The sequence below is a fragment of the Anguilla rostrata genome, chromosome 4 (genome assembly GCF_018555375.3).
Source record: "Anguilla rostrata isolate EN2019 chromosome 4, ASM1855537v3, whole genome shotgun sequence".
Taxonomy (NCBI): Eukaryota; Metazoa; Chordata; class Actinopteri; order Anguilliformes; family Anguillidae; genus Anguilla; species Anguilla rostrata.
In genome coordinates this window covers 22,315,224-22,431,309 of record NC_057936.1, presented here as the reverse complement: position 1 = coordinate 22,431,309, position 116,086 = coordinate 22,315,224, and the positions used below count along the sequence as shown (strand labels likewise).

The following is a 116,086-nucleotide window of genomic DNA, read 5'->3' as shown; positions in this document are numbered from 1 at the left end:
AAAGGAATTCCTATTTGGACTGGATTCCTTTCAGCTGGACTTACTGGTCTCACAATGCAGACAATTCTCAAAAAAGTTCTGATATTGAACTATAAAACAAAGAATGCAAGACCTTTTTTCTTGTTTTTCCAATAGTTTTCTTCTTGGCTAAATCATACTGACTGAACTACTGATGTACACACTGGCTTCAAGTCACATCATGGAATGTTTATTTTCTGAGTAATGCATTGATATATGGATTGTGATTCAACAACTGAAACACTAATGATTGTATATATTAAAGTGAAAAACAAAAGTATAACAGGAAATGCAACTTTACAAATATAATTTACACCAGGAAATCAAGTGCAGGATTTTAAACCTCAGTTACTTTGTCAAAGCAATAGCTGCTGTAAATGCATATGATCGGGTTATTTATTGGTATTTTATTTTATCTTATGGGTTTTACTAATGTTTGAAAGCCTGTGTTTGATGTATATAGAAATCAGAGCACTCCGGAACCTGGAGTCCTGCATGTTATGTAAGTGGTTGTCAAGTTGGAAGTTTTGTTTTGTCAGAAAAAAACTGTGAATGGTAACAAAAAAAGTGTAAATGACAAAAGCTGTGTGTCTATAATTAACTGGATGTGCCATTTTGATGCTCAACATAATGCAAGTTAAGGGAAGTTTACCAATTTCAGGGATTTATCCATTATGACTTTACGATGACAATATTGTATTTCCACACACTACTTACTGTAATAGCTTTATAATACCTGGGAAAAATACACTTCATGGCCAAAAGTATGTGGACACTTGGCATTCAACATTTCATCCAAAACTATGGCCATTAATGTGGAGTTGGTCCACCCTTTGCAGGTATATCTACCTCCACTCTTCTGGGAAAGCTTTATACTAGGTGTTGGAGCATCGCTGCAGGGATTTGCTTCCATTCAGCCAGAAGAGCATTAGCGAGGTCGGGCATGCAGTTGGGCGATAAGGCCGGGCTCATAGTTGGCTTTCCAGTTGATCCCATAGGTGTCGGATGGGGTTGAAGTCAATGCTGTGTGCAGGTCAGTCAAGTTCTTCCACACCGTTCTCAACAAAACCATTTCTATATGGACTTTGCTGCATGCCAAGGGCATTGCTTTGCTGAAACAGGAAAGGACCTTCCCCAAACTGTTGGGCAAGCACAGAATCGTCTAGAATGTGATTGTATGCTGTAGCATTAAGATTAACCTTCACTGGAACTAATGGGCCTAGCCCAAACAATGAAAAACAGCCCCAGACCAACGGTCCAGATACTTTTGGTCGTATAGTGTAGATACTTTAATTCATGCCACTCAATTGTAAAACATCCCTGAAGACCAGCAAATTTTTAACAAAACACAATTAACCAAAACGTGCAATCATATGTAAGAGCAATTTTGTTCGGAATGGTAATAATGTTTTTTCTGAAATCATTACCGATGTCAATTGGGATGTAGTGTTTCACATAATATATAATTATCTCACAGCGGGAGGAAAAATTTAAGTGTTCATTATAAATCTATAAAGGTGAAATTGCCATGCTAAGTATGAGAGATAGCACCAGCTTTTTGGAAGGTGTAAAAAGGTAAGGAAAGGGGTAAAAAGAGAGATTCTGCAGTTAAAATATTGATGAATGATTCACTGCACCACTGTGGAGCCTGAGAGCTGACAGATTTAGAAGCAGCAGATAATAGCAATCCTGAAAAATACCGTAGGAGGAAATTAAATTAAAGACAAAGAGTCGTTAACACAAGAATAATCAGGAGTAGGGTTTTGGGATCAACTCGACAAAGGGTCCCTGAAAGAACTGAGCACTACAATATGCAGAGAGAACTGAGAGAAGAAGCTGAAGAGATGAGTAATATTTTTTCAAAATGTTGGAGGACCATAAAACAGAAAATTACTGCAATCAAGATGAAATGTAACCTGTAGAATGTACCTCAAAATTGTATACCAAATTTGAGTTTAATGATTAAAAGAATGGATATTTTGAGTGTGAGGGGCAGTCATCTAGAGTGGCTTTTAAGGTCTTTAAAGGTCTTTAGCGGGAGAAAAAAAGGGAGAATCATTTGACAGATTTGAGTTTGAGTTTGATGGTGGGAATTTAAAATATCCTGTGATCACACTGAAATATAAGAATCGGAATCAGTAAAAGAATTGGCACGAGCCAATAAGTGACATAAGTGGCTGCTTAGAGCACTGTGATTGCCAGGGCCCCCCTAATAATTACAAATATTATTTAGGGGGTGGGTGGGTTGTTGGGGCCCCATATCAAATCCTGCTTTGGACCCCTCACAGGCTATGGCCGGCAGGGGAGAGATACCTGTGCGTTGTATAAACATTACATTTTATAGAACATACAATGAATATAAAATAAACACTGAATTTGCTATTTGGTGTGTGTAGGCAGTGTAGAGAAATAAAAGATAATCAGTGAGCAGGAGGCATCCCCGTATAGCTCCTCTTGGGCATATTGAAGTTATTAAACCCAATAAAGTGAACACATTGGAGACGACATGGCTATGCCACCGGCTGATCTGAGTGAGACTCGATATTGCAGGCTTCCATAAGCATTCCATCCCTCTTCTGCCTGCCACAAAATAAACAGAGGTCACCGCAGGTCAACAACAATTCCCTCTCGTCCCAGGAGTTGGACAGGTGGCCAATGTTACTGTGTGTTTTACCTGTCTGCCTGATTTATGTTACTTCCTCAACCTGCTTATGAACCTCTGGGACAGCAGCTAGTCAGAGAAAGGTTGGTTTCCTCTTTTGCCTGCCCTCCATTCAGCTACCTCCGGAGAAGTGCAGACTCCACTGGGGCTGCGTTTGTTAATTAATTATGCATTTTCACTGCAGAATATACATGGCATTTATATTTTTAGATTGACTCATCTCAGGTTATGACTCATTGCACATCTTTCTGCATGTTTTCTGGGGTTAATTTTCTATATTGACACAAGATCAGTCTCACTAGATTTCTTAGCACAAATCATGAACTAGCTTTGTGACCAATTGTCCCTTATATTCACAAGATAGCAAAAATGTTGCACACTGTCGGGCAGGTGCCTATGAAAATGAGAGCCAAACCTATGGTTAAACCCCATTATAATCCATAATTTTCAATCAGACCATTGCTGATTATACAGGGCAATTCCGTGATTTTCTCCTGAGCAACCCTGTCTTAATTAAAAAGCCACAGTTCCTTTTATAACATGAAAACACCACCATGATAGCACCTTTTGAACTCTGACTGTGAACTGTCTCATTAAAATACACCTACATACACTCTAATATTTACTCTATGAACGTGTACATATTACTATTACCACAACCTGTACGTAGCCTGCTGTTAAACGTGTTGCATCCAAGAGGGAAGTGATGGCACAGAGCATGTTCCTGAGGTCATGTGATTCATTGAATAAGATATTGCTCAGGATATCCCCATGCTTGTTATAAATTCTCACAGTTAAAAGCACCGAGTTAAAAATCGGTTGCGCTACATTGATTTACAGAGCCCGATAGTTCAAGTGTCTTTGCTTTAGGGAGCTCAAATTATCTCTGAATTGAAATAGTTTTGAATTTGTTGCCAGTTGTTTTGTTTTTTTTAATTGGAATGCACAGCCGAGAAGACACATTTAATTTAACACAGACAAGAAAACGTGTTCTTCATGTGAAGAGTGTTTGATTTATCCAATTAGGATACGTGAGATCTGTTTAGCAATGAAAAGGCCTGGCCCAAACCAAAGCTTGAAGTACCCTTGAACACTCCAGTTGCTGCTCAGTTGTGCTCCTCAATCTGCAGACTATACAGAGTGTAAATGTAAATGTATTCATTGGACCAAATCCACTCGGGAGAATTTGAAGATGACTGGGCAGACGCTCAAACCTCCAAGCTGCTGAAGGTTATCCACTTGGAAATGACAATATTTGCAGAGCCACGCAAAGTTCAGAGTTTACAGGGCCTGTGCAGAGCATTACTTGTCTATGCCAGAATCACATGAGGCCCTTGAGACATAACGTAAAAGCAAGGATATCTACTCCATTAAGATTCATTTAAAACAACATCAAAGTGGATATTATAATATATGTCTTTTTCATGCAATATTCAGATTGGGATCTGGTCAAGTTCTCTCTCAAAGGCTTTAGAAAACGTCTTTGTCGATTCAGAATTTTAGTCCTGATTCGTAGTTTTGCTCAGGACCTGCAATTGAGAGAATCTCCTCCTGGAATGTTTTAATGAACGAAGCATGGACAGAATTACAAATGGGAAAACCTTTCAAGCAACAAGGCACAAAGAATCATTCAGTATCAAAATGTCATTATGAATGAGAGTGTTATTTCCAGGTGCAGAAAATGAGGCTAAATATCTCTCCTGAACAATACCTTGCTCATTTTAATTTCAAAGGTGCAAGCCCACATGCACAGAACCTGTAAACAGGAGACAGAATTCCTTTTTCCCACGGTTTTTTTTTTTTTTTTTTGCCTGGTTCTTGATTTCACATGTAACTGAATTGTGCTTTGTTTAGACAGCTTGCTGTTTGTGCTTCGCCCCTCATTTGAATACTGGAAATTGTCCAGGCAGGTTCATTCACTTCTATACTATTTACAATCCGCAGTCAATCTCAGGCTTGTCCACTGGCATTTATTATAACCATCATATTAATATAGTATAATCAGAGTCCTATACCCGAATTTGAAGACAGGCCTCAATCAGTGAAACTGATTAGCAAACATGCTTATTGAACACACCATTTCAGCTTTTTTTTTTCTTTTCTGGAACGGGCTAAAAGCAGGGAATTTTACTCTTGTGTGTCTGTTGAAATACATAATAATGTCACTGAAAATACAGATGGAAGGTCCCTGGAGATGGATAAGTGAAACTGATCTCCATGTTTGTCGCGATGGCATCTGCTGATATATCTGTAGCTGGAAACAGAACCTTGGTGTCTCACACCTGGGGCCTCAGCACACCGTTTCCAAGGGGATGGCGTTTGTGCTGGTGCTAGGTGCAATGAGCCTTGGGGATGTGAACCAAGAACAGCGTTAACATGCTCTCTCTCTCTCTCTCTCTCTCTCTCTCTCTCTCTCTCTCTCTCTCTCTCTCTCTCTCTCTCTCTCTTTCTCTTTCACTTTCTCTCTATGTATCTATTCCTACTCACCAAGTACTCACCATTTACATAGTATGTACCTGATAAATAAAAACATTTTAAAAGAACTTGAAATATTTTGGTCCCAAGACAGGCATACACAGGTAAGCTATATATCCAGATACTCCATGGCAAAAATAATTTTCTTTACTTCTGTTGAATTATCAATATTTGAAAGCACTTTAGGCTTTATACAGTCGTTTGATTTTCTTTTTGTGTGAATACAGATATTATCATAAGTCCCAGTTGATTGGCTACTCAACATTGAAACCACATCTCTTAGAACTTTAAGTAGGACAAGGTATTTATGAAGAGGTATAATTTATCCTCTTCATAAATACAATGGCAAACACAGGTGCCGGGTGGGATGTAGATCTGGTATAATATAAGAATGAATCCTCTCTAGACTGAAGACTAAAGCATTCTCAGGGAAAAACATCAAACTTCACATCATCATCTACGCTCAACATTGAAGGTGGACATGGTACGCATAATAAGAACACACACGATGAAGGAAATGGCATATGCGTTTGATCAAAGTACTGAGGATGTCTACAAAGGAATTTAATCAATTTCCCAAATAAATAAAGCCTCATAAAGATGCTGGGGCTGCATGGATTGTTAATCTCAGCAGGCCATTTTATGGACTAGTTTTATTTGTGCCCCCATGGAGTAATGTGAATAAATTTCAGATTATTAAAAATATTAGTTCCCAAACATGTCAATGCTGAGCACAAACAGACGTCTGAAATCGTCAATGGCACTACTATAGCTCTGACAAAGCAGACAATCAATAACTAAATTTAGGCCGTCTTGGGCTCTCACAAAGTCTGAGAATGCATCTAAGACAACGAAGAAGTCATAAATTATTCAGACCCTGGTCACAGCCGGCAGCAAAAGCCTGTGGATGATGAAAACCTGGAGCAACTCACACTGCTGAGCGGTGGGAGCCTCGGGGCCTTAATCTGTCTCCAAAGAGCTGGGCCGGGCATGCGATTCTCACAGCGCGTACACTAAGACCAGACCCCCCACTCCACCGGTCTTTTCATCATTTCTACCTTTTCTGGTTTCCTTCATCGGGTAATGGAACTCAGCTCTCTTACCCTACAGGATGGAGACCGGCCAAATCTGATGAAACGGAGGCAAAGTTGACAGTCTTATTTGTAATATATTTGTATTTATTTATTTATTTTCTCCCCAAGGCGAGCACGGTCCTGGCTGTTGCCATGGCGACTGTGGCTGAGCAATGTGTGCCTGGAGTGTGAAGCAATTTATCATTTTAATGAGGAGAGAGAGAGAGAGAGAGAGAGAGAAAGAAAGAGCGACACAGAGAGAATGCAAGAAAGAGACACAGAGAGAGAGCGAGAGAGATAGAGAGAGAGAGATCGGGTGTGGGAGTGGTAATAGAGAGGGTATAGGTCATGCAATGAGGCAAACCTTCCATCTACACAGCAGTAAACAGGTACCACTTTACAAAATATCCAAAAACATCTAAATAACCCTGGGAGATCAAATTTTCATGCTTAAATCAGCAGCTCTAATTTGCATAAGTACTGCATGATCTGTGTAAGGTATTAAGGAGCTGCCATGGACAGAAATGTAGATAAACATAATTACAAAGACAACTATCAATATGAATTGATTGCAGATATCAGTCCAATAGCCTTGGTGTTCGATTGGTTTGATCTGCTTATTTAGGTTGGTTTGTTCTCCACAATACAATAGCAAAATTTGAATGTTCCAGGTGAGAATATATTCTGCTCAGGGTTCTAAACATTTTTGTCTTTGTTGTATGTAACACTTCTATTTCTTGTGAACTGTGCTTTATTTAGAAGTCATTTTTTCTTACATCCTTTTTTTTTAAAGAACACACCGCACAAGTCATTTTTGTTTTGATGTAAATAGTTTTATTAGGATGTGGAATGGAATTCTGAATGACTGTGAAGGAAACAAGAATGCCTACCTATAAGGCATTTTAACTCATTGAATGGCATTATGAATTCATTTGTACATCACTCATACACAGGTTACCTTATCACAATTCTTGTCACAGTATGCTGGATTGACAGCGTCTGCAATTATAGCTTTAAACAGATACTTCACTTTTTGATTTAAAAAAAATATTATTTCAGCTTTTGTGTATGCTTTCAATTGACCCAGTCACTTTTTATATGCAATGAAAGAATATTTCAGATACTTCCATAGGTTTGCATATAATTGTGAATAAACTCAATTTGTTCACATGTACAGCCTTTGGAAACATAACATCACTATATAAGTTGTTTTATAGTCTTTTGCTTTTTAACCCAGAATAAAGCTAGCAGGTCATCACTGTAACTGCAACTGTAAATATCCTAAATTCTCACTGCACACAAAAACTCTCTGGACCAATTAAAAATGAGAAATATAAAGAAATTATGTTATCCTTTATTCTTTTAATTCGAGAAGTTCTCTATATCTACCACATTCCTCAAAATAGAGAAAAATGAGAAAAAAATAATGAGAACTTTATATTCTATATTAGGAAGCAGAAGAGTTTTCGGTACCATGGGAACTCATTCTGAGTCCCATTATGATGCAGACATTTTCACCTCCCACTCAGATATCTGCATCCTCACAGCTCTGGGCAGCTCATCTCTTCTGCCCGCTGGCAAGACTGAAGCTCGCAACCTCCTCGCTGGCTGCAGCCCCGGATGAGACAGGATCAACAGATGCTGCTGTAGTGGATGTTGGCTTTAATTTAATATAAGCAGCAGCTGGGACAAACAAACCCCAGTGGAGAGGCGACACAGACACTGCACTCATTCAGAAGTAACAAGATTTTTTTTCTCCCCCCCAAACTAAATAAATAATTAAACCAAATCAATGTGAAGTGTATTCTTTCTCACCCTGTCCCCAGCAGCACAGTTCTTTACCTAGATGCTAGTAGGTTTTAGCTAAGACCTGACATAACCAACAGTGAACCCTGCTAACAACCGTCCCACAAGTTTCTATTACACTGAGCCATGTTTATTTTGGAGGGCTAAGACCGTATGTATTTTTATACACACAAGTGGCACTTGTGGGAAAGTGGGACTGTATATTTTTGAGGTACTGATTTTTTTGTCTGTGCCTTGGATTAAAAATTATATGATGATCAAATAATGATGATTAGAAAAATGAATTGCTTTTGATGACAGCTTTTTAAGATTAGAAAATGGAGACCTCGTGATGTATTTGTCTGATGAGAACTGAAGTCCTGCCAGTTGACGTTTACACTGTTGCTTTGAGCAGTGTGTTTAAACTAATTAATTTTTAAAAAGCTTTAATTAGTGTTCTGTACTTTTTGATCATGAGGTGTGATAGCTTCTGACAGTTTTCAAAGCAGTTCTCATGCTGGGAATTTTTTATTTATTTATTTTTTTGATAGAGATCAATGTATCTCAAATGGCAAGTTACTCACAAACAAGGCCCACACTCTGTACCTGTATATACAGGTAAATACAAAAGTATTGGGACAGTGAAGCAATTTTTGTAGGTTTTGGCTCTGTACTCCAGCACATTGGATTTGAAATAAAACAAGGTTACTGAGTGGATTGACAGCTTTCATTTTAGGGAGGCAACTTTTTTTTATTTTAAAGTGAATGGAATTTTTTGGAACTGAAAGAAAATTAAATTCTATATCTTCATTAGAATTCAAATTCCAGATCTGTCCCCTTTAGATTATTTCAAATAAAATTCCAGTTCAGTTCTGATTAACTACAGACATCCAATATCTCTGTATGAGACACAATCTCTGTATGTGACATGGTTTGCTCAAGCTAAATAGTAAAATACATAGGTAATGGGTTTATAAGCTTTTATGGTCAAACGCATATAAAGGCAATGCTGAAGCTTTCCAAACACTTAAGCTAAAAGGCTGTGAACGCAGTGCTGTGATAACGTAACTTTGATGTAGGGGAGGAGCAATAGACGCTCACTGGTGTGACCCTACGGACATCCTGAAGGAGAATTCATCTACGGCTGCAAATGCGTGATAAATATTAATCATTAGGTGACTGTGTCTCACCATGGATAATTGATGTGAGTTGTCTTGCCCTGCTGACAAAAATGCTTCATCATGGAAATAGCCCTGGATATTTCATTCACATCTGCGATAATTAGTCGCTTCCCCCCTTATTTATTCTGATTGGGGTATCTTGATATTACTAGCAATAAAGTGTCAGCCATTTCTTAGCATCCCTTTAAAAACACTAAACACCTTTTTAAAAATGTTTAATTTAGTTGCCCAGTCCTATCTGTCCTATTGACTCTTGCCATTTTGCACTCACAGTGAGTGGGAATCTTCATCAACACACAAGCTCACATATTCACTTCAGCTGAGAGTTCCTCTGCGAAAATAGACCCGTTTGGCTTTGTTCGCAGTCAGGCTTTCTTCCTACATTCCAGTTTGTGATTTCCTATTTTCAGCTCACTGGCGGCTGTAGATCAAGTACTCATATCGCATAATCTACCTGGGGTTTTCATCAGCTGGTCATTAAACAGCGGTCACGCAGATTAAAGGCAGCAGCTTTCAATTTCAGAGTCAGGACTGACACACAACACAGAGACAAATCATTCTGAAATCATTCATGCTAACGAGTGTCTTTTAAAATTGTGTTTAAATTCTCCATAAACACTGAATTAATTGGATCAAACAACCGGCCTGGGTAATTTAGACAATCGAACAGTGCTTTATTGTAAAGCACTTTGAGCCGCATTTCTTGTATGAAAGGTGCTATAAAAATAAAGTTTATATCATTATTATTATGATGATGATTATTATTATTATTATTATTATTATTAATAATTATAAAATAATAATAATAATAATAATAATAATAATAATAATAATAATAAACAATGGTGTGAAATGAACATGCAATCATAGGACCTGTAAGGACCTCTAAATATGCATGAGAGCTCTTGAAACAATGCTACTAGGATTATCTCAACCTGGAGGGTTCAGTAGTGCTCTACTAAAAATATAAAATAAGATGGTACTGCGGAATGAAACTACATCATCCACCTTGCCTCTCCTCCCAGCTGAGACCCTCAGTCTTTCCTTTGTGTCTGGAAGAGGAAGCCCCCATTGGATCTATGGAGCTCTGGCTGCATTCCAGAGACCGACGTTAACATTCCTATTGATCAGAGCAAATGGAGACGTGTCAAGTTACCACGGCAACTGCCATACCGACTTGGGAGCTGTGTGCAAGCTGCTGGAGGATCTGCAGTAGGGGTGGGCTGGGGGTGGGACGGTGGTGGTGGGCGTGGAGGATGGAGGGAATGCTGAGTGGCTAGAATATGACCTTTGTCTCGAGGAGACTATGCTCATGTGCAGTCCTTTAATGTGCTATGTAGAACGCATTAAAATTTCATCCCCTTCGGCAGGGGGTTTCGGATTAAATATTCAAATGTAAATTTTATTAAATGAAAATGATTAGCTCTCCTTTAACAGCTACTTTCTGCTTCGTGACAGCCTCCCTTAGCTGAACTGATGTAATGAAGTTCACAATTCAGATGGAGAGGGCCTCTGTACCTCTGTCACACACTGGCTACCAGACAAACAAAGGCAAATTCCCATTGTCAGGTCTGCTGACCATTCCAGTGCTGCGGCCAGTCCAGGGATTTGTCTCTGATCCTTTTAACTGCCCAGCCACAGGGTGTCTCCTCAGCACATCCTCAATAGCCGCTTTCCATTCTGCCCCATGATGAGCAATAGCTTCGACAAGATCGTTAATGTGACTAAGCAGGTGATGCATGGGGTCGTTGCTGAGCACCGCAGCCGTTGTTATTATCGTAGTAGTGAACTGCACCAGACCAGCCATGGATCTAAGAGGTGGAGATTCTCAGCACCGCCACAGCAATGCGCACAAACAGAATGACACAATTTAGAATGGTGCACTCAATGGAAAAAACAATGTTAGCTATCCAGAGTGCATTGTACTTAGCAGTGTACATGGCAAATTCTGAAGAAATGTTTCTGGGTTATTCAAGCACTGTTAGTCATTGGCCTGCTTATGAACAAACAGAGACAATCAAAGCAACTGCTTCGTTTTGTTCACAAGCTACTGCTGCAAGTGCCGCCTGGGGAATCATTTTGTGTTTTCTCTTTCTGTTTTTTTGAATTTGAAATGAATACCTCGCTATTTTTAATCTAGCAGGATAGAGTGTAGGTCTGCATTGTTCTGCCTTCTTGACAGTGATATTTCCTACCTTGCAGAATCAATTCATGGCAGTGGCCATGCCATTATCCCCTACGGACTTGGAGATATCAGACATGGGACAAATACCCCACCTAGAGGTAAATTTAGGTATTTAATGTGAGAGTTGTCCTGTTCTACAGACATTATTATAATCAGACACATATCTTAATGTATACACTCCGCAAATATTTATTTTATGTGATAACATATAAAAGTGGAAGTACAAATATAAGGAAACTAAAATGAGCGCAAACAAACTAGTTTTCCTGAATCAAAATATATGTGGTTTTTTTCTTTGGGCACTTTGGGGAAAAAAAGCTTTCACGTTTTCATTAATGTTACAAAATAATACATTGCTTGATATAACACATGACTGGCCATTTAAGATTTATGTAAGTATCTTGGAGGAAGTGAACACATTCAATTCATTTAAAGTGAAAATGTTAAATTAATCCACACAAAATTGATACTATTATTGAGTCAAATGAGATGAAGCTGATAATATAAATAATATCTTTAACATACAAGTGAGAAGCACTTTGTAGTTATTCCTTTGCCTGCTTTTGGATCAAAAAGATCCACAAAAAGATACTATACATCTGCACCTGACGTCTTCTCCACTGGTGCACTGACAGTTTTGCCATCAGTTAAAAATGACTCAGATGACCACAACACACAAGGCTGCATTTGATTGGTTCACGGCAGAATTTTATTTATTTTTTCTTGATTAACTTGAATGCAATATCCCTCACTGAGAAAAAATTCAATCTTGCATCTTTTTGCTTACAGCTCAAGTAGATTGCTCATTAATGTATCATTATCTACATCAATTTCCACATATACAATGCAGGTGAATGGTGAGAGATATGGCATTTAAATTATTATCACCAAATCATTTTTTACATCTAGCCATGATTGAACTAACAGCTTCTGACTCATGAATGGACCTGATGAATAAAAGGAGACAATAATGGAGCTTGCCAGAGGTATTCACACATAAACAATACAACAAGTACAATTAATGTAAGGGTGAAATATTTTTTCCAATATATTTACTTTTATCATATGCTAATCCCACCTATTTACAAATAAATGTGCTTATGATATTCCTTTAAAAAAATGTAAATACTTTTAAGTAAATAGAGAGAGAGAGAGAGAGAGGAGAATCACAGTGCAGGCATTCCACCTTATCTGCCATATTCACAGTCTATAAATAAAACACACAACTGGACACATCTCTGTATGGTTAACATATTATCCAGCATTCAAGAATATATTCTATTGGCCAGTACAATCATTCTCAAAACTTTCAAGATAAAATATGCAGATATGTCACAATAAGTTTATATTATGTTAATAAAGAACACATTCTACACTGTGGCATATATTCACAAACTACACTGACTACTGTTACATCAAAAGAGTGGAATCTACAGTAGTTATATCTAAACAGGAAAACAAACCATAGATTGTCGAAGCAACCATCATGTGTGTAGCACTGCAACAAGTGAAGCTTCTTAATTACAAAATGAAACTGACAGGATCCAAAATAATCTGTTTACATAATAATCTAATAATCAGTAATTTAGCAACAGTGTTCCATAAAAGGAATTTTTTGAAAGCGCAAAAATAATCGTGGAACAAGCAAACCGAATGACAAAAAATGAAACGATACAAATGAAACGAAGCGAAGTGTAGCAATGATGAAAAAATGAGTTATAAATGTACATGTGACTACAACACAGATGTTAAAAATTCTGCTGCAGAGGATTAATGCAATGGGCAACTGTACAGATCAGTGTAGCACACCAATGGGAAATAAACAGGTTCCTTCTGCTACACAGGAAGAGTTGCAGGAGGGCCCTCTCTCAAATATAGCCTCTATCTGAACCAGGTATAATTATTGTGGAAATTAGGCCTACGTGTCTTTTACCTGCCGTGAGGATGTTCAATCTTTCTATAGCATACATTTACAGAAGCTGACAGTTTTCTGATATAGATTTATTTTCACCACCAAACATGGCTAACTTTACTCCTCGAGTAGAATCGATGTTTCTGATGCATATTCGTCCAACGTTTCTTCAGTACATCTAAATTAAAGATAGCCTATTAAGCTCACATCTGATGGCACATATTGCCAGGTTTATATTTGACTATGTTAAACAACAAAAACAAAAAACAAAATGTCAACGAAACTGTCAGTGTAACTTGGCCACCAGTGAGCATTGCGAGGGAAACAGCTGCGAATACGCCGTGTCACCTTGTTAACGCAAAAAAAAAAAAAAAAAAAAAATATATATATATATATATAGAAACGGACATGTCAATTTTGAACTATTGTGGGAGGGGGACCCACGGTAATCGACGATCTGTCCAGAATTCGGTCGTGATGTCGGTAGCTGTAGCTAGCGCTAGGCAGCCTATGCTGCTATATTAGACCAGTTCGTCATGTTTACGTTCACTCACCTTTCGATGCCTCCCACGCCACTGCCTTCGTTTCTCCAGGAGGGGGCGTATCTGTCTTTTCCACTTTACATAGCGCTGGGGAGCCAAAAGCATTGTATTGTAGAACTCAAAATCTCGGGCGAGTAGCAAACAAAAGACATTTTTTTTAAAAGGAGGGGGGATAGACGAGGGTTGGGATGCGGAAAGCGAGAGCCTAGGAGCTGTCTACCACATACATACGCACCAACCTCTCTTTCGTTCGCTGAACAAGGGTTGCAGCCTGTCAAATCAGTTGGGGCGAGTGGCGCTCCCCACGAATAATAAGAGACAGGGGAGGAACACCACCGATTTCTCGATTTTACCGCTAAGAGAGAAGGGGAGGGGATCGGGGAGAGAAATTGCTGGTAGTGGGTCACGGTTTTAACACTGAATAATAATAAAAAGAAACGTATCAATTCCCAACAATTACGCAATCTCAAGAAAACAGACGCAGTCAAATTATAAAGACCAGAGAGGTGAAAAGCATGGAGTAAGTAGCTGTTGATTATTTTTCTTCTGATTTATCATTTTCAGAATGCTCTTTTCAGACAATGTTGTATGATTTAAATGTAATATTTTAATGGTTATGTTATCTTCGTGGACTCGCCTAGCATCGAATTTAATTTTTGCTAATTAGCTCAATAATTCATTTTCTTGCAATCCGTTACAGTTAGCGGATCGAATCCCTGAATGCAAAGGCTCAAACGCATTCTAACAGTGCGGGCGTTTTATGTGGTATACTGTCAGGCTATTTTTCCATGGTGGCTATTTTCAAAGTTGAAATTCCAGCTGTATTTGAGCGGGCGGCGTCCAGAAGATGAGGCTGCCATGTGCATGGAATTACCGCAAGGAGTCGAACAGTTAACGGGAGGTTGTCTAATATGAAGGGGACGTGTTTGGTGTGCGTATTAAGAAAGATATGGGGGATGTAGCAAGGAGGAAGGGGCATGGGCATGGTACATTGGAATATCAGCTGGAGATCGTGCAGTGCTCACTTAGTAAAAAACATATAGCGTTTTTATCAGCTATTGTGGGTTTTTTCCCCCTCCAATAAATATGTATGTCATTATACAGTAGGCACGTAGTCTATGACTAAGCGTTGATTATATGCGTAATCACGTATCGATCGATGGTTACCGCGATGCTGTTTATTTTTTATCTACAAATATACGGTGCCGGCTGCATGTTTTCTTCATTGTGCAAAAAATACCCTGTCTTAATAAGAGTCATGCGTCCAGATTTTGCAGCGGTAAGAATGTTGCGTACCGCGGAATTAGTGGGAAGATAACGGTATTAGTGGTGCTGGATGTCTGAGTCGTGGGTGTGCATGTGAGAAGATTCAGCGCTGGCTTTCATTTTCTGGTGTGTTGACAGAAATGGGCTGTTCCAACATGGCTGTTTGGGCCACTGACTGTGGGTAACTGGTGTCTTCAGAAACAAATATATTTTCATAGCATCATTTTGAATGAAGCTATAATATATTTTTCATAGCTTTACTGTAATGTCCTTCAGATTATGTATGCTGATTAAAACACTTAAATCTAAATTAAAAATGGAAAAATATATCATGCTGAATTTGCTAAAGCATTAACACCTAGGCTACTATAAAAATACACTGCATGATGCTTGTCTAATGTCTTTTGAATCATTCCTCATGGGTCTAACAACTGCTAGCTGGGTTTTGCTTAACATCAATATATGATATTATTCAAATTTATGAATTCGCCATAGGTGATATTGTCCTCATTATCTTCATAAAAATGCTCACGTTTCCCGTGTGTGCTCTGCTTTCTTTGGGTGCAAAAGAGTGGTGTGTAAATGAGTGTTCGGCCCTAGAGGTATCTGGATGAACAGGTGAGGGGCAGGTCAACGAGACGTCATTAGCATCTTCCTTTAGTAGTTTGACACAAACAACTGCAGGGCCTTTTGACCCTGTCACAGGGTGTGAAACCCTTATATTTACTGTTCCTGGCAAAAGAGAGATCAGAAAAATTAGGGCAAATTTGATTGTGGAATCAGTTTATTTCAACTTGTTGAATGGTATGTACACGCTACATGATGGTTTACACAGATTATGGTTTTTTTAAGTGTGATTTCTTACAGTTGCAAAACTAGAGGGAGTTCCAGTGACAAAATGTATCAAACAGCACTGTGGCTATTTTTATTACTAGCGGAAAAGCATCTGTTATTCAATATGGGCTGGACCTTTCATTGAGATTCCTGGAGTAACTGTTGGGAGAGCAGAGTATCTCTGATAGTACTCCAGTTACAGAACAGCTTGTCTTTGAACCTCTGTCTCAACACCCCTCGCACCTCTCTCTCTCTCTCTCTCTCTCTCTCTCTCTCTCTCTCCCTCACACACCACACACACACACATTCCTGTAATTAAGTCTGTTCACTGTAGTAGTCTCTCCTCTCATTCCCAAGACAGCTTTCTCTGTGCCTGCTCTCATTCTTCCCCAACGCCCCAAGTGGGCTCAGACAAGGAAGGGCTCCCTTCAGTCTTGACTATTCAGATTCTATCACTGAGGGTAAAAGTGTTATTGTATGAATATTGATCGTTGACACTCATAAAACTATTTTAAAGGGTGCTTGAAGTGGGCCAGTGCATACACGGGAAAATGTTGTTAATTCTGCTCCTACAGTGTACATATGAGTCCCTATTGGACTCAAACAGTATGTGTTCTGTAAGAGTTGACGTAGCACTGGCCATTTTATTGTGTAGTTTGGGTTGCTATGAAGTGTTGCTAAGTAGTTTCATCATAATTAACAGACTGGATTGTGCACACCTTTCTGTGAAGGCTAGTTCTTTGATTGGCTTCCAGGCCCCAGATTAGTCTACCCTTGCTGTCCCTTGTCGCCTGCTGTGTGCCATGTGGGTTCTGGATGGTGCCGTGCTGTCTCTGACACAGCCCTGTGCTGTATGCCCCTGAGATACTCCCACAGAAAGCCAAGACCTTCCTTGGCTTACCTCACTCCTCACAATAAAGACCCTGACCAGCATTAGTGCAGGTTATTCACAGTCAACTTTACAGTTCTGCCAAACGCATACTGTAAAAACACCAAAATTCCATTCCAATTCCAAAAATCAGTTAATGAGAAAAAAAAGAATCTACCGTGTTTAAGATAAGTGTTTAAGTGCTTCAGTCAGTTTTGGTCTTTTCTGTTCAAATGAAATGTTTTGACTACACAGTTCAATTCGAATGAAGCGTGCAACATTGCTGCAAATAGTTTTCAAGTGTCATTGTGTTGTTGTGTACAGCTAAAAAAATCTGGGCATTTTTTCACAGGGCTGGTATCCATAGAAACTAACAGCACTCTTTCAGTTGACCGAACTGTTTTGTTAAGGAGTCCTTTGAATACAAGCTTTATGGAAGAACAAGACAAAAAGATGTTGATCCCAGCATAGTCTGTGTACAGGCCCAGCCATCTCTGAACTGAGCCACCGCTCCAAGTGCAGAAATATAAAATTCCAGGCATTACCATAAAATTCAACTCATAAAGTAAAATAATAATTTGTGGGTGTGTATAAGACAGTCTTGCTTTAAGTTGAAATGAAAGCTGGGCATTTGTCTTTAAGAAATTTCATTTCAGGCATTTAGCAGATTCCCTTATTCAGAGCGACTTACACAACATTTTCAGAAAGCATTTACATAGCATCCATTAATACAGCTGGATATATACTGAAGCAGTGTAGGTTAAGTACCTTGCTCAAGGGTAAAGCAGCAGTGTCCTATCTGAGAATCGAACATGCAACCTTTAGGTCCTTACCCATTGTACTACACTGCCGCCCTTTGAACCTAAACATGTATTTTGAATGTTATGTCATTGATACATAGTTTGGTGTGGGCAACAGACATGTCCACTGTATTTCTGTTCACATCAGTATGACTGCCTCTGGTCTACAGGCGGGAATTATCTGGATAAGGCATGTAAAGGGATATGACAGTGGCTCTAAGCTCATGTCCTTTTACCAGAGAGTAGATCTATTGGCACTGTGCAGCAAAAGTGGATAAATATGAAATTCTCCATTGACATCCATGCTTAACACGCCCTTCTCCAGTTGTTTTTCTTTGTCTGACCCCAATGCCAATTGTTAACTAGGCTTCAGTGTCCAACAAAGTGGTCTTTGGCCGCTAGGATAGATCAAATGCTACATGGTTTTAGGAATGTTTTAATTGCCTAAGGTTATTTTAGCACACAAGATCTTGTTATTTCTGGCTTGTGATATTACACAAATACAAAGATAATCATGTCATAAAGATAATCTAGTTAAATTTAGTTGTTTTTTATTTTTTAAATAACCCCCTTATTATACTAAAACTTTTTACTGGTCACCTCCATATATCTTTTCTCTTTTAATTTGTTGTGTGGCAATAATGGTAGTGGCCTGGTTCCTGGTGTTCTTCTTTGTGTTTTGTTGTCATTATATTATATCCAGACACAACTTATCCTCTTAAACGTGTTCTGGTTTACTTGTCCCCCGGGCCTGATTGATTTTCACTTTTTCCGTTCTGCTTTATTGCCTCTATAGTGAAAATGGGGAGGTCATGAGACCCTTGTATTGGTTCCCATAGGCAAGGTCACTTTGCTGCCTAACAGGCTTGCACATCCCTGGATGGCCATATAAATCATGGCCAGGAAGATACCATCTCCCATTAAGATTCAGGGATGTGCAAGCAGGTCTTTCCACCTTAAAACTAAACTGCCACTCCCTGGGATTTTATCAAATATCAAAATTTCAGTCAGTCAGTTGATCGACAGTTACACGGTATTTAATTGCCAATCAGATGGTATTTTGTCTAATTGTCTAACAGTATCTTCATTAAAACAAATTTGTTACAGGGTAAAATATCAGGCTGAGTAGAGTTTTGCCACTAGCAATGACTTTTGACCTGGGCGGATCAATGTCAACTGTTTGTAGTTCTGCGGCTTTATTAAGCCATAAGCAATCACATGGAGACCTTGACTATGTGCTCTGATAGGCATGCAACACAAACAAGGTATGTCTGAGTGTGTATCCATGTAATATTCTTTAAAAAGAGTTGCCGCAAAGCTGCTAAAAGCAAATACAGTATGCCATTCCCCATTAGAAGCCTTGTGTAAATTAATTTTTACAGTTTATTCTTGACAACCTTTTACTATGTTTCTGTTGGGCATATCAAACAAAGACTGACCTCAATGTCGTTTCATTGGAAATTATACAGAGGTGAAAGGACTTTTTACAATGACACCAATTGTATGACAACTCAAGCCGGAAAAACAAGCTGTGACAACACAAGCGAGGACTGTGTGAGCGCTTATAGATTAGTGGCTGGCTGCCCCTTTCCTTTCTGTAGAATCACAGCCTATCGACAGCAAATGTCACAGCGGGCTTTTGCCTGTTAGATTCTGCTGGTGGCTATGATAGGAGTTTGGAATGCTGTTGAGGAGCTGTATATATACACATATTTATAGAAAGATATCTAACAGAATTCCAGAGCTGGGGGCTTGGTCCAACAGTAAGAGGTCTCTTGCTGTGTCCCCATGATGCACTTCCATAAGACTGTTAAAAGTAGTGTGTCTCACTATGTGTTTCAGTCTAAATGCTCTGTCTATTTGAACATGTATACTGCATGTGTGTGTCTGTAATGCAGTAGCTATATGTACTTGCACAGTCAGTTATATTTGGGATAGAAACGCTCAGACGGTCTCCACGGTCTTCTGAATTCCTGGCAGCTGCTTCCATGTTGTCGGCAGTGCTGAAACAACAGTGTAGTTGTATTTTGTACGTTGTGCGCTAATGCATGCGGCGGGATTTTATAGCAGGACGCTTTAATGGCTCGGCATGTCTCTCCCTATCCTGTTGCACAAACAGGATGAGACCAAGGAAAGACAAACGTCAGCACAGATTCATCGATTGCCAGAGTTTCAGATGATTAAACGTGAAACTAAAAGTGGCAAAACTCCAAAAAAAAAACCATATCCCATATCAGCAAACAATGCGCAGTTCACAAAGTGTTGCATGAATTTTTTTTTTGTTTTTTTTTGGGATAGGGGATAGGAATACATTGCATTCAGAGTTTTCGCTTGGAAAAAAAGTTGACGCTTGCCATAGATGACGATTGACTGCCCAAGCACGGAAATTATTCAAGCTGCCTCCGTCACTTCTTTCTGTGACCTCAGACCGCTGTCAGAAATCTGCCAGCCTGCACATTCAACCGTCAGGGATTCTTTTTTTCCCAGATTTTTTCTAGCCTGAAGCTAAAGGTTAAACTAATAATCCCCGGGCCTTGAACTTGTCGGTGGCAACATTTCCGCCGGTTTTATTAGCCTGTGATTATTTATGCCCGTGGTGGTTTTAGGGGCACGCCTCACTGGGTTGCTACTGCTGAGCCTCAGCATGGGGCATTGTTCTGCCTTGCCAGCCCAGGGGAGGAAGGGAGGCAGACACGGGGCACCGTGTGTTCAGTGATAGGAGCCGCCACAGCGATGGAGTGCGCCTCAACACTCCACAGCCCTAGCCTTTGAGGGGTCCTAAGCAGGATGTGATTTGGAGGCCCCCTCATCCCACCCACCCCCTAAATAATGTATGTATTTTAGATAATTTGCTCGGCCCCTGGCAGTTGTGGGGCCCTCAGCTGGGGACCCAATTATGTCACTTTGGGTTAGACTGGCTCTGCACACTGGAACCAGTATAGCTTGACATTATGGTACCTTTCATTTTGTCACTACTGTACACATTTCCTGGTCATTCTTATGCACTTGCTGTCTTATATGTGGTCATAATGGATAAATGTGCATTACCAGTAGAGAACTGGCCAGAGTAGCAATGAACAATAAATGTGATTCTGCTGCTATTCCAGTGTTCTCAATGTTTTGGATCTATAGTGCCCTTAGATATCAAAGCATGTCCAATTTTCAAAGCTCCGTTGTGAGCTTTACAGCCAGAAATAAAAACTAAATGGAGTTTGCAGTTCATAATAAAGTAATGTGAATTTAAAAAATAAGCTCCACGTAAACACATTTTCATGGTTTAGATTGCTTTTATGTGTATTTTTGCATCCATTTTTTCATTCTTTGATCTTAGTCTAGTCCTTTGGACCCAAATGAGATGTATCAAATATCAGATTGCCTCAGTCGTGGTTTCTAACACTTAACTCATTCCCTGCTCAGATTTAATTCATATTTGTGTAAGGTAATCCTAGATTAATCCTGATTAGTCCTGTGAATACCTTGGATTAAAGGCCAGTCCATCAGATATGATGCCTGCGAGTAATGTCACAAGCCCGCTACTTAAAATTCAGATTTTTTGTTTGTATTTGTGTGTATTCTGTGAGTTTTTTGTTATGTTTTTGGTACCAGCAAAAATAATTAAAACCAGCACCTATCAGTGGCATTTCAGCTATGTGGAAATGATAATCAGATCTGGTTTGGTGCCATTGTAATTGGAACAGCGTGCCATGTGTATTTGGTGGGCACGTGTGTGAAGAGAGGGAAAAAATTCACACCCCCTGCCATCACAGGAAATGCCTGCGGATGGGTGGCTGCATGTGCTTTGTATCCCCTCCTTGTTCCAGTACATTTGGGAGTTTGTGGAAATGCCACAATTTTAGTGTCGATGCTAAAATATTAAAAATGAGTCCTGTGGGTCAAATTTTCATCACCATCAAGTCACCCAGTGGCCAGTCATGTACTGTATGACTGTACTCTATTCAATGATCCTGTCCAGTATGGCCTGTGCCTCTGTATCCAGCACTCTGTTCCACAGATTTTGAGATAAAGAACAGCAGGACGAGTCTCATCTTAATATACTTTTACCATTATGTTCCTGAAGATTTAAACTCAGATGGGCTGACAGTAAGGGCACAGAGATTTGTTAGTCATTTGGGGAAATTGATGCACTAGATATGAATGAGCTCCTCATTGCTCTCCTAGACTCTCACATTCACCATCATCAAAAAGCCTTTCCACTCTGACCGAATGTCTGAGATTTTAAATGTAGAGTTCATGCCCAAAGTTGCAGAGCAAGAGATGGTTGAGTCTGAGCCAGTTCTTGTTTTATGAGCCTAAACGGAGGAAACACACCAAGTTTAATATGTTCGAAAAGTGCCTTTTTGCTTGTGTGGAGAAGAAAAAAACATCTCTTTCAGTTAAATGGTGTAGCTAATGTTGTTTTTAGATGCAAAATGGAAACCTCATATTCCTAATTTGGAAGGAGCTATTCACTTATAAAGCAATGGAGTATCATTTTGTGTGATGAACATTTCGGGCTTTAAAAAATGTGCATATGCACAGAGTTGTCAAAGGAAGTTAAATCAGGCTTCTTGATTCCTATTGTTGACTGGGGTAACTGAATTGAGTGAGATAATAATTAACAAGAAAATAATAAGTTTATGTATATTTTAATATTTCATGGATTCCAAAATTGAATTTTTATGTATTTGTTATCATAATCCTCAATACTATGGTAATTACCATATACTTAATGACACAATTGCTGGGAGACTTGTGGTCACTCTTTAGTGTATTACCTTGCTTGATTTTTTGGCTCTCCTTTATGAATATTGATTATAGTAATTCTTCAGTTTGGCTCATTAACAAATTAAATACTGGTCCAAGTAAATGATTGTTCTTGTAGTAGAATGACTAGAAGGCTCTCATCCCTACCACATTCTAAATGCAGCGCATGGATTGTAAAAGTGAACAGATGTCCATTCAGGGCCCTTATCGTTTTGTAGAAATTAATATGGAGCATAGGCTCAGTAATTATGGCCTCATTCTGAGGCCCTTCAGAGGCCGTTGGCCTTGATGAGACGGCTGAGTCAGTTTGCAGGTCTGCCCATGGCCTGTGTTGTACACTGTGTTCGGGAGGCCGTTATTTCCATAGTCTGCAGCCTTTCTGGAGAAGTAGCAGTACCGTTGGTGTGCACTGTAGCTCCTGGCTCTGTGGAGGCTGGCCTGTCCTACATGTGAAAGCACTTGTGGAGTGCGGCCACTTCTGTAGCACAGCCACTTAGCTGGCGAGCGTGCTCTCTTCACTGCATGCTTTCAAGTGGGACAGCACACACACATAGGCCTTTTCCTTCTACAAAACCAACCAGAAATTATGTAGTATGTGTAGTACGCACACACACACACACACATTCACACACACACACACATATATATATGACATATATACTGTATAACCTGGGACATACAAACCTCAGCATGATGAACTGGCCTGTCGGTTAACAGAATGGCGTATTAACCTGGAAGTAGCATAAGCAATTGTGCCTTTTCAAGCACCTTATTATACAAAACATAGATATCTTTGTTACATCACTGATACAAAAATGTGTTCATTTAAATGGAAGCGATTCTTCCATTTAAAGTAGCATTTTTTGCAATCAGATGTAACTATACACAACTTATTTGTGCGCTTCGTCTTATTATGCTGCATATTTTTGGAATTCCATGTTGGATTAAAAACTGAATGGCCTTGTGAGATCCAGCTTCATTATTGGTTAACTTATAACATGATTTTTAGCTACAAGGTGAGAGCCTATTAAAAATAAGGCTAGAGTAATGGCAAATAAAAATTTCTGTATTTCTGACTACTTTCAAACTAGACTCTATCCCTTTTCCCCAGTGATTTATATTTCATATACAGTATTCAAATCTTCCTTTGAACATTTGCCCTGTTGTACTGCTGGTAGTGGTCTATGTGATAAAGTCTATGTGATAATGGAATTATCACATAGACTTACAGGTCTAGCTGTGAAACCTTAACATAGACCAATAGTCCTGGGATAGGTCTGGCAGAAAATTCTGGGACACATTCCAGAATATCTGAATATGAAAAATAATTTATCTGAAATAGTTCTGAGATGCATTAGAATATGTGAGGACTTATAAGCTCTGTGAATAGTATATTATATGCCACTAAGGGGGCCATTAAGATTTTCATCTGTGGTTTAAAGATGCTGACAACACCATTTGGGAATCTTAGCGACGACTGGAATATGATCACATACTTGATCAGAACTCGAAACCCGTGGCCTCCGTCCCCGTGTGCACCCCTTTCATTTTTTTCGTTTTCATCATTTTAGTTCCGCTCCCTCTCCTCCTGTCAATAAGCTTCCTGTGTCCTGCCCATCCCCCACCCACGTTCGTCAGAGCGCCTGGTTGTCCAGTAATTAGGGAAGTGGTGAATGAGCGCTTCAGTTTTGACAGCCACACTTCCGGGACGCTCCCTGGGCGTTTGGACCTCCCCTGTGTCCTGCCCCCCAGGACGTACTTTAGCCACAGCCACCCCACAGGCCGCGGAATAGCGCGCATTTTGGGGCGATATGGAGCTGTCACCCCAAAGCTTCCTCTTAATGGCGTGAACACCAGCCTCAATCCATTGTTCCACAGTTTCGTTATCGCATGTTCCCTTGCGTTAACATCCCTGCATTTTATCGACTCTCATCCCACTGGGGTTCGGAGCATCTGAGCTGTGATTGGACTCATTTCTCCTTTTCATGCCTGTATGTTTGCAGGCCTTTTCCCATTTACCTGTAGCCCTTTGCGAGGGGAGCGTCTCCTCAAAGCATTCCACGTACGGTTATGTACGTTTGGAGCAAACTGTTAAAAACAGAGCAGTTAAAAAAAAATGAAACAAACTGCTCTTTGAGCCTTAAAAAGCCCTGAATCCCAGTTGTTGTTTGTGCCCTCTGAAATGCGCATGTGACCGTGAGGGAATTAGCCCGTGAATGTCCTGAGACATATGATCTTCATTTTTGAGGAAACAGAACCATAGAAACACGCGCTGGCTCGATACTTCAGGCCTCTACAGAAGGCCTCATTTAATATCAAGAGGACTGAACACTCACAGCTTTGTGAACAATTAATTATTATGTAATATTAACCATTGGAGAACCACCCACTAACCCTGCCATTGTTCCTGTTCAGCTCTCTCTGCGTTCAGTCTGTGTCCAATCTGGTTAGTCTGTCGCTCAGGTTACGTCCCTCTGTATGCACAACCACATGCAATCTTTGTCATGGATTATTTTGTTTCCGATTTCCTAGAATGCGCGGCATTGACGCATCCCAGGATCTCAAGCGTTGCCGTCTTTCCCTCATTGAAGCAGTGCCAGAACTCTCTGTCTTGCTGTCTTTAATTTCCATTCCTGTCATTGTACAGCCTGATGACACCACCCGCATAACACAGGCCATTCCTCTGGCTGCATGACACTGCAAACAAACTTGCAGTGAATTTAGCATGAATGGAAAACATTTATTGACAATAAACGTTTCCATTAAAACCTGAAGTTGGTTTCAGTGTGACTGGCACTTTAAAAAGTGTATTTTAAAAGTAAATTTTATCCCGGTTACCCCCCTCTCTCTCCCTGACTCCCCACGCCCTCTTTTTATAAGCGGCGGGTACTTCGCTTCCATCTCCAAAACGTGTTTTATATTTTTGCAGGTGGTGTGTGTTATAAAGGGGGTCCCCAGGCGAGGGGGAAACACATGTTGGATTTTTTGGGGTGTTGGGCGAGGGGGGTCGGGCCTGCCTGGAGTCCAGGCATTCCTGCATTCCCTCATGGCATGCTTGCTCTCCTTTCACATGGACAATCAGGGGAGCTGTTTTTCCAGCCCAGCCCCAGATACCAAACGTACTGGCTGTTTCCAGGAGGGCTATCTGATATCGAATAGCGGGCGCAAGCTGCCTGTCTTGTGACCTTTCTGGAAACGTGTGGCGGGACATTAATGAATTTCATCAGGGATAAGTGCTAGCTGGCTGCTGCTGCTGGTGCTCGGGATTTCTTGTGACCCTCTTGTGCTTCGTTCAGGCAGAGTACTCCTCTAGGATGCCCTCGGTAAATCCAGTTCAGCACTGTTATGTGTTGAGCTCTGTGCCTCTTGAGTAAACCATGGGCGTACAGTTCTGTGTGAGGAATGGTGACATTGTTGTGTGGGGATAAGCGGGGTACAGTACCAGGTGGTTCCCTCTATAACTACAATAAAATAATAAATCTGTGTCTTACTTCTGTGTACATCCTGTTAGGCGTGGGTAGCTTCATTTGAGAAGTTTCCTGATGCGAAAAGAGGATAAAAGGCAAAGAATGAAAGGAAAATGACCTATGAGTGTGTTTTTTAAGGGGATAAACTTGGTGAAAATGTGACCTACTCTTTGCTTGGGTGGGGCACGGAGTCCTCCGGTCGGCCATATGACTTCCCTGCAGCCTTTCCCAAGAATGAATCCCTCATTCTACCAGAGAGCAATGCAACTGTGCTGCAAAAGTGAATGACAAAAGACACCATTGTGTCATCCTCTGCTTGGCCTTATTCTGCACATCTCAACAGTTTATGCTCGCTCCTTTTTTATTTCTATTTATACATGCATTTGTTAAAGTTATTTGTACAAGTTATACATACAGTCCTTACTTTTAGCTGTGAATCTTGGCTTTGTGTATATGACCTCTTTTTCTTGGACAAGAGGCCATATACAGTGACTGGCAGGACAACTCCAAGGACATTTTTGTTTTCTTGGATTTTAACAAAGGTCATGCAGGAGCATTTTAGAGTCACTGTGCTATATGCACAAATGAGACAAACTAAACAAGGCCAACTGAAAAATGGTTCATAGAGCCATTTTCCAGAGTAAAATGGGCCAAATATTTGCCTTTTAGATCTTTTCACAGTCTCCTTATTTTGAAATTCTGGAATCTCTTGAGATTGGGAGTGAGGACTGCATTCAACAAAAATGCTGACAAAAGTTCAAGATTTGGTCTGCCATTCATAATATTTTGGTATTTTATCAACCTTTGTTCTAGTTTGTTTTCCTGTTTCCTAAAGGACAGGAGGGAGCAAACATTCCTGCTGAACTGAGGAATGAGACTGTGCTTGCCAAAAAAATAGGAATTCCGACCATTTTCCCCAAAGTTGCTCTTACCCGTCTATCTAGTGAGGAGTACAGATCAACCCAAGAAAGTGGCAAAATGAGGGGTCTTTCTGTGCTCAATATAGCTCCCTTCAACCAAACTAGCAGGCCCTTCAAAATTCATTTTAGATTTCATTTTTTGAAACAAAGTAAAAATTGGATTTGTTTTCTATTCTGTTTAATACATCAGGCAGTGGGTGTGCCTGAACATAATGCTGTCAGTATTGAGAGAATAAACAGCAGCATCTTGAGTTTGGTGGATTTAAGTGAATGCCAGAATATTGAATGTTACTGCCTGTCCTCCTGGTTGATGCCAAAATATTCCAACAATTGCATGTGCCATTTCAGTTCTTACTTTAAATTGTATTCATGTGCTGCAGCTTTGCATTGTACGTTTGGCAGGGACAACAATTTGGGAAAAGCCCACGGTATTTCAAAGCATAGGCTCAAAGACCCTGGTGCAGTTCTCTCGAATGTAAATCACACTTTGCTGTATGAAATGTCATGTCAATGCAGCAAATCATTTTAAGTGCTCGTGGCATGTCAGATTGAAACTGAGTCCTAGTGAAATGCGTCCAGGAAAACTGAGCAGTTGGGAGACTGCTATGCAAATATTCTAGATAGTTTTTCGATGAAGGCATTATGTGCATATGTTTCTGCTATAGTAACGTGCCCAACAGCCGAGAATGAGGCGTACAGTACAGTTCTGGAAGTACTGTCAGTGAAAAGGGGAGTGAGGTGTCTGCTGGAATGCAGGGAAATTTGAACTAGAACATATGTAGGAGTGGACCATTTTGGACAAGAGTGTGTGTGAGTGTGTGTGTGTGCATGTGTGTGCGTGCGTGTGTGTGTGTGCATGTGTGTGTGTGTGTGTGTCTGTGCATGTGTGTTTGTGTGTGTCTGTGTGTCTGCTGTCTGTGTGTGTGCATGTGTGTGTGTGTGTGTGTGTCTGTGTCTGTGCATGTGTGTGTGTGAGTGAGTGTCTGTGTGTGCCTGTGTGCATTTGTATGTGTGTGTGTGTGTGCATGTGTATGTGAGTGTCTGTGCATGCATATGTGTGTGTGTGTGTGTGTGCTTGCTTGCATGCATGTGAGTATGTGAGTGTGTATGTGTGCATGCATGTGAGTGTGACTGTGCATGCGTGTGTGTGTGCGTGCGTTTGCATTCGAGTTTGCGAGTGTTTGTGTGTGCATGGTGCATGCTCTTGCATTAATCATGTTTGTGTACATGCCTGTATGTTAGCAAACTAAGGAGAGAATGTGTATAAAAATACTTAAGGATGAGAGCTTAGGAAGGAACTGAACTTTTTTCCTATTCTCACTCCTCAGCTTGCTATAAAAGCAAAGAAACTCCGGATGTGTGAGCTCAGAGTTGTCAGATTGGCTGTGGGAGGGGGACGATGCCTTCCCCCCTCTTCCCCCACTCCATTGTGCAGTTTCTCTTCTGAATGTTTTCTCTCTCCCCCTCTCTCTCTCCCTCTCTCCTGGGCAGGATGTCTGAGGCGTTGTCACAGCAGGAGAGACTCCAGGCTATAGCGGTAAGACTTCCAAAAACTGTTGAACATGCACTTCAACTTCATGCTTGATTGAGCAGTCGGTGTTAAATGAAAAAAAACATTGAAACTTTTCTGATTCAGGCTTTAGTTTGTGTGCTGATTCAGAGTTAAAGTTGCCATGGCCACATCACACTATGTACACACTATGTACCCCCATTGGGGTACAGCACAGATGAAATGCTGTAATGCTGAAATGCTGTTGCCCACATATACTGATTCGTAATTATTTATTCTATATTACCCACTTGGCTGCTTAGCTAGAGAGCCCTGTAACGTATGTGCTTATATTTAGTCATAATATCTGCAAGTGTGCCCGTCTCTAATACCCATAACAGCAAATAGTGTAGGAGGTTTGTGTCCAAGCGATGATACTTTGGGAGTGTGTTACACATCTGGATTACCAGGTTCGATTTGAGATATGATTATGTGTCTGTAAAGTTGAGAGAAGAACAACACATATGATTATGATTTTCCTGTCAATTGATTCTTTTGGTGTTCTTTTTATATGATTTATTGGCATATCAAGCTGAAGGCAATATTTTAGAAACTATCGACACTGTTTCTGTTTTATATCGCTGTAGGTAAAGGGGGTAAATGCAAGCATTTCTTCCATCACCAACTCAACAACTCCATCTGTTCTCCACCTCCTAGTCTTCTCATATAGATCTTAACCTTGCGCTTCTCGATTATCACTCCAAATTTCAGTAGAGCTTAGAGGACCCTGCTTTCTCTTCCTGATACCCTTTCAGTGAGGTAACCCCCCCCCCCCCAACCCCACCACCATAATTCTTTCTCCCCTTGCCTCTTCCCTTTGATTCCAATCAGCTGAGGGAAAAGGACCAAAGAGAGGTAATGCACACTAATGCATTAATCGACCCCCCCCCCCCACACACACACACACACACACACGCACGTACACTACATGCGCACAGAGACAACAAAACACAAAAACACAAACACATACACAGTTCGTCCTTGCAAATCCCAACCATCTTTACCAAATCTGCTGCCCGCTTCCTTATACTGAAGAATACATAATAGGGCACTTACAGGATCTCTTAAATACATCCTGCCTACTTCCTACTGCCTGCACCTGCTCCCCACTGTTCAGTCTCACTTTGTGTTTCCCTGCCCCTCCTCCTTTCCTCCCTCTCTCTCTCTCTCTCTCTCTTTCTCTATCTCTCTCTATATATATAACATCTCGCTCTTGCTCTCTCTCTCTCTCCCTTCCTCCCTCTATTTAATTCTGTACAACTCGATAATGCTGTGTTGGCAAAATCTGCCAACTAGCCCTGCCAAGGCTAGCATTGCAGTCTGCACAATTGCATAAATAATACATTGCCCACGCTAGCTAATGTTTGTCTCGCATTCGTGTTCCTCTAGCTCCTTTACGGTAGCCCCCCTTTTGGGTAGCCTCTCTCTGTTCCTGCTCGTGTTTTTTCATCCCATTTTCTTTTTCACGAGTCCTCTCCCCTTTTGTTTCCTCTTCCCTCGCCTGAAAGTGATATCCTCCCCAGCTGTCCGTCTGCTTTACCATGGCTCGCTGCACAGAGATTAAGGCCGTGCTGATGTTGCAAACGTGCCTGCTGTTAACGTTTTAAACTGGGGGGGTAATGGATTATGGTAGAAAGTGACCGGAAGAGCCCAGTGCAAACACGCCGCAGTAAGTGCCAATCAGAGAGCAGGGGAGAGTGCCACTTTGTGCAACGTGCCCATCCTCACAGATTCAATTATACGATGATCTCATGGTAGAGCCTCCTAAAGAGAAAAGCCAAACAGCCTCTAGAGAGAGAGAGTATACCACACTCATTTCAGTACTGAGGTTCTAACCAGTCAGTCAACTGAAAGGTGAGACATCGTAAATCTATGGAGCTGGAGATATGATGAGCAGTCGTAGTGGTGATTTGGTCCAAATGAATAATAAGAAGGACTTAAGATGGCAGGATCTGGGAACTTTTACCAGGGTGGGGGGATTGGGGGGGTTGCGGTGCATGGGTGGGCAAAATAAATGGGGCCTGATGTCAATCTTACTTCTGTGCCCCCAAATTCTTGCTGACATACAGACCCTTAAACCACTGAAGTAAAACAGCAACATGCAGGAAATTGTTTGCTTCTGCTATGCCCTTAATTACTTAATAAGCCCATAAAAATGTCTTGTAAAAAGTCAATGCATTGTTCCCACTGTTGGCTCAGTGGCAATGATCAAGGACTAATGGTGAATAAATAACACTATTACTGTACTCTATTTTCCGCTGTTTCGCTCTGTTCTATCAAAGTGTATTTATAGTGTCTAATAAAATTATTTGTCTACTCTGACATATTGATAATTCTGTATTTCAAATAAATGCTTTTAAACTATGTTTTTATACTGGTACTGCTTTGTTATTGATACAGAGGAGGAAAAATATCACAACCTTTTCTTCGTACTTATATATGGGAAAATGGTGAAACTCCAGCATTTATTTAATCTGGAGGTGTTTTCACTTCCCAGATTCAGCCTTGATGGCATGCATTGAAACTTTAAAGCATGTATGTAATGCCTTATTGTATTTAATACTGTTCTATTGTAAACTAGTATTAAATACAAATTCGTGTTCCCACCAATATAATTATCTGATGGTAAAAGAGTGGAATAGCTGAGGGTCACGCCCACACACAGCTGAGAGCCTTCAACCAATAGAATTCCAACTAGGTTGTGGTCTTTGCAGATGATGACTATTTCTGATTTTTCCTGAGGGGCAAAACTATTCATGTTCATGTCTTCCTACCTGGAAGAATATAAAATAGATAATATACATTTCAGTGCTAGACTGGGCTTACAGCAAAGGCTGCGTAGCTGCAGTAGGGGTGGAGGAGGGAACTGTGATTTAGTACCAGGGACAGAAGCGATGTCTTCACCTCCATGGCAGAATACATGTGTGTTTGCTGTTCTGCAGGAGAAAAGGAAGAGGCAGACAGAGATTGAGAACAAGCGGAGGCAGCTGGAAGATGACCGCAGACAGCTCCAGCATCTCAAGGTGAGAACTGCAGTCTGCATACCTCTCAAGGAAATGGCCACAGGTCATTAATGTCCTTCAGTCTGGTCCCAGTTATGATGGTGTCCAGTCTATGGTGTGTGATTTTTCATGAAGGGTAACAGGTGTGCTGTTTTAATCAGAAGTGCAGTTGACTGATTATGTTGCTTTGACAGTAAAGCTTAATTTGAATATTGAGTGTACTGTGCATGTGTTGCTGAAATGAGGCATTAACATTGCCCTATGACTATGGTACAGATTATGCTGCTTCTTACTTGTTTCATAAATATTTTATATATATATACAGTATACATAAAATTTAAATACTGCAGTGTCTAGCATTTGGCTCTGGTGGCTGAGGTTCTGGTAAGTGAAAGGCGTAGTGCAACTGGATCTGTATAGTGTGGCCGCAGGAATCCTAGACTGGTCTGGCCTCTTAGCAGTACAGAAGTCCCCATGTGACACAGGCCAGAGTGGGTGCACCTGTTTAAAGTCCCTGTTCATCTGCTTAAAGCCCCAGTCTTCTGGTGGGAAGTTGTGTCACTTCTGCTATAGATGGTGGATTTAAAGGATGTTTCCTGCTTTGGAAGTGAGAAAAAAATACTCCACTTCCTCCATCTAAATGTACACTGCATTGTCTTTCACTGCTCAGTTGCTTTGCTGTGCAGCACATTTGTGAGTTGTAAAGTTTGAAGCTTCTGAAACTTGAGGTTTTCTTGTAAATTTGCTGTCAGTTTTTATATTTTTGTTTGTTTTGACAATGTTTATTTGTGTGTTCAGTGAGGCAGGTGTCATAAAACAGCAATCTCAAGATTTTACAGAAGGTTTAACAACAAAAGAGAACAGCAAAAGCCTGCAATAAAGAGAAGTGGATGAATATTTCAAGGCAAATAAGATCCTGCACAAAAAACCACAAAGGCAATGATGTTAATCTAGGTACACCACAAAAATTCATTTTGAAGGATAGGAATGAGTGACAAAGTAAACTAACTCGAGCTGAAAAAGACTTTCACAGCTTTGGCCAGACAGAGATAAGATTCAAAACTATACTCATTAGCAGTTTCCATGGAGCTGAAATGCACAGTCAGCAGCCTGAGGTGTGAAAGAGCAAGCGCTCTCTCTGAATGGTCAGTGAAAACTGGGCAATGAGGCTGACCAAGCTCGAGGGGGGTTCCAGTAGTCTGACATTTAACTCCTAAACAACCCCCATTTTTTCCATTTTGCAGAGCTGAACAGGTTGTTTCAATTTTCACACTGGCGAACGTGAGCCAGAGTGACAAACCTGTGAAGATTCATCCGCATGTATCGGAGGGTAGATGCATTTAGGCCACGTTTGCTTTTTCAGTTTCAGTTAATGAAAGCACGGGCCCAGTGTGGCCAGTTAAAATCGCAAGGTGACCGAGTGTATAATGGGCTGGATTGTAATGCATAGCTGTCAGGGTTTGATGATTACACTAAAATGTGTGGGGAGGGGGGCGCTTTGCTCACCCCACCTATTTATGTATTTGTCCTAGAATCGGCGCCTCCCTGCTCGCTGCTCATTAGTGCAGAGCTGACCAGGAGCCTGAACATAATTACGGGCGATGGTGTGGCCGGAGGCTGATTTGGTGCATCCTCAGATTAGTGCTGTGCTTTCCCCTCTCATTACGCAGCCAGTGGCTTCCTGCATTAAGGTCAAGTCCAGCTGTTAATTCGTTCAGTCAAATAACAAGGATGTTGAACTGCTATTTTTGGTGGAGCTGAATTCTCTGGGGTGTACACCCAGAGGAAGCGTGGATGCATCCTTAACCCAGTGCACGTACGGGTGTGTGTTATTGTGTGTTTGTGTGTTTTGGTAAGACGATGAGCCGGAGGTGTTGAATTTCACAGAGAATAAACACTCCAGAGAAGTAATGTACCTGTGCGTCTGTGATTTGTTTTTCATTGAGAGCAAAGACCTTATTTTCTGCGTCTGCCTTTGTGCCAGTTGCGGTTATGAGACATTGTTTATTGTTCCGGTTTGGCCTTCGATTGTCTGCTTTTTGAAGGCATTGTCCTCCTCCTAAACAGTTTATCAGACACAGGTTGCATGTGGAGCCTGGGAGGCCCCTGTGATGCTTTGTCTTCTATTTTCTGCCTCGATTGTGTTGTGCGCGTGTGGAAGGGTGTGAGCGTGCTGTGTGTCAGATGCCCTGTCACTCTGCCAATAAGCACTCCTTGCGGACGTCTCCTGGGAGTGGGAGGGGCGAAGGGAGGGGAGTGGGAGGAGAAAGAGAGGGAGTGAGCTGCCTTTTCTCTCTCGCTCCGTCTCTCTCCGTAAGGTACCGAGGATGGAAAAACCAACAGAAGATCCTTTTAGGATTGTGCGTTTACGCCTTCGAGATTGGGGATGAGAAATATTTTGCTACCGTTGCTGTGTGGCACATTTGTGAATATTGCGATTGACGGATCATCTTTTGATTGTGAATACAATAGTCTCTTTCCCCCCAGATTCCTGCTATCCAAAACAATACCTAAATGTGGCTAAATGTGGTGGGAGAGAGAGAGAGAGAGAGAGAAAGAGAGAGAGAGACAGAGAGAGAGAGAAAGAGAGATCATAGTGCAGTATGATCAGCTGAAAATATTTCTCATGATTAATGGATGAAATCATACAGTATTAAGGTCAAGGATTGCATGTAAAGGCTAAAAAGGCTAAAAGTAAGGTAATATTCCAAAAACAAAACAAAAATCTGTGTTTGTTTTCTGTATAAGATAACAGTTTGCTTCAAAACATTAAAATTTTTGCATTTTCATTTTCTAAATGCCTAGTACTGTCTAGACAGCCAGTGCATCAAATGAAACTTTTACAGTTTCTAATAGCCATCTTAGCATGAATAATGCAAGCGAGCTTCTTTTGTACTATTATTTATTTATTTATTTTGCAGACACACTTATCCAGATTGGCTTACAAGGATAATGTGGCATAATGCATTTACAAATCATACAAACAATAAAAGCAGTAGTCAGAATTACGGCAAATTGACCTCAGGCTTAAAATATATAACAGTAAAATAATAATGCCTAACGTTTATGTTTAATGGCACACTTCACGCTAAAGGGAACAACTGGACCTCAATATTCCGTGTTTGTCAAAGATAACCATTTCAGCTGCATTGCAATCTATTTTAGAAATAAACTGATAATTTCTTGCGTAACTGTTCGTCTCTGTGTCATTCCATTAGCAAAGCTAATGTCGGTAGTCCGTGCACAAGCGGTTGTTGTGAGAGGCGCTCGTGTTTTTTAATGGGTTCTGTCCCATGCTTGTCCTGGGGCTCACCCTTAGGGGAGGTTGTGAAAGCCTCTTTGTGGCTCCTGTGAATGTAGCCTTAGGTGCCCTCAGGGCATCCGGTGGTCCGCGCAGCTGGAGGACCACAGGTTCTGGCAGTCCTGGGGTTGTCTTTGCTCCTCTCTTAGGACCCCTGGTGCTGCCTTTGTATGCCATAGAAGAGGACGGGCACTGGCAGGGTGCCCTGGCGATCGTCCCGCTATCCCACTTAATGGTGAGGCCCCCCTGGTTCTGGGTGCGCATTAGCGTGGACTGTGAGCTGACTGGCCTAGTGGAAGCTAATTGACATCTCTGGCCTTGGCTGGTCACAAGTAAATAAATGATAGCTGCTTGGACAGGAGAAGTAGGGGGTGGGTGAAGTTAGAAGGATCCATACAGACCAAACCTGATTCCTGTCAAACCCAGGCCCCCACGCTCAACGTTGGTGGCCAATAACAAAGCTAACCATGCATGGAGAGAACCCTGGTGTGTTGGGTTTACAAGAAATATTCTGTGGTGACTTCAGGGGAAATAGTATTGCTTCGGACAGCCGTTTTTGATAATCTTCTTTTTCTTTAAAGAACTTCAAATAGATATCTGAATTCCAAAAACAAACTTACTTATTTTTTTAAATTCATATTTTAATAGGATAATGTGAAGATCTAACATTTATACTTTTATACAGTTAATATGACAGGGTTTTTTTTTTTTTTACTTATTGTCTGCTATGGATGTCGTGGTATCTCATTGATAAAATTAAGTGATAGCTCAGGCTGCAGCTAAGCAAGATCACAAAATCTTATAAGCTGGTTGCAAACTCCTCTAACTGTATTGTCTGCCAATGTTTGTGTTTTCATGTAAATATGAACTAGCCTAAGCTGTTTGTTGCCGTGCTACATTTATAACTGGTCTTTCTTGTGAAATTAAATCCCGTTCTCTTCAAGCCCCCATCTGCTGTCTGACTTCACCTGTAAACCTCACCAAGGTGTTCTGTAAAATAAGACTGTATACCATAATCCTGGCTACTATAAAAACTCATTATTGATTGGCTGTACACAGGATTGCAGTATAGTTATTATGACACAGCACATACAGTTTTCCTCGTGAAAAGCAATGGGGATTAATGTCTTCTTCCCAGTTTCTTTGACTGAGCGTAAAGATTTCATGGCTGTTTGTTTTCTTGCAACCTGTCCAGTCAAAGGCTTTGCGGGAACGATGGCTGCTGGACGGAGCACCCTCTGCTGGCCCGGAGGAGGATGAAGCAAAGAAACAGCTTCAGGAGGATGAGGCCAAGACCAAGGGTCTGGAGGAGTCTATTCTCAGGTGGGTTAAAGGGGGGAAACACATGCAAATACGGGGGATAAAGTATAAATTCTGAGGAAATTCCTGTGTATTTTGCAGACTATTTTACTTTTGTTGGTTGTCCATTCTGGGAAAGAAGACTTTCTATATGATGGTTGTAGCATGACTTAGCAATATTGGTCTTGCGTAGATGCCTGTAGCAGAGCATTTTTTGGGTGTTTCCTTTTTTTTGAAGAAGCCCCATATTTTAATTAAAATGATCAATTTGCTTTTAGTGACTAAATGGACTCATTCTAGAAAGTAAGTTGGATTGCAAGAGAAGGAAGTCTCCGTAGACATACTGTGGAACTCACGGAGTTCACATGCATGTTGGGAACTGTAGTTTATTACGGAATTGCTTATCTGAAAGACATCAAATTACTATTTTTGAAATTGATTATAAACTATAATTTCTTACACAAAGTTTTGCATCTAGGTGATACACCCAAAAGCAATAGGAAACATGAGCCGAGCAGTCATGATATTATTTACAGTTTGACAAAAATTAAATAGTTTATTATTGTGCAAAATTATATACACGTGTACATAATATTAAAATGTAGGTATATGACATTATGAACTATACAGCACAACACATACTGTAAAAGGAGAAAGTGATGAAATTGCTTAAAAATCCAGCCACGACTGGGAAATTTGGTATGTGCACTTCTCGTGGATTCAGTAAAAATTTGTAGGCAAGAGGAGAGCAGACAGCTGTAGGCATCTATAGGAGGATTCATCAATCTCTGCTGCTTCGAACAGATTCAATGGCCAAGACTACTTTTACTGTTTTCTTTTTGCTGACAACAAAACAGTGGCATCAATCTTCTACCCTGTCTGCCCAGCCAGTGTGGCACTCCAATCCCCTGATGAAATTTCTCCCTGGCAGCCCTGTTGGGCAGTGGGTTGGCATTGGCCTGGGTAAAAAAAAAAAAGCTGGCATACCGGTGAATAAGTGTGTCCCACAACTGCCACTGCCAAGACAGGGAGGAACAGTGGAACAGAACTTGGGAGAGACGTGTCAACTGTCCACATTCTGGAGATGCTTTCCTTCACAGTCCTTTTTCCCACTCTCCCTTGCTGCACTCAGCATTTTCTTTCTTATTCACTTGTCATTGTGGCATTCTGTATGAGCCCTTCATTTTGACAAGCGGGATTGTCCATGGCCCAGTTGGCCTTTATTTGGGCTTAGAATGTCAGGGCAGGGGGGTTTAAATGTCCAGTCCTGTAAGACTTGGCATGGGGCTTTTCCAATGTCCTGACCTGCTGTAAGCAAAACGCCCTCCCTCTTTGCCTCAGACTGGAGCAGGAGCTGGAGGAGCTGGAGACAGGTGTGTCAGCGACCTCCACCAAAGAGAACTTGACAGATGCAGCCAAGGAGGATGACGCCAAGAGAGGAGACAACAAAGTGAGTTCCTGCCCCGGGGAGTCGTGGACAAAGCAGATCAACTGGTTGTAGACACAATAAGATTTGTGGGGGAAAAACCGAGGACGGGGCTGATGGGATTCAGTCTTTCTTTACAAATGCCTTGTGGTTTTTTTTTTTTTACCAATTAATGCATGGACACTGACATCCACACTTGCCAGCTTGATATTATGTGATTACTAATATTATTACTGACAGTCTGAATTGCCTTGGAGGATCTGGTTCAGGCACTGACAGGCAGTGAATTTGGAACTGTTGTTGACAGGGGGCTTTGCCAAAGGGGAAGTCTGAAATGGCTGCACTCTGCTGTGCTTTTTTAAAGGGTTCCATAGCAACAAGAAGCAACGGCTCCTCTCTCTCTGTTTAATCATTGGTTTTGATTGCTCTTTCCTCTGCTTTTGCTATTTCCAATTCACTGCTCTTTCGAGTCAAACAGTTACCATTGACTTGTAGTCATATTAGGTATGATCTAATCATGCTATCCTCTGATGATTTTTCTATACTGTTCTCATTTTCAAAATTCTTCCTGAAACCTTTTAAGCATATTTTAATTCCTCAATCAAACTCCTGCTGAACAGGAAATGGGTGTTGCCCAATAGACTGCACCAGCAGGCTTCTTTTTGAACTTCACACTACAATTAGTATTTTAGTCAGTATGTGAGCTGCTGGCAATGCTGAAACCTTTCCATTAAAGTTTATTATCCAGTGCTGCTCAGTTATACACATTTAAATGACAGGGCTGATGTTTGGATCTATCCAAAGGCTTGAATTTTTGTATTATATTTCCTTTCTGCCAGACTTTTTATTTCTTGAAAATTGGAGGCAATGTGATGGAACATATTTGATTGTGATCTAAAGGTTTTTATCATTTTCTGGCCATCCTGGAGATTTTGAGCTCATGCTGATGTCTTTATGTTGCTTTTCAGTCATGAAATCAATCATTTTGATAGCACAGTACATTGGATGTAGACATGTGTTCACTCAGTCTCTTCTTTTGCAGAATCCTGCTGCCTCTGTGAAAGGTAAGACATTTTGTACGATCTCATCCGCACCCCTTTTTCTTCACATCGGTGTTTTATTGTGCATCACAAGGTGTCAGGTCAACCTGGAGTCAGTTCTCATGATTATGTCAGGGTCATTTTTTATTATAGTATTTCGGCAGTTTTTTCTATTTTCTGAAATCATTAAAATAATGCATAGATATATCCCATCACAGTGACACTTCATTCATTCCCAATTGTGGATATGAAGACACTCCTAAATGGCCAAATGTAAATGCACCGTAAATGTTGTTTCTTCTGATGCAAAGCATGTTAAATGCAGTGATGTATTCCATCAGAATACAGGTAAGTGACAATACTCCCATGTATGTACATGGGAAGCACTTGGGGCCTTTTCTGTGGTTTCTACTCTTCGCTTTCCATAGTTCTAGTCCCTCTGTCTCTGTGTCACTCTCTCTGCTTTCCTGTTCATCCCAAAATCCTAATTCCTTGACCATTCGTAGTGGTTAAAGTTCACAACAGCCCTCGTCAGGACAAGTCCGGAGGTGCCTCAGATATGATGAAGACAGGTGAGTGCCTGCACCCTGTAGCCTAAATAGCTATTTCTGAAAACCATTGCAGTACCTGCCATTGCGTATTGCTCTCTTTCTGCTTCTGCCTCTAGCACTGTGTATTTATTTGCTTCTCAAAGAGATTTTAGCCTGCATCACACATCTGCCTTTAATAAAACCATGATTTTAACGTGTTCGCTAATATGTCATCCTAATTTAGCTTGGTTAATTTACGATTGTTTCAGGCGTTGTTGTTTCAAGTGAGTGATGCATGCTGTGAGAAAGTGAAAGCGTTTTTTTTTATCTTACCGTAGCCAAGTTTTAGATTCCCGGTTGCTGGCTTAATGGAGGTCAGCATGACAGGCAAGAAGCCTTTGATGGGCCAGATGGTTTTGATGGTGACATAGGAAGCATTTGCAATATTTTACTCTGCTCAAATTCCTTCTTTTCTGAGGTTAGACTCAAAGCTATGGAGTCCAATACTGTCCCTGCTAAAAGACAGAGAGGTTATTGATCTCCACCATCTAAGACCCGAGCATATAGCTAGTGCTGACTTAGATTTGACAGTGGTAAAATAGCCATTTCCTGTATCTTCAGTAAGTAACTGTAGCCTTTTAACTCATTAGCTCGTCATACCATTGGCACCACCCAGTGCTACATTATTGCTACCCTGTTCTATTTTCTCAGTGATATTGAGTTAGGCCTTCTCTTCCTCCTCCTGTTAAACAAACATTTACCTCCATGAAGGGGCTCAGCCCTCCTAAAGGAAGCGTGAGAAATTAAACTGAAGGGCCTCTTTCTAACCAAGGCTGCACAGAGAGAGAACGGGACTAATTTGTTATCTTACCGTTTGAGCTGTTCGCCCCCGCCCCCACCCCCACCCCATCTCAAGGGCCCTTACGAATTTCTGACATCACTGCAATTGGTGTTTGATTTCATTCAGAGCATTTGTTTTTCAGTGGAACTTTATCACATCACAGCCATTATCCCTGGAACTCAAATCAAATGTAGTCTGCATGAGAATCAATATGGTAATAACATTGAATTAGAGGGCGTTTTGTATTGTGTTCTGTAGGAAGTACCAGCCAAACAATTACACCGAAGGGGTTTTATAAAGCCCTGAGCCCTTTTTCTGAGGATGTGTTTGTGTGTGTGAGAGAGAGAGAGAGAGAGAGAGAGAGGGAGAGAGAGAGTTTTTGCATGTTTGTATGTATGTGCGTAAGGGAAGAGCAGATTTTTTTTCATTTTGGATGTTCTGTTTCTGGTGCTTATTAAGGGGCTTATTAATTTTTTTACTTTTAGTTGTAATAGAAATTAAGTGTTTTGCCTTAAAGAGCAAAGAGCAAAAGCTATTTTTTCCATAATTGTGTTTATTTGTTTTCATTGTTCAATGACGCATTTCAGATCCATTGTTTCAATGCAGCATTGTTGTCTTTGTGCTTTCCTGTTATTCACCTGTATAAATGAGTCTAATTATGTATAACTGAGTATAAAGGTCCTGTGTCTAATTTTAACACTGTCTTCTGTTCTGTCTCTCTGTCCAGATTACTGTAGCCACCTGTCTGCATGCATGTGTGTTGTGTATGTATGTATGTCTGTGAAATGTCACGTGTGTACAGTAGCAAATCGAAATGTTCGGGCAAAGTTGGCCAAGCTTACATTTTGAGTGTGCTGCAATAGAATTTCTTTGGAGCGACCACCATATATAGCTAAACTCCTCTTGTGAATTTGCTGTTGGCATGGCAACACTACTCTACTCTGTTGAAAAAACTAGCTGTTACTTGTAACCCCTCTCTGGTTGCCATGACAGCTGAAGACTCATAGCACGTGTCACTTTGTCAAATATAACCATTTGCAAATTACATCTCAAAAAAGGTAGCAATGTGTGATCAAATTTGCCGTTAAAAAAAATCTCCTTTTCCATCTAAAAATAACCATGATTCGACAATTATTTCACAATTTTTTGCCTGCCTGACAAATTTCTCTCTATGATTACTGGAGAAATATATTACATTTATTCATCTGAAAACTCTTTTTAAAAATCTCCTAGTTTGTGGTAAGATACAGTGTCAGGTATAACTCTTGTGTTGTGGTATAACTTTTTATAATATGGCCTACAAGTACACCATTCTACTTCCCTTGGGATCTCATCAGTGTAAATAAACCTAATTGGACTAATTGTACCAAAAAAACTTGTCTGTTGTTGAGATAGAATTTGGAAAGTACTTTGAAATATAATTTATTCAGAATCGAAATAATCCATGGGGTACTTTTTGCACTCAATAGCAATGTCATTGCCAAGGGTGATGAATTGTTTGGTTGATAGACTGACTGGTCGATTGATGTGAAAATGTGTGTGTGTGTGTGTGTGAGAGAGAGAGAGAGAGAGAGAGAGAGAGAGAGAGAGATGTCTGCAGGCCCCTAACATCTCCTCTTGTTGGCACCCAGCGATGTACTCAGTAGAGATCACCATTGAAAGGGACAGACTCACAGGCGAGACAAAAGTGTTGTCCACCAACACACTGCTGCCCAAAGACCTCTCTTACCAAGGGGTTAAGGTATATGAGGATGACAAAAAAGGTGACTTCAATGCTTGTGGTGGAAGAGCACTCCAGCAGTGTGTACATCAGAATATATAAAATGCTTTACGAGAAGTGTGTCTTGATATTTCCTACAAACCTTAACATTTCGTTATGTCAGAGTTGAAGGATACAGTAATAGGAGAGGGCTTATTGCGTCCAAATACATGTACTGCATGGTAGAATGGTAAAATAGCCATCAAAGTTGAAAATCTGATTGTAACTTAAAATTTCACATTATATTACACAGTAATATTTTTTGATATTGAAATCAATATTTTCATCCACTTCTCATAAAGTAAAAGAACAATGTACATTAGCTTGGTGTACTGCAGCAGAGTGACCAACAGAAGGCCGTCCTATAATTTTACTTCAGCCCTGTGTGTTGTACTTAATCTCATAAGAAAACAAGAGCACAAGAAGGCTGAGCAGCCTCTAGTTTCCAAGCAGCGGTTGGTAACTTTGTCACTCTGTAGCGTGTGGAGAGGTTCTCTGCTGGTACCGGGCATGACCCACTGTTTGTCTCTCAAATACCCCTCCTGCTTTGCTCTTTTCACTTTCTGGGGGGGCACAGCCAAAATGCGTTGAAGCCTTCCAGGAAAGGCGGAGCAAGGCCGACCTTTCTCGACACACCCCACCCTTCCTCCCCAATGACAGCCATACTGTACTGTGTGTCACTGAGCACTGCTGCATTCCATCTGAATGAGTGAGGACCTTATTATAATTCAGGAGAATAACATGGAGCAGGTTCTTTTAAACTAAGGCTTGTGATGTCGGCACATTTCTACAAGATGGTTTCAGAAAAAAAGTTTGAAAAGATGTAGCTTCCTTGATGAAATGCACAGGGGAGAATATAGTTATGCCGCATGCCAATTAAATTCCTGCCAAATTCCAGATTGCATCAGGCCGCTTCTGAGCGGATTCTGTTTTCTCCCACCTTCCACCTTTCTCCCATTGTACGTGCAGAAAGAAAGAAGCTCCAATGGCAGACATGCTCCCACACACAGTCGAGAGTGCAGATGATGCACACCTCCTTCACATGAATGAGTCACAGACAGCAAGCCTCGTATCGTGCAGTGCTGGGATTTTCCTGGCTTGTCCCACCCTCTCTCACTTTTCCTCGTTCGCTTGCTCTGCCTGCTGTGCTTGTTTCGTCTTCACTTGTGCCTTGACTGTATTGCGGTGATCTGTATGGTGCACATTAGCCACGAGTAGCGTGAGCTTGCACAGATTCCCCTGTTATACGTATCCTCAGTGAACCCACTAGCATATTTGTGCTGCGTACTGTTATAAGACACGCTTCCTGCCCTCTTACCCCCCTGCACCAGTGTTAACCCCCCCTTTGACCTGTCTTGCCCCTGCAGTTGTGCACGAGGTTCGTGGAGCCGACGGCACCATAGAGAACGGGGTCCACCTGCTGAGCTCCTCGGAGGTGGAAGAGCTCATTCACAAAGCTGACGAGGCCACCATAGGCGAGGGCGGGGGCACCCCAAAAGCAGCCGGAAATGCCTCGGAGACCCCCAAGAAGGAGATCACGGGCATGGAAGCGAAGCCGGCCGGCGCCCAGGCCGCCGTGGGCGATGCGAGTGCCGAGCACCCCGTCACCATGGTGTTCATGGGCTACGAGAACGTGGACGACGAGGCGGAGACCAAGAAGGTGCTGGGGCTGGAGGGCACGGTGAAGGCCGAGCTGGTGGTCATCGAAGACGGGGAGAGCAAAGGGGGCACAGAGGGGGCCAAGAACGACCAGGCCCCTCCCAATGGCAGTGCGGCTGACCCAATCAAGGCCCAGGAAGGGGCGGGGGAGAAAGGGGAGCCTGACGGCGGCGCGGCGGAGCTCAACACCAAGGAGAAACAGCCCTGCAAGTGCTGCTCCGTCATGTGATCACCTGCTCCCCGGGGACTTGACTTTTCAAGGAAAAATGAAAAACAGCAACAAATGAACTTACCAACGACTACAAGAAAAATGTTCTGTATCTTTTGAGCAGCAGTTGTTCCCCAGTTTCTTTTGATTTTTGTATTTTTAATCTTTGTTTTTTTGTTTTTTTTTTCCTTTTTCATTATTTCTCTCTGTGTTTGCATCTGGAGTGTACCATTGTCTCCACTAAAACAAGCTGTCAAAGGTGATCGGTGCCTCTATATTACACTTTTACCTTTGAGATTTGACAACAGAGAGGGACTACAACCCTCCCACCCAGAGCTTAAGTTGTTCAAGCGCTGTCCAATAAATATTTTTTTAAATGACATCTCTTATACACTGTCATAAATTTTATAGTCTTATCTTACCGTATGAAGGACACATATATCTCTATGTATATCTCTCTATATAAATTATGTATTTTAAAGATATATTTATTTGTTTTGTTTTTGTTTTTTTGGGTTTTTTTTTTTTGCTTTTATTTTGAGAAAAGTCCTGGTTGCTGTGTGCTGTAACATTGGATTCAGTGCACTATATACCATGCTAATACATTTTATTTTTCAGAAAGGTCATAATGAAGTTAACCAGCGGGAACAAAGAAAATGTATAATTTCAGTGACTGCATTGATATATTTATGACTGATAATGCTGTGAGAGTATTTGTTTGGTTTTTGTTTTCCAGAAAGAAAGAACAATAATTACTACATTTCACGCATACTCCATAAGAGGGAAGATCATTGAAGTGGGATGTCGCAGATGGGAAACTGTGTTTTGGTGTCTTGTAACAGCTACTTGTTATGTGTGCTAAGACACAGATTTCCCTCTAATGTCATCAGAATGGCCATTGGAGACCTTAAAAGATTCTATCTCCTATGCGCTGAGTGCTTTTTACAGGCTTTCATGCTGTTAGTACTGTAAAATATTCTGAAATCTACAGCTTTGTGGCCTCCTCACGCTGTCGTGTGACTCTCAAACACAAACATTTCTTTCTGGAACAGAAAAAAAAAAAAACAAGTTATTTGTCCTTTTGTCCGCATTCTCCTGCAACCAAATCAGAAATAGCCACCCATCTCAATATTAACGATAGTAATGACAGTGATTGAATATCAGTACTGAATTGAATGGTGTTTCATACTGAAGCCTGAGACTGGAAATAAATGCCATTGTGTAAGCAGTGATGTCCATCTGGTTCACTCCATTCAGCTTGATTTCTCAGACTAATCAGGATCCGTTGAAAATAGCCGGATAGCGCTTGACGCCTTTGCATTTGAAGATCAACAGCCTGTGTTAAAAGTAGATAATCGAGAGAATATGTCAGTGTCAAGTATGCCTTTGATTAATTTGAAGCTCAACGCAGTTTGTGTTAAACTTGATGGCAATGGAAAGTTACGAGTTGTTGATGCTGATCTTATTTAGTGCTACAGTTGTGTGCCTGCGTGTGTGTGGTTGACTGAAGCATTTTCTAATGCATGAAAGAGGGGGTACATACTGAGTGTGTGTACTTTTCCATCTATCCCCATTAAGGTCATGACACACTATCTCAACTAAACTTTCTCAGAACTTCTATGCCAGGCTTTTTGTGCCCTTGTTAAGGCCTCGGTACCCTCCTCACATGTTAATGACAACAAACGGGTCATAGAATAACTGCCTGTGCGTCTGTGTCGATGATGGATTTCGGTGTGTATCTTTGACCATGTAAGACCTGAAGCAAAAGCAGGGATATGAAATCTCTTCACATTCCAGAAAGTTGTCTGAAGAGTCTTTTACCAAGTGGTCAGTTTTGCTTCAGTGTTCATGTTGCTACAACTTTTTTGGACATGGTAGCTGTTTGGCTGTGTGGCTAACTTTGAATGATTATGTTTCATTCATCATTCTATTATTTTTTTATTTGCTACATTATGAGTGGTAGGAGCTAGCATTTATTCTGGAGGCAAATTAGGAGCAAAATGTCTGGCTGAGCTGAAAGGTCATGTGATTATTGCCGTCTGTGTTTTATTGGTGAGGTGATGCGGAATCACTTGTTGGGAAAACCAGCTCAGTTTGGCCAAGGTGCTCTGATGTAACAAAAGGCCCATACTTAAAAGCAAAATAAACATTTTGTTTGAAAAGTTGGCAGAATACTGGATGGTCTGGATTAAAATCTTAAACCAGTTGTATGACATCACAGGTGTGTGGTAGAGTCTGTTTCAAAAGATAATTTTTTAAAACATTGTTTAGCTCATATTTGGATAAGTATGAAAATAGCACTTAGGGTGTATTGTTTCATTGTCCATATGACAGGTACATATTTATAATGTATTAACTCAGAAATGAGATCATTTCAATTCAAAACACTTGGCCTACCAAGATGAACTTGATTTAACTAATGTGCATTAAAGTACAGTAAGGGTGAAGTGATAAAAAGATGGTTGACAATATCATACACCAAATACTTTGGTTAAGACTGGTGTCAGTGTAAAACAGACGCCTATTTTCCAATGCAAAAGGTGTGGAAATATACATGGAACAGCCAATACACTAACTTCAACAGCCCGAGGTATTGATTTAATTCTCCTCTGTCCCTGCTGGTGACTGCTGAGTTCTACTAAGTAATATTCCCACACTTTTCTATCCACACCTATGCAAAAATTTACAAGCATGCAAGCTCACTCTTCATTTTGTCACTAGCCTGGTCATTCATTTCCATCTCTGAAAGTGGATACAAAACAAAAATACGGCACACGCACATCGCTCAAAATCCCTGATGTTAACAATGCACTGTATGTGTAACAAGGACGGTGTTTTAAGCATTGCTTGACAAGTATACCACCTTTTCCATGCTGTACTGTACATAAACACGTGTCATTAAACTCAGCTTCTGTGAATTATCATTTTCAAATAAAACTAACAGTACTGTATACATGTATCATAAGCAAGCTAAGTAAAATAAATATTTGACTTTCTAAAATGTGGCATAGTTCCACATTTGCATTGACAGGACTTGTATTAATCCCATTTCTCTTGGTGTTAGTGGGCACAGGTGGGGTTTGCTGGCTCCGTGTAATTAAGTTCTTTTTGCTTAACGACCCGTTGTCAGACGAGGAACTGAAAGTATGCTGGTCAAATGCATATTCTGCAGAAAGCATAGAACTGGAATTGTCATCTTTCTGAGGACTTTGCTGTTTGTTCTCATTGGGGTGCTAACTGATTGAGATAATCAGAGATTGAGATCCCTTGGTTAGGAACTGGAATGCCTCTTGTTTGCAGCTCTGCTGTCCTACCTTCCAGAAACTTCCAGAAACTCAGATCTGAGATATTATTTTTGTGAAGCTTCTATCATATAATGAAAGCAAGTCAACTCCATTAACTAAGCATGGGGAACCATCAGAAACATAACAGATCTGGACAAAATGCTTGACAAATTATGCCTTTAAAGAGAAAATTTTCATCAGTGCAGAAATTGGAGTGTGGAGTGTGAAAGGGTGCTTCATGGAATTACATGTGCCCTTTAACCCAGAGCTCAATGACACAACTTTGTCCCGAACATTAAACTGTACTTAGTGTGGTCCATTTAATATGCTGGAGTGTGGAGTTACTGTCGTAGTCGTCATGGCTGCGATGGCTTTACTCGGGGGAGAGCGAAAGTAGGATAGCAGTAGCTGTGATAGCTGTGGTGCAGTAAATCAAGTGTTCTAACTCGCATATTAATGAGCCATTCTGCTCAAGAGGCAGTAGGGTTCTCCATCAGCGTTGGGATTGGTGTAGCCATGGTGGAGCTGGTCTGGCTGCCGATCTGGTGTTCGCTGCCACCCATTGCACTGTCATCGCCATAGTTACCTCAGACCTCCACTCTACAACGCCCACTCTGTACTAACATTCCAGTTCTGATGTGTTACACACCCCCAATGCCTTGTGGTCTGGTTCAGGCCAGGCCTCTTTTGTAAATGTGCATGCTTTTTATATTATAAGTATATATCTATACAAATAACTGTTCTTGTGGAAAAAAATGTCTCCTTCTCTTACTGTAGTGGAGTCCTCCATTCTCCCTCTTTCAGTCACTGCTTGGTGAAAGTTGAGCAGTGGCACAGTGCCACTGCTGCTGGTCCTATTGCTCTGTTAGTTGTGAAGGTTTTCTCTCTTCTGACTGGAAAGTGATGTAGAAAGTGTTTGAGATGAAAAATAAAATGTGATGTGCACCAAAACAATGTCGTATCTCCTTCTTCCCCCAACCCCCTCTGTTTACTTCCTTTGAAAAATGTGGAAATGAGCTGTGTCACCTCTGGGGCTTGTCTGCAGGCGCTACCCAAAGGCTCCTGGCGAAAACACTCAGAGGTGAGCAGAGGTGTCAGCGTGTCTACTCTTTCTCCCCCTGGAGCCAGTCGCAGTTAGGCTGCTGCCCCGCCCCATCACAGAAAGGAGGGGCCTTTTGCTCTCCCACGTGGGAGCTACCTGTAGGGCTTGGCTACGTTCCCCCACCTGAACGCGCAGCTTTTTAGGCCCAGTTGTAGTTTGGACAAGCATTAACGTCAACAGCAAAACAAGGCCGGATGCTCGGTCACTTTTTTTTGGGTGAGGCAGAGGGGCAGGAGCAAGGGGAATTGTATGCTTTTGTGGGGAGCTTGCTGACGGTCAGCAGCATTCCACCGCAATTCCACTGCCCTCAGCACACACGCGGCAGTGGCCGGGGAAAAAAAAACAGCGAACCGGTCACGCCACCCAGGCATTGTCTGCCGAGACCCCATAGAGGCCCTTTATACCTCCCGGGCTGTTAGGTTTGATGGACAGGGGAGAGGGGAGCGGGATTGATATGCTCAGATAGGACCAAAAGGGAGGAGCTATACCGGGGCATCCAGGTCCAATGCAGTCATCGACTCCCCAGCCCCTGTGCAAGGCCTGGAACACTGGGACTCGGGCTGACCTACCCCTGCGTTTGGAAAGACGGGGCGGAATGTAGAACGCACGTACCAGAACACAGACGCCAAAACCTGAGTTTGACGGGGGTGTCACTGACTATGAGGTGAGTCTTGGAGTGTGTTAATTCAAGTTCTTCTGTTTTTGCATTTTGGTTATGTCAAATTCCCAAGGAAACATCATCAAAGCTCAATTTCTCAGTAATTTAAAATGAAGATAGGCTGTGAGCATGCATTATGTCAGTGTACGTGTGCTGGCTAATGCTAGTAGTGGTATTAATATGATTGTTCAAGCACCTGGAGTACAGAGGGGGAAATTTAAGAATATAATGGTGTTCATTTAAATGAAATATAGAAGTATAATATCATATGTATATATAAATGCAAACATGCACACATATAACAAGGAGGTGTACGAGTTGTCCCATAGTAATGTTTTCTTCACTTTCTTTTGCTTGGTCTTCTAACTTTCAGAATGATCACACCTGGTTGCAATTGATGGGACCCTGCATCTCACCTTGGAACCTGCAGCATACAAGCTTGCACAACATAAACTGACCTGCATAACGTGTACACACACAAACACACAGTCCAGTCACAGGATGTTCAAGTACACACCACCATGGCAAGTCCTGTGTAACAGCATGGAGCATGAGCCCAAGGTAAGAGAGACCTACTAGCATCCTTCCATTCCCAAAATCAAATCCAGAGGGTCTTCAAATTTATTTCTTCTTTTAACTTGATGATAATGTGATAAATGCTGATAATGTGCTCACAGCATGAAGATTACCCCTGTCTCCAGACTTTAGGTTGCCCAAGTTCACACACTGCTGACAATACACCAGCAGCTAATTGATCCACAAGACGGCAACAGTCTTTGCGCAACCACTACATCGGTGAATACCATTTAAGTGACAAGAATTACACAGATTGGTTTAATCTTTGCTTTCTGTGCTGAATTTGTGAAAAGTTTTAAAGTTATTAATTTTACATTCAGCAAAATGAGCTCTAGTCCCCCCAATCCACCTCCCCCAAGTGGAATCACTTTTTAAAAACAAATCAAAGGCCTTACAGACACAGCCTTTTTTCTCTGGCACTAGAGGGCAGTAAAATTCTTCCTAGTGTCAGTACTTTAGCAAGAAAGGGCAACTGATGCATGAGCAGTGCAATTCATTCACAAGATCAAAATGAACCTGCTGATTCTAGCTATTCCGAAATATTTCAAATATTATAGATTCACTTCTGTGTATTTCCATCCGAGAGGTAGACAACAATGGTACAATCCAATAATCCAATACATTACCTATGATGTTTGCTCTTAGCATAAGCAAAGTTAAGGGATAAATATTAATGATATTGTATGATACATTTTTTAAGTGAATGTATTAAAACCAGGGTCCTCACCTGTACAGTGTAGGGCTAAAATTGTACAGTCTGGAACACATACAGTACAGTGTGCACTGTTAGAGGAATCATAAACAGAGATTCAGGTGACTCTGCAAAGGGAGGACTCCTTAACAAATTGGCCATTTTGAGGTGGGAGTAAGACCAATGAAATGTTTCCATGAAAGCAGCTCAAGCTTTGTTTTCTTTCACAACACGTTTTAGAGGACTCGTTTAAAAAAGTATAACCTTATCTAATCGTCTATAGCCTTTCCTGGCATTCTCTTGATAGAGGATCCGTGGATATCGCTTTTGTCTTCCTCGGTTGTTTTTAAAGTCTATCATTCTAGCTCTCTTTCCCTCTCTAGTGGGAGGGTGTGGTACTCGTGTTTGGCATGATATATACTGAACTTTGCCTGCAAGAAAGGCAAAGTACTGAGGGCTGATGGGACAGGCAGACAGAAATGCACACTCACTGACAAGAGGGAAAACACATTCTCTCACTACTGATAATATATATGCATAAACCAAGGTAAGGATTTTCCATTTAATATTGAACTGACACATTACTGTCTTATTTTTTTGGTATACCTGCCTCACTGCTAAGTTACTTACTAAGTTAATTCTAATAGTTGAAGTGGTAAATATGACAGTTGGAATTTAGTAGAGAGTGTGTTTAGTAGAAAGTGTGTCACATGGAGAATTATTTAGGCAGTAAATCTCTCCAAGTTCATAATCTTGTACATTTACCAATATGCCTCTTTGTCAGTTTGTAGATGTACCTGATGTGTCTTTGGTTACCTCACTGTAGAACTTTTCTTCCTGTCTGAATTTAAGGGAAATTAGGCTGTGTCAGGGTCTTATTGCCATTTATCACTATTACTTAATTTCATGTGCTATCATATCATTTAAATTGGGGTATTTTTTATTGGCAACTCAACATGTTCAGGTTTGACTTTGAAGCGAATTTTCAATCGCTAATTAGATTTAAACAAACACTTTAATTTCCCGTTCCTTAGAGTTAAAAGTGAGCGGTGGCACACTACGGTCTAGATTCCCAGTACTCCATTTATCTACCAGAGTTTTGCTCTGGGGTGGAGACGGTTCATAAGTGAGCCGTGTGGCTGTATCTCCTGCTACTCAGTGACTCCCCTCGGTCCTGAGTTCAGCCAATGAGCATGGGCCAAGGCCGGCAGTTCCAGGAATGAGTGCTGAAGAGTGCTTATCTGGAGTGCGCAGTCCAATGTGAAACACATGAGTGCACGCACGCTCTGAGATGGAGAGTATGCTCTCACAGTAACACAGTAACAAGCTCTTAGAGGGCACCTGGACACTGCCGCCATCAGCGGGGGGGGACACTATGGACTGACTTTTGTGCGTTTAACCCTACCTTATATGTTTATTTTCAGTGCAGTCTCTCAGATCAATGTTCCCATCTCTCACTGCTCCACTCAGTACTCTATCTATTACCCAGATCGAAAAATGATTTCTGTTTTTTATCAGTGGCCGCTAATACCTTTGCGTACGAGCGGTCTTTTCCGCCAGTCATTTGTAAGGTGAGTTCATGTAGTGGAAGCTCCCTGATGAAACTGCATCTGAGGACGTTCTGTGAGCTGCAAGCTGTTCTTTAGTGTAGGTGTTTGGCTTTTGTTATTACAGTTCCGATATGTTGCATGGTCTCAGAATATTCTGGATTATTGTATAAAACATTCTGATATGTTTGTAATAAATACTTTAAGGCCAAAAGGCCTATGTGAGCCATCAGCAAAAGAATAACAATACATCTAAAAAGCAGCTCATAGCAATGCTTTAAAAACTAATCAAATCTTATCTCCCTTTCAATTTCTCCAATTGTATAGTTCCTCTCAATGTCGTAGATTGCTTCTCTGAATCTTCTCTTTCCTGAACATTAGTATATTTACTGCACCAGCTCGCTAAGCAAGTGGTATCGGTTGAGTTGTGCACCTTGTCTATCAGCAACTCTGAAGTAGATTGAGGTGACCCAGTGATGTGAATGCTTGTGGGTCCATTGCCAAAAGGCTCATTGTGATGACTGATGTGATACAGAGGGCAATGTACAGTGAAGTGCTGGTGGCAATATCTGGGCTTTTGGACTGGTACAGGTTTTAATGGACATGCCATACTTATCACTATTATTCTAATTATATGCTGTAAATGGTATGAGACATGGGAATCAACACTTTAAATTAATATTGTTGCATAAGACCTAATCACAATCTGTTACACTCAGGTCAGTCCGGGTGTCAGTCCAGTTTCCCAGAGGATTTGTGAATTTCAAAGGTGTCAGAAATTTTCATAAGTTCCAGGTTTATTACATTACAGGCATTTAGCAGACGCTCTTATCCAGAGCGACTTACACAACTTTTACTTAGCACAGTGTCTTAGGCAGTGTCCTTACCCGAGATTCGAACCTACGACCTTTCGGTTACAAGCGCAGTTCCTTACCACTGTGCCACCGTTTGGTACCTAATAGTTTATATATTATCCTTCCTCCATTATACATCATATAGGCCTGTTTCATGGTGATGGGTCAATTATAGTGGAACTATTTTAGAAACCAGTGCTTTAATATGCAAATTTGAATTTTATCATTTATTTCCAAGCTGCTTAGCAAAATTTTCATCTCTTGCATTAAGAAACACTTCAGAAACAAAAGGGCCACTTTTTTATATTTCTTTTTTTTTTTTTTTACAAAGTTATACAGATGATTTGGTTCAAGCTCATACACTCAAAGATATTGTTATTAAAATACATTTTTAAAAGGTTTTAAACCAAACCCCACCCAGGTGTTTGAGGAGAATAATGTCAGTCCTGAAATACTTTTTGTGAAGCTGCTTCATTAGGAGGAGGAGCCTTCTTTCTGGTCTGCTGCTGGTTAAATCCAACATCCTCTGTTTGTGCCAGCGCTCTCCCCATTCTGTGTAATTTAAGAGCACACATTCCTCTGTCACTCCCCTGGATTCTCCAGGAATCCCTCTCATTAACGTGTTACTGCCTTACGAATTCCACCTCGAAACACCACCAAAATTATCTTCCAGAAAAACACACCCGTAAATTCTCAACCAAAATTGATGATAGATAGAGTGCCATTGCTCAAAATTGTCCTTTCAGTTTGGATATAAGCCTGTTCTTCACCAAGCTTGTATATATTTTGAAAAGTATGTTTCATTCACTGAAACAATTCTGAAAATATTTTTGATAATTAGACTGGACCAATTTAATTTTTACATTTATCAGAATTAGCTAAACTTCTGCTGGCAAGATGAAAAGACATGCAGTACAGAACCGCAGCCTTTACCAAAACTTGGTCATAGAGAGAAAATGGGAAAAGCATGAGAAATTCTATTGCTTTTTTGAGTGTTTCAGTCTATGCACTGTTCCAGGCATCTTTTATGTGCCTATTTCTTTATTCTTAAAAGCACAGCATCACAGGAAGTACAATAAGGCTTTGCTCCCGGCCAGAACCGTATGGCAATTGGCTGCAGAACCAGAGACCGTTGTCTGAATCTCAGTTGAGAAGGAATTAACGTACAGCCCTTGGGTGGTTCCATGCCAGAGGAAAGAGCAAATAATATTGGGTCTTATGATTTACCCAGTCTCTGTGCTTGCTTGCTTTAGGACAAATGTTTCCATTATTAAAGGTCAATGTGATGCCATGTAATTACCACTGAGCTTGAAGGAAACATTTTTGATGCCTCGGGCCCTGATTTGTTCTGATCAGAGGAGGCTCTGGCTGACTGGCCTTTTTGTTGATTTGCAGTAATGCAGGCTATTTCCCCCATTTCACTCACTTCTGATGATCCCAAGCAAGAATGTTTATTGTAAGACCATAAAGTTTTTATTTTTCCTCTTGAGACATTTATTTTCCTTGAGGTCAAAGGAGCTGAGCATGAACTGAAACTGATCACGATGACTCTGTAAAATAAATCTTACAGGTTTCTCATACCAGCCTTTTCATAAGGTAGTTAAAATATTTCCTAGAATTCATAAATGTGACATGCATTATTTGAAACAATTTAATTTTTCCTTCCTCAGATATATTTCTGATGTAACCTGGCTTATATACTTAATTTACATCATGTTTTACTGCAAACTGATTTTTACTGGCAGGCTGTTACAAACAACTACTTCTGCTTTTGATTTTATTGCCAACAATTATATTGCATTAGTGTGTTTTGTGGTATTAAGCAACAAACTTTTTGATCCCAATGGAAAAGTTTTGTTTGCTAACTGTTTTACATTTTGTGAAACGATGCAATGTTGCAAAGTTTGCCATCTAGACATTGGGGTCCCTATAGAAAATGTATTCCTGTGATTTGCTTTTGTCTAAATATTTGATTATGTTTCTTATATACTTTTTTCTTTTGGTGGTTATAGAAACAGTCAGACCTTACATCGGACAACCTGCATTGTGCATTGCCATTGACCCAGGAAGATGATCGAGTTCTGATCCATTCTGACCAAACAATTGCACAAGCTCCTTTGTCTACACTGGGGGACTCTGCACCAATGGAGAGCACACCCAAGAAGTGGGTAATGCAGCCCTTTTCTCCCAAATTGGAGATGAAAGACCTTAGGACACTACTGAGCCCCAGTACAAAGCAGACTGACTCAGAGACCTTGGAAGCAAGTGATTTCAGCTATGACAGCATCACCATAATGCATTCCCAGCCCTCCGTAACAGTGACGTCTAATGAGGGGGACAGTCCGCGAGATGTGGTGGTGCAGGCCAGACAGGTCTCAGTCTCTGATGAAAGCAGTGTCAGTGGGGACTGGCATCCCAGCAGCCCCAGCTGTCCCAGCAGCCCCAGCAGTTCAGGATCCCACTGTGGCTTCTACTCCTTCGAAGAAAGGAGTAATGAGGCGGAGAAGACTGAGGCTTGGATGTCATCCCCAGATAGAGAGGCCAAGCTAGCAGTTCTGAAAGAGGAAAATGGCTTCAAACTGCGGGCGTATGTGGAGGAGAGGAAGCCAGAGAAGTTATTTGAGGAGGTTAACGGCGATTCCCGCTACAGGGTTGAGGATATAGAGGACACAGAGGAGCAGGGAGAGATTAAAGAGAGAATGGAGATCATCCGCAGCCAGGCCCCCAAGATCAAACCTGCCTTTAAAGAGCAGTGGAGTGTACTGGAGAGCTTGGGCCTCAGTTACTCCCCTCAAAGGCTGCTGGAGGGCTTGAGCCTGAGCTTCAGCCCAGTCACAGTGGAGGTGCAGCAGACTGGGGTGGAGCCAGGCACCATAGACACTGAGAAGATCAGCTTCAGCACAGCACGACAGCAGTTTGTGATGATGGAACAATGCAAGCGCAACCCCTTCCTGCAAAGTCCCCAGCAGATCCTGCAATTTCCTGAACACCAGGAAAAGCCTTCACCACCAGAGGTTATGGTCACATCAGGGAATGCTTATAAGGATGGCCTCCCGGAGGAACAGTTGAGCCTAAGCCCAAAGTCTAACCCAGACAACAACGCAGTGTTCACCAGCGAAATGGCGACTGTGTCTGTCGTTGAAGAGAAAGGCACCAAGATGCAGAGCAGCGTTGATGACCTAGACTCTGGATTGGAGGATCTGTCACTAGACCCAAATGGTGGGTATGCTTATGATGGCAGTGTCTCTAATGAAGTTTTGAGAGTTGAAAGTGCAGATGTGCCCTCGTCCACAAGTAAGGGAGAGACACCCATTGAGCGAGAGATTCGCATCGCCCAAGAAAGGGAGGAGAGCCTCCGGCGTGAACGAGGAATCAAGCGAACTGATGTAAAGGAGATGGTGGAGATTAAGACTAAGCCTTTGCTCTCTCAGGCAAGCCCGACCCTGACACCCATAAAAGCTAGGGAAAAAAACCGGGTGAGCTTCCTGATACAACGAGAGATTGAGCAAGACAGTCGAAGAGAAGAGGATCTTCAACACCAAGGGAAGGTTCCAGGTTTATATGACCGTGGAACAGCCCAGGTGCTTGGGGAGAGAAAGAGAGTCTTTGAGCTACAAGAGGACCAGATTCCAGTCACACCAACTAAGACGAGCCACACTAGGAACTTAGTGGATGCCAAACAGGTCAGGCCAGGTGTTGAAGAGGATAGAAAGTCTCCAGAGCCCTTTATGTCAGTTGTGAGGACCAAGAGCCCAGAGACTGACATACTTTCCCCTTGTTGTCCTCACCGACACCCTGATGAAGCTGCTCTGTGGTTCACTAGTCCTGAGTATTCATTACAAAGTCCTGGCAGCCGGAAGAGGGGTCATAGCACAACACAAGCCTTACCCCAGTCTATCCCTGCAGACACAGACGGTGAGAGATACACCTCTTCCAAGAGCACCTTATTTAATTATTCACCATTGATCAAGGAAAACAAAGGATCGGCCTCAGCAAAAGGTCTTTCCTCTTTCACAGACACCTCATCTCCCTCCTGTGACACACACAGTACATCGCCATTACAGGGACTGGCCATTGTCGATAAGCCCACCCTACCCTGGCATGGTCTCTCTGAGCAGTTCAACATGAGGCCCCGGAGGGTGGATACTCCAGATGCCATCCGAAAAGAGATTGAGTGGGACTTGAAGCGAGAGGAGGAGCATCGAAAGCTGCGTGAATCAGGAGGCCTTTCCCTGTCCTTGAACGGTGGCCTTGACAGCTTGGAGACAGCTTCCACTACAATGGACTCAAGTCCCTTGCAACATGGCGATGAAGGCGGAACATCTCGGCAGTGCTCGAAGGAAGCGGACGTGAGACAGGAAAAGCCTCTCCCCACTGTGCTCCCTGAGGAATGGGTAGCCAAAAGTGGTTCCAGTCTGTCTTCCCCCTGGAGCACAGACACTGTTGACAGCAAAGAGAGTAAATTAACCAGCCCTATTCTCACTTCAGGTAGGAGGCTTTGATACTCAATTTGATACCCATGTGTCAATGTGCTTGAGTTAACTAGACTTTTACACTGTAATATCTTGTAGGTCATAGGTAAAATGGAAAATGGCTTCATGTCATTTAGTTTCTGGTTCTGGAGGTATAGTATAGTATATGGTCTGTACTGGCCCTGACTTTTATGGAATGTCATTCTCAGTTTGACGTTGGTATTCTTATCTGACATACACATTTAGTAAAATATGCTGCGTTTATGGTAATATGAAGATTTGATGTTTATACAATATTTTTATTTGTTCATGGGGCTGATTTTGTCTCAATTTAAAGTAATGATTTGTTAAATTATTTATCCTAGGTGCCATTGGGGTACTAATTGCTCTTGATAGATGCTTCTGTCTACACAGGCCTGTGTTTAAAGTGGCTAAAACAAGTATCTTGCAGAAAATCATTCAAAAGCTACATAAAAGAACAGGAGATACTTGTCAAATGTTCAGTGTGTAACTATAAGTATGTAATAAATGGCTCAATAAACACCTAACCAGAAACACCACTAAAATAAAAAACAATGCTCTTTGTATGGCCTGGACCAGGTTTGGGACATTGCTACTTCTAGTTTTGGTTATAAATGCCAGAATAAAGATTACATACAATGTTCTCATTATCTTCTCAAGTATAAATACCTGAGATCATAATCACTCAACATGTGCTTGCTCATAACAATTCAGAGACTGGATGAAACAACTAAATTTTTATTAGTGTCTGAACTTTGGCCATGTGGTACAGGCTAAAGAAGGACCTCTGCTATATTGCTGTTAATTATTGAAAGAAAGGATTTTCCTTTGCAGCAAAACGGTGAAGTGAAACCTAGTGAATGAGAAGGTTAATGTACGTTAAAGCAAAAGCAGCATATAGCTTATTCAACTCCCATTTAGTGGGTGGATTGTTATGGAGAAAGTGGACCACCTGGTGGTAGAACGGTGTACTGCACTTTCCATCATGTGACTTCATTCTGTGACAGAACATGGGCAGAGGCAGAGTAGTCTTATTGAGAGTATTGTATCAGTAAAAGTTCGTTTGAGTAGGATGTTCATTCTGAAAAAAACGGAGGATTGTTCACTATTTTGACTGGACAATTAACCCATAAATGGATATTTAGTATTAACTGCTAAAAGATATACTATGTATAATGATTATTTTTTCCTTTCCCTACTTACTGTGTGTTTATCCATTTGTCCCATATTCTGCTATTTGTTAAGAATGGATTGAAACATTTATGTGTCCATTTATGTGTTGACTTTCATATTCAATGTAATAGCATTATTTCATAACTTTTTGTTTATTTTCCAGACAAAATTCAAATAAAGGGCTTTGCTTCTCTCCCGTCCTCCCCCTCTGTGCACCTGACTACGCGTTTGCCCTCCGTGTCTATAATGACACCCCAGCCTTGGGGTGGCCACCGACAGGGCCCCCCAGCTCTTCCCAGAGTGCCGCCCCTAACACCACAGAGTGCAGGGGTGGAGGTCGGGGGCATTGGCACACAGAAGGGCCTTACAGAGACCCTGCTGGAGGACTTTGAGGAAAGACGGATCAAGCTAAAGCTGGAGGAGAGCTCCGTGAGTGACAAGGAATGGGGTTGCAAATGGTCTTATCCTGCTCGAAGCCTTTTAGGCATGTCTCTGACATGCAGTTTCAGGTGCTGTTTTTAAAATGTAATTCCAGTGCATTACATGTGTTATGCTGTGTTATTCACACAGATGAGCACAGAAATTGTCTCAATGAATATAACTGAACATGTCTCTTGTGACCAAAATGTTTTCAGAGAGTAACTGTTCCTGCTATGGCTTATACTGTGGAGGCTTTAGTTTGTTAAATATATATCATCCTAAGTGTTAAGTGTTAGAAGATGAATTCACTGAGCATTTCTCATATCCTTTTTGTAGTATGCTGGGATCCAGCCAACTGATGATGTGAATAATGAGGTAAGAGGGCTCATTTTCTCTTTGCTAAAGTACACTTACGGACAGTAACTGCTTTGGAAATGCTAATTGCCGTTCTTGCCATAATATCCATCACATGACAGCCTGCAGAGTTCAAGCCTGTAATGCTGTTTCTGGATTCTACAACTGGCATCTGATTTTGAGAGGTTTTTTTTGTTTGTTCCATTGCAGGTCCTGGAAGCCACACGAGTCACCAGGCACAAAAACACGAGGGCTCTCCGCTGGGAAGCGGGAATGTACACCAACGAGGACATCAACTGAGTCCACCAACCGCTGGCAGTTACTGGGAGAGAGTGAGGAGAAAGAAGGAGAGGAAGGTACCTTGCTTGTCTTCAACGGCCTGCTCTCAATATACAAGAAGATTTTCTTCCCTACTCATCCCAGGAGTCAAACCAAACATCATCCTCCATATCTTTCTGGTCTGGCTGGACTAATAGGCCGGCTTTCCCATGAGACCAACCCCGTCCAAAGATGCTCAACTCAGCTGAAAATCCATCTGATTATGGTGGATAATTATCACTTGAGTTGTCATGCAAAGCCCCAAAGTCAGCAGTCCCCCCGTTTCTCCCGATTTCTGTGCTGGCCAATGAATTCACTCTCCTGAGTATCCCTGACTCTATCTGCACATGACTGGGGGGCACTTTCTTTTTCCAAGGAGAAATGGGAGAGTAAGCAGAGAAGGAGTGAGAGAGTGAGGGTGGAAAAATAGATGACCATTGAAGAAGAAAAAAGCATAAATAACTGTCCACTGGAAAATTCATAATGAATGTTGAACATCCTATAATCAAAGAAGAGTACAGTGTCTGCTTAGAATGCATTGGATTTTCTGATGGGTATAGTGTCTAAAGTGCAGTGATACAAAAAGCAAACAAACAAAAAACATATCAGCATATATCAGTTTTTTTTTTTTTAATTTGCTCAGTTTGTTTCATCACAATACATTTCCTGTATTACTGGAAGAGAAACTGCCTCCAGGGCTATTTATAGCACGAGCATTGGAAAACATTGTAAAGTCACCCCTTATTTCTAAATGAATTAAATTAATTACGTTAAATTAATTCCACAAGATGCTGGAAGTATTTTCCCAGTATGTAACATAATGAATTATTTCTTCTTGTCTTCACAATAGACTTGAATAGGAATAGCTAGCAAAGTGCTAAGATGTCTGCCTTTTAACTACATACTAGAGACAATTTTCCCATAAATTGACACGATTTGCACTGTGTTTCGTTTGGCCTCAATAAATGGGACAGGTCTATTCAAAACACTGACCAGAGAATATATCTGAAATTGTGCTTGGCCAGTACACAATAAGTATATATAATTGTGATGAAGTACATTAGTCCTTCCATGCATGTACTTGGGTTATGAAACAAGTCCTTTTTTTAAACATGGTATGGAATAGTGTGGCAAACACGCCTGCCACAGGCCACCAAAGTGGCTTTTCTTGGGGCCCTCCAGCACAGAGACACAGGGAGATGATGTTAAAACAGTCCACATTTATTCCACGAGGGTTTGGCAAGATGGTATAGCCAAATGAGCAGATGTTAAACCCTGTCATGACCGAAGCTGTCTGGTGTGGGTGGGGATGGCAGATTTAACCTGTGCGCAGTGATTACCTCACTACGCACAGGTGCAGCCACTCCTGTTCCTGGGTCCAATTAGCCTGGCCAATTATCTAATTCTTAACCAATTATCCAATTGGCCAGGTCTAATTAGCTTGACCCAGGGCGGGTGTGGCTGCTTAAACCAGCCATCCCCACACCACAAATAGTTTCTAAAAGTTTTATTTGACTGTCAGATCAGTCTTTCTTACTTTAGGATGACAATAAATATCGCTTTTGTATTGGTCTGTAAACATGACTTTAATAGATTGAAAGCTGAACGTCTTCAGCAAAGATAAATTAATTTATACAATAATATATAGTTCGTGTAAAATGTCTTCTGCTGCTTGTAATACTTTTAATAATCAAATCAGCAGTTTGTATTATGATAGTGAATCTAGGAAATTCATATTTGAGTACAACTAGGAAAAACATGAAATGAATATACATATTACCTAAGGGGGTAATGTAGTGGAGGCAACTAAAGAAAGTTTAATTAGATGCTCACTCACTGATTGTCATCATTTCAGAGGCATGGTTCATTGTGTGTATAGCTCATAATTCTAAAAAAAGAAATACCAACCCAAAGAAGTTTTAACAAACCATATAACACATAACCATATAATTTCCATTCTATAGCTAATAATTCAGCAAGGTGGTGATATTAAATGCATAGGAAACTGACATTTTTTTCTAATGAGGATCAGATGCATTTCTGATCACCCACAACCACCAGCAAAGGGAACCATTCTGGCTGGATTTCATGAGCGGCCTTTGCCCTTTTTTTGATCATGCTCAGCATTAAAATCAGCTATTGTCTGCAGAAAACCATGCATGGCATAATTCAAAGCTCTATTATGCTATACTAAGTTTCACAAGGTACATTATGGAGTGTATAAGTTAAGATTAATATTTGTGTCTTGTAAGTTGAGTTTTGTATAATAAATATGTATCTGATTATATAAAGCTAATTGCAATTCTGAATTGTGATTGAAAAATAATAATAAATTCATCAGACTCCTTGATCCTGTAGTTTCTGATTGTGTTGTTACATTTTTTTTGTAATATGCTGTACATAGAACAAATAAATCCATTAAAAAACCTTAAATATGGTATAATACTCAATCCCAATAAGGATGTGCTTTGCTAATCACCAATATGGACATCACTCATTGAATTAATTGCAGATACAACTCCATGATCTGTTTTGTTAGCTGTGATTCTTGTGCTAACTGCAAACTGTTCTAAGAGTACCCCAGGGTACCCCAGGGTATTGTACAATGTAATCACTCCAGCAGAGTTGAATAAAGCTTCAGCCACTTTAATCAGTTATACGTTTTGTCAAACTTAGGGGTGCCTTATGGAAGGTCTGACAAGCCACGTAACGACTGAATCTGCATAGTATCTTTCAACTGCTTCAGACTATGCCCTTTCCATGAAAAAGTAGTCTTTTGTAAACAACAGTGCTGATATTGCTGGACATCATGCTTCTGAAAAAAATCAAATCAACATTCCATTTTGACGGAGACACTCAGAGGAGATATTTTAACTACCTACTGTTATCTAAAACTACCTCTCACAGTACCTTTTTAACCCCAATTATTTGGTATTGTAGTCCTTACCTTGCTTTATAGCCTAAACCATTACTGTCAATGCATTAGGAGTTCATAGGCTAATATACTGGTTAAATAAAGGTTACCATACTTTTCCTCTTGTTTTGTCCAAAAGATGAACTAAGCAGTAATCACAGTCACAATGACACACACGGGTAATGAAAATGTCACATGACAAAGAAAAGCAGAAGATTTAAGAAAATCCCCAGCTGCACTCAGTAGAAAGGAGAAATGAGATGAGTCTTCCAAACCACTTTGGGGAAACCAAACAAACTGCATTATCACTGATAACCTCACATTTGTATTGAACCTTGATGCAATGGGCTTGTAGACACATGAAATACATTCATGTGTCTACAAGCCCATTGCATCAAGTTCGGCCCAGATAATGTTTCCCACATAGATGCTTTGGATACCCCCTCCTCTGCAAACACTCAAGCAAATTTTACCTCCATTTTTACTTTCACATTGCCGTTTTTCTTCCTCTTCATATTTGAGGTCATTGTGGGTAGATTTTGAAGTGACACGACCAAATTCAGTGGTTCCAATAGCGCCAAAGAAGACTTCAAGGCAGTTGGGTATGTAGTGCATACTCTCAAGATTTAGCTTCATAAGTAACTTTCGTACACGTGCGTGAAAATTTCAAGTTACCGAGATGGGACTTTTTAGTCGCATGACAGCGCTGCCAAAGCAGCATTTAATCTATTTGCTTTCTTGGGTACATCGTTGTATAGTTATATATCTCCAAGTAGATCTCCAAGATCAGATATGTAAAAATGTAATAAGGGTATTTCCTCACATGAAGGAGTCTGTATAGTAGCGTATCTTTCAATGTCCGGACAATGATTTTTATTGTCGTTTATATAAAAAATTTCATCACAACAAAAAATTGTATTTTAATAGAAACTATTATGTTTTTGGGGTTTTTTTTAAGTCACAGTGAGCCAGCACTCAATGAGGATGGCAACTGTAGGATGAAATAAAAGAACGAAAATAAACACATGAAAACCTGATAGTCTAGTTGAGCCAATCAGGCAACATTTTTGGGAGTTACAAAACCACCAAAGAGCTACACGTCTGCGTTGCGCTAGCAAACTTTTTGTCTGGAAATGTTATTTTAATCAACTGATATTATATCGACTAACACTGCACAGCAACCGTTTCAGCTAATTTTTCATTTCAGTTGCATTTTTCAAGGTTACATTAACAGCTGGTGTGGCGACTCGACAGAAGGTGTCAGGAATCAACAGATTATTGTGTTGTCCGACCGGACTAAAAATGAAAACAAGCAGCATACTACAACCATTATTATTAGCGGATCGAGGCAGGCAACTCATAATTGTAGTGCCGTCTGTGTCCGTGGATCTAAAAATGATCTCAGAGCATTCGTTAAAATTCGGAATACACTAAACATAGGCTACAGACAGGAGATGGCTCCATGGTAGCCCTACTCCCAAACAATGAAAAACATTTTCATGCAAGTCTGAAACATTTCCAAGGTATGTCTTCAGTGTGTCGAATATCGAGTTAGCAAAATTGTAAAACATATAAATGATAAAGGTTACACAATGACGACGTTAAATGCGAATATGATGTCAGGAAATCCATGTCTATTATCAATCTTTTTTCTAATAAGCCTATCTGTCTCTTATAGATACCAGTGCTGATCATCCTGTGACGAAGAAGTTCCACTAGACAGACCAGACGTAGCCTATTCTTTTTCCCGGACACGACTTCTTTTTGGGACCGAAAATATCCATCAGGCGGGATTTCTAAATTCCTAAAAATGTTCTGTTAAGTTTTGATCTTTCTATAGACCGTATATAAACAGATATTCTAACATTATGTTCATAGCGCCCGCCTGCCATTGTCCCCTTTTTTGAAATCCATATGGTCACCTTAGTTCCACAACAAAGTATAAGTACTGCATCCACCTCCCAGTCCTCTGTCTATAGCAATGGGAGGCTTTCTGACATTAGTGGAACCAGTAGTGGTAATTAACACTGTAGGCAGCTCGTTTTATGACACAGCCCTCACTCTCTCTGTCTACAAGCGGGCCCTGGAGCAGGCAGAGGGACACAGCGATCAGGCCCAGGCACTCGCCTCGCGCTTCCTGCTGCTCAACACCTGTCTGGCCTGTCTGCTGTCCTTCATATCGACCGTGCTCCTGGGCTGGCTGGCTGACCGCCACGGCCCCCGCCTACTGCTAGTGCTTCCCCAGATCGGCTCTGTTGTGAGAAAGAGTTTTCTGCTAGCCTTCGTTCTGTTCCAGCTGCCGCTGGCAGTACTGTATGTCGGGGCGGCCGTCCACGGCCTTTGCGGCGGGTGGACAGCCTACTGGGGCGGCGTGGTTTCACTAGCTGCCCTCAGCTCAGGTCATGAGCGGCGTAGCCTGAAGCTCAACGCCGTGGACTTCTGCAGCGGAGTGGCCGGGGTGGTCGGGGGCTTGCTCTCAGGGTACATATACCAGCTGGGAGAGTCTGGGGTGCCACTCATCATGTCAAGTGTGCTGCTCTGCGTGGGGGGTCTCCTCTACTCTGCCTTCCTGCTGTCATACCCCAGGCCCCCCAGCAGGGAGGAGGTCAGCCAGTCAGCGCCGTCCCAGGAGCCAGTGTGGACGGACTGGAGGAGCGTGGCCCTGCTCTTCACCGCCATCGCTTTGTTTGATGTGGGCATGAGTGGGGCGGAGGACGTGCTGTCCCTCTACGTGCTGAAGCCGCCCCTCAGCTGGGATTCAGTTTGGGTGGGCTACGGCAGCGCCGCCACAAGTGCCATGTACCTGAGCAGCTTCCTGGGTGTGCTGGTCCTGTCCCGTCCCCTAGGGGACACAGCCCTTATCCTGCTAGGTATTGTGTCCAACTGCACTGGCATGGCCATCATGGCCTTTGCTACCCAGAACTGGGTCTACTTCTTTGGTGAGTAAACATGCTGTATGCCTAAATAGTATATAAACATATTATATGTAGACACACATGTCAAGTCAAGTCAAGTCAAGTAGAACTTTATTTGTCCCCAGTGGGGCAATTGGTTGTGCAGCAGTGAAAACAGTACCATATAATAAAAAGTAAAAGCATAGAATTCAAGTAAAAACATAAAATGCTCTCCCCGTGTCCGCATGGGTTTCCTCCGAGTACTCCATTTTCCTCCCGTTGTCCAAAAACATGCAGGTAGGCTAATTGGAGACTCTAAATTGCCCATAGGTATGAGTGTGTGAGTGAATGGTGTGTGCGCCCTGTGATAGATGGCTACCTGTCCGGGGTGTATTCCTGCCTCTCACCCAATGCATGCTGAGATAGGCTCCAGCACCCCCCGCGACCCTGACCAGAATGCGTGGGTTTAGGTAATGGATGGATGGATGTACACACACAAACACACGCCTACACACAGAGGTGCCCATATGTTCACTTGTACATATATATATACATACAGAGAGCAGGTCAGGTGCTGTTTTAACAGAGATTTTCATTATCTTATGGCTTACACTTACGTCTGTCTTGTACCAACAGCTCGTGGAATCATGATGTTCGCTTGTATTCCAATGCCCACAATAAGAGCACAATTATCCAAAATTCTGGATGCTCAGTTGTATGGTAAGAAACGTTCACATACATCATTGTGAATTAAATCAGATAACAAAATAATAGTTACAGTTAGGGTTTGAGAAGAGAAAAAGATTATATGATAGACAAATATTTGCAAATATATCTTGTGTGCAGCAGTGATAACATATTGTTTACTCATGAGAACAAGCAACAATAATAACATACAGTGGCCCTGTGTAAGTATGTACCTCTCATTATTACAGAAGGCGATAAATATTGATTATAACTGAGAATTGAAACAATTTCAATTGCTTGTGCCAGATGTGATATTGTTTTTAAACAGCTAAGTTTACCAAAACCTTAATACCATGCATAAGCAAAAGTGACTCATAAGGGCATCAGAAGTAAATAAATAATTAATAAATAATTGTTCTATGTGATTTTTAATAACTAATTCCAAATCACATAGAACCCTGGTCATAATTATGCACAGAGAGAACTTTATGTTTAACACGAGATATGCTTCTCCTTTTTATGACAAACAAGATGTTGAACGTATACAATGTAATGACTTTAGTGTCCTGGGATCACCCAAAAATTAAGACTAAGAATGGCAACCAATACATGGCAAACAATACAAAGAAAAACAGTGCCAAACAAAACATTTGACCAATGCCTGTCATGTTTGAAAAAAGTCACTGGGCGCCTCATCATCAGGCTGAAACCCTGAGGCAGATTGCAGGGGGAAAGCCATCACTACAGCTCTTCCGTCCACTCAATCTGTGTGTGTTTGTGTTCAGGGCGTGTGTTTGGCTGGCTGCAGTCCATCTTGGCTGTGACTACGGTCTTGTCTGAGGTGCTCTTCACTTCCATTTACCCCCTTACCCTGGGCTGGTTTAGTGGCTTTAGCTTCTTGACATCATGTGCTATCAGCTACCTCAGTGTCCTCCCTATTCTGTGAGTATACCTGTAACAACTGACCTTTCCCAACTTCTCCAGTTGATTTACAGTGAAACCAGCACGGATGACCTGCTGTATTCATTTATATTTGTTCTAATATTTCTACATGTATTTAACCATAAATTTACCAAAGCCTTATCGATGAGATCATTGAAACTGACTCTTGCTGTAAAATTAGCTCCAGGATTATTTATTAAAAAGTAACACACTTACCCAGTGTCACAAATATGACATATTGCACATCAATGACCACAGATAGCTTTGTGAAGTGCACAAGAAATAGACATCCATTGTTGTTATTGAAAGGGACATGTATAGTATTGCTAATGTCAAATTAAAAGCCATATTAACACAGAAATACTTTTGTGAATGTTAATATTTTGCATGAATTTTGCCAATGTAACAATATGTCCTTACATTTTCATGGTGCCATATAGTCTACTTTTCAGTTATTCAAAATAATTAATAAAATGCATAACATATTTTATGTGTTTTGAATAACATAAATCTAGATGGTAAATAACACTTACACCCTTCAATTTTTCAACAGTTATCTGAATTGGAGAGGAACAAGACAAGGATACACCCCCATTCCTGGCAATGACCAAGCCTAACATGTTGTCAACATAGGAGATTCCAAGCTATACTGTATCAATCACCTAAGCTCTGCATGAAAAACACTTAGGTGACCTAACTAGATGACCTCCTTTGAAGACTGGTCATTTTCTATATCTTCATTTCATTTAATCCTAGAGTGTAACCCTCTTAATATTACCTTTACTATGCAGGGTAAATAGGGGACAAAAAGCAAGTTGTCATTATATATCATGTTTATATGTCAGTATTATTCATTGCACTATATGCTAAGTATGGATAGTTTGAAAATGGGTCAAAATTGTAACAATATGTATATATAGATGTGGTATGTGAAATGTGTTCCTGTGAGTAGTTAAAAGATACAGTTGTTGCAGAATTTGATGGGGAAAGAGATATTATTGTTTAATATTTGTGTACTTTCATGTTTCTTCTTGGATCTGCATATCCAAGTATGCTATATCAGCTGACCAGAAACCTTATATAGTGCAATTTTAACAGAACATGTTAACCACTACACATGAATCTCAAATTTAGGGACTTATCTCAGTCTTGCAAGCTAGAAACTAAGAACTGTATATATAGACCTACAGGGCATTGGGTACAGAACTAACGAACAATACTTAATTAACCTATTTTGGTATTATTATTTATAATTTAACCGTTTTGATATGTCTTAAAATGTAAAAGGCCAAAGGATGAACAAAAGTAAAGTAGGTGGCCAATTATTTTTTTCTATTTATGTGTGTCACTGGTTAGACATTGGTAGACAGACTTTCTTGGCAAGTAAGAAATCAAAAACATAATATAAATAAATATTAATTTAATTTCAGCTGTTTCATTTGTTTTTTGTTTTTTTCATTTCAATGCTCCAGACTCAACTGCTCTGGTGGAAAGCAACTTGCTTAGCAACAGCACATTATGCTTGCTGCTAGTTTACACAGTTGACCAGACCTGAGATGTTCTGACAAGCCTTGGAATCGAAAGTGAACATAAGATGCACAATAATCATGTGCCAGAAGGGCTTTGTAGCGGAATCCGGAATTGAACTGTCTTTTATTGGCTCTTAATACCTCTTCCAAAGTAAAGTAGTCAAGAATAAGGAAAGTACAATTGAAAGTAGAGGTAATTAAAACAACACACAAACACAGAGAAAGCTTAAAGGGAATCACTGCCAGGGTGTAGGTGTGATTCTGAGAAGTTAGGTTCTGCCAGAGACTTCACTGTCTAGTTCCCATTCAACTTGGTGAAGGTGGGGGTGATTGGTGGTGTGTCATTCACATGGCACTCTTCAGGTTTTATTTATGAGCTTTAGTCCATCTTGCGGCTCTGTGACTGCAGAGTAATTTAAGGCACCAAAGCTATTATCTCCTGATATACCGTTTGTCTTCCCCTACTGTCTGTTTCTCACTCCAATAGATCTATTCTCCATATGCTTTGGCTCTTTCTGATGGGTACTATTGAGTAAGGCTTTCAGGCACCACTAATTTGATAGTACCAATTAAAGAACTGTACCTCCATATTTTCTGATTCACTTTTAGATTTGGCAATATTGTTATTTAAATGTGTCATGGTTCTGTGTTCCGGTCTGTCTTTCCTTGTTGGGCCGCCAGAGGGCGGTACTTCTGTTTTGTGTCCTGCTCCCCCTGTTTGATTGTATTATTGTTTTCAATTGTTCAATTATTGTTTTGTGGTTGTCTCGTTTTCCCTTCGCTCTCTGTGGCCTGATTGTGCATTGTGCCCTGCTGTGTCTCGTCAGTGTCTTGTCTATTTAAGTTCCCTTCTCCCGGACTCAGGTGCTGGATCCTTGGTTGTGTGTGTGTGTGTGTGTGTGTGTGTGTGTGTGTGCGTGCGTGTGCGTGTGCGTGTGCGCGTGCGCGTGCGCGTGCGCGTGCGCGTGTGCGAGCGCCTCTGATCATGTTTCTGCCCCGTGTGTTCCTGCCCATGTTCTGTTTTCCACGTGCTTTTGGATTTTGGATTTGCGTTGCCCTGCGAGGCTTTTTGTTCCCTGCTTTAGTTCCTGTTTTGTAAAGTAAAGTCTTGGGTTCTATTCACCGTTCAGAGTTTTGTCTTTTTCCCCCCTCACTCTGCGTTTGGGTCCATTCCCTCGCCCACGCACCCTGACAAAATGCTTATCTCGTTATATATACATATGAATGTATTTTTAAGATAGCTGGAAAATGACTACTATAAATAGTCAACAAATCAATATGATAGAAATTGTACCACTTATTTATTTATTTATTTAATGTTTATTTGATAGGGACAGACACATTTAAACATAGATTATTGTCAAACAATATCCAATGCGATGTAAACATAAGATAAAGGCAATTCAAATCTACCTATAAACTAATATTAATATTAGCACAAGCACATTGCTTAACTTGCCTATGCTTAGTTGATATTGTGAGTTGTTATCATGCATAGAACTTGTTTTCCAGAAAAGAAATACTTCTACTGGATTAAGTGTTGCACATTTCAGTTGTTCCCTATGTGAATTGCAAAATGGCCACAGAGTGGCGCTAGAACATTGGAATATGTTGGAATATAACATTACCTTTAGGAATAGAACATTTTCATGTACTTGCTATGTAATAATATGCCATTTAGGCAGAAAGAGAATTGAGAACTTGAAAATAAGTGAAAAACAACTATACATATATATTTCACCTCACTGGCCATTTGGCTCACGGGTGGCCAACAGTCTGGTACAAAGTAGGAAAAAAAAATGGCCTCCCCCTCCATTAAGTGTGCTAGACACAAGGTGACTAGTGACTGACTAGTGACAGTCAAAGGCTGCAACACAATACGAATTGAACTGAAAGGAACAAGTTCATTGTTGCATATCTTTGACTTTATTTCTATATTGTGTTACTGTATCTTTTTATTCTGTTAAAATAGCAAGTCATGCAAAAGAAAAGCATTAATAAATACTTATGTTTTAAGTTAGACCAAGTGAAATTTTTTATGTTATTAATGTTTCCCAAGTTGAAATTGTCCTTATTTATACACTTAGATAATTGAGTATTTCTGCAAATCTTTTCCAAAGGAAGTATTTTTGATGAAACATTTCATATTCAGTTGTTCACATTTATTTGCATTTCTGTCTCATTTCCTTTTTGGGGGGCTTATCTTACCAGTCCCAGTTACCTGACCTTGTATTGAATGGCTGGCCGCCATGGAGACAAAAGGCTTCAGTATTGTCTCCAGGGGGGTCTTTAAATTATTCATCTCTGGACAGGTGTGTCACCTGCAACCGCACGGAAAAGTAATTTCCTGAAAGGGAGCTGGAGAGGTAATTATTGATATTGTTACATGATACACTAGATGACTTGCTAGAAACGGCCATGAAGCAGTAGTTGAACAAACCAAGGGCTAAAACTTTGTCCCTTCTTCAAATAAAAAAATGTGTTTATTTTTTACTCATTAATGCATCAGCTTTCTGTACCACGAAGGCCTATATGAATGCAAACTAATGGAAAGGCAGATCGTTCCTGAAGTTCAGTGAAGTGCCGAAACTTCAGTTCTGCTTTCTTTCAATACAGTTTTGAATATCAATGTGCATGTATATTTATATTTTCATTTGCTTCTACCATGCATGTTGTTTGTGCCACGTAAAAATTTGTATTTGTAACTGATAACAAATATTTTGAATGATGCACATACAGGACACACAGATAAATGGGTTATATCATTTATTACAGTTTTGGCTTAGATGTGGAAATGTCATGGAAGTTACAGATTTAAGCTGTGCCTATGTATAACTTGATAGAACTAACATTTAACAAATATTTTTAGTTAAAAGCTATTAACAGAATGCATAAATAAGTTTTGACAATATTCATGATATTTAAGCAGAAGAATACAATCAAATACCACAGAATAAAAGGAAGCACAAACTATTCCTCAACTAATTGCAATCTAAAACATATATATGTTTTTCAGAAGTGTATCCTTGGCAGTGAAAAAAAATATTGGAACTTCCTGACAGAACCATTTAACCATTATCAGAAATCAGATGTTGATGTAATTATTACATAATTAACAAAGCTGGCCTTCTCTCTGGCAGTCTCTCCCTCTCTCTCTCTCTCTCACACACACACACTCACACACACAGTTACACTAATAACACACAATTCTTCCTCTTCTTCTGCTTTTCTCTCTGTTCAACATCTCGCTCCTGCCATTTTCCAGAGGCTTTCAAACATCAAAGGAGACTGAGAGTCTTTGATGTCAGATGAGGCTGAAATCGAATCGACAGCAATCTGGCAAGATGAGGGTCTGATCAGGGAAGTGTGTCGACAGTTGGTTGACTGACACTGCAAAGCCCAGGAAAGGATTTAAGCAATGCTGACTGCTTGTAATTTTGCTTTCTGGTGTTCAGCTACCTCGTTATGCTCATTAAGGCATTTTCCAATACAACACTCTTGTTAAACTACACTTATGGGGCCTCAAAAGAAGGATGGCAACAACTACTTCCACTAGTGTTCCTTTAGATCTATTTTTTTTAATGTTTATTGGAAGAAAAAAATACTGATTTTGTTTGTTCAATTTCAATAAAAAAGAAAAAGGTATTTCATAACCAATACGTGGAGAGCTTTGAATGTGTTATTATTTGTTTAGCTGGAAAGTTTTTTTTAACTGTTTAAAAGTTACACTTGAACATCTCATATGGCTCTTATTAGTTTATTGGTTTGTCTTTTGAATAATGAGGGGGAATGGGAAATCATAAATGAAAGAACAGCAAACACACCAAACATGTAAAGCACTTTGTCGTGATTACCAACCAGTAGCCTACATGGAGTAGATCTATTCCTTAACTCTGATTCTGACCCGATTCCATGGTGATTCAATCTAGTCTGACATATACTTTACATAAAAAAACAGCAGCACTCTTGTCATCTACAATTTCAGAATTACACTGATGCAGGTTCCAACTCTACATTGGGTCATTAAAGTTGATTTTCAATAGCCTATTGTGCAACACATAGGCCTATAATTAAATTCCAGACAACAAGCGTCCTGCTGTGGTGTAGAAAAAAATATAAGGAGGGGCATTGACAGAGGGTGTTCGAATGTGCGGGTTTTGTAGGCTACTTGGTTTTTTTGTACTAGTCGTTTCTTTTAAAATATTTAGCAAGTAAACAACTGTATCACTTTCCCCTTGCTATTCTTGATCACCCCCACCAACCACCTGGTCATTATGACTGAAATTTTGTATTCATTTAAAAAACGGATTTTAAACTTTTAACACACAAGGCATGTGGTGCGTCAAGAAGCTGTTTGGTTTGGTGGTGTCAATTGGTGGACTAATGGTAATGGTAACGAATTGTTTGAACACAATAAATTGTAGACACTCCCACTTCAGATTTTCACAACGAGACACGTTTTCTCTTGAGGTAGGCCCATAGACACGCATGTATAACTGTGTGGGTAGGCCTCGGTGAAACAACACAGGGATGACCCGCCTACTGATTTGATAGATCGGGTACCTAGACCAACCAGCCTATTGAAGCGCGAAGCTGGAGTGTTTAATCGACAACTACTACGAACAATCAAACTTCACATGAAACTTTTTTGGCTGCCCTCTGCAAGGGATCGTCGTCTTGTCCAACCACTTTGCACCTCTGTTTTTAGACGCCCACCTCTTTTTGGTTCTCTCCTGTCGCTGGGCTAATCAGAGTGCATCTTGGCTTTCTCCGCCATTTTGTAGGGGTATAAGAAAACTCGGCCAGACTGCACAGTCGCTGCTCTGACCTGTAGTTCTGTGTTGTGCAATGGACGGGTAAGTGATCAAATAACATTACTTGGTAGTTCTCATAATGTATTACAAACTAAAATTGAACTCGTGATAAAACTGTTTATGTTGCATCTACTTCGAAAAACTTTCAGCTGAGTTAGCTACCTAGCTAGACTAGTCTAGCCGATCATAAACTGTTCCATGTAGCAGCTAGATTTCCTTTCGTTGCGATAGAAACTTCCTTATACAACAAACACGGCCATGCTGGACAAGGTAGCTTGGTGACTTTATTCGGTAGCCAGATAGCTAGCTTTTGGGGTTGACACTTGTAACGTAACGTCAGCTCATGCTATCTGACTAGCAAACTGGCCAGCGTATGTGGTCAGCATCTATGGACAGAGAAAGTTTTTTTTTTAAGCTAACAGCTAGCGGATACTCGTCTTTATTTGCGATGGCTAGTTATGAGGACAGCCACCTGTAGGATTTCTAAAGTTGCCTGAAATCCGCCTTACAAATGTTGGTACTCTTAATTTTACATGTAAACGTAGACTAGCTATATTTTGCATGTAAACTGGCGATTAGTTAGCTACCCGGTTGAAAATTGAATGTCCCTGGGCGTTCGCCATCGTTGCATCTTCAACTGCTTTCCCGTTTCTTGAACATTGTGTTACTGAGCCCTGTGTGAACGTATCGCTGGCTTCCTGTTTTATGCGACTAAAGTAACGACACGCCATGGGACAATGTGTACTGTCTAATATAGTAAGTTAGCTAATATTCGCCTTCATGTATTTAATGACCGTCGGTAACATCTAGCAAAACGTTTAACACGCATTAGCTAATCAACTTTAGTTTAGGTGACACAGACCCGACTGACTGTTGCTTAAATACAACAAGCATAGCGAGGTGTTAGTTAAAATTTAACTTGGCAACCTTGTTATTCAGTTTGCTGCCATCTCACTTATAATGGTACCATTCAACTCGGTCAGTCTTTTTTGGCTATCAGAGTTGACGTTTTGTTTAATGGCGTCACACATTTTTATGCACTAAATTAGTGAAAACGTCGTCATACGATAACGTGTAATGTAAACCGACTTGGTTCATTTGCTGAATGAATCTACATTAACTTATTGCTTAACTGATTAACAGTGTGAATCAATATATTTGGCCAGATTGATTGCTGACAGAAATGCCCTTTTGAAAATTACTAATCTTATTTCAAATGTTTCGACGAAGAGGAAGGATTCTCACTATTTTCTCTTACAGGTCGCCATGTTAATGTTCTGCCTTGGACCGTGCCGGGTGTGCCCAGTGTCAGATTACATTTTTTTTAAGACATGTTGGCTAGCGCCCATAACCATGCTATTTAATTTGTCTTTCAAACTGATGCAAAAAAAAAAAAAAAAAGTAAAAATATCGGTTTGAAGAAATGTTTGCCTCAAAAGTTCTTGAAGTTTCAGACACTCGTTTCTCGTTTGTATTGTGCTGGGTATATTTTGCTGTTTTGGATCAACATGCGTACTGACAACCTTGGTTAACTTCTAAAATGTGATGTTTGAACAGCAGGACAGTCACTGTGGTTGGTAAAATACATGTTGGTGTAAGTTACCTCCGTCTTTTTCCACAGCCGTCTGGAGACTGATTTGTATCCTATGGGATCCACTTACGCTACGGAACTAGAGTAAGTTCACGTATTTTTTACATATGCACGCTGTTTGGAGCATTCAATCAACTTTCCACTTTGCTTGTGGATGTAAAAAATAATAGATTTTTTTCAAACCTCTGCCCAGATTGCCTTACTGTGTTAATTGGCTTTGATTGTGTTGAACTGTTGATGCGGCCCCTGGCCTTTTAGCCTTAGTGGCTGCTGATACAGTTTGGGCTGTTCCTGCGCTCTTGAATGTGAAGGCAGAAAATAATACCTCCACTGAAGTTTTGTAATATAGGCTAGGTGCACTGTGGTTTTAGAGGGTAATCATGTTGATTATTCAGCTTTATCTTCTATAAGCTGTAGGACAAGGAATGCATGTGCGTGAGTCCAGTTCATTTGTACCTAGCTTTGAATTATCGGTGGCCAAAAGGTGCATATAGTGTCAACCTTACTTTGCAAAGTGTTGAAGTTTTTGTGTGAACTTCAACACATCTAACTCCTAACCAGGGATGGGACCTGTAATGTTGAGTTATTCGATTCTCCAACAATAGAATCATGACTCATTACTGAATGAAAGGTTTAATCAACGAACAGGTGAATCAGTGTTATTATTATGTAAATTGCAATTAAGAGCAACGAAAGTACCCTGCAAAAACAACAATTTAATTGCTCTCCTGCCTGACGGAGACTTAATACAGGTTTCTCTGCATGAAGTCATTCTTGATGCAGAACTGGAGTAAAACCCTGTTTCCAAGGGTACTGTATACGTTTGATTTTATGAGCCATTGAGTAATCAGTTTGCATTGTTCATCCCTTCCTTTAGCATGCTATTTATGGATATGATTCCAGCTATAGGGGGCACCCATAATACCTTTATCTTCCACTTCCACCATGAGAAAGGTGGCTTATTTAGTGAAGCTAACTGCTTTAAAGCCTGAGTTATTTAATGGCATGGTACTTTGCCCAACATGAGTTTAAGCCCTCTGGGTTTAACGATTTGGGATAATTAGCCAGGTATGGCCTCAGTTTTGCCTCATTATGTACAAGCCTGCATTACAGGAAAATAATCAAGTATTTCTTCTGAAATTAGCCTAATATCCACAGCGCACGTAAGTGGCATATGGGTTCTATTTTTACGTGGGGCAGAAGCGGGAAAAGTGATGTACCCAATGAAGGGATATTGGTAAATATTGTTTTTACAGAAGTAAATGATTATTTCCATCTACGTAAGTTTAACTTTGCAGTATTTCCATATTGTGATGTGTTCATACAGGCCTAGATCTCACAATTTGTGAGATTTAGCAGAGTACGCCTCCCTCTTCATAGTAGCCTATGTTTTAGTTGATTAGCTAAACTGTTTTGGTTATTGGCTATGATCAACTGTTTGTATTCTTAGATTATTGTTATTGTAAATGGTTTAGGTAACTTAAAAGGTAGCTAATCTAAGGGTATGTGATTCAATCATTGCTATCAAACAAGTAAATGTGTAATGTCTGAGCCATGCTCTAATCTAAAGGTAAAGCTTGTTTAAAGGGTGATTTTATTTTTTACTTCAGTTATATGTGGTGCTTTATTTTAGCTTTTACTTTTTTGCCACACTTCAGTTTTATTGTGCTTTTCTTTTTCTGAACAGTCTGGAACTAGGACAATAAGGAGAATGGACAAACTGTGTCCTAAGACTGATCTAATCTTGTGTTTTAAATGAAAGCTGGTTTGTCTTCAGTCCTGTGTATGACCTATATTTGATATTTGGGTTGCTTCTTGTCTAATGGAAACCACAAGCTGTGCTGTCTGTCTTCTGGGTCTTTTTTGTTTGTCCTTGTTCTTTGGTTCTGTCTGATGTATCGAGCCTGAATAGCTATGCATCTTTATCCTACGTTTTTCAAAATGACAAGATGCTTGGTATAGCCTATATGGTAATGTGCATTAGTAATTACAGACAAGCACTCCCAGTCAATACTTTATTTCTGATACTTTTCCACTCGGTGTGTTAACACTGAAGTTTCATGGGCTGAGGTGGATAATCTTGCTGCTTCAGGAGAACTGTGAAATGCAAGAAAGCTCTTGCTTTAGGCCACGTGGGAAGGATGGCTCCCTGGTGCTCTGTGTCCTGCTAGGGGCCTATGAGAAACAGGATATGAATATGAGGTTAATCTGAACCGGTGTCAGCAGGGCAGCATTCTGAAATTCTGCTCATATTTCAGGAAAAGCGTGGGACTGTGGGAAATGGAGCCGATTGGCAGTTCAGAGTACTTTAGCTAAGGTGTGGGGGCACAATTGCAGCCTTTTCTCAGCTGTTAATTTTATCTTTTGCACGAGGTGCAAGGTGAAATTCTGAGGGGAACTATGAACTAGTTTTAGTGGGCAGTGTCCATGTCTTCAAATAGCTGACAAAAAAGGATGCAAAGTTTTTGGAAGCACAGCCTTTCCGTCCGATTACTTGACTAAGCTTTTTTCTGGATTGTTGTCTAGGTTTCATCTTCCTCCAATTGTTTGCATCTAAAAGTGTGTATGTGTCTGTCTGTGTGTGTTTACTGGGGTATTTCACTTTATAGCCATCTTTAATTTTGCTTTTCTAAAGAACTAGTTTATCATTCAGTCTAAATTTTAAACTGTGATATACTTGCTTCTCAGCTTCAATACTTTCGTTGTCATATGCTTTCATTGCTTTACTGTTTCCCTGTTTATGCTTTGTGTGCTACAGGTAACTTCAAGTGAATCTTGCTTAGCTGTTGCCCTTTTCTCACAGTCCCAACTTTGCTCATTCCCTGAATATAATGTGACCTCCATTAACTATTTAACCTCAAGTATCTTTTACAAATTAAATTCCCATCTTTACTGCTATCTAACATTCCTGTCTTTTCTTCACAGCAGTGTCCACGATATTACAGTTGGTACAAAGGTAGGCACCCCTCTTTCTCTGCCATTTCCCTGCCTCTACCCATTGTTGCTGAATGGAATTACTGGGAACCTGGGTTGATCAGGTTTTAGCAAATGAGGGTAAAACTTCAGCATTTTACAGTAGACCATGTAGACCAGGTATAAGTAACCCTGTAGTGTAAGAGAAGCTTTGCGGCAGAACTTCTCATGCCTGTTTTTAACTGGTTTTTGGTGACAGACCTAGCACTTTGGGTTTAAGGCCTCAGTAGATCATTGTATAATATTCAGTTCAAATCTTTGATGAAGAATCAATGTGCCATTGATTGACTACCCTTATTGAAAGGTTCCTTTCATGGGATTAATCCACTTTCAAGGATGTGATCTAGCTTGATAAGAGAGCTGTATTCCATTGCAAAGCCTTATTGTTGTGTTTTCGTGAATTAGGTTTTCCAGAAAAGCAGGCTGACTAAAATAAAGCTGTTTGGTAAGACGCAGAGAATGTTGCGCATGCACTGCTTTCAGCATGCTGTAATTGACTCCAGATTGATGGAATTAAAACTTGTGGGACTCCAGGAAGGCAAAATCTGACATGGTGGGAAATAAATTAAAGGAATAAAAGTGAGTTTTGACAGAATAGAAGGATGATCAGCTTGGTTGGTCTGAAGTTCTTAACATCACTACGATATCCTCCCTCCCACCTCCCTTACTAAACTGTTTTCATCTGGAGTAGTTTGAACATGGTTGTTGCCGTGGAAACTGTAATTGCTGGCTGGCTGGGCAGAGTGCCTGGAATGCTGCTGGTACATTCCTATCTCCCCAGCTCCCAGATTCCACCAAACCCCTTTTCTCTTCATATTTTCTTTTTTTTAGAGGTTTGCTCTTACTCACAGGATGTAGCTGACAGGCTTGTACATGTCGTACTTGAACCGTTAGATTCTTCATTCCTGTCAGGAAACGAAGGACCTTATCCTGCCTCCGCCATAACTGTCTTTTTACACAATGGGACGGGGTGTGTAGCGTTGCATTACTGTACGTTAGAGGCTTAACTTGTTCTGGCTTAAGTATATAAAAGAATGGCCTGGCCTCGTCCCGATTTATCTCCGGGCGTATGCTTGTTGTTGGGGAGGGGTGGATCTCTGCCTTAGTAATTGCTTTGTGAAACCTCTGTTCTGGCACAGTGATTTTGGCCCTCGAAGGCCATCCATTTGCATACTGTAGTGGTCTAATGGAGATAATCATATGTGGAATGCTGCAGGCCAGGCTGACCTAGGTGAAGAACAAAGGACAATTGTGTATCTCCAACACTCTGTAATAGTGTCAGCCTTAATAAATACTTTTCATTACATTTATCACTACAGTGTTTGTGAAAAGGCATTGCAGTGATAAATGTAATGAAAAGTATTTACTAAGGCTAACTATTATAGTGTCCTTCGTCTTATCAGCACAGGAAAGGGAGCAGCATTCTTTTTCCTCTCTGTCCATAATTTGTCTTGTGTGAGTTTCCTCTGCAGCCCTGTGGTGTCCTGTTACTATAACTGTGTGTGCTGAAGGATTGCTTCACTTTTGGAGAATTTACCCGTTTTGAAGTTCTGTCGCTGCCAACGGTGACAACTTTGTGTTAAAACGATGAAAATAAAATCTACAGACACACTGAAGAATTCCAGCTCTTTTAGTGCAATTGAGTAAGGACTGCAAATGTAGCCATCCTGGTTTTCACCGTTTAAATAAAACATGCCAGGATTTTAACCATTGTATGCACACTAGCCATCGATTCTCATGTCACAGTTGCAACTAGTATTACTAGGTGGGGTGATATTGGGGGCTGGTAACCATTGTTTCTGGTTGCAGTTTCCTTGTTTAAAATATAATAGTGTTAAGGTAATTCTCGCTTTGTGTTGTATTTTTGCCCAGTCATCGTTTCTCCCCTGGGAATATTACCTGTACTGTCAAGCTCTATGTGACTTGAACACGTGGTTCGTAATAGGATTCTTATCTCTGCATATTGTATCATGCGGTTCGTTGTAATGGGACCCTTCGGCAGCGCCTGAGGCCGTTTGGGCGAAGTGGCTGACGTAGGGGGTTGTCCACCCCTCTTCCCTGTGAAAAGTAACTGGGGTGGGGGGTGGCCATCGAGCGCAAACGGCCGATTGTTTACCTTAGCACTGAAGATGGCTTCCCTCAGGCATTCCCCAAAGACGGGGGGGGGGAGTGCTAACGTGACTAAGAGATGAATGGGATCTATTCATCGTATGCAAATACGCTGGGCCCCTTCCATCAACACACATGTTGCTCTGCTCCGTGTGTCCGTTTTGCTCTTCAGAGGGTTGATCTGCAGACACCGGGCACGGGTCACAGCAGGCCTTCAGAGAGGGGAGATGTGTGCTGAAATAACTTGGCCGGGCTGTAACCCCCTCCCCCCTCTGATCACACACACACACACACACACGTGTGCTCGCAAAGTGAACTTTGTACTGGGTGTAGCTGTGATGGGCTGGCCGCATGAAGGGCCGGGCTGTTGTGCGGGCAGCAATGCCACTGGAAACTCTTAAGACTGCTCAAGGCCGATGGGGAACTGTCCTCAAATTAGCTAGGCTGAATGCAACGGAAAACTGACCTCGAAACAATCCTTTGTTTTCCCTGTTGTATTATTCATGTAATTGTGGGCTGGTCCCTTTTTTATACTATGGGGAAACAGGTTGTGCACAGCACAGTCCTAATCTGACCTGCCAGCGTAAGACGAACAACTGCTGTATTCTGGCAGAGAATGTTGGGTGGGGCTGAGTGAACCTGGAAGCCTTTGGGTAGGGTTTCCATGGTGAGAGAGTGACATTCACTGCTTCCATGGCAACGGCTCCATTCCTGAAATGCATTGTTAAGCGGCGGTTTCGGCCCTTTCTTTCACTGCCTCACCTTAAGTCATTTATCTTGTACTCTCCATTTTCTTCCTCACGCTTTGTAAGTTGATATTTCACAGTCCAGTTTCATATTTCCAATGGCCTCGTATAATAATGTTATGTGTGCAGATAATGAGTTATTTTCCTGCGTATAAAACGGATCTTTTGCCCTCTGTGCAAACAAAGAGGTCGTTGAAGGGGCTTAACCCCATCGGCAGTCCTGCTCATGTGAAGTGCCTTATGAATACAGTGCAGTGAGTTGGTCTTTCCCAGCTCCAGAAGGGGAGAGTCTGGTTGAGAGGCTGTTGCCTGCCTCCCAGTGAAGCGCGTTAGTGTGAGGATATTGCGGCGTGGACACAAAGCGGCGTCTGTGCGCCTCGCCCCGGCCCGCTCCCTGGGTTTGAGCGCACGGCCGCGCGGCCGAATCGCTGAAACCGCCCCGCGACGACTGAACTCGCTAAACGTTCTTGCGCACGCCCCCCTCCTCGTCCGCACATGTGGTTCTCATTGGGTCCTCCTCTGCTGGCGTTTCAGAATGTGTGGTGTGGAGGGCCCACACTGCTGAGTGGAGCGTTTCCTCCCAGAGCTCTGTTACAGGGAGCCGGCTGCTCCCAGCAGGACGGACTGGTCACTGCGCCGGCCCGCTTGGATCACGACCAACGGGACACGTCTCGCCGGGGTTTCTATAGGCTCTGCAGGGTCTCGAATGCTCGTCTGGGATTGCCGAGCCAATTTACAGACGTTTGGGGCCTGTTCTATTGTGGCTGGGATTCTGTGGCACAGTCCGTTATTGTCTGCACTTGAAGCCGATGCCTGAGGGTATCTGAACACTAGGAAGAAAAATCTTACCTAGATATCTAGCAATCCAGATTTGGTGAAAGGCACATTCCACAAAATAGTTATTTATAGCTGAGAGGAAGGGAGGCGTCCGTCTCTAGGCTGCTGTATTTTCCTCCTGATTTACGCGCCGCGTTCTGAGAGAGTACGAGAGATCTGAGACCTTTTCATGTCTTGGCTGGTGGTCTTCAACTGCAGTTAAAGAAACTGTTTTGTAATTTGACTTCCGGTCAGAGGCCAAATAATTGCATCAGAGGTCATAGGGTAAGAGTTTCAAGCATTCCTGTCTAATTAGCCTACATTACTGAGGCCCTGATATTTACATCTGGTATAATATTTAAGGGACTTGACCTAAATTGCTTCAGTGAAAATAATCAAGCTGTATAAATGGATAGTTTAGGGAAAAAAATAAATATTGTGTAAATTGCTCTGGATAAGAGTATTAAATTCCTAAATATCAGTGTAAAGTAAAAGTGAAACCATTGCTGTAGTTTTTTTTCCTTGATTTGGTGAAAGATCTGAAAATGCATGTAAAGTATGGTGTAAAGACAGTTTTAAGAATGGAATTGCAAAGTCAATTTTTTGAGGAAAGCCTTGGAATTAGCATTGTCTTTGTACAATATTATATAAATGCACCCACTGCAATCCTGCCGTTACCTGAATTTTAATTTGGTGCTTCTTGCTAATTGCGATGGAATTCTTGATTTGGTCCTTGGAGTGCACAACTGTAGCTTAAGCCGCGTTTCCACCGCAGGAACTATACCCCGGAACTAGGAACCTTTTGAGGAACTCAGTGCGTTTCCACCGCAGGAACTAGGGTCTAAATTTAGTTCTGGGGGCTTTGTTTTACCCCTCAAAACGTTCCTGCTCGGGGGGTAGTACTTTCCGAAAGTACAGGAACCTTTTGGGTGGAGCTTGCAGCGCTGAACATTTCTGATTGGTCGAGTACTCGTAGCATTTGTGTTGTATTTATTTTCCGCCATTACCCGCCATGTTTGAAAATATGCAGCGGCAAACCAATTTATTTTCATAATAACAAATCAAACTTGTATGTTATGCGGCGCAGTAGCCTACTTTTGGTTATAGCCTGTCAACGTCTTGGAATTATAACGTGTGCTCTTCTGTTCTTTTCTTGCTTTAGTATTCGTTTTATAAAATGCTAAGCATTCGTGCTAGGACAGCATATTACGTAGGCTACCAAAACATTCAAACGGATTAATTCGGTTGCTGAATATTTTCTTCCGGATTTTCTTTGTTAGCCCGTTGTAATTGACTCAAAACGTTTGATACAGTTATGTGAGGTATGCGGTAGTTCTGCATAAATAATTAACATTGGTGATACAGTACAAGCAAACTGGAAATCACCTTCCGCACTTTTTATCCGGGTAAAATAACAGGTTAATTCTAGTAATCTTCCCTTTAGCTTTTTCAGACTGCCGTGATTTTACTCAATTTTACTGCCATTTTTCAATTCCACGAAAAGACCAGGAAGACTATGGACTCATTTATGGTGCATGGTTCGCATCTGGAGGGCACACTTCGCTGCTCGGCTAGCAGTAACTTCGAAGGAAAGCAAACGGTGGCTGTACCACTACTAATTTACATTTTCACGCAAGTCCGAGTTTTCGTTCTATTCTTGTCATTTTGCGATTAGCCTATATGGAATTGACGACGAGAAAGTAATAAAACAGCAAATTGTTTACAACGTGTGCATGTTTTCTGCTGTTAATGAATGTGTTTGAGAGGATATATGAAAATCAATAAATACAAAAGTAACCATATATAGTCATTGTTGGTAACCCGTTGTATATAAGTGGAATAAACCCCTCCGGGCTGTCCCGGTTATTAGAAAATAATGTAGGCTACTTCGGTGGTAATATGGGGTTACAGAAGAAATCATATGACAGAGGGACCGACGACAACGTCAGTGGGCTAATTTGCCTAATCTTCGCGGTACTTTAGACCCCGGTGGAAACGCAGACAACCATTGGCTGAAGGAACCTTTTAGTTCCTGGTAACGTAGTTCCTGGGACTGAAAGTTCCGGGTAATTTTGGTGGAAACGCGGCTTTAGTGCATCCGGTCTGGTTGCATCTGTTCTGCATCTGTTGCTAAATTGGTTATTTATATTTTTGCAAACCAGATACATGGGGAGGGGGAGTTGTGGCTTTTGGGCTTGATAAAGGAGGAGAATTTACCATGCATGCAAACAATTAGGCCTTGGTTTAATTTCCCTATTCCAGGAAATGCATTAAAACACCGGATTATGGTCTGTTTAAATGCCTGCGTGGTGAACTAGCTCCTGTCATTCGCATTCCTGGCCAGTTCATCTTGGTTACTTTGAGATGACTGGGGTCTTCTGAGTTTGGGAACGGTCAGTATGAAAATGCAGCTGAAAACTGAGGTGAGCATTCGCGGCCCAGCAGGACGTTTCCGTGCCTGGCACGAGGCAGCGCACAGGCGTTACGGTAATGAAGCGGCGCTCCAGTAAAACTGTGAGCGTTGCGGGAGGTTACAGAATTGGATTCTCCCTCCCACTCCTTCCCGCTGCTGCTTGGCGACCCAGAAGTTGATGGCTCTTTTTGAGGCTTGGGTTCCTCCCCCGGGGGCCGTGCTGAGCGACGCGCGGGCCCCCCGCTCCGCTGCTGGGGCGGTGCGGGGGAGGTGACCCGACCTCATTGAATGCTTCTATTTCAAGTGTAGTCTTCTCTGAAGTCCTTATTTTTTTATGTAATGGCGGATGGATAGGAACACTCATAAAGAAGGGCCTGGAACTCCCCCCCCATACAGTACGTCTGTGAAGATTCCTGAAAGGCATCCTGCGGTTGCCATGTCAGTCCTTCTGCAGGGCAGTCCCATATGACCGACTGTTCTGGAAGTGCATGTAGATGAGTCTGGTGGAATTGCCTACTTTCCCAGCAACCTGAGCAGCTGGCACTGCCCACGTTAATCGCCCTCTAGGGAAATGCCCTCTGGCATGGCATAATCATCACTGTTCAGTGTCTCTGCTGACTTCAGGAAAAAGTAGAAGAAGCGGTCTAGGTGGATCTGGCTTTGGCGTTTAACAACGGTCTTGAACAAGAAATTGTGTAACATTTATGTTCAACTTGATTAAGTTTCACTGGGAATTTTAAGTTTGAGAAGAGGTTCAATGGATTCCTTAGTTTGCACCTGAATAACATTGTGTTTGTCTGATCTGCAGTGAATGTCCAGTGTGAAGTAGTGCTTTTGTTTTAATCCTGAAGTAAATCATTTCAGTGATAAGCATGTCTGGTTTTTGTCTGTGCAATTTCTTTTTTCACTTGTTTTCTTTTAGGTTGTGTAATAAGCATGGCATGTGAAATGAGTACTGTAATGGCTGATATCTTGAATACTGATATCTTAATTCCCCCCCGTTTTCTTTGTTGCAGAGAGGATCTGACGAACTTTTTTCCTCTTGCGTCTCTAACGGGCCCTATATCATGAGCAGTTCGTCTGGAGCAGGTGAGTTTCTCTCCCACTCTGGAAATCCTTGCATTTTAATATTCGCTATAAGAAAACATTTTCACAGGTGTGCGTGTGTGTCGTCCTGTAGCGAATGGCAATGACAGCAAGAAGTTCAAAGGTGAAATCAGGAGCCCAGGCATTCCGTCCCGCGTCATACACGTGCGCAAGCTCCCCAATGACATCAACGAGGCCGAGGTGATCTCCCTGGGGCTGCCCTTCGGCAAAGTGACCAACCTGCTCATGCTGAAAGGGAAGAACCAGGTACTGGGGCTGGAACGGTCGTCTGCTTCCCTCGTCTTTTACGTAGCCGGATGTATCTTCCGGAAAGCGCAAGCCTTTTAAGTTGTGGTCTTGGAACAGGAAAGCTGATGTTCTCTCCGTTTAGGCCTTCCTGGAAATGAACTCCGAAGAGGCGGCGCAGACCATGGTCACCTACTACTCCTCCTTCACCCCGGTGATCAGGAACCACCCTATATTCATGCAGTACTCCAATCACAAGGAGCTCAAGACCGACAATTCACCCAATCAGGTGGTAAGTGGAAGGCCAGGAAACGCGCAAACCTTGACGTCCACAACAGCGCCCATTTTATGTCATTAAAATTGCTTGTAAAACCAGTGTTTTCGAGGCGAATTTTTTTACGAAGCCATTTATAAATCAGGTTATATGTACGTAGGTGTGTACAACTACTTCTGTTTTTTTGAGTAGCGTGCACCCGTCTCAAATAAAAATGGCTACCTCCCACACAGTGGCCATCTGAACAATGAGCCCTTGCCGCTGACGCTGTTCCCATTTCCTGCCTTTTGTCAGAAGTCTTGAGGTCTGTGTGGCCCTGGCCTGATTACCTTGTGGTGGAGTGCGCCTTTTATCCCAGGCAGACGTACCACCCCGAATAGTTTCTTAGGAAACGACATACCGTCAGAACCGCGGACTCTGCAGACGTGCGTCATCTGCTCCCCCGCGGCCTCTTAGCCGATAGCCGCATTTAAGCGCGGTCACTTTGGCCGGTCCGCCTCGGCGTAAATATTATTTAAACTGGAGGCGACAGTCAGCATTCCAAGATGTTTGTGTTTGTTCTTTGCACCCGTATCCACTACCCCAAAGGCTGAACATTCAGTTTGCTAGGTGTTTGGAAATTGATGTGGAAGCCTGGGACTGATTCTTAAGATTTAAGTCTTTACTGTTGCAATTTCATAACCCTGCCGTGCCATTGAATTGGAATTTTTGAGCGGCCTGCGGTGTCTGTTGGTATATTTGCATGATCCATTCGGAAGTTTGGTTATAGCAGACTGGCAGGGCGGTGGTATCAGGCATGCAGGAGTGCCAAACCAGGCTTTGCCAGGAACAATGTGTGGCTTCCTGATTGCCATTGCGACCTGCGTGGTGTTGATGCAATTTGAGAAGGAGCTATGAAAAGCACGCTCACGCCCCGTCTTCCTCCTTCCGTGGGCAGAGGGCCCAGGCCGCGCTGCAGGCGGTCAACGCTGTCCAGACGGGCGGGATGACCATGGCCAGCGTCGCGGACCCTTCCAGCATGGGCAGCCACAGTCCCGTCCTGCGCATCATCGTGGAGAACCTCTTCTACCCGGTCACCCTGGACGTGCTGCACCAGGTACCCACAGCCAGCCGCGGGTTCTTCTGCTGCTCGTGTGGCAGCATGATGACTCTGTGCACTATTCCTACATTTTTACTTGAGTTTACTGCTGATTAGCAAAGTTTCTGTATATTTGTGATACCTGCTCATTTAGAAAATGGTCAAAAGACTAATTTGGAGTAACCGTTTACAATATATAATTTCTTCCGCAGATCTTTTCAAAGTTTGGCACAGTGTTGAAGATCATAACATTCACAAAAAATAACCAGTTCCAAGCCCTGCTGCAGTATTCAGATGGCCTGACTGCCCAGCATGCTAAACTGGTAGGTAGCGCCCTCTGCCTGCTGTGAGGATGCATTACACTAATCATTTGGCCTATGTTGTTCTCTTGTGTAAAGCACTCAAAGGCTCTATTTGGCTAGTGGTTTTTTCTTTTTTGTCTCATTCCACCTTTTATCAGATTTCCATAGTGGTGTTTTAAAAACATTTTTATTTACTTCTTTCTGCTGAAAAGAAAGTAGTACCGGCAATTTCTATGATGGAATTATCTCTGCACAGGCTCTCGATGGGCAGAACATCTACAATGCCTGCTGCACGCTGCGCATCAACTTCTCCAAACTGACCAGCCTGAACGTGAAGTACAACAACGACAAGAGCCGCGACTACACCCGGCCCGACCTGCCCACCGGAGACAGCCAGCCCACCATGGACCACCACGCCATGGCGGCGGCCTTCGGTGAGGTGCTACCGTCGAGCGTCGGCATGGAGATGCGGTCCTGCAGGGCCTCTGCAGTCTGCCCTCGCTGGCTGCTCTGTCTGACGTCCTGTTCTCCTCCTCCAGGGGCACCGGGAATAATCTCCGCCTCCCCGTACGGAGGAGCTCACGCGTTCCCTCAAGCCTTTGCCTTTCAACAAGCAGGTCAGTGAGATGGGTTTCATTATTAGATGCCGAGCGCCTCACAGACCCGGCTGGTAACGCACTCACGCGCTCGCGTTTAGCAGGCTAAAGATTCTCCTCACGGGGGAGCTGTTTGCTCTCGTGTGGAGAACGAGTGCCAAATGCTTCGCATCCGTGACGTTGTGTGTCTTTGTTCTCAGTATGACTAAGATGATAAAAATGTGCTTCAGATCACAGAAGTGGGTAAAGGGAACCGTTTTGGCAGTTAAACTGCTGGGAGGTTAAAGGGCTGAATGGATTTGACTGCATTTGAATCGCGTGTAGTTAAATTAAAAAATTGTTCTTTAAACGCGCGTCTTGTGAACGTGTACCTCAGGTTTGTCGATGCCTGGAATGCCGGGAGCCCTGGCCTCGCTGGGCATGCCCAGCGCTGCGGCGGCTGCTGCCGCCGCCGGTCGCCTCAGCTTCTCGGGCCTCACCGGCGGCCACAGCGTCATGCTCATCAGCAACCTGAACCCAGAGGTTGGTACCGCCCTACCCTCCAGCTTGTGAGCCGCAGAGGCTTCTAAACACCGAGGCCTGGTTCGTCCATGCCAAGCACCTTACATTTAAATATAATAATATTGATATCAAGCACTTGCACAGGCCCGCTCCTGTTTTGAAGGTGGCTAGGTAGGCTAATTTCTACAGGCTACGTTAATGGGCTTTAGCTAGAGTTGTTGAAGCTGCCTGCATTGCCAGTATACTGAAGGGAGATGTATGCCCTTTTTCCAGTTTATATATTTAAATTCTGCACCTCTATTCTGTATGCTGAAGGGTTATTAGTGCCATCTCTTCCATTCCCCATTGCTGCTCCTCTAAGGACTGTTTTTATTTTCTATTTTTTTTTTTTTAATTCAGCTGAGCTTTTGTGGCATCTCAGTTTTTCCCCTCATTCCCTGTCCTGCTCCACCTTAAGCATTGTACCATTCCTTTTCCAATTTCTCCAGGCATGGTGTCACTGAGCAGTACTCACACACACTCGAGCCTGTGCCGTACGAAGAGTTGACATTTAATTGAATGCTGGAAGTACTTTGCAAACGCTAATCATTCCGTTTGACCATTATTCTGTGGCGATCTTACTGTCAAAGATTTTTGTGCTCCATTTCATATGCACATTTCATTTGTAAGCCATGAATTTTATTAACTTTCAAAATGGCCTTTATACTTCACCAAAACTGGCAGGAACTCTCGATCACTCATTTTGACCACAACCTTTCTCTTATTAGCCTAGCTACTCTTGTGATTGCAGTTTGATAAATGTAAACCAAACAAGTCGGTCGCTTGTGGTATAACCAGATTGAGCATTCCAAATGCTCTTACAGGGAACTTGCAGACATTACTTGACCTAATGAGTGTCATGTATCCAATCTTACTCATTTATAGCCTTTACACTTTAGTTTTAGAAACCATATTTCTTTTTGTATTGACCGTTTGCTCCCTATAAAATTCAATAAGCTTAGCTGTTATACTTCTGCATTATCAGTCAAGTGTAGTATACCAGAATCTCCAGTTGTTCGGACCTATTCCTAAAGCTCCATGAAATGTACTTTTAATAATTACATATGTTTAAGTTGACATTTTTTCTTAATTTTTGATTACAATTTAATTTAACCTAATTGTTCCTTTTATTTAGTACCCACATAATCAATAAGGGAAATATTGTCTGCCTTTTTCTGTGTACCATGTCTAAACTTTCTTTTTGGTGTTCTTCTAGGTTGGAAAAAATAATTACCATTTTTATAATAATTAAACCATTTATTAGCAAGCTGCAGGATGGAACACCACATTTCTTTGTGTATACTGACCTTGTTTTTTACCTCCTTTTTTCTTGTTTCTCTCCCTCCCCATTCCCCCTCTCCCCTCCTTTTTTGTTTTAATACTTTGACCCTGGATCTTCTTTTTGCCAACTGATCGCACGCCCCACGTATTTCCCTCCCATCTGCCTCCTGTGTACAATTACACTCACACACACACACACACACACACACGTGCACACACCAACACACATGCACACAACATCACACACACAAAATAATTGTACCATATCAATGCCCTTCCCTCCACCTTCTACTTCAAAAATATTAACCATCTTCATGATCCAACCACCGTTTTTTGCCATTCCCCGTGGAACTGCCTCGCTGTGGATGATATGTTCAACCTCCACTCTCCTGCCTCCGATCTTTTCCTGTCCCTTCCTCCCTCCGCTGCCTTCCTCTGCTGTCTTATAAAGAGAGTTACGCCCCAATGCCTCTTTATTCTTTTCGGTATGTTATCATTAGCATATTTTTTATTACTTGTTTGTTCAGTTTTGTTTTGCTCTTATTTAATTAAAACATTTCTTTTTTTTTTTTTCAAACTGATTTTAAAAAGTGATGAGTGCTTCTTTTGGGTTTCTTTTGTTTTTGCCTGTTGATTTTTGAAGGAATTGGCAAAAAGCTGCAGCATTTTCATAGTTTATTTGTACCCCTTGTGGAATTTTCCTACCACTGGGTCAGTCCACGCAGGGAACAGTGAAAATTGTATGCGATTCTGCTCAGGTGAATTGCATTTAGACGGGAAGACAAAACCACTTTTGGTTACTTTTGGTGCATGTGGAAAAATATAACTGGGACTGCAGTGTATAGAATTAGTCGGTCTATATCGCAAGGCTCAAACTGATTCTTTTCAAAAACCTTTACAAGCCCTGTCCCTTCTCTTCAGTGTAATGTCCTAATTTGCCTTTTATTTTCTTCTTGAGATGCTGGATCTTTTTGCCTCTTTACCTTGTTTGATTTTTGAGATTATTTCCAGTTTAATTGGCTTGACCAATCCTCCATTTTACAAATTTGCATGCTTGATTGTTTTGCATGCCTTCTAATGTAATACTGAGTTGCTTTTGGTTTATGGTCAAGGCTCCCATTTTGTGTATACGGTACGATTGACTGAATCAGCAGTTCTCATATTCCTTCTGGTTCTTCGCTTGTACAATGCTCTTACCCATTGGCTGTCCTCTCCCAACAACCTTGATTAGTCCCCTTGTCACCCCCCCACCCTTATAGTTGAGGTTGGCAAAATTATTTCTGAAAGGGAATGTGCTTCTTTGGTAGTTTACAAAAAGGCATTTTCCAGGAATAAACAGCTGAAGTACCTTGTGTTTTCTTGCCTTCCCTTTCATATCACACTTTCCTTTTTTTTTCTGTGTCCTAGCCTTTATTTCTGCAATCTAAATTTAATGTGCTAGAAACAAGTTAGTGAGCTATTGTTGAAGTTTATTTTCCATTGAATGAATTTGTGGTTATGATTTAATGTCTTGGGTAGGTGTTACAAGTGAAATTCAAGGCGCAACTTCTGTAATTCAGCCTTAGCATCCTGTAGCCTAGTTTGTGTACAGTTGTGCACCAGAAGTGGCTTTCATGGTAACATTCTTTAATTCAGTGCATGGGACCTATTGACTGGCATATGGAGTGTTTAAGAATCATTACAAATGGAGTGACTTGATTGTGAACAAAAGTTACTGCATACACTAGCTTCCCCATGTTTAGAATGGATGTCTATAGCATTTGTTTGCACCTGCCCAGATAGTTTTCATTGACAGGTGCTGAAAATTTGTCAGTTTCTCATTGTTTTCCCTCCCTCCTTGTCCCCCTTTTCCTTTTCTCTTCACACTCTATCAAGGTGTATATGGTGATGTTATGAGGGTGAAAATCCTGTTCAACAAGAAGGAGAATGCCCTGGTACAGATGGCAGATTCAACTCAGGCCCAGTTAGGTGAGTGTTCTAAAAATGCGGATGTGGGTATTGGCAACAAAATGACAAAGGCTAGCTTAGCTCAGTGCTTGAGAATGTGCACATACCAGTGAGTCACAGTAATTAAAAAATGTATTTTTTTTTTTTTTGTCAGCATCACATTTTTCTTCCACAGTTTAATCTGTAAAATACACCACAGTTTATAGCCTCCATTTTAATTTTTAGTGGTTATTAATGGATTTGAGTTTTGAAGTCTGTTAATTGTGTATCTGTATTAAGTTCACCTGTTAGAATTGCCTGATAGCTCAAACTGTCAGGCAGGCTTTAAGAATCGATGGATGAATGAGTGACACTTAATATTCGTGGCACCCCCAGCAATGAGCCACCTGAATGGGCAGAAGTTACATGGGAAGGCATTGCGTGTGACCCTGTCAAAGCACACAAACGTACAGCTTCCCCGAGAAGGTCAGGAAGACCAAGGCCTGACTAAGGATTTCAGCAACTCTCCCTTGCACCGCTTCAAGAAGCCTGGCTCCAAGAACTATCAGAACATCTTCCCTCCATCAGCAACCCTGCACCTCTCCAACATCCCGTACGTTGAGCTGCTGCACCATCTTTGTTCCTTTGAATGTCCACTTGTGGCTAATTGGGGAATTTTAATGGCCTTTCACACTTGTGCTTTCAGACCAGCAGTTGTTGAAGATGACCTGAAGACGCTGTTTGCAAGCTCTGGTGCTTTGGTCAAGGCTTTCAAGTTCTTCCAGTTAGTATTTTTCGAAATTGCTATCATTCCAGTATGGAATTACAGTTGATCTTGTATTGAATGAGAATATGCATAATAACCATTTCATTGTTACCTCTGCTCAGGAAGGATCGTAAGATGGCCCTGATCCAGATGGGCTCTGTGGAGGAGGCAATCGAGTCTCTGATTGAATTCCATAATCACGACCTCGGCGAGAACCACCATCTGAGGGTTTCCTTCTCCAAGTCTACCATTTAAGGAGATCAGATGGACAGGGGGCCAAGATTGGCTGTCACTTTAGACTTCAACTGTGTAATCTTGTTGAAGGAACTTTTTTGGAGGGACTTTGTTCGCAAGACTCACTTCCATCATTCCTTTATTAAATTTTTTCCTGTATGTAGATCTATATGACATGCCAATTTGAACCACACAGAAGAAAAAGATACAGATTTTAATTGGGCTTTTAAGGAATAATTTTAGGCATTTTTCTGTTTCTGTTTTGAGCTGATAGAATAGACCCCATGTTAGCGCATGGATGATCTTCAAGTATAAGTAGTTTACACTTGTGGGCTCCAGCATTCCTGCCCTGGAGTCCTTTAGGTTGCACATGTCATTCAGCCTTTTGCATTCATTTGTTATTCCCTTTACTGTTGGGGACTTGTACCACTAGGTCTTGAGGTGTGTCCATTGTGTTCTGAACATCATGCCTTCACAATGCCCTGTGCCTTATTAGTACTATTCCTACTGCTCGTTTTTCTAGTAAGTAAATGCACTGGCATTTTTATTAATATCCCCATTAGGTATGGCTCGTCGGGTCAATTTAAAACTTGTATTCACAAATATTCTGTTTACAGCTTATTTCTGTTTATCTATATTGCTTGTTGGAGACATGATTGGATTGAAATGTCTTGTTATCGGTTCATGCAGCTTGAGGGCTATTTTGAGTAGGCCAAACCTTTTTTTTTTTTCCTCCTCCCCCCAACTTGCAAAGAAGGTCATTATTTGTTTGATTGGTTTGGACCGTTCACTGTCCCTGTTGCATTATTTAGCTTTTTCGAAAGTGAAGACCCTGTCAATAGTGGGGTTTATATTCCTATAAGTCTTATTTACTGTATCTATATCTAGATTAGAAAATTTACATTCCATTATATTTTTAAATTTATGCAATCGTTTTTTTTGTACAAATCCAATATTGTATGGAGTATATTTGTATCATTCTTATACTGTAGTTCATAGTTGGTAGGTCTCTTTTGGCCAGTGGCTGCCTTCTTTTACCACTGTGCCTTTGCTGAAGTCTATATTGCTCTGAGACTTTACTTGCCTATGTTGGTTACTGTGTCTTATTCTCTGTGTGTTATATGTAGCCTGTCTTAATTTCTTTCAGAACTCCTATCCAGTTTGTATACCTGCGTCATTTTACGATTTTCTGAAGCTCAAAACCAAAATAAGGCCCTTTGCAAGCTCTAGAACTAGTGGACAAAAGTTTCTATTTGGGTTCGAAGTAACGTGAGACTGACGTTATTATTATTACTGCTACTACTACTACTATTATAGTAATTGAAGTAGCATTACAGGGGTATCATAAAATTAGGAAAAGTAATGCATACATGCATACTAGTTTTGGATTGGGAGCTTGCAAAGGGCTATAGCTCTTGACACAGCTCTATACTGGCACTTTTTGGTTCCCAACAGCCGTAATGGTCTGAATGTTGGAATATTTTTAAAAGTGCCTCTGGTGCTTTGTCATTGATAGTAAACATTTTGTTGCACAGTGCAAGTATCAGTCCTGCCTTAATGCCCCAACGCCAACATATCTCAAATGTGCATTAGCTCAGTCAGAGCTTCTGTCCCATGTTTGCATTGATAAGTGTCCTTACGTTATTGTTGTGACTTTACCACCTGAGGGTAAGAACTTTGAATGGTGCTTGTGATGTGAAAGCCTTGGTAAAGCTGCATGCTGTGGTTAATTTTTTGGCTTTTATGCCACAACAGTCATTTGGATACCGCTGTGAACTTTAAGCAAGTCTTAACTCGGACACATTCCTTTTTATGCTGCATCTTTTGGTAGGAGAGACTGTATAACCTCAAGTGGTTTACGTTCTTCCCACAAAATGGATTCCTTTACTGATCAGAAAATGCATATTTCGGTTTTGGTCTCATTTTAAGTTATAGGTCAGACGCAAAGCAATAACTCATTGCAATCTCTTCAGGGTAATGACAATATGTCTAGGACCAAAGTGTTTCCCCCACCATTCCAGAGTTTTACTTGTAGCCATTTTCTTTTACTTTTGCTTTATTTAATAAGATATGTCGCCTGATTGTTTTCCTATTACATTAGGAAGACCTTATTGGACCAAGGCCATCTTGTCTGTATGGAATGGTCTTGGACAACATCAGAGCCACTTTCATTACAGTGGTTGGAAATGGACTGTGCATAAATTGTCTAAACCTTTGTGTTAAACCTGGGTTCTATGGAAGCTGAATTGGATATCAACCTTTTAAAAAAAAAAAAAAAAAAAAACTTGTGACATTCATACAAATATGATATGAAATAAATAGAAAGATTGTCATTGGTTACAATTGGGGTAATATAACTGCAGGCCATTGGTTCAGAGATTTCAGTGAGCTCTGGAGACAAGTTCATGTACAAAGCAGGCAAGAAATGGAATTTACCAAATTATGGAGACTTGCACATGGTTGCAAAGCATTCATGAACTTTACATCCTCTTAAAATCGTGATCCTGCATTGAGCTGTTCAGAATTTAATGGGGAGTAATGGACAGGAACAGCTTGGGGCTGGGGGTGGGAGGGACGGGGCGATTGTACATATTCATGCTTTTGTACCACAGATGGTGATTGGGAAGCAATACACACATTTTATATCTATAAAACCAATGTATATTTTGATTACATCTACAACTAAGGTTGTTTTGGGCCATTATGGATCCATTTAAGTTTGTATTTCAAGAACAAAAAGAAATTAAAACATATTTTCTAACAAAATGTGTATCTTCTATTTTCCCCCACATAACCTGTTTTAGTAATGACTTGCTCTTTTCTGGATCTTGTGCCTTCAATAAATCTTTCATTTATTCTTGCTTCCACATCTAGTCTATTTCTCTTTTCTTGTGTGCTTGCAGTGGCCTTTTGTACTGTGTAACGCCTGGCTTGTTGCTCCCTTTATTTGTATCTGTGTACACTTTATCACTCTAACAGTATCCATGGTGTTTTTGCAAACTAATGTGATGTGCCCTGTGTACCCGTTTTTTTCACACTTTAATTTTGAGTTGGCTACACTAACACTCAATTTGACCTGTCCTGTTAAGACCACACTGCTGCGATTTTGTTGCCAAGTACAGTGCTTTTTGGCGGTGTAACATTCTGGTGATTCTTCCTGATATAATTCAGATATTGATATAGCGGAGATGTTGAAGAATATATGATGGCCTACAGGGGTCAGCAGTGTTTCCGTATGTGTTTGATGACTGTGTATTACATTCTCAGATTTAAAAATTGCATACATGGTACATGAACAGTTCTACAAAGTGCTGGAAATAAACTGTTCTGCACTGCCAAGAAGCACGAGCACCAACATTATTGCGTCCAAGAAGACACTACAACAATGGAGTACAACTGGCAACGAAACTCCCTGCATGAGATCAGTTCCAGCGGAGGGCTTAAAACCGAAAAATGAACGGTTTGTTTCATGTCCCTTTCGGAGTCGGTTAAATTATTCATAGTGAGAATGGACTCTATTGAAGCAAGACATTTTAGAATCGCATTTCATGGAATAAAATGAGTACCAATTGATTCGCATGCGACTAAGCCATAGGGACCTGGCTACTGGCTACATTTGGGAAATTGTAACGTTACTTTTATCGAATTGATAAGTTCATTATGTCAAGTACTGAACACGAAATAATATTGAAAATAGAGTAATGACTTTAACATAGCCAACAAGCACAATTAGTTCCACATTGTGTAACCTCCACATCACTTCCTGTGCTGCTGAGCTAATTTAATATTCAGGAACTTGCACCTTTGGTGACTTTCATTGGTCTGAACCACAGAACTGTGGTCTGATTTTGATAATGTCCTCGTAGGTGTTTGTGAATGCGAGTTCTGATCAACAGGATCTAATACACCGTCTGATATGCATGTATGTTCTAATAAGTAATTTGACTTTAGCTAGCTAACGCAATGATGTTACACGTCATCGACGACTTGCTGTTTCCTACACGGAAGCATTTCAATGTGACAACGTTGTCGCAACCAGGAAGAAGGAACTAAAACTTGTAAATTAGCTAGTTATCTAGCTAAGGTTTTCGAAAAGATTCAGCAGAAGACAACTGAAGTCGTAGCCAGTTTAGTGTTTTTGAGTGCTACTTTCCTCAGCATTATCGCAACATTGTGGCAAATCTCGGCATCGTTTATTTTTATTTTGTTATACAGAATACAACGAGGCTTTACCTACTTGGCTAACGTGAACTAAAGTTATTGGTCAACTGCCAGCTGTTAAAATGCAGCTTCCAGGAGCTTACATTTGTATTACGGTTTGCATTTTATGGACTCTTTCTTTCTCATCCGCGATCGACAACACCAAATCGCCAACTACAGCTGTCCATGCAGTGCCGAAACTTGCTAGCAATACGAGTAACGTTAACGACTCTCATAATGCTACCAAACATGGTATTTTTCAAAGATTGAACGTGGACAGCTCCATGATACAAAGGGCCCTATATGTGCTGATTGGGATCACAATCATTGGAGTATTTTACTTCCTTATAAGAGCAGTCCGGTGAGTAACTTTACACGTTGTTGTCGCTGTGGGTTTTTTTCATGAACCAGATAAGCTGAATTATATAGCTAACGTTAGCGTCGTGGAATCTATGTAAGTTGACGCTACGTGTTGTAGCTAGCCGGGTATAATCGATTGTGTGTGACAAGGTCTTGTTTTGTTAAATCTAGCTAGGAGTTGTATGTTGACTGTTTGTTCATTCTATAACTTTAAGATTGAAGAAGACGACTCAGAGAAAGTATGGACTGCTGTCCAATCAAGAGGACAACATGGAGATGGCGCATCTTGAGAGCGACGAGGAAGACATGACTGTTTACGAAGCGAAGGCACTGAGAAGGTGAGGGTGTCTTTAGGTTTTTCCAGACATTGAAACCATACTCTGGAAGAGCGTGCGATTCAGTAACTGTCTGTCTTATTAACAAAGTCAGACTTGGTTTTCTTTGTTTTCAAGCATATTTACACCTAATGACTTCATCCCGCACCCTTAACCCTAGCACATTTATATCTATATTAAATTTGTTTACTGTAACTTTTCTGACCGCACACTTGGTTGACCACACAGCTTCATATCCGTATTGAAAGTATCATTGGAACTAAACGCTTCTCTGAGTAAGGCTTTTATGCACCAAGCATAGTTCCACTCCTGGCATATTTGATTTTAGCCGAATATGACCTCATATTTCTTTTGGTAAACATGCACTGTTGTTTGCTAGATGCTTTTCATACCAGGTCCTTCACCGGTTCTTGTCTGATCTCTATTTCCATTTCACTTTTCCACCCTGTAGAGTTGCTTGTACATCCAGAAATGCTAATACAGTCTCTCTTTGTTGGTCGAAGGAGTCCCATCTGTTCCTTTTGGCTGAATTGCTTGTTTTTTCTCTGTTTATCAGATGAGTCCTGGGTATCTGGCCAATAGAGCAGCGACGACTGGAAAAGAATGGAAGCGGGGGCTTTCTTCAAGCTTATTTTTTCACCACTAGAATTTAGTTTTTATTTTTCTCCATATCCACGAGAGGCAATAGACTGGATATTCAAATGATTTTTCTGTAACCTTTTTAACATAAGCATATGAATTGTTAAAAGATAGGTATGCATTGGTTTGTGGTGAGCAAATGAGCAAGTCTTCTTGGTTTTTATTTAATCATCTTTGGCAGATGTGTTGGAGGTTATAGAGTGCAGTAAGTGAACGGAATCTGTCAGGCACCCTTTAGTGCTGAAACTGCCTGTGCAGTGTCCTGTCACTCCAAAGTTCTGTGGACATCGTGCCCATCAGACCCCCACAAACAGTCTGGTTTTCTATTTTTGGCATTGTCACAAGGCACAGACTTATGGGGGGGGGGTTTCTTTTTATTTATATCATTAAATATCTTGTGTCTTTATTCATGTTACATCAATTCACCACCTATTGTGACCTTTTTAGTCACAGGTTTAAAAAAAAATGGTGGCCTTCAAGATTTTTCATGATCTTTTTTTTTTTTTTTTGCTTTTTTTTAACGTTTACGCTTATCTCTGTACTGAATATTAGTTCTCGGTGGTCAAACTTCACTGTGAACATCTTGCGTTCAGACTGGGCAGATTAGACCAGCGTGATCGATTGCCTGAGGGGAGTTTCTCACTGAGATCCTTCCAATGTGCCAATACATCGCGAGCCAGCCGTCCTCGCCTGACTGGCTCATCCAGTGGGACTGTCATCCACTGTTTAATAGCCCTAGCCGCGCGATCTGGTTATAACCACAACAGAAGAGAGTTGCTCACAGAAGCCTTCATTCTAAAATCCATAGACAATCTCAGGGGTGATAAAGAGCCCGATCCTAGAGCTCCATTATCTTCAAATTGATGAATTATTAACCATTATCTCCAAAGCTGGATTCTTTTAGAGGTCATATTGCTCATCATTGAGATAAGGATGTTGGCAGAGGACAGGTTTGATTGGAGATTTCCTCCCTCTGTTCTGGCTGCAGTCCTTCCAACGTGATGTTTTCCAACTAACATGGACAATGTTGTACCGAGATGTGCATTTATTTAACATTGGAACGTGGCTATACAGTGATGATCCTCCTTGCACTTCATTGGACTTTATTCTTGACTTCATATTTTGTGGCGTAATTCCAGTGCTGTAAGTTTATTGGGCTGAGGATTCTGTTCTCAGAGAGGCAGACTAACTGTTGGCTTGGATTCCCTTAATGCGTTTTGGTTCTTTTAATGTAAGCACTTGTCACTCACAATTGTGTACCATAGATGGTGTTCAACCTTTGTTTTGTCAAATGTTTAATTCAGCACTGGAAAGTGTTGGTCATGTCACTTCAGCAGTGATTTTTGCAGAAACATCTCTAAATTGTTGTTTGTGATTTCTTCATGTTGGATTTAATTTTCATTCGCGTGTGCCAACCATCCACAAACATGCAGGCCTGCTCAAGATCAGAATTTAAGCAGATCCTGCAGACTCAGACAGACTGTATTCAGAAAGCCAAAGAATTAATATGGAAGATTGCATGTTTGAAAATGTGTAAGTTAAAAAGGTAATGTTCTCTGCTTGTTTATTGTAATGTTTCATGTAATAATCTCTGTATGCTGCAAAAGCATATGCACTGTTGTAAATCCCTTTGACCGCAGCACTCCTGCTCCACAGGCAGGTATACGAAACGAAGGAGGGAAATAAGGTGATTTGACTCAAGGCTTTACACTGTTAAACATTTGCTTAATTGTAATTAATTTTGTGCTCTTTCTCAGGGGGTTACCTGTAATTGCGAGTAAGTGCGATTTTTCCTGTGGTGGTGTTAATCGAATGAGATGAGCGGCCAAGCGAGACATGGCTTCTGCTGTAGGAATGGACCGTTGGGTTATTGAGCCAGAACCCACTGAGAAATCTCACATCTGCTCTGCGCAGACTGTGGATTTCAGGGTATCGAACACGGAGCTGACGTTTGGTTTTTGTGTCTTGCGGCCCTGACATTCCATTACCTTTGTAAAGGACAGCAGAATTATCAGTCAAAGCATCTCAGAAAATTTGGCTCTGAGTGTGTCACTCCATTTTGCAAATTGTGAGGGTTCTGTGGCTTTTGGGGGCCTATCTCATCCACAAAAATGATTTTGTTCATTTTTGGTTTAAGTCATTAATAATCTTTTTATGAAGCCACAAACACTTTGGTTTGTCAGCGCTGATATTAAATTTAAAAAAAGGAAAAAAGAGAGGTCAGGATAGAGGCAGTAATGGTGTTGGTTCTAAAATATTTTTGGAATACTTACCCATGACGGGACAGAATGGGCAACCTCAGGAAGAAAGGTGCGTGAGATTAATCTGTCTGGACCAAATTTTGTGGGAAATATTCCTGACTCCCTTCAGCCAAAATGATGCATTCTGGAGTATGACTCGTTTGTAATTAGAATTCCAGCAGTGAGACAAGTCGTAAAGGCTATAGAGAACATCAAATGTGTGAGTGAGGGCTCGCAATGATGTCATGCCAACTGCGTCTACTCACTTGAAAGTATGATTATTTTTGTGAAAACTATTTTTAAACTGATGCTGTAAATGGCTTGTATCTCCTTCAAGCTGATTTTTGTAATCTCTTAAAGTTAATTTGTCTGTAAGGAGTTGACAAATCTGAGCTCTTTTAGTTGAATTTCACAGATGTCTGAATTGGTTGTTTGATTATATGCGATGAAAAACAAACAGAAGCTGCAACTTTGTGGAAACAGGCTTTCGCAGCTCGCTCAAGTGTTTGTTTAGAGCTTCGTCAAATACTACACTCTCATTTTGCAAAACAAGTACTATATTATTCTGTTCTTCCTTGCTGCTTCCTTCTTCCTTACTTCTCAATTCTGTTGGTATCAAAATGAATTCCCTGGATATTTAAACAGAGTTTGCATAAAGGAGTGTGGCACAGTGGGTAAGGAACTGCGCTTGTAACCGAAAGGTCCTGGGTTCGATTCCCGGGTAAGGACACTGCCGTTGTACCCTTGAGCAAGGTACTTAACCTGCATTGCTTCAGTATATATCCAGCTGTATAAATGGATACAATGTAAAGTGCTATGTAAAAAAAAGTTGTGTAAGTCGCTCTGGATAAGAGCGTCTGCTAAATGCCTGTAATGTAATGTAATGTAATAATTGGGGCCAAATACTGCAGTAGACTGGGTGGGAAGGTTAAAAAGAGTATGCAACTCTGAATGGGAATTAATGACTTAATTTCCATTTTTGGTTTGAAAGTGAAAGTGTCTTCAGGATGCAGAGGGGCAGTGCCTTTCCTCTCTGATAATGCAGCAGTACTTGACTGCAGACAATCAGGAGCTTGTGTTGTACACAGTGAACTCTTTTCTAATAAAACCATAACGAGTGATTTTCAATACAGTTTGCCTTTTGTGTTTTGTCTTATTGGTTCAAGGGGCGTTTTCTGTTTATGAACAATAAAACTGCTACTGAAATTCACTTCTAGAATTAGATCAGAAGTAAGATTCCTACATAAAAATGAGTGTCGAGGCATGTTGTGCAATGACATAGGGTAGACACCAGGTGGAGGCATTACTCTTCTTCAATGGTCAAAGGCTTGGTTTGTTGGAAACTTGAGGCATATGCATATCCAATAAAAATCAAAATACCATTTTATAACTTTGTATTTCTCATACCATTTTGTAATTTGTGTGATATTTAACCATCATTAACCATGTTACTTGAATTCAACTGATTGTCAAACTAGCCAAAATAATAGGGTCATTTTACCAAGTTTGTTTGCACAGATTGTGTTTTAAAGAGCATTATGGGTAATTACATTAATAGTTCTGAGATAGGAAGTTTTTAATTGGTCCATTATGGGGCCAGTGAATTTCGTGAATGTTGGCCCTTGTGGGCTGCCAATAGTGGCCATCTGGGATTTACGCTAGGGGGAATGGCACATTCCCCACAATTAGGCCACAGAGCCAGTCCACACTTTGCCAACTTTGATAATAGGGCTGGCTATTTCAGGAATATTTTCATTTGTATAATGTGGATACATGCATATTTACACCACTATGCAATACGTTAAGACACTGTTTTCTGTAAAAAGAAACTAAGTGTGTATCACGGTTAACTAGACTGTAGTCTCGACAGAGTGAAAAAGAGACCTAACAACTTAAATAAATTTCAGTATCCTAGAATAATTCATAACGCAAACATAATTTAGATTTTTATGGGATGGACTTTGCTATAAGGTATTGTATATTGTGTATTCATTTTGTAAATATTCTTTTCATAAAGCTTCAAAAATATTAATATTTATATATATTTATATATACTCTGCAAGGTTGACACGTTTTTGCATGTGTGTGTGTGTTTGTATACAATACAATATCTAACATTTGACAAAAAAGAACAAGTGATTCCATTCTACACATACAGTGAGAGACTGTTTATGAAAAAATAACTAATATTGGATAGGAAAATATTACATAAAAAGTATATGAAATTATAACTAATTAGAGCTGCACATATTAGTGTGTGCATATTGCACGAAACTTGTGAAATTTACAGAAATTGTTATAGAAATGAATTGATTCTCTAAAATGGCTAATTTCAATGCTGTTATAACATTGACTTCTTTTCCCTCTGTCAGTGAAGTCTAGCCTACATTGTGTGACTGAGATACTGAAGATTAGTAATCTTTTGTGGGTGCAAATAAAAATGATCAGCAAAAAGTGGAATAACTGTATTGATAACTAATCACATTTTATATAACTTTTACATACTCCAACCACCAATGGATACATTTAGCCTAATATTAGAATTTTTATACTGTACTACTGGCTAGTTGATTGATCCCTCATTGATTCATGGCATGATATCTTTACAAATTGTGTTTCTGTTTCACAAGCAGATCAGTTTTGTTCAAGACTGGATTATGAATTCAATGCCATAGAAGACAATTCTCCAAAAAAATCATTCAGACAACAATTAATGAACATAATGTAAGTTTCCAGCCATTAAAATAGGAATTACCTGTCTTATTAATTACTTTCTGTAAAAATAGCCCTTATAATTACCGACTGTTTGTAGAAGTTCAACGAACACATATTATATTAATAATAATATATAAAGTGAATTATTTTATGCTAAAATAATTCTGGATAATTTTTGTATTTTTCTATACTTGAATAATAAATATGTACGGTATATGTACATGTAATTTAGGCTACATCTCAATGTGTTACTTTGTGATTCAAAATTATTTTTTCGTTGTTAGTTGAAAGTTGGAAATTGATTTGTTAATTGACACCAAAATGATTTATGCAACTAATGGAATTATTTATGTTGGTTATTATCTTATTCTTTAGGATTCTTCATAACAGGTGCACTAAAAGTTTGTTTTAGGTATAAGAAATCCCCGATGTAGGAATGCTTCTTCATAAAATCCTGGGATTTTTAATCATTAAACCAATTATTTGGAGCTGAAAATAGGCTGACTTCTTTCAACTTTTAGTTCTGACTTTTCATCACCATAACTTTCTATTCTTGAGTACATTTGTTCTGTATGAATGGAAGGTTCCCATTGGGTGCTGGCCTGACTGGACTTCAGATGCTCTTCCAATTAGCTCTCTGATGTTCACAGGGTATGCAAACAACCGTGAAGGAGTCCACTCTGTGATGGGATTTGCATGGGATAGCTCCGGGTGGCTCGCGTCAACGGCAGTGTACTGCACCCCAAAAATAGGGAGACGAGACCAACAAGGGGAACGAATGCCATTCAGTGACACAGCTGGAACTGGGGAAATGGTGCGTAAGAAATCCTTTTGAAATACAATGACTGCACCACAAACATTTTAAATTTAAAAGAGTGCAAAAAAAGATGGATTTATTCTAAGTCCAGCACTGGTAGGAAAATGGCTGCGCTGGCTCCTACTCTTTTCGATACACTTCTCTGCATGTCAGCGACGGCACGACAGAATCGCTCAAGTTGATATTTCTTATGACTGTCGTTCAATTTAATCTTAAATCTGTTTTAAAATATTAAAAACAGCCTTTTTGGCTGTACTTTAGACAGCCATCTATGGCATGATACATTTGTGGGTTTATAAAAAACCTTGAGAGTATATGTGCAATGCTATTATAGTGTGTCCCGCCATGTAGCATTAGCATTCATGTCATTCTCCTGCAGCACCTTCTCCACAAGCAACAGTGCCTGTGGTGCACCATACATTACGGCAGGTAATGGCTGAGGTCCTCTGTAGCGTCTACCTAAGGGCAAGTTGTGAGGTCAAGTTCCTTGCTTTCTGTTTAAGGGCCATGTCTTTTGACAATGGCAAGGTGGCATGTTCAGGCTTTATAGTATCTGTGTTTGGTGTGTCAATCATTGTCCACTATATTCACTGCTGTATAGGGTGACTACATGCCACAAAGAGAGAGAGAGAAGTGACTACATGTCACGAGAGGGAGGGAGGAAGAGAGAATGAGAGAAAGAGAGAGAGAGATAGAGAGCAGCAGCACATTTTAGAAGGAAACCTCCCAGGTCCTTTCTGTGCTTGACAGGAGTACAGTAAGACTATAGTCCCTGCAAAGAGCAACTGGGACGGAGCTCAGCTTCATAGAGGTCAAACCCAGCCAAGGCAAGGGCACTCAGAAGTGAGTAACTGAAGCAGAACCCCACTCTGTCTCCTTTTTATTCTCTCCTTCTTAACCCCCCTTACACCCACCCACATTTCCCCCTCCACCTTCCACTTTGAAAGTCAGGGAAGAACTTCACTTCTGACCCTGCTCAGTGCTGATGTGCCAGAGTTGCTGCAGGCTGCTGGGAGACATAATAAACTGCCCTTTTCATCCAGGACACAAACGCAGCCAGGAGAGGGCTCAGGACTCAAAGCAGCCGAACTGAATAGATCAACAAAGGGATGGGAGTGTTTTGCACATACACACACACACACGCGCACGCACACATGCACACGCACATGCACACACACACACACACACACACACACACACACACACACTCTCATTCATATGCAGGCCCTTATAAGCACTTACAGGAAAAACGATTTGTGCCAGCTTGCTGTATGGAAGGAACTCTAAAAACAGAATAAAATTTCCAAACAGCTGAGGGCACAAGATGGTGTCTACAGTAGGCAGTCTTGTTGAGGTTAGATTTACTGCCATCATGGTCAAGGGTGCCCTTCACTACGTGCCTGTGGTGGGTCTCTCCCTGTTTGACAACAAAATGCACAAATGATAGCTGTGAACTACCCAAACCTTCACTGATGATTTGCTTCATTTGTGGTCAAATCACTTCTGTTTACATTCTCCCCTTGAGCTTGATTAGGTCAGCTGAAACCCACACAATCCCAGTCAAGGAAAATTAAACATAATATGAAAGAGTGAAGAAAGCACCCTACCTCGCACTATACCGAACTACGGGAGCTTCAGCTAAATGGATTCCATTCTTCTCTCTATGGGGAGTGTCCAGCACTCTTAGGTTTCCTCTGCATCCTCCTTACTGACCGTCAGTTACTGGTGTGAAACGAATCCACTCCAGCAGAAGCTGACTATTATGGTGCACAGGAAGGGCTTATTGGTGAAAAGTAGCAGTCAGTAATCACATTTGTCTGTTCAGTCTGACTTGGATTTCTGTCAAACTATACTCATACCTAAAAAAAAAAGTATAGTCTGAAAAATCAAAAGGCTTAATAGTGCACACTCAATGAAAGAGCAAAGTATTTTGAGTACTTTAGGGTAAATGTCACAGTTGGGTAGACTTTACAAAAACAGTTCAACACGGGCTAGTCAGCTGTAGGTCACACCATGCATTCATACTTCTCAACTCCAACAAAAAAAGGAATGCATAAAAGAGAGGGGGAAAAGTATAAAAATAAATAAAGGCAAAATACCAAATTCATCCCATCTAGATGAGAGAGAGAATGGTAACACCCGTTCCTCCAATACCCATATCCGCCAACCTCTATCGCCACCCCCCCTCCACCTTTCTCTCATCCTCAGACTCCTTCCGCACTCCTCTGTGGGCTGGGGGCTCTGCGCCTTTGCGGTGACAAGCGAGCGAACAAAGCGGGATTGTGGGAAAGCGCCGGAATGCCAGCTCGCTCTCACACGCTAGTCAAGCAGTGAGCGTTCCACTTGAGTCATTTTTGGACAGATTTTTTGCATAATCCTCCCCCCATAACCCCTCACCCCCCCACCCCCCTCCCTTTACACCGCTCGCCCCCATTGCAGTCCCGCCTGTCAACCCTTGATGGCTCCCCAAATTCCAGTATAAGGCTGACGGACAGTTCAGAGGCAAAGGGAGACACATACACACTCAATAGTCCCTTTCAAGAAGGTGATTAAAGATTTCTCCTTTTGTAGCTCTTTGACTATTTTCTTTTTTTGTTCCGATTGAACAAAAGCTGGAGCTAGTGTTTGCGAACATGCGTTTTCTTCAGGGCGAGAGGTGGGGGTTTGGTTGGTTGGGCGGGTGTTATTATAACACTCCTGACCTTTTTCAGCTCTCACATTTTGGGAAGAATTCCCCGTCACTGACACTCATTCTGTAAGTTTGACCTTTCTGAAAGAAAGCAAAACTCATTGTCTGTTCCCTCCGATGACCTCTCACCCCTCTTACACACTTGCATTAATCAGTTTTCTAATTCATACCACAGCTTCCGCCAGCCTCCATCTGGGTATCGCATGTGACTGCTCTTTTGTCAAAAATCAGCAATTGAAATACGTTTTTTTTTTTTTCATTATTTCTAGTCCAGTTTGTAAGTCTCTCAGAATTCACATCACCTCATCTGACTCTTCACTGGAAACATTTTCAATGTAGAGCAAATACACTTTTAAATATTATATGTTTTTATCGCATAGTTGAAGTACATTTGCCTGCACCCTAGAGACAGCAAAATATTTTAGCAAAAAATGCAAAGTTATGAAAGACGAATAAACATCAGTGAAGTACAACAATTTGAAAGTAAGAAAGTTTGGTGGCAGGAATGAAGGGGAACGCCTTAATAAAAACAATTTTTGAAAATTCATTTTAAAAGACAAAATATTTCTAATATTATAGTGTGCCAGCTATAAACTGCTATGCGAAAAGGCAATTTATCTGTAGAGGCTTTCTAATGGGTATTGTGTATTCCCAAACAGAACGCTTAAATCAGTAGCCTACATAAAAACAGCATCTAGGAGATTAAATTACAGCAAATTTGGGGACCTGGGAGAAACATTTCTGGGTGGGTGGGGTAATTTGCCAGTAGGCTGCACATTCATACAGGTAATTTGTTTGTTTTATTTTTATATCCCTTGGCATTGTGTGTTAAACATACAGTATGTGCAGATAAATTACTTTTCCCAGGATTAGATTTGATCCTGTTGTGGTGTCTCTCATCTGTTTGTAACAATACAATGGTCTGGAAACGCGGGAGAGCTTTTCAGACTGAACGCTAGTTCATTTTGCAGACTTTATGGGTGGGAGGGGGGAAAGGGGGAGAGATTGTTGGAAAAAATGAGATTTTGGATCTTACCCAGGGGATTTGGATAGTGTGATGAGTGGAGGCAAAAAACAATTACATTTTTTCATTTTAGTTTAATGAGGTGTATATGGCTTTTTGAAAGAATAATGAATAAAAAAAAATTCATTTATTTTCAAAATAAATCAGTGTGTTCCCCATCAGATGTTTTTTTCCCCCCCTTTTTTTCTCTTGTAGTCTTTGGATTGTATCGTTTTATAATCAGTGTGTCAAATTGCAGGACATAATAACATATAATTTCCTATTAGGCTCATGAAAAAGCCATTTGTGTACTAAGAAGGAATGTTAAATCTGCCGCTGTTCTTTCTGTGATCTTCAGTGCTATAACATATATAAATAGGCCATTTGGTCTTATTTGCCCATTCTCCCATTGCCATTGTTCAGAGTAGTCTTTCCATCTTTGAGTGGAAAATGTGACTTCACTTTTCATCTCTTTAAGGAAGGGGAGGGGGTGAAAAGTTAACTTTGAAGCGTCAGGAGTTTTCGGGTGACTGAGGTTACCTCGGGTTTTAGGAGGGTGGCCAGGGAGAGGGGGCTTCTGGGTCTTGTGATTTGGGTTCTACTCAGCGGCGGGGTCAGGGGCTGAAGCGACCCAGAGCATGTATTTTCAAATGCTGCGGATGTAAGCGCATGGAAATGCACCCTTGTGTTTAAGCTTTCACTTAACAGTGTGCCTGTTACTTTTCTGTGGCCCATTACATTCTCTCAAATGACACACCTCTGGTGATAAGAAAAGCGCATTAATACTTATTTGGGGAACTGCTAGCTATTTTCCCAATTTTTCTTTCTCATTTCCCCCTGTTCTTTCAGACATATGTCAGCCCTCCCTCACTCACCAACCGCCATTATCAGTAATTGAGACTCTGGACTTAATTCATTCCTTCTGCTAAGCTTTCAGCTGTATGCCTGTGACTCAAAATGCTTTACAGGAAGTGCTGTGAATTTTGTACAATCAGCACAATTCATTCTTGGCAAAATGTCACCCTATCTATCTTTCTGTGTATATTTGGCCCCCCTTACTGCCAATGACAGGATTGCAGATTCTGTTGCCTGGGGACTCCACATCAGAATGACTTTTGAGATAATCTACCAGTGTATACCTTCTTTTGTCCAATTCCAGCACAATTTGAAGTATATATGTGTTCTATATGGCATATTTTGAATCTGTAAGCAAAAAACAATGGTTATAGATCCCAATAATTGTTTTGTTAACAAAGAATAATGATTATTTCATGAACAATCAACAATAAAATAATTACCACAGAGTCATTCTAGCATCTGTTATTATGTTATCATTACGTAATTATCTATTTGCATAAACGTCTTGTCATTATCATCACATTTACACGTATTAATGTAAATTAGATTCATATCAAATTTTAGAAAGAGATGTTGACTTTAGACTAGCACAACAGAATTTATTAGCAAGGAATTCATCAACAAAATGTATCTTGCCCTTGACATTGTAAATAGCATGATGACATCATATTTATTATCTCGGATGCTTGAAGAGAAACACCATTTAAACAAATTGTTCAGATTATAATTTGAATTATTATTTTGAATTATTTTTGAATTTGTTTACTAATTTCAGATCCCCCTGGTCTACTAAGGCAAAAACCTTTTAGCAATTCATATTTTGTCTCCAGGATCATTTGGCCCTTTCATTTTCAGAAGGGACAGATGTCCAATTTGCACATTCTCTGAAATGTGAAGTCAGTCTGGGTGACACTGTAGATGACTGTGTGACACCCAGGGGACTCCCAGCTACAGTTGGCACTGGCATGCCCTGGGTTTGATCAGAGGCATAGGGTGGATCACTATACTACATACAAGCGCTTTAACCAAGTGAACCAGTGGAGAGCCAAGTCACTATTCTTTGATGCAAATGATTTAAACCGATTTTCTTTTCTTTTTTTTTTTTACATATAATTCAATATAAAATTATTTTCATTCGTAGAAAACTTTATTTATTGCTTGTTTGTGTATTGGTTGATTTACTGTTATGCTATAATTTTACTGTTACCTAAAGCTACTGTGTTTGAACTGGGGTGTTTGAACTGGTGGAAAAGATGAATATTTAGACAGTCAGTGTTCATCATACATATATTCAGTATATTTTGTCCATCTGTTGGTGCCTACAATCATCGCTGTGAAGCTTAAAATATAAACAAACAGCAACAAACCCAAAACTTGTACTGGCCCTTTAAATGACAGGGTGCTCATATCCATTTACAGTGTGGAGAGCGCTAGATGTTACAAGCGACACGACAGTACATGGAATCAATTGTGATTCAATCTTATAACAGATAGGTTACGGCTCACGTGTGAATTTGTACTGAAGAGAAGGATTGAATTGTACCCGGTGACCTATGCAGAAAGAGAAATCAAAATGATGATGAAGCTGGAATTAAGACACAATGCACAGCCTAAAAGAATCTGAAAAGGAGAGAAAAAACTATCAGTATCACTATCACTGTCACTATCATGCAACACATGTTCACTAAGATGAATGACGTATCAGGATGACTCTGGGGTTGGGTTCCATCTACAATAAAAGACTACATTCAGTTTTAACATTTAGCGAGATGAGTCTGGAAATAAATATATTACAGTTCTACTTCATAAAACTAACTGGCCAGTGCAATGGTTCAGAGGCGAGGGCGGAAGTGTCCGGAAATGGGAAATGCCTTCGACAGCCTAATTGATTAAGTAATTCTTGTTTCTCCGTAAAAAGGGCTGTGGTGCCGTGCCTCCCTCTGGTTGCACAATGAAAAAAAAAAACCACAGTATGGAAGTGTTCAGTGTTTGAGACAGGCAATAGACACAAACATGGATTCAGGCTGGCAGGCTATTCTTCTGCACTGAATTCGGGTCGTCTGTAGTCTGGATGCACCTCGTTTTCCGAGGCGCACAGCACTATCCGCAGACCATCATGCCTCTTGATGCCTGAGGCAAACCAAAAAAAGAAAAAAGAAACACAAAGCAAACCTCGGGTCCCTTTTAAGACTGGGGTGTAATTACCTGTCGCTATGGCCCAACTGCATCAGGACTGCAATTTCCCCCATGCTCCCAACAGCCGACAGCAGTGGCCACTTGACTTGGCCTCTCACGCTCCTTCCACTATCCCCCCCCCCCCACCTCTCTCCGGGCACAGCCTCTCATTCCTCATTCCAGACACACAGATCTGGGCTCTCCAGTGGCCTGCAGAGCACCAAGTCCGTCTGGCAGCAACTGCGAGGGAGCGTCCTTTCATGTGAGCTCCCATCTATACACTCCCCTCCTCCGGTGCCTCAAACATGTCTCCTAATCTAGACATTCCTCTCTTATCTGCACAACAGTGGGATGCGTGATCCTCCTTTACTTGTATGTCACCTTTTTTTACTCTGCCGAGAAAGGAGAGAGAGAGCAGAGGAGAAGGACACGCTTCCTCTTCTTGTCGACATGTGTTCCTGCTCGCAGCTCAAGCCATCATCTCCTTTCGATTTCCCGTTGTGGCAGTTAATAGATTATTCTCTGTGCTTTGAATGCTATAACAGGAGCCTGGTTGGCCCGGCTTATCTTCACACCGGGGTCACGTGTTGGTTTCTCCCGTCTACCCCGATGCCTCATTCCCTACAGCTCAGACCTGAGACCGGCGCATCTCCCCTCTCCCCGGCATTAACCTCATCATTATATATGTGCATGTCAGGTGTAAATGGTGGTGAAAATGACCCTTGGATATCATGTGTGAAGTAATTAAATAATATAAGACTCTTCAGGGAAAAGAGACAAACACCCGATTCCATGTAATGGCCTTGTGAACCCTGTCACCCAGGTGGCTAGATTCAATATTTAATTCTCAATTTTATAACCAAGAGGAGAACATGGAAGTGTGCCAGTACCACCATTAGTCTAATCTTTGGGCTTCAATTAGCAGCTGAAACATCTCTAAATCAACCTGTCTCTCTAGCTCCCCTTTCTCCTATGCACGTACGCATTTACACACACACACTCACACCTACACACACACACATGCACACACACACATTCACTGCACACACGCACGCACACACACCTACACACACACACACATGCACACACACACATTCACCGCACACACATACACACACACACACACACACGCATGCACACACACACATACGCACACACACCTACACACACACACACATACACCACACACACACATACACACACACACACACACACACACATGCAAACACACGCACATACACACACACACCCACATTGTGAAAGCACAGAGAGGTTTCTCGCTGGGGCTCAGCAGGCCGAGGCTGAGCAGTACGGCCGTGTAAAAGGAAAGGGTCTGAGTGGTGTGATAAACACGCCTCTTAAGAATACATTTTCATGGTCTGGTGTATCCGGCTGTGGCTTCAGACCGCGATGTGTCTGCTCAGCTCAGTACACCACAGGTAATGTTTCTCTAATGTTGCCATTCAAACAGCAGCTTGCAAATGCACAGAGAGGTCCTTCAATTCACTCATAATTCCTCCCTAAAAGTCCATCATGAGGCCTCTGTGAGCCATGTGGAGAGACTGGAGCCTCTAAGCTATTTTCATTCTCTCATGACCAGATAGAATGGCTCTGTTGCCCTGTTATCACACTCGACCAATATGTTCCTGCACATCAACAGTCGTAGAGGGATGTGGACAGCTTTCTTCATGGCTTAAGTGTGTTTACAGCCATTAGAGTGTGTGGAAGATCTTTCATCTGGGCCCCAAACCCCCCCCCCCCCTCGCTAATTGATTTGTATACAACCACTGTGTATATGAAAACAGCCTTCCTCTGGCTCCCTATATGGCTGTGTTTTTAAACAGGAGACTCATCAATATCACGAGGCTGTCCTCACTGTCGGTACTCACCAAAACTATTTACGTTGTCAGAGGGAGACATCTCCCTGCTTTCAGTCCGTTTGAACCTTTCGGCTTTTTCCCCCCCGCTCTCAATCAGACAAGGTTTAACAGGACCTTCTCCTCACGGCTGAGGGGAGGAGCTTCTGGTGAGATTCATCAGCTGACAGAGTGACAAGGGCAAGCTGTTTGCCGTTCATTTGAAGACTTATTATAAGAGGCTCAATATTCAGATGCTGATACTCAGAAAATAAGCCCGCAGTCCAAATTATAGACTTTTCTTATGACCAAACAGTCTCAGACGGATGCATACATAGGAGACGTTTTTGGAGCCACAGAAGTTCTGATTAAGAGCACGGGATCAGTCACAGGCGAGCAGTTTCATTCAAAGCATGCAGCTTTCCTATGAAATTTTTCTTTGGCTGAACGGTTGATGAGTGCACAACGGCATTCAATTAGAGGAGAAGCATGTTTCTAATTACCATGCGGCTATGTCTTAATGATTTTTGAATTTTATTTTAATAACGACAATTATGCGAAGGTCGACCTGCAATTAGCGCCCCTTGCCTGTTAACAAGCTGTTCATGCCGCAGTGATTTTTCTACTTTCTCCATAAAACAGTGGAACAGAACTGGGGACAATGTTTCACTCCACGTCTATTGGACATTTCCATTCCCGATTTAATTTGGTTGAAGTCTGAGGACATTTGTTCATTTGATAATACAAAATAATCATCCAAGCATTCACAAGAGACTGTCTTCTAGAAACCAGCAGGCAGAAGGAACTGCAAGCAGAATAAAAGAGTGCATGTGTATATGCATGTATTTCTGCGATATCACATATATGCGTATGTAGGTTAATTATAGTTTATACATATACGTGAGAGCAAAATATTAGAAATCATTAAGAATTCATCCCGGTTTGGACCTTTCTGCGTGGAGTTTTCAAGTTCTCCCCATGCCTGCGTGAGTTTCCTCTGGGTACCCCAGTTCCCAAAGACATGCAGGTAGGCTAAATGAAGACTCAAAATTGCCCATAGGTATGAGTGTGTGTGCCTTGCGATAGATCGGTGACCTGTCCAGGATTTATTCCTGCTTCTCGCCCACTGCATGCTGGGATAGGCTCCAGCACCCCCTGTTACCCTGACCAGGATAAGTGGGTATAGATAATGGATGGATGGATGGATGAAGAATTTTGTTTATTCAATTCATTTTAAGTGAACCAGTGAAAACACACTCTTGATTAGTTTCATGCTGCACTGCAGCAAAAAACCATTGTAATTCACATAAAATTTGTACATTTTTACTATAATTTCTTTTTCAGAGCGGCACACAGTAGTTATGCTTACAGTACCTGTCAAACTAAAGGCATCATTGTTTACATATAGCACCATTCCTTTTTTTTTGTTGATAAAACAAGACCCATCTCGATTTGCTTTCACCGTATCGTGAAGGAGACCCAAAACCGTTTAGACGAATGGCCCTTCGGAAAAAGAGATCTGCTTGCCAAGTGCATTAATCCAATAGGCAAGTTGCTGAGACGATGGGTCCATTGACTGATGCCTTTGAAAAGTCATTGACATCTCCGAACTCCGTCCATCCATCCATCCATCTTCCTCCCCTGTTTTCCCCGGCAGCTGTCAGCGGGGGAAGTCGGAGGTGTCTCCGTGCCGCTGTTCCTCTGACACGCCTAAGGAAGACTGGCTTGTCTGAATTGACCAAGCTGAACGTGCTGACGGGTGGTGCTCCATCACAGGAGCAGCCGAGGGAAAGGCGGGCCGCAAAACAGCCTCTTCATCTTTACTTATTTATTTATTTGGGGGAATTGGCTATGATAGGACGGGTGATGGGGGAGGGGGTGGGGAGGAGCGCAGGTATCATCACTCACCCTATGACATAAATGGTTGGTGTGAGACTATAATCATCTTACTCAGGCAGAAGTTTAACTAATTTGCGCTGCTTCTCGGGTGGATAATAGGGCTACCATCTTGGCGGCGTCGCGATTCCTGGATCATCGATTTCTCATCCCCAGTTCTTCTCCCGTGCCTCAGTCTATATCTCTCTGAAAATGAATGGTGAACGAGTTGTGATCTCTGCTCCTTCTCGTTTGTCCGATGTGCCGTCGCTCTCACTCTCTCCCCGTCCCGCACTGCTGAAAGCACTTGTGATAGCTCCCATAATGTAATTAGCAGTGAAGCAGCTCTGTTTAATTATTGCTCCAGCACATTTAGGAGTGGCTTCATGCGTGCCTTCACTGTTAACATCAGCACAGCCAATTAAGAATGAAGACACACTTTACTGATTTGTCTTAGTCCATAAGAGTGAAAAATTACTCTGGCAATGTTTCTGATGATTTGATGTTCACCAAATTCTACTGTAGGTTCCAAAGGACAAACATTTTGTTATTGACATGATCGTGGCCAAACAAATGTCACGGTGCAAATTACATTGCAAAATAATGATGCCTAATAGAAACACTGGAATGATTTGTATATTTCTCCACTTTTAACTGATGCCAGACTGTCCTTAAAATCTTCGGTTAGAAGTTTGTTGCAAATTTCCTGGAAGTCCTGTATGATCGACCGACCATCAAACAGAAGATTGTTTCATTTCACATGTTCATCATTTACGGCTGCACTTCACAATAGTGTACAAAGACATCGAAAGAGTTCTCTGGCGGCTGTTTTTATTTCAGAACACAGCGGAGACAAGCAATTGGAGCGAAGTGAAGCCAAAAGCCCTGGAATGCTTTTTACCCTGCAGAGAAAATTAGTCCATCACCAGGCGACCCAGTGAAGCAGTTAAAGTGGCTGGTCAGCCTAGACGTTGGTGGGTACGGAAAATCCCGTGTGTACATGGTGAGAACATGCAAGCTTCACACAGAGTAGCCTGAAAATCAAACCCTGGGCCCGTGACCTGTGGGTGAGAGTCTGCGAATGAGTTTCTTGATTAAATTCTCAACCCTCATCCCTTTCTTCGCCGTGGATGTATCTTTGAAAGAATACCCTCTGTGGTTTCGTGTCACTGATGTCACGGTGACAGCGGACAAGGCTTCCCCTGCAGCCGAAGGGACATCAAAGAGGAATCTGCCTTCATTTAAGCAAGATCAAACCGTGCGAGGGGAAGCCTTTGGATGGTTCTGATTCCATACAGCTGGGATGAGGCTAGTCTAGGCCTCAGCCTTGTCAATTATTTACTCAAATGTCTGACCCCTAAATTAAATCCAAAGAAAAACATGTACGCAAACGCAGAAAGACCACAGACACGCAAGCTAGCGTTAGCAGGATCAGTCAGGGAGCCGACCAGGAAGAAAAAAAAGGCCCTGGCACAGGTTTTTAATTATTTTTTTGTAAAGCTTGACCAATTATTAGACAAAGGAGAGGAGCAGCTGTAAGACCTGCTTACTTTTCACAGTGGCGATAAGACGCGCATGCAGCTGTGAAATCCACCCTCACTGCGCCCGGCGCGCTCTGTCCATCTGCCCTCTCCTGCCCCACACTCTTCACACGCTCGTCTGGGAAAGTACTCAGGCGCAGACTGCCTCCAGCCCCTGCAACACTCCACTGCATCCTAAAGAGAAGACAGAGGAGAGGCCATTAAAACTCGAGTGGACTGAGCGGGGACGGAGCACTGAACTTGATTTAAGGCACAGCCCTCTGGTCCGCGGTGACGATTCCTCCAGCCGGTCTGCTAATCTTTTCTTTTTCTTTTTGCCTTACCTGAGCGACTCATTACCTGACTGACCTGTGGGTTTGCTTAACCGCGCCATGTTGGGCTCTCTCTGAGGGCTGCAACAGCCGGCAATTTAAAAATAGCTAAACAGGCTGCTCCACTGTGGCCACTGAGAACAAGAGCTGCAAAATCCTCTGTTTACAGTAAATCAGTCATTTTACCCTGGGTCTCAGGAAACGAAATTTAAGAAGACAAACATACACCAATTGGGACATTATTTTTCATTACGGAACCAGGAAAGATTTCAATACAAAAAGAGAACAGAAATGAGAACGAAAATTGAAATGAAAGTTTCAAACCGAGAAGTTGGTAATAGTTTTGAAATCCTGAAGGAGAAGTTTTAAAAGGGCAGCGGGGAGGATATTGTTTGAGTGCTCAAGGTGAGGTAATGCCTGGTGGGCAAGTATTTTAAATGCTAATTTCGTCTCCACCCACTTCCCACCATTTCCCCCAAAACAGCCCTAACGCTTTACTCCAGCAGCGCTAACTACTTATAAAACCATCTCTGTCTGTGCATCTAACAAGCACTAAATGCTGTTCACGTCACACTGCTCTGTTGAGTGATCACAGACATACCACAGCTGTCTGGAAGATTAATACGAAGTGTAGTCCGGTGCCATTAAAGAGAGGGGAGGGGAGCGTTAGGTCAAGAAAGTAAATTTGATGTGTTTGTCTTGTAAGCAGCAAGAGAGATGAGCAGCCACGCATGGTTTGACGTGTGAAATAGAAAAAGGAAAAACAGTAAAACATAAATAAATAAATAAATAAAAATGAAGCTAATGGCATGGTCTTTCTGACAGCTACATCATGTATTTATCCAGGTCTGGAGTTTTGGAATTCTCTGACAGCTCAGT

The 116,086-nt window shown here is 41.3% G+C and overlaps 5 protein-coding genes across 15 annotated transcripts; all 5 read left to right on the top strand.

Annotated features, from left to right (window-relative positions):
* The first annotated feature begins 13,934 nt into the window (after positions 1-13,934).
* Positions 13,935-47,604, top strand: palm1a (paralemmin 1a). Of its 4 annotated transcripts, none has more exons than XM_064331411.1 (9): positions 13,935-14,353; positions 28,244-28,289; positions 31,244-31,324; positions 35,800-35,927; positions 37,245-37,353; positions 38,372-38,393; positions 38,876-38,941; positions 41,372-41,503; positions 42,867-47,604. In XM_064331411.1, the coding sequence occupies exons 1-9, from the start codon at positions 14,349-14,351 to the stop codon at positions 43,385-43,387; spliced, it is 1,110 nt and encodes a 369-aa protein (XP_064187481.1). In that variant the 5' UTR covers positions 13,935-14,348; the 3' UTR covers positions 43,388-47,604. The 4 variants fall into 4 exon arrangements, with proteins under 4 accessions (XP_064187481.1, XP_064187480.1, XP_064187482.1 ...); XM_064331410.1 differs by lacking the exon at positions 13,935-14,353 and adding an exon at positions 32,836-34,839; XM_064331412.1 differs by lacking the exons at positions 13,935-14,353; positions 41,372-41,503 and adding an exon at positions 32,836-34,839.
* A 592-nt stretch (positions 47,605-48,196) lies between these two features.
* On the top strand, positions 48,197-61,186 carry misp (mitotic spindle positioning). 3 transcript variants are annotated; one of them, XM_064331424.1, is made up of 7 exons: positions 48,197-48,416; positions 48,784-48,971; positions 54,091-56,566; positions 57,908-58,173; positions 58,501-58,539; positions 58,729-59,963; positions 60,332-61,186. In XM_064331424.1, exons 2-6 carry the CDS (start codon positions 48,912-48,914, stop codon positions 58,816-58,818), a joined length of 2,931 nt encoding a protein of 976 aa, XP_064187494.1. In that variant the 5' UTR covers positions 48,197-48,416; positions 48,784-48,911; the 3' UTR covers positions 58,819-59,963; positions 60,332-61,186. The 3 variants fall into 3 exon arrangements, with proteins under 3 accessions (XP_064187494.1, XP_064187495.1, XP_064187496.1); XM_064331425.1 differs by lacking the exons at positions 48,197-48,416; positions 48,784-48,971 and adding an exon at positions 50,079-50,224; XM_064331426.1 differs by lacking the exons at positions 48,197-48,416; positions 48,784-48,971 and adding an exon at positions 51,009-51,248.
* A 795-nt stretch (positions 61,187-61,981) lies between these two features.
* On the top strand, positions 61,982-68,929 carry si:ch211-262i1.4 (solute carrier family 46 member 2). Of its 2 annotated transcripts, XR_010329482.1 has the most exons (6): positions 61,982-62,352; positions 63,429-64,689; positions 65,281-65,364; positions 66,117-66,273; positions 66,827-68,680; positions 68,777-68,929. XR_010329482.1 is itself a non-coding variant. In XM_064331428.1 (5 exons), exons 2-5 carry the CDS (start codon positions 63,732-63,734, stop codon positions 66,888-66,890), a joined length of 1,263 nt encoding a protein of 420 aa, XP_064187498.1. In that variant the 5' UTR covers positions 61,982-62,352; positions 63,429-63,731; the 3' UTR covers positions 66,891-68,929. The 2 variants fall into 2 exon arrangements, 1 of the variants encoding a protein (XP_064187498.1); XM_064331428.1 differs by having other exon boundaries at positions 66,827-68,929.
* Positions 68,930-72,370: 3,441 nt separating this feature from the next.
* Positions 72,371-94,460, top strand: ptbp1b (polypyrimidine tract binding protein 1b). 4 transcript variants are annotated; one of them, XM_064331405.1, is made up of 16 exons: positions 72,371-72,658; positions 74,238-74,291; positions 77,136-77,163; positions 84,281-84,353; positions 84,445-84,617; positions 84,742-84,888; positions 85,808-85,966; positions 86,161-86,271; positions 86,507-86,684; positions 86,790-86,867; positions 87,223-87,368; positions 89,119-89,152; positions 90,543-90,635; positions 90,990-91,206; positions 91,300-91,377; positions 91,482-94,460. In XM_064331405.1, exons 1-16 carry the CDS (start codon positions 72,651-72,653, stop codon positions 91,612-91,614), a joined length of 1,710 nt encoding a protein of 569 aa, XP_064187475.1. In that variant the 5' UTR covers positions 72,371-72,650; the 3' UTR covers positions 91,615-94,460. The 4 variants fall into 4 exon arrangements, with proteins under 4 accessions (XP_064187475.1, XP_064187474.1, XP_064187477.1 ...); XM_064331404.1 differs by having other exon boundaries at positions 72,373-72,658; positions 77,133-77,163; XM_064331406.1 differs by lacking the exon at positions 72,371-72,658 and adding an exon at positions 72,886-73,372 and having other exon boundaries at positions 77,133-77,163.
* Positions 94,461-95,423: 963 nt separating this feature from the next.
* fam174c (family with sequence similarity 174 member C) lies at positions 95,424-99,341 on the top strand. 2 transcript variants are annotated; one of them, XR_010329481.1, is made up of 3 exons: positions 96,136-96,154; positions 96,369-96,491; positions 97,045-99,341. XR_010329481.1 is itself a non-coding variant. In XM_064331408.1 (2 exons), the coding sequence occupies exons 1-2, from the start codon at positions 95,877-95,879 to the stop codon at positions 96,493-96,495; spliced, it is 405 nt and encodes a 134-aa protein (XP_064187478.1). In that variant the 5' UTR covers positions 95,424-95,876. The 2 variants fall into 2 exon arrangements, 1 of the variants encoding a protein (XP_064187478.1); XM_064331408.1 differs by lacking the exon at positions 97,045-99,341 and having other exon boundaries at positions 95,424-96,154; positions 96,369-96,495.
* The last annotated feature ends 16,745 nt before the right edge of the window (positions 99,342-116,086 follow it).

Coding starts and splice junctions, on each gene's coding strand:
- si:ch211-262i1.4 (XM_064331428.1), top strand. CDS start 63,732: ATGGGAGGCTTTCTGACATTAGTGGAACCAGTAGTGGTAATTAACACT. Junction 65,365..66,116: donor TCTGGATGCTCAGTTGTATG/GTAAGAAACGTT, acceptor GTTTGTGTTCAG/GGCGTGTGTTTGGCTGGCTG. Junction 66,274..66,826: donor CTCAGTGTCCTCCCTATTCT/GTGAGTATACCT, acceptor ATTTTTCAACAG/TTATCTGAATTGGAGAGGAA.
- palm1a (XM_064331410.1), top strand. CDS start 34,597: ATGCTTGTCCTGGGGCTCACCCTTAGGGGAGGTTGTGAAAGCCTCTTT. Junction 34,840..35,799: donor TCCCGCTATCCCACTTAATG/GTGAGGCCCCCC, acceptor CAACCTGTCCAG/TCAAAGGCTTTGCGGGAACG. Junction 35,928..37,244: donor CTGGAGGAGTCTATTCTCAG/GTGGGTTAAAGG, acceptor TCTTTGCCTCAG/ACTGGAGCAGGAGCTGGAGG.
- ptbp1b (XM_064331404.1), top strand. Junction 74,292..77,132: donor ACTTACGCTACGGAACTAGA/GTAAGTTCACGT, acceptor TTTTCTTCACAG/CAGTGTCCACGATATTACAG. Junction 89,153..90,542: donor ATGCCTCTTTATTCTTTTCG/GTATGTTATCAT, acceptor CACTCTATCAAG/GTGTATATGGTGATGTTATG.
- misp (XM_064331424.1), top strand. CDS start 48,912: ATGTTCAAGTACACACCACCATGGCAAGTCCTGTGTAACAGCATGGAG. Junction 58,174..58,500: donor TAAAGCTGGAGGAGAGCTCC/GTGAGTGACAAG, acceptor TCCTTTTTGTAG/TATGCTGGGATCCAGCCAAC. Junction 58,540..58,728: donor CTGATGATGTGAATAATGAG/GTAAGAGGGCTC, acceptor GTTCCATTGCAG/GTCCTGGAAGCCACACGAGT.
- fam174c (XM_064331408.1), top strand. CDS start 95,877: ATGCAGCTTCCAGGAGCTTACATTTGTATTACGGTTTGCATTTTATGG. Junction 96,155..96,368: donor TTCCTTATAAGAGCAGTCCG/GTGAGTAACTTT, acceptor TATAACTTTAAG/ATTGAAGAAGACGACTCAGA.